At 49.7% G+C, this 124,376-nt stretch overlaps 6 protein-coding genes across 7 annotated transcripts; 3 read left to right on the forward strand and 3 right to left on the reverse strand.

The window, feature by feature from the left end:
- Window positions 1-2,533: 2,533 nt before the first annotated feature.
- On the reverse strand, window positions 2,534-3,368 carry LOC140363697 (protein phosphatase 1 regulatory subunit 3G-like). The gene has a single exon (XM_072450309.1). It carries the CDS (start codon window positions 3,257-3,259, stop codon window positions 2,537-2,539), a length of 723 nt encoding a protein of 240 aa, XP_072306410.1. The 5' UTR covers window positions 3,260-3,368; the 3' UTR covers window positions 2,534-2,536.
- A 1,492-nt stretch (window positions 3,369-4,860) lies between these two features.
- Window positions 4,861-10,321, reverse strand: cyb5a (cytochrome b5 type A (microsomal)). Its single transcript, XM_072450310.1, has 5 exons — window positions 10,109-10,321; window positions 6,911-7,039; window positions 5,303-5,332; window positions 5,208-5,242; window positions 4,861-5,016 (listed from the first exon to the last, which is right to left on the reverse strand). Exons 1-5 carry the CDS (start codon window positions 10,244-10,246, stop codon window positions 4,932-4,934), a joined length of 417 nt encoding a protein of 138 aa, XP_072306411.1. The 5' UTR covers window positions 10,247-10,321; the 3' UTR covers window positions 4,861-4,931.
- cunh18orf63 (chromosome unknown C18orf63 homolog) lies at window positions 10,245-64,640 on the forward strand. Its single transcript, XM_072450308.1, has 16 exons — window positions 10,245-10,468; window positions 16,592-16,779; window positions 18,055-18,199; window positions 18,689-18,767; window positions 18,896-18,952; window positions 20,713-20,824; window positions 48,097-48,138; window positions 48,206-48,282; window positions 50,260-50,372; window positions 51,279-51,375; window positions 51,440-51,525; window positions 53,488-53,671; window positions 56,094-56,699; window positions 56,892-56,963; window positions 58,104-58,166; window positions 64,518-64,640. The coding sequence occupies exons 1-16, from the start codon at window positions 10,245-10,247 to the stop codon at window positions 64,638-64,640; spliced, it is 2,268 nt and encodes a 755-aa protein (XP_072306409.1).
- Window positions 64,641-70,392: 5,752 nt separating this feature from the next.
- Window positions 70,393-72,317, forward strand: LOC140363694 (complement C1q-like protein 4). 2 transcript variants are annotated; one of them, XM_072450305.1, is made up of 4 exons: window positions 70,393-70,875; window positions 70,909-71,033; window positions 71,163-71,300; window positions 72,003-72,317. In XM_072450305.1, exons 2-4 carry the CDS (start codon window positions 70,910-70,912, stop codon window positions 72,287-72,289), a joined length of 549 nt encoding a protein of 182 aa, XP_072306406.1. In that variant the 5' UTR covers window positions 70,393-70,875; window position 70,909; the 3' UTR covers window positions 72,290-72,317. The 2 variants fall into 2 exon arrangements, with proteins under 2 accessions (XP_072306406.1, XP_072306405.1); XM_072450304.1 differs by having other exon boundaries at window positions 70,401-71,033.
- Window positions 72,318-78,153: 5,836 nt separating this feature from the next.
- On the reverse strand, window positions 78,154-96,371 carry LOC140363699 (divergent protein kinase domain 1C-like). The gene is made up of 9 exons (XM_072450311.1): window positions 96,021-96,371; window positions 87,833-88,036; window positions 87,228-87,281; window positions 86,969-87,144; window positions 86,594-86,888; window positions 85,066-85,230; window positions 79,649-79,723; window positions 78,394-78,469; window positions 78,154-78,323 (listed from the first exon to the last, which is right to left on the reverse strand). The coding sequence occupies exons 1-9, from the start codon at window positions 96,369-96,371 to the stop codon at window positions 78,154-78,156; spliced, it is 1,566 nt and encodes a 521-aa protein (XP_072306412.1).
- Window positions 96,372-105,939: 9,568 nt separating this feature from the next.
- LOC140363695 (checkpoint protein HUS1-like) lies at window positions 105,940-107,881 on the forward strand. Its single transcript, XM_072450307.1, has 8 exons — window positions 105,940-106,089; window positions 106,275-106,402; window positions 106,475-106,651; window positions 106,773-106,880; window positions 107,014-107,088; window positions 107,167-107,266; window positions 107,468-107,578; window positions 107,707-107,881. Exons 1-8 carry the CDS (start codon window positions 106,038-106,040, stop codon window positions 107,787-107,789), a joined length of 834 nt encoding a protein of 277 aa, XP_072306408.1. The 5' UTR covers window positions 105,940-106,037; the 3' UTR covers window positions 107,790-107,881.
- Window positions 107,882-124,376: the final 16,495 nt, after the last annotated feature.

Consider the following 124,376-nt stretch of genomic DNA (forward strand, 5'->3'; position numbering starts at 1 on the left):
CTAAACCAGGTCTAAACCAGGACTAAAGCAGGACTAAACCAGGACTAAACCAGGACTAAACCAGGTCTAAACCAGGACTAAAGCAGGACTAAATTAGGACTAAACCAGGACTAAACCAGGACTAAACCAGGTCTAAACCAGGTCTAAACCAGGTCTAAACCAGGACTAAACCAGGACTAAAGCAGGACTAAAGCAGGACTAAAGCAGGACTAAACCAGGTCCAAACCAGGACTAAACCAGGTCTAAACTAGGACTAAACCAGGACCAACCAGGTCTAAACTAGGACTAAACCAGGACTAATCCAGGACTAAACCAGGTCTAAACCAGGACTAAACCAGGACTAAACCAGGACTAAACCAGGTCTAAACCAGGTCCAAACCAGGACTAAATAAGGACTAAACCAGGACTAAACCAGGACTAAACCAGGTCTAAACCAGGACTAAACCAGGACTAAACCAGGTCTAAACTAGGACTAAACCAGGACTAAACCAGGTCTAAACCAGGACTAAACCAGGACTAATCCAGGACTAAACCAGGTCCAAACCAGGTCTAAACTAGTTTTAAACCAGGTCTAAACCAGGTCTAAACCAGCTCTAAACCAGGACTAAATAAGGACTAAACCAGGACTAAACCAGGACTAAACCAGGTCTAAACCAGGACTAAACCAGGTCTAAACCAGGTCTAAACCAGGACTAAACCAGGACTAAAGCAGGACTAAACCAGGTCTAAACCAGGACTAAACCAGGTCTAAACTAGGTCTAAACCAGGACTAAACCAGGACTAAAGCAGGACTAAAGCAGGACTAAACCAGGACTAAACCAGGTCCAAACCAGGACTAAACCAGGACTAAACCAGGTCTAAACCAGGACCAACCAGGTCTAAACTAGGACTAAACCAGGACTAAAGCAGGACTAAATTAGGACTAAACCAGGACTAAACCAGGACTAAACCAGGACTAAACCAGGACTAAACCAGGTCTAAACCAGGACCAACCAGGTCTAAACTAGGACTAAACCAGGACTAATCCAGGACTAAACCAGGTCTAAACCAGGACTAAACCAGGACTAAACCAGGACTAAACCAGGTCTAAACCAGGTCCAAACCACCAGGTCTAAACCAGGACTAAACCAGGACTAATCCAGGACTAAACCAGGTCCAAACCAGGTCTAAACTAGTTTTAAACCAGGTCTAAACCAGGTCTAAACCAGCTCTAAACCAGGACTAAATAAGGACTAAACCAGGACTAAACCAGGACTAAACCAGGTCTAAACCAGGACTAAACCAGGTCTAAACCAGGTCTAAACCAGGACTAAACCAGGACTAAAGCAGGACTAAAGCAGGACTTAACCAGGACTAAACCAGGTCTAAACCAGGACTAAACCAGGTCTAAACTAGGACTAAACCAGGGCTAATCCAGGATTAAACCAGGTCTAAACCAGGACTAAACCAGGACTAAACCAGGTCTAAACCAGGACTAAACCAGGACTAAACCAGGTCTAAACTAGGACTAAACCAGGTCTAAACCACCAGGTCTAAACCAGGACTAAACCAGGACTAAACCAGGTCTAAACTAGGTTTGAACCAGGTCTAAACCAGGTCTAAACCAGCTCTAAACCAGGACTAAAGCAGGACTAAACCAGGACTAAACCAGGTCTAAACCAGGACTAAAGCAGGACTCAATTAGGACTAAACCAGGTCTAAACCAGGACTACACCAGGACTAAACCAGGTCCAAACCAGGTCCAAACCAGGACTAAAGCAGGACTAAATTAGGACTAAACCAGGACTAAACCAGGACTAAACCAGGTCTAAACCAGGACTAAACCAGGACTAAACCAGGTCTAAACCAGGACTAAAGCAGGACTAAACCAGGACTAAACCAGGACTAAACCAGGTCTAAAGCAGGACTAAACCAGGACTAAACCAGGACTAAACCAGGACTAAACCAGGTCTAAACCAGGACTAAACCAGGACTAAACCAGGACTAAACCAGGTCTAAAGCAGGACTAAACCAGGACTAAACCAGGACTAAACCAGGACTAAACCAGGTCTAAACCAGGACTAAACCAGGACTAAACCAGGACTAAACCAGGTCTAAACCAGGACAAAGGTGCTGCAGATGTGTTTGTTTAACTGGATAAACTAGACTCTGGACCTGGAGCAGAAATAACAGAATGTTTTGAACTAAAATCCATTTTATTTAAAGCACTTTCATGACAGTTTCATAAACTCTTTATTCAAACTCATGTTGAAAAACCGGAATGATAAAAATAACAGTTAAATTATAAATGTTTTTTTGATTCTGGTCCCTCAGTGTCCGCTGAATCCACGCGTAATGCGCGCGGCTCCGGTGCGTCAGGCCCGGGTTACCGGAGTACGGTCCCGGGGAAGTCGGATTATGTTTGATGTAAAATCGGATCACTTCAGGAGCGTCCCGGTGCTTTGCTTGGACAGATGCACGTCATGACGCACGGGCTCGCGCGCCGGTTCACTTTTTGTCTCTGTGCACGCGCCTCAGGTGTCTCTGTGCACGCGCCTCAGGTGTCTCTGCGCGCGTGCGCGTGCCCGTACCTCAGGCTGAAGTTCTTCCCGCGGTTGTTGTCCCAGAAGTCTCCTTCCGCGCAGCGCAGCAGCAGCGCGAAGTGCACCGCGCTCGCGCTCCACAGCGGCGGCACGAGCACGGAGAAGGTGTGGCGGCCATCGGCCACGCGCAGGGCGGGCGCGTCCACGTGAGACAGCCACTCGTTGAACGTGTATCTGATGAAGACCGCCGCGTGCGTGTCCTCCGTGCGCGTGAGCACCTGTCCGCGCACCTCGAACTGCGTCACCTGAACTTTCTCCAGGGCCACGCGCTGCTCGTGCACGCTCTTCTGCGCGTGCACAGGCTCCGGGAAACACGGCAGGAGCGCAGGCTGCGCGTGCGTCTGCGGCGCGGGCGCGCCAAAACTCCGGTGGCGGGAAAGCACCGCGTGCGGCACGAGCGGCTCGTCCGTGGTGTTGAAGTGTTTCACGTCCGCGAGGCTCAAGCCCAGAGTGTCCGCGAACTGCACGCGCTTCCGCGCGCTCCCGTCCCCGAGCAGTGCCGCCGTGCACGCGGGCAGCGAGCGCGCCCTGCGCCGCTCCCGCATGAAGCGCATCCGCGCCGCGTCCTGCGCCGCGTCCAGCTCCTCGTCAGAGTCTGCGAGACCGTTATCCACGGGGCCCGTGGGGCCCGTGAGGCCCGTGGGGCCCCGTGTCTCGAGGCTCTGCTCCGGGTCCATGACTGAAGTGTCCGGGCGCGTGCTGCTTTAAACACGTCCGCCCCGTGCCCGCCCTGGAGGCGCGTGGCTCTCCAGTAGCGCGTGCTCCGCTGAGGCACGTCCGGCTCGCGGGCTCAGACGCGGTCAAGTGCCGCGTCTGAGCCGCGACCCCCGCGCGGGCTGTTAAACAGCCCCCGTGACGTCACCACGGCGTGCGTCAGGACGTCCTGGCCTGGACCAGGTTCAAGAAGTTCACCTGAGGGACCCGCGCCCAGGGTCAAGGGTTAAACACAGCTCTGCGGGACAACGGCACAGAGCGGGGTCAGAGGTCAAGGCTCGGACTGTGTGTAGACCCACTGGGCGGGGTCAGAGGTCAAGGCTCGGACTGTGTGTAGACCCACTGGGCGGGGTCAGAGGTCAAGGCTCGGACTGTGTGTAGACCCACTGGGCGGGGTCAGAGGTCAAGGCTCGGACTGTGTGTAGACCCACTGGGCGGGGTCAGAGGTCAAGGCTCGGACTGTGTGTAGACCCACTGGGCGGGGTCAGGACTCAGGTCAGCACGAGCTGCTGATGTTTGTGCTTATTATTATTACTACAGTGTATTTCTGCCTTCAAGGGCCAGAAGGTCAGAAGGTCAGAGGGCTTTAAAGTGGGGGTCAAATGTCTTGCTTACAGACACGTTTCCTCTGGCGCCCCCTGTGTCCGTCTGTGACCTTTGCCCTGTGGTTCTGGGTCACTCACGTCATTCGTGTGTTTGTTTGTGACGTGTGTTTACAGTGGCCTGCGGTCAGTGGTCAGAGTGTGACCGGAGCCTCTGGCAGAGTGGTTAGCCTCTGTAATGAACTCTGACCTCCAGCAGGCCGCGCTAAACAAATGAGACAAAATACAACATTTTATCCACAATTTGTCCTTCAGTCGTTTGAACCAGGACTAGACTAAACCAGGACTAAAACTAAACCAGGACTAAAACTAAACCAGGACTAAAACTAAACCAGGACTAAACCAGTTCTAAACCAGGTCTAAACCAGGACTAAACCAGTTCTAAACCAGGTCTAAACCAGGACTAAACCAGTTTTAAACCAGGTCTAAACCAGGACTAAACCAGGACTAAACCAGGACTAAACCAGGACTAAACCAGTTCTAAACCAGGTCTAAACCAGGACTAAACCAGGTCTAAACCAGGACTAAACCAGGTCTAAACCAGGACTAAAACTAAACCAGGACTAAACCAGGTCTAAACCAGGACTAAACCAGTTCTAAACCAGGTCTAAACCAGGACTAAACCAGTTCTAAACCAGGTCTAAACCAGTTCTAAACCAGGTCTAAACCAGGACTAAACCAGTTCTAAACCAGGACTAAACCAGGACTAAACCAGGTCTAAACCAGAACTAAAACTAAACCAGGACTAAACCAGGACTAAAACTAAACCAGGACTAAACCAGGACTAAAACTAAACCAGGACTAAACCAGGACTAAACCCGAGGAAAAACTAAAATGTGAAGAAAAACAACATGTTAAAAAATATGATTTTATTCTTATAAAAAGCAGAACTCACTCATTCATGTGATTCTGAAAAACTGGACTAAACTAGGAGTATAACTAGGTTATCATTTTAAATGTTGTGATTCTCTTAACAGAGCTATAATGTGATTGGTCGGAGCCCAGTCCTGATGCGGTCGTCACGGCGATGACATCACTGGCTCTCATTGGAGTACATGCGGTACATCAGTGTCACGACTCCGGCCGCCAGCAGAGAGAGCACCCAGTGACCCCAGGAACTACCAGAGGAAACAGGGTCTAAACAGGGTCTAAACCGGGACTAAACAGGGTCTAAACCGGGTCTAAACCAGGTCCAAGTAGGGTCTAAACCAGGTCTAAACCAGGTCTAAACCGGGTCCAAACCGAGTCTAAACCGGGTCTAAACCAGGACTAAACCAGGACTAAACCAGGACTAGAATCAAAGGTTTACCTGGGCTCTTGGTGTAAAGTGGTGGCCAGTGTCTCCTGGAAACACAAAGACGTTAGTTTCAAACTCCGTGTCCAGATGTCTCATGTTGGACTCACCTCTGGTCTGGAGATCTTCTCTCTGTCGTCCTGGAAACAAACACATGTTCAAGACACGAGTGATGAGAAGGAACAGGACAGAACACAGACCAGAGCGGGCGCAGAGCGGGCGCGGAGCGGGCGCGGAGCAGGCGCGGAGCGGGCGCGGAGCGGGCTCAGAGCGGGCTCAGAGCGGGCGGGCGCAGAGCGGGCGCAGAGCGGGCGCAGAGCGGGCGCCTAGCGGGCTCAGAGCGGGCGGGCGCAGAGCGGGCGCAGAGCGGGCGCAGAGCGGGCGGGCGCAGAGCGGGCGCAGAGCGGGCTCAGAGCGGGCTCAGAGCGGGCTCAGAGCGGGCGGGCGCAGAGCGGGCGCAGAGCGGGCGCCTAGCGGGCTCAGAGCGGGCGGGCGCAGAGCGGGCGCAGAGCGGGCTCAGAGCGGGCGGGCGCAGAGCGGGCGCAGAGCGGGCGCCTAGCGGGCTCAGAGCGGGCGGGCGCAGAGCGGGCGCAGAGCGGGCTCAGAGCGGGCTCAGAGCGGGCGGGCGCAGAGCGGGCGCAGAGCGGGCGCCTAGCGGGCTCAGAGCGGGCGGGCGCAGAGCGGGCGCAGAGCGGGCTCAGAGCGGGCGGGCGCAGAGCGGGCGCAGAGCGGGCGCCTAGCGGGCGCAGAGCGGGCGGGCGCAGAGCGGGCGGGCGCAGAGCGGGCGGGCGCAGAGCGGGCTCAGAGCGGGCGGGCGCAGAGCGGGCGCAGAGCGGGCTCAGAGCGGGCGGGCGCAGAGCGGGCGCAGAGCGGGCGCAGAGCGGGCGCAGAGCGGGCGGGCGCAGAGCGGGCTCAGAGCGGGCTCAGAGCGGGCGGGCGCAGAGCGGGCGTGTCTGTCGGGCTGCGGTCGTTCCCGTGGAGATCACCAGGAAAGATCTGATCAACCGTACTGAAGGGTCTTTTTTACATAGAAAATGATTTTCCCTCTGATCTCTTTTAGGATCAGTCTGTGGGCTCTTTGGATGTTTAAACCAGGTTTAACCAGGTCTAACACAGGACTAAATCAGGACTAAACCAGGTCTAACACAGGACTAAACCAGGTCTAACCAGGACTAACCAGGACTAAACCAGGTCTAAACAAGGTCTAACACAGGACTAAACCAGGTCTAACCAGGACTAAACCAGGTCTAACACAGGACTAAACCAGGTCTAAACCAGGTCTAACACAGAACTAAACCAGGTCTAAACCAGGTCTAACACAGGACTAAACCAGGTCTAACCAGGACTAACCAGGACTAAACCAGGACTAAACCAGGTCTAAACCAGGTCTAACACAGGACTAAACCAGGTCTAAACCAGGTCTAACACAGGACTAAACCAGGTCTAAACCAGGTCTAACACAGGACTAAACCAGGTCTAACCAGGACTAAACCAGGTCTAACACAGGACTAAACCAGGTCTAAACCAGGTCTAACACAGGACTAAACCAGGTCTAACCAGGACTAACCAGGACTAAACCAGGTCTAACACAGGACTAAACCAGGACTAAACCAGGTCTAACACAGGACTAAACCAGGACTAAACCAGGTCTAACCAGGACTAACCAGGACTAAACCAGGACTAAACCAGGTCTAAACCAGGACTAAACCAGGTCTAACCGGGTGCAGTTCTCCGATGATCATGTCCTTTGCCATCTCTTGTGCATCGGTCGAATGTCCCACGTCCTCAAAGCTCTCTGTGGCGTCTCCACCAGCCTGCTCCCTCAGCACCTCCTCTCCACCCGGGTGCTACAAACAAACAAACAAACAAACAAAGATGGAGTCCAGTTCAAACAGTGAAGGCTCAAGGGCCAGAACCAGGACTAAACCTGGACTAAACCAGGTCTAAACCAGGTCTAAACCTGGACTAAATCTGGTCTAAACCAGGACTAAACCAGGTCTAAACCAGGACTAAACCAGGTCTAAACCAGGACTAAACCTGGTCTAAACCAGGACTAAACCAGGACTAAACCAGGACTAAACCAGGTCTAAACCAGGACTAAATCTGGTCTAAACAAGGTCTAAACCAGGTCTAAACCAGGACTAAACCAGGACTAAACCAGGTCTAAACCAGGACTAAACCAGGTCTAAACCAGGACTAAACCAGGTCTAAACCAGGACTAAACCAGGACTAAACCAGGTCTAACCCAGGTCTAAACCAGGACTAAACCAGGTCTAAACCAGGACTAAACCAGGACTAAACCAGGTCTAAACCAGGACTAAATCTGGTCTAAACCAGGTCTAAACCAGGACTAAACCTGGTCTAAATCTGGTCTAAACCAGGTCTAAACCAGGACTAAATCTGGTCTAAACCTGGTCTAAACCAGGACTAAACCTGGTCTAAACCTGGTCTAAACCAGGACTAAACCTGGTCTAAACCTGGTCTAAAGCAGGACTAAACCTGGTCTAAACCTGGTCTAAACCTGGTCTAAACCTGGTCTAAACCAGGACTAAACCTGGTCTGGCTGAGGAGCAGGAGGGGCGGTGAACTTGTGCACAGTGGCTCTTGTGTTTGCTCAAAGTTCAGCCCTTGATAACTCTTTAACCACAAACACAATCTAATCACCTGCTGTTGATCGAGTTTTGATGTTTATAAATTCAAACGTTCACCTCCAGCCTGAGGTCAAAGGTCACCCAGGTTCAGCTTGAGGTCAAGGGTTAAAATCAGGATAACTCTGTATCATTGTGATGAAACGTCTCTGGAGTCGTGTTTTTGTTTCATTCACTGTTTCAGACTTTGTCCCGGTTCAAGAGCTTCAGTTTCCTCAGGTTCTGATCCACATCCTGAGAACGTGAGGGGCGTGGCTAAAGCTAGTGTGTGTGAGGGGCGTGGCTAAAGCTAGTGTGTGTGAGGGGCGTGGCTAAAGCTAGTGTGTGTGAGGGGCGTGGCTAAAGCTAGTGTGTGTGAGGGTCGTGGCTAAGGCTAGTGTGTGAGGGGCGTGGCTAAAGTTAGTGTGTGAGGGGCCTGGCTAAAGCTAGTGTGTGAGGGGCCTGGCTAAAGCTAGTGTGTGAGGGGCGTGGCTAAGGCTAGTGTGTGAGGGGCATGGCTAAAGCTAGTGTGTGAGGGGCCTGGCTAAAGCTAGTGTGTGAGGGGCCTGGCTAAAGCTAGTGTGTGAGGGGCGTGGCTAAAGCTAGTGTGTGAGGGGCGTGGCTAAAGCTAGTGTGTGAGGGGCGTGGCTAAAGCTAATGTGTATGAGGGGCGTGGCTAAAGCTAGTGTGTGTGAGGGGCGTGGCTAAAGCTAGTGTGTGAGGGGTGTGGCTAAAGCTAGTGTGTGTGAGGGGCGTGGCTAAAGCTAGTGTGTGTGAGGGGCGTGGCTAAAGCTAGTGTGTGTGAGGGGCGTGGCTAAAGCTAGTGCGTGTGAGGGGCGTGGCTAAAGCTAGTGTGTGTGAGGGGCGTGGCTAAAGCTTGTGTGTGTGAGGGGCGTGGCTAAAGCTAGTGTGTGTGAGGGGCGTGGCTAAAGCTAGTGTGTGTGAGGGGCGTGTCTGAAGCTAGTGTGTGTGAGGGGCGTGGCTAAAGCTAGTGTGTGTGAGGGGCGTGGCTAAAGCTAGTGTGTGTGAGGGGCGTGGCAAAAGCTAGTATGTGTGAGGGGCGTGGCTAAAGCTAGTGCGTGTGAGGGGCTTGGCTAAAGCTAGTGTGTGAGGGACGTGGCTAAAGTTAGTGTGTGAGGGGCCTGGCTAAAGCTAGTGTGTGAGGGGCGTGGCTAAAGCTAGTGTGTGAGGGGCGTGGCTAAAGCTAGTGTGTGTGAGGGGCGTGGCTAAGGCTAGTGTGTGAGGGGCGTGGCTAAAGCTAGTGTGTGAGGGGTGTGGCTAAAGCTAGTGTATGAGGGGCGTGGCTAAAGCTAGTGTGTGTGAGGGGCGTGGCTAAGGCTAGTGTGTGAGGGGCGTGGCTAAAGCTAGTGTGTGAGGGGTGTGGCTAAAGCTAGTGTGTTTGAGGGGTGTGGCTAAAGCTAGTGTGTGAGGGGCGTGGCTAAAGCGAGTGGCGTGCGGCCATAAACAGGAAACAGCTATTGCTAACGCGCTTTGCTAGCTTTGTGTTGCTAAGGCTCCACATAGTTAGGGTTAGTAGCATCAGAATCTCTCAGGTCCTAAAAATGGCTCATGAAGCTCCTCTGGGTTTTTAAAGGCCACTCAGCATTCACCTCATTCAGGTCTAAACTTTTTTACCTTGTGGTACCATCAAATAGGACTAAACCAGGACTAAACCAGGACTAAACCAGGTCAGAACGAGAGAATGAGATAAACGAGTCCAAACACGACGGAAGAAGAAAAACAAGAGATACTAAGTGTCAGAGTCGCTCCATTTAAGACCAAGAGACCGAGACCAGACCTGGCCCTGAACCAGGACTAAACCAGGACTAAACCAGGTCTAAACCAGGACTAAACCAGGACTAAACCAGGACTAAACCAGGACTAAACCAGGTCTAAAACAGGACTAAACCAGGACTAAACCAGGTCTAAAACAAACAGGAGGAGGCACCTCCAGGCCAAGTACGAGTCAGGTTTGTGGAGTACAGAAACAAGAGGCTCCCACATCATGAGAAGTTTTAAGGCCTAATGTTCACGATTTTTGGTCAATTTATTTTTTTATGTCCACGGGCTTATGAACTGGGCCTTGACCTCCAAGTGAACGAGTCCAGTTATACAAATGTAGAAAGTAAAGTACTTTTACTTTTTTTTTAATTATTACTGCTTTATTACTACATTTCACAGTCACTTTGAAATACTGAGACAAAGTGATGAAATATTCCAGGAAGTGTCTGAAAGTCTCTGCATTCTAACAATGCGCAGGTCAAAGGTCACAGGTCATCTCACGCTCACCTCTTCGAGGAACTTGGTCACGTCGTAAACTTTGTTGTGGATGATGATCCACGTTGATTTGAACGAGTTCTTCTCCTCGATCTCGGAGAGCCGGTAGTACCGGAGCTCCCCCGGGCCGCTCTGCTCTTTGTCCCCCATGAGTGACGCTGTGAGGCGGGTACGTGAGCTCGGAGGTGCCGCTGTCCGTGCGCTTCTCCCGGAAACTCGGTTTTTAGCGAGTGACTACACAGGAGTGTCCGACATTTACCCCAGATCACGGCCGCGAGCCTCGGCCGAGCGTCACGGTGCGTCACCATGCGTCAAGGTGCACGTGCGGGCAGAGGCTTCCGCTCCGGACTGTCACAATAAAAGCACGGACAGGTGAAGCAAACAGGCTTTATTACTGCGAAAAAAGCTTTGCGTGGTGTATTGCAATAAAGTATAGTATTGTATTTGTATACGTTGTATTCTGCTCCTCCTAATGTGACTGTTACACTGTGGTAATAGTCATTATTGTGCTCACCTGTAGAGGGCGCACTTGTCCTGGGGTGCAGGCTGTATTGTTATGAACCTGGACCAAAAGTTTAAGTAATATAAAGGTCGTGGCTGCAGAGCCGCAGCGTGGTCAAATGGCCCAGCAGTTTCAGGAACCGCGGCACTGCCATATAGCCTCATAGCTAACCACAACCTTAACCCTAACCTTAAAGGTCCCATAACATGCTAAATCGACTTTTCAGAGCTTTTAACCTTCTTACATTGCTATTTGTGCTTCATATATGTCCAGAGTGTTTTTTAAATTGATTCCTGCCGTGTTTAGCTATAGTACAGACTATCTCCTTTCCTCAAATCTCCAAACTGACGGGGGGTGGGTGCAAGACCGCGTCATAACACCAGGCACAGGTCACCATCACCCTCCACCCTCCCCCCTCACCCTCCCGCCTGCCGCCCCCTTCCCCCCGGCTCCGCGCTGCTCCAGGCTCTCGTGTCTCCCCATACCAGCCCCGGAGTTTTTCTGCTTCGATTTACGAGGAAACACGGCTCAAAGAGGCCCAAAACGTCATTAATGATATCGCACTCTCTACTATTATCACAATGGTGAAGGTTTATGTGGCAGTTGATGCAGCAACGGGAAAATAAACAGAGAGAAGTTCTATCCGATACCGAAAAACCAGGAAATAAGAGCGCGATGGACATAAGACTTTTATATATATATATATATATATATATATATATATAGATCTATAGATATTTCTTAACTATTATGTTAAGGGTGTTGCACAACCCTTATTATTATCAATTATACACTTAGGATAGACTACGAAACGTGAAAAAAGCATGTTATGGCACCTTTAACCTTAACCTTAACCTTAACCCGGCGCGGTCTAAAACGTCGCAGTCAAATAGCAGCAATTTCGGCCGCGGCTCTGTAGAAACTCCCTTAAGTTAAAAGACTGAAATTGAGATGTTGTTCTTTATTTCTGCCACGATGCAAAACTTTGTCATCCAGAAAGTTTTGAGCCACATGCAGCAGAACAGAGCAGTCTCCCCAAAGTTTAATCATTCCCCAAAGGACAAAAATATCATACAAAATTACAAAGTAAAAAGTAAAAAAATTAAAGGCGATTTGAAAATGCAGGCGGAAGTGCACATGCCACTCCCCCGTGCACATGCCACTCCCCCGTGCGCATGTCACTCCCCCGTGCTCATGCCACTCCCCCGTGCGCATGACACTCCCCCGTGCGCATGCCACTCCCCCGTGCTCATGCCACTCCCCCGTGCTCATGCAACTCCCCCGTGCACATGCCACTCCCCCGTGCACATGCCACTCCCCCGTGCTCATGCCACTCCCCCGTGCTCATGCCACTCCCCGTGCCCATGCCACTCCCCCGTGCTCATGCCACTCCCCCGTGCACATGCCACTCCCCCGTGCGTATGCCACTCCCCCGTGCACATGCCACTCCCCCGTGCTCATGCCACTCCCCCGTGCGTATGCCACTCCCCCGTGCTCATGCCACTCCCCCGTGCTCATGCCACTCCCCCGTGCTCGTGCCACTCCCCCGTGCTCATGCCACTCCGCCATGCTCATGCCACTCCCCCGTGCTCATGCCACTCCCCCGTGCACATGCCACTCCCCCGTGCACATGCCACTCCCCCGTGCGTATGCCACTCCCCCGTGCTCATGCCACTCCCCCGTGCGCATGCCACTCCCCCGTACATGCCACTCCCCCGTACATGTCACTCCCCCGTGCACATGCCACTCCCCCGTGCACATGCCACTCCCCCGTGCACATGCCACTCCCCCGTGCGCATGCCACTCCCCCGTACATGCCACTCCCCCGTACATGCCACTCCCCCGTGCACATGCCACTCCCCCGTACATGCCACTCCCCCGTGCGCATGCCACTCCCCCGTACATGCCACTCCCCCGTGCACATGCCACTCCCCCGTGCACATGCCACTCCCCCGTGCACATGCCACTCCCCCGTACATGCCACGCGCCCGTGCGCATGCCACTCCCCTGTACATGCCACTCCCCCTACATGCCACTCCCCCTACATGCCACTCCCCCTACATGCCACTCCCCCGTACATGCCACTCCCCCGTGCACATGCCACTCCCCCGTGCACATGCCACTCCCCCGTGCTCATGCCACTCCCCGTGCACATGCCACTCCCCGTGCACATGCCACTCCCCCGTGCTCATGCCACTCCCCCGTGCGCATGACACTCCCCCGTGCGCATGCCACTCCCCCGTGCTCATGCCACTCCCCCGTGCACATGCCACTCCCCCGTGCTCATGCCACTCCCCGTGCCCATGCCACTCCCGAGGGCTCTGCAGGTGAACGAGGCTCTGCAGGTGAACGAGGCTCTGCAGGTGAGCAGTAGGTGCACGCCACGAGGAAATAAGACTCAGATCTGGGCCAAAAAAAATCGTCAATTCAACCTTTAAATAAAAAATAGGGTAAAAGTATGTATGTAAAAATATGATTTTTTAAAGTAGACCTAGTATGCTTTTTTAAATATTTAGTACATAGCTATAAAATTAGCCACCGCACTTTTGATCTAAAACTAATTAAAGGGCACATATTGTGTAAATAGTTTATTTATCTCTCTCTTTGACTCTGTTCTCTCTCTGTTCTCTCTCTGTTCTCACTCTGTTCTCACTCTGTTCTCACTCTGTTCTCTCTCTGTTCTCACTCTGTTCTCACTCTGTTCTCTCTCTGTTCTCTCTCTGTTCTCACTCTGTTCTCTCTCTGTTCTCACTCTGTTCTCACTCTGTTCTCTCTCTGTTCTCACTCTGTTCTCTCTCTGTTCTCACTCTGTTCTCTCTCTGTTCTCACTCTGTTCTCACTCTGTTCTCACTCTGTTCTCTCTCTGTTCTCACTCTGTTCTCACTCTGTTCTCACTCTGTTCTCTCTCTGTTCTCTCTCTGTTCTCTCTCTGTTCTCACTCTGTTCTCTCTCTGTTCTCACTCTGTTCTCTCTCTGTTCTCACTCTGTTCTCTCTCTGTTCTCTCTCTGTTCTCACTCTGTTCTCTCTCTGTTCTCACTCTGTTCTCTCTCTGTTCTCACTCTGTTCTCTCTCTGTTCTCTCTCTGTTCTCACTCTGTTCTCACTCTGTTCTCACTCGTCACAAACTCTGGAGCACATTCAGCTTCATTCACAGATAAACTCCTCTCCCCTCCGAGCCTCAGAAACACTCCGTTCTAAATCTCCTCCATCTGTGACTCTTGAAATGTGTGTAATTCTCTCTGCGTCCAGTAGATGGCGCAAAAGCTCAGTTAGGCCCTAGGGAATCAGCAGAGATCCATTATATAACAAAATGATTATACATATTATGTATAATCATTTTGTTTTTAGTTCTTAAACATGAGATGCCAAACCAAAGGTACAAGATCATGTTTAAAGGCCGATAATAATACACTTAAAGGTTGAATGGACCATTTTTTTGACCCAAATCTGAGTCTTATTTCCTCATGGCGTGGATTAGTCCTGCCACGTATCAATCATAAAACGCACCTACCGCTCACCTAAGAGCAGCACGTTTCCGCGTGTCTAAGCGCATTGATCTATCATAATATAGTTCCCTCAGTGTACGGGACAAAATGAAGACGGAGAAAGACAGTTGGAGCTGACACAGAAGAGACGGAAATCTAAAAAAGACGAGCGATGCGATGTGATCCGTCGCGCTGATAAACAAACGCACGTGTGTGTTGTATCAGTCCGCACGGGGGAGTGGCATGTGCACGGGGGAGTGGCATGTGCACGGGGGAGTGGCACGTGCACGGGGGAGTGGCACGTGCCCGGGGGAGTGGCACGTGCCCGGGGGAGTGGCACGAGCACGGGGGAGTGGCATGTGCCAGGGGGAGTGGCATGTGCACGGGGGAGTGGCACGTGCACGGGGGAGTGGCATGTGCACGGGGGAGTGGCATGTGCACGGGGGAGTGGCATGTGCACGGGGGAGTGGCATGTGCCCGGGGGAGTGGCACGTGCCTGGGGGAGTGGCATGTACACGGGGGAGTGGCATGTGCCCGGGGGAGTGGCATGTGCACGGGGGAGTGGCATGTGCCCGGGGGAGTGGCATGTGCCCGGGGGAGTGGCATGTGCCCGGGGGAGTGGCACGAGCACGGGGGAGTGGCACGTGCACGGGGGAGTGGCATGTGCACGGGGGAGTGGCATGTGCCCGGGGGAGTGGCATGTGCACGGGGGAGTGGCATGTGCACGGGGGAGTGGCATGTGCACGGGGGAGTGGCACGTGCCCGGGGGAGTGGCACGTGCCCGGGGGAGTGGCACGCGCACGGGGGAGTGGCACGCGCACGGGGGAGTGGCACGAGCACGGGGGAGTGGCATGTGCCAGGGGGAGTGGCATGTGCCCGGGGGAGTGGCATGTGCCCGGGGGAGTGGCATGTGCACGGGGGAGTGGCATGTGCACGGGGAAGTGGCATGTGCACGGGGGAGTGGCACGTGCCCGGGGGAGTGGCACGAGCACGGGGGAGTGGCATGTGCACGGGGGAGTGGCATGTGCCCGGGGGAGTGGCATGTGCCCGGGGGAGTGGCATGTGCACGGGGGAGTGGCATGTGCACGGGGAAGTGGCATGTGCACGGGGGAGTGGCACGTGCCCGGGGGAGTGGCACGAGCACGGGGGAGTGGCACGTGCACGGGGGAGTGGCATGTGCACGGGGGAGTGGCATGTGCACGGGGGAGTGGCACGTGCACGGGGGAGTGGCACGAGCACGGGGGAGTGGCATGTGCCAGGGGGAGTGGCACGAGCACGGGGGAGTGGCATGTGCCAGGGGGAGTGGCATGTGCACGGGGGAGTGGCACGTGCACGGGGGAGTGGCACGTGCCCGGGGGAGTGGCACGTGCCCGGGGGAGTGGCACGAGCACGGGGGAGTGGCATGTGCCAGGGGGAGTGGCATGTGCACGGGGGAGTGGCACGTGCACGGGGGAGTGGCATGTGCACGGGGGAGTGGCATGTGCACGGGGGAGTGGCACGTGCCCGGGGGAGTGGCATGTGCACGGGGGAGTGGCATGTGCCCGGGGGAGTGGCATGTACACGGGGGAGTGGCATGTGCACGGGGGAGTGCCCGGGGGAGTGGCATGTGCACGGGGGAGTGGCATGTGCCCGGGGGAGTGGCATGTGCCCGGGGGAGTGGCATGTGCCCGGGGGAGTGGCATGTGCACGGGGGAGTGGCATGTGCACGGGGAAGTGGCATGTACACGGGGGAGTGGCATGTTCCCGGGGGAGTGGCATGTGCCCGGGGGAGTGGCATGTGCACGGGGGAGTGGCATGTGCCCGGGGGAGTGGCATGTGCACGGGGGAGTGGCATGTGCACGGGGGAGTGGCATGTGCCCGGGGGAGTGGCATGTGCACGGGGGAGTGGCATGTGCCCGGGGGAGTGGCATGTGCCCGGGGGAGTGGCATGTGCACGGGGGAGTGGCATGTGCACGGGGGAGTGGCACGAGCACGGGGGAGTGGCACGTGCACGGGGGAGTGGCACGAGCACGGGGGAGTGGCACGTGCACGGGGGAGTGGCACGAGCACGGGGGAGTGGCATGTGCACTTCCGCCTGAGTTCTCAAATTGCCGAAAAATCGTCCATTGCGCCTTTAATGCATAATATTTGACATGTAATTCTAGCAACTGGTCTATTGACTTCCTGTTCAAAACGACCAAATTCAATTTACATGTTTTTATAATTATTTGTTTTATAACCCTGCGTGTGTGACCCAGAGTCTGAGTTTTGTTAAATAACCACAGTTAAGTCCAGAGCAGTGGGCGGGGATAGGGGGTAAGTGAGCAGTCGAGCCTCAGATACAGAACATTACGAGGTTGTTCAAACATGCAGTTTATGACGAGAACACTGTAATAACATCTGTAATAATAAGTCTATCCTATGTAATATGTGCTCTTTAAATAATAGAATAGTTGAATGGATGAAAACTATCTCCAAATACACTTTAGATAGACTCAGGATCAATAATTCACCTTTCATCTTTCGCAGAAAAACTCCTAAACACATCTGCGTTTCCACAACCCTGGCACCCGCCTCTTTAACACATCCAGCGCTCCCATTGGCCCAGCGCTCTCTTCCTCGCTCTCTGATTGGTCTGTTCTGTTCTCACTCTCCACCGAGGTCGCCTAAGTTCGGGGGGAACGGGGCTTCTCACGCGTCCCGGGGCTTTAATGACGGTTTGTGACGACACGGAGCTTTATCACTGTCCCAGGATGACCGTGAACTCTCCCGCTGTCGGCCTCAAACGCGTCTGTTTGGGAAAAAAAACAGAGTGAAGCTTTAAAACGTCGCTATAACAACGCATTTGTACGTTTTGGCAGCTGTGGCGGGAAAGCGTCCAGGTCCCAAAGTCCGAGATTGTTATTGAACACAATGCGCCACTACTTCCTCCTCCAAACCTCATAAAACGGGACTTTGAGCTTACTTTACTTTACTTTACTTCTTTTTACTTTACTTTACTTTACTTTACTTTACTTTACTTTACTTTACTTTACTTTACTTTACTTTACTTAGTGCTATTCTTACAATTAATGACACAACAACAGACGTAATACCTTACTAACCTTAATTCACCTTGTTCAGTTGTATTTTTTTTAGATTTAATCAGTTGGCATAGCTATTCATCTATTATATTCGTTCACGATAATAAAATGTAATACAAAATTATTCTTATTGCCTCTAAAAAAGAAATAAAAGCGTTACATTTCTAGATATGAACTCTATTTACGTAGTTTGATCATTGATACAGAGTGATACATCCTGCTCTCACGGAAGATCTTTCTTGCTAAAGACATTGTTCGTGCTAAAGTTAATATTTGGATAAACTATTTAGATTTTATTCTGTTTTTCGTCTTATTGAAGCGAATCTCCTCAAGAAACGACGATAAAGGAGCATTTGTTGTAACTCTTAGTCTGAAAAAGGAACATAAAATAGAATAAAGACCGTGTATTTGGCGATTTAGCTTGCGCTAGGCTAAAGGCAGGTAAGTCCGCCGTATTTTTGTTCTAATATTGTCTCATCTTTTGTTATTATTTCAGTTTGGGCAACACAAAAAAATACTAAACCATAAACGTGAAAACAGTTTTGACTTTGTTAAAATTTATTTTAAGAATTTAGTTTTCTTTTGTGACAAGTTATTTTATGTATTATAAAAAGACAACATATTATGTTAATAAGTTAGTTATTATGTTAATGATAAAATAATCTCCATTTTATTTTAATTGAGAATTATTTGAGTATGAGTAATTATTTATTTTAATTAGGTAACCAGTATTTCTGTATATTATGCCTTTTTAAAGAGATAATACTGTGTCAAGGCATTTTGAGAGCAAATATATTCAAGTAAAGTGCATCACTTACAGAATCACTCATTGTTTATTCTATTTTGACATTTCGATTTGTCAAAATGTAGGTTTCTTTGTTTTAAAACGTCTTTAATCAAACGTTACAGAGTCTGTGTCGTCCAGATCCGTGTGTTTCAGGATGAGTGCCGTGTTCTTCCTGTCGCTGCCCGAGCTCCAGAGTCTCTGCTGCGTCGCTCTGAAGTTACAGGACGATTACGACAAACCGCGCACCAAACAGATGAGCACGAGCAGGTAACCAACACATCCAAACAGCATGAGCAGGTGACCAACACATCCAAAGAGCAGGAGCAGGTGACCAACACATCCAAACAGAGCAGGTGACCAACACATCCAAACAGAGCAGGTGACCAACACATCCAAACAGCACGAGCAGGTGACCAACACATCCAAACAGCACGAGCAGGTGACCAACACATCCAAAGAGCACGAGCAGGTGACCAACACATCCAAAGAGCACGAGCAGGTGACCAACACATCCAAAGAGCAGGAGCAGGTGACCAACACATCCAAACAGAGCAGGTGACCAACACATCCAAACAGCATGAGCAGGTGACCAACACATCCAAAGAGCAGGAGCAGGTGACCAACACATCCAAACAGAGCAGGTGACCAACACATCCAAACAGAGCAGGTGACCAACACATCCAAACAGCACGAGCAGGTGACCAACACATCCAAACAGAGCAGGTGACCAACACATAATGGTTTGTGTGTTTTCAGGGAGCTGGTTCTTCTTTTCTCTGACGTTTTGGCTGCGCCGGCTTTAGACTCATTCACCGAGATCACTGCGGTCATGACTGTGAGTGGACTAACCCGGGTCTAAACCGGGTCTCAACCGGGTCTAACATGGTCTAAGCCGGGTCTAAACCGGGTCTAAACCGGGTCTAAACCGGGTTTAATCCAGGCGCTACATTTTCTGTGTTTCAGGTCCAGTTCTTCCAGTCTGGAGTTCTTCAGGGCTTCATTCACAGACACTGTCTTCAGGTGAACGACTTCTGTCCTGACCAGACTCAGGTCCAGACTCAGGTCCAGGACCAGACTCAGGTCCAGACTCAGGTCCAGACTCAGTTCCAGACTCAGGTCCAGACTCAGGTCCAGACTCAGTTCCAGGACCAGACTCAGGACCAGACTCAGGTCCAGACTCAGGTCCAGACTCAGGTCCAGACTCAGGTCCAGACTCAGGTCCAGACTCAGTTCCAGGACCAGACTCAGGTCCAGACTCAGGTCCAGACTCAGGTCCAGACTCAGGTCCAGACTCAGGTCCAGGTCCAGACTCAGGTCCAGACTCAGGTCCAGACTCAGGTCCAGACTCAGGTCCAGGACCAGACTCAGGTCCAGACTCAGGTCCAGACTCAGGTCCAGACTCAGTTCCAGGACCAGACTCAGGTCCAGACTCAGGTCCAGACTCAGGTCCAGGACCAGACTCAGGTCCAGACTCAGGTCCAGACTCAGGTCCAGGACCAGACTCAGGTCCAGACTCAGGTCCAGACTCAGGTCCAGGTCCAGACTCAGGTCCAGGACCAGACTCAGGTCCAGGACCAGACTCAGGTCCAGACTCAGGTCCAGACTCAGGTCCAGGACCAGACTCAGGTCCAGACTCAGGTCCAGGTCCAGAGTCAGGTCCAGGCTCAGGTCCAGGACCAGACTCAGACTCAGGTCCAGACTCAGGTCCAGACTCAGGTCCAGACTCAGGTCCAGATTCAGTTCCAGACTCAGGTCCAGGTCCAGAGTCAGGTCCAGACTCAGGTCCAGGCTCAGGACCAGACTCAGGACCAGACTCAGGTCCAGACTCAGGTCCAGGCTCAGGTCCAGGCTCAGGTCCAGGATCAGGTCCAGGATCAGGTCCAGGCTCAGGTCCAGACTCAGGTCCAGACTCAGGTCCAGGCTCAGGTCCAGGCTCAGGTCCAGGCTCAGGTCCAGGTCCAGACTCAGGTCCAGACTCAGGTCCAGACTCAGGTCCAGGCTCAGGTCCAGGCTCAGGTCCAGGTCCAGGCTCAGGTCCAGGTCCAGGCTCAGGTCCAGGTCCAGACTCAGGTCCAGACTCAGGTCCAGGCTCAGGTCCAGGCTCAGGTCCAGGCTCAGGTCCAGGTCCAGGCTCAGGTCCAGGTCCAGGCTCAGGTCCAGACTCAATTCCAGGTCCAGGCTCAGGTCCAGGTCCAGACTCAGGTACAGACTCAGGTCCAGACTCAGGTCCAGGTCCAGGCTCAGGTCCAGGCTCAGGTCCAGGTCCAGGCTCAGGTCCAGACTCAGGTCCAGGCTCAGGTCCAGACTCAGATCCAGGTCCAGGCTCAGGTCCAGGCTCAGGTCCAGGTCCAGGCTCAGGTCCAGACTCAGGTCCAGGCTCAGGTCCAGACTCAGGTCCAGGTCCAGGCTCAGGTCCAGGCTCAGGTCCAGACTCAAGTCCAGGCTCAGGTCCAGACTCAGGTCCAGGTCCAGGCTCAGGTCCAGGCTCAGGTCCAGGCTCAGGCTCAGGTCCAGGCTCAGGTCCAGGCTCAAGTCCAGACTCAGGTCCAGGTCCAGGCTCAGGTCCAGACTCAAGTCCAGGCTCAGGTCCAGGTCCAGGCTCAGGTCCAGGCTCAGGTCCAGGCTCAGGTCCAGGCTCAAGTCCAGGCTCAGTTGTAATACCAGTAGAACTTCAGCAGGGGTCGCCGATGTTCAGCCTTTAATACTTAAACATTTAGATGTTCGTATTATTTTGATGAGCTAAATATTGTATGATTGTTTCTTTCATGTGTTTGTTCCAGATGAAGAGTCCAGAGCAGGTTTATCCCGGGACGCTCCAGGTCTGTGTGTCCTTCAGCCTCATCTGCAGACTCACCCCAAACTGGAACAAGGTCGGACTGTACCTGGTCAAGGGTGAGGACTGGACCAGGACTAAACCAGGACTACACCAGGACTGGACCAGGACTAAACCAGGACTAAACCAGTACTGGACCAGGACTACACCAGGACTGGACCAGGACTACACCAGGACTAAACCAGGACTGGACCAGGACTACACCAGGACTAAACCAGGACTGGACCAGGACTACACCAGGACTAAACCAGGACTGGACCAGGACTAAACCAGGACTACACCAGGACTACACCAGGACTAAACCAGGACTGGACCAGGACTAAACCAGGACTAAACCAGGACTGGACCAGGACTAAACCAGGACTAAACCAGGACTGGACCAGGACTACACCAGGACTGGACCAGGACTACACCAGGACTAAACCAGGACTGGACCAGGACTAAACCAGGACTACACCAGGACTGGACCAGGACTAAACCAGGACTAAACCAGGACTGGACCAGGACTACACCAGGACTAAACCAGGACTGGACCAGGACTAAACCAGGACTAAACCAGGACTGGACCAGGACTACACCAGGACTAAACCAGGACTGGACCAGGACTACACCAGGACTGGACCAGGACTACACCAGGACTAAACCAGGACTGGACCAGGACTAAACCAGGACTACACCAGGACTGGACCAGGACTAAACCAGGACTAAACCAGGACTGGACCAGGACTAAACCAGGACTACACCAGGACTGGACCAGGACTAAACCAGGACTAAACCAGGACTGGACCAGGACTACACCAGGACTGGACCAGGACTACACCAGGACTAAACCAGGACTGGACCAGGACTAAACCAGGACTACACCAGGACTGGACCAGGACTAAACCAGGACTAAACCAGGACTGGACCAGGACTACACCAGGACTGGACCAGGACTACACCAGGACTAAACCAGGACTGGACCAGGACTAAACCAGGACTAAACCAGGACTGGACCAGGACTACACCAGGACTAAACCAGGACTGGACCAGGACTACACCAGGACTGGACCAGGACTACACCAGGACTAAACCAGGACTGGACCAGGACTAAACCAGGACTAAACCAGGACTGGACCAGGACTACACCAGGACTAAACCAGGACTGGACCAGGACTATACCAGGACTAAACCAGGACTGGACCAGGACTACACCAGGACTAAACCAGGACTGGACCAGGACTAAACCAGGACTACACCAGGACTGGACCAGGACTAAACGAGGACAAAACCAGGACTGTACCAGGACTAAACCAGGACTAGACCAGGACTGGACAAGGACTAAACCAGGACTAAACCAGGACTAAACCAGGACTGGACCAGGACTAAACCAGGACTAAACCAGGACTGGACCAGGACTAAACCAGGACTACACCAGGACTGGACCAGGACTAAACCAGGACTAAACCAGGACTGGACCAGGACTACACCAGGACTAAACCAGGACTGGACCAGGACTAAACCAGGACTGGACCAGGACTACACCAGGACTAAACCAGGACTGGACCAGGACTACACCAGGACTGGACCAGGACTACACCAGGACTAAACCAGGACTGGACCAGGACTACACCAGGACTGGACCAGGACTACACCAGGACTAAACCAGGACTGGACCAGGACTACACCAGGACTAAACCAGGACTGGACCAGGACTACACCAGGACTAAACCAGGACTAAACCAGGACTGGACCAGGACTACACCAGGACTAAACCAGGACTGGACCAGGACTACACCAGGACTGGACCAGGACTACACCAGGACTAAACCAGGACTGGACCAGGACTACACCAGGACTAAACCAGGACTGGACCAGGACTACACCAGGACTAAACCAGGACTGGACCAGGACTACACCAGGACTAAACCAGGACTGGACCAGGACTATACCAGGACTAAACCAGGACTGGACCAGGACTACACCAGGACTAAACCAGGACTGGACCAGGACTAAACCAGGACTACACCAGGACTGGACCAGGACTAAACGAGGACAAAACCAGGACTACCAGGACTAAACCAGGACTAGACCAGGACTGGACCAGGACTAAACCAGGACTAAACCAGGACTAAACCAGGACTAAACCAGGACTGGACCAGGACTAAACCAGGACTACACCAGGACTGGACCAGGACTAAACCAGGACTAAACCAGGACTGGACCAGGACTAAACCAGGACTACACCAGGACTGGACCAGGACTACACCAGGACTAAACCAGGACTGGACCAGGACTACACCAGGACTAAACCAGGACTAAACCAGGACTGGACCAGGACTACACCAGGACTAAACCAGGACTGGACCAGGACTAAACCAGGACTAAACCAGGACTGGACCAGGACTACACCAGGACTAAACCAGGACTGGACCAGGACTAAACCAGGACTACACCAGGACTGGACCAGGACTACACCAGGACTAAACCAGGACTGGACTAGGACTAAACCAGGACTACACCAGGACTGGACCAGGACTAAACCAGGACTAAACCAGGACTAAACCAGGACTGGACCAGGACTAAACCAGGACTACACCAGGACTGGACCAGGACTAAACCAGGACTAAACCAGGACTGGACCAGGACTAAACCAGGACTACACCAGGACTGGACCAGGACTAAACCAGTACTAAACCAGGACTAAACCAGGACTGGACCAGGACTACACCAGGACTAAACCAGGACTGGACCAGGACTACACCAGGACTAAACCAGGACTGGACCAGGACTATACCAGGACTAAACCAGGACTGGACCAGGACTACACCAGGACTAAACCAGGACTGGACCAGGACTAAACCAGGACTACACCAGGACTGGACCAGGACTAAACGAGGACTAAACCAGGACTGGACCAGGACTAAACCAGGACTACACCAGGACTGGACCAGGACTAAACCAGGACTAAACCAGGACTAAACCAGGACTGGACCAGGACTAAACCAGGACTAAACCAGGACTGGACCAGGACTAAACCAGGACTACACCAGGACTGGACCAGGACTAAACCAGGACTAAACCAGGACTGGACCAGGACTAAACCAGGACTACACCAGGACTAAACCAGGACTAAACCAGGACTAAACCAGGACTGGACCAGGACTAAACCAGGACTAAACCAGGTCTAAACCAGGACTAAACCAGGACTAAACCAGGACTAAACCAGGTCTAAACCAGGACTAAACCAGGACTAAACCAGGACTAAACCAGGACTAAACCAGGACTGGACCAGGACTACACCAGGACTAAACCAGGACTGGACCAGGACTAAACCAGGACTACACCAGGACTGGACCAGGACTACACCAGGACTAAACCAGGACTGGACCAGGACTACACCAGGACTACACCAGGACTGGACCAGGACTACACCAGGACTAAACCAGGACTGGACCAGGACTAAACCAGGACTACACCAGGACTGGACCAGGACTACACCAGGACTAAACCAGGACTGGACCAGGACTACACCAGGACTACACCAGGACTGGACCAGGACTACACCAGGACTGGACCAGGACTACACCAGGACTAAACCAGGACTGGACCAGGACTAAACCAGGACTAAACCAGGACTGGACCAGGACTACACCAGGACTAAACCAGGACTGGACCAGGACTACACCAGGACTGGACCAGGACTACACCAGGACTAAACCAGGACTGGACCAGGACTAAACCAGGACTACACCAGGACTGGACCAGGACTACACCAGGACTAAACCAGGACTGGACCAGGACTAAACCAGGACTACACCAGGACTGGACCAGGACTAAACCAGGACTAAACCAGGACTAAACCAGGACTGGACCAGGACTAAACCAGGACTACACCAGGACTGGACCAGGACTAAACCAGGACTAAACCAGGACTGGACCAGGACTAAACCAGGACTACACCAGGACTGGACCAGGACTAAACCAGTACTAAACCAGGACTAAACCAGGACTGGACCAGGACTACACCAGGACTAAACCAGGACTGGACCAGGACTACACCAGGACTAAACCAGGACTGGACCAGGACTATACCAGGACTAAACCAGGACTGGACCAGGACTACACCAGGACTAAACCAGGACTGGACCAGGACTAAACCAGGACTACACCAGGACTGGACCAGGACTAAACGAGGACTAAACCAGGACTGGACCAGGACTAAACCAGGACTACACCAGGACTGGACCAGGACTAAACCAGGACTAAACCAGGACTAAACCAGGACTGGACCAGGACTAAACCAGGACTAAACCAGGACTGGACCAGGACTAAACCAGGACTACACCAGGACTGGACCAGGACTAAACCAGGACTAAACCAGGACTGGACCAGGACTAAACCAGGACTACACCAGGACTGGACCAGGACTAAACCAGGACTAAACCAGGACTAAACCAGGACTGGACCAGGACTAAACCAGGACTAAACCAGGACTGGACCAGGACTAAACCAGGACTAAACCAGGTCTAAACCAGGACTAAACCAGGACTAAACCAGGACTAAACCAGGTCTAAACCAGGACTAAACCAGGACTAAACCAGGACTAAACCAGGACTGGACCAGGACTACACCAGGACTAAACCAGGACTGGACCAGGACTAAACCAGGACTACACCAGGACTACACCAGGACTAAACCAGTACTGGACCAGGACTACACCAGGACTACACCAGGACTGGACCAGGACTACACCAGGACTAAACCAGGACTGGACCAGGACTAAACCAGGACTACACCAGGACTGGACCAGGACTGCACCAGGACTAAACCAGGACTGGACCAGGACTACACCAGGACTACACCAGGACTGGACCAGGACTACACCAGAACTGGACCAGGACTACACCAGGACTAAACCAGGACTGGACCAGGACTAAACCAGGACTAAACCAGGACTTGACCAGGACTACACCAGGACTAAACCAGGACTGGACCAGGACTACACCAGGACTGGACCAGGACTACACCAGGACTAAACCAGGACTGGACCAGGACTAAACCAGGACTACACCAGGACTGGACCAGGACTACACCAGGACTAAACCAGGACTGGACCAGGACTACACCAGGACTAAACCAGGACTGGACCAGGACTACACCAGGACTAGACCAGGACTGGACCAGGACTATACCAGGACTAAACCAGGACTGGACCAGGACTACACCAGGACTAAACCAGGACTGGACCAGGACTAAACCAGGACTAAACCAGGACTGGACCAGGACTACACCAGGACTAAACCAGGACTGGACCAGGACTAAACCAGGACTACACCAGGACTGGACCAGGACTAAACGAGGACAAAACCAGGACTACCAGGACTAAACCAGGACTAGACCAGGACTGGACCAGGACTAAACCAGGACTAAACCAGGACTAAACCAGGACTAAACCAGGACTGGACCAGGACTAAACCAGGACTACACCAGGACTGGACCAGGACTAAACCAGGACTAAACCAGGACTGGACCAGGACTAAACCAGGACTACACCAGGACTGGACCAGGACTACACCAGGACTAAACCAGGACTGGACCAGGACTACACCAGGACTAAACCAGGACTAAACCAGGACTGGACCAGGACTACACCAGGACTAAACCAGGACTGGACCAGGACTAAACCAGGACTAAACCAGGACTGGACCAGGACTACACCAGGACTAAACCAGGACTGGACCAGGACTAAACCAGGACTACACCAGGACTGGACCAGGACTACACCAGGACTAAACCAGGACTGGACCAGGACTAAACCAGGACTACACCAGGACTGGACCAGGACTAAACCAGGACTAAACCAGGACTAAACCAGGACTGGACCAGGACTAAACCAGGACTACACCAGGACTGGACCAGGACTAAACCAGGACTAATTCAGGACTGGACCAGGACTAAACCAGGACTACACCAGGACTGGACCAGGACTAAACCAGTACTAAACCAGGACTAAACCAGGACTGGACCAGGACTACACCAGGACTAAACCAGGACTGGACCAGGACTACACCAGGACTAAACCAGGACTGGACCAGGACTATACCAGGACTAAACCAGGACTGGACCAGGACTACACCAGGACTAAACCAGGACTGGACCAGGACTAAACCAGGACTACACCAGGACTGGACCAGGACTAAACGAGGACTAAACCAGGACTGGACCAGGACTAAACCAGGACTACACCAGGACTGGACCAGGACTAAACCAGGACTAAACCAGGACTGGACCAGGACTAAACCAGGACTAAACCAGGACTGGACCAGGACTAAACCAGGACTACACCAGGACTGGACCAGGACTAAACCAGGACTAAACCAGGACTGGACCAGGACTAAACCAGGACTACACCAGGACTAAACCAGGACTAAACCAGGACTAAACCAGGACTGGACCAGGACTAAACCAGGACTAAACCAGGTCTAAACCAGGACTAAACCAGGACTAAACCAGGACTAAACCAGGTCTAAACCAGGACTAAACCAGGACTAAACCAGGACTAAACCAGGACTAAACCAGGACTGGACCAGGACTACACCAGGACTAAACCAGGACTGGACCAGGACTAAACCAGGACTACACCAGGACTGGACCAGGACTACACCAGGACTAAACCAGGACTGGACCAGGACTACACCAGGACTACACCAGGACTGGACCAGGACTACACCAGGACTAAACCAGGACTGGACCAGGACTAAACCAGGACTACACCAGGACTGGACCAGGACTACACCAGGACTAAACCAGGACTGGACCAGGACTACACCAGGACTACACCAGGACTGGACCAGGACTACACCAGGACTGGACCAGGACTACACCAGGACTAAACCAGGACTGGACCAGGACTAAACCAGGACTAAACCAGGACTGGACCAGGACTACACCAGGACTAAACCAGGACTGGACCAGGACTACACCAGGACTGGACCAGGACTACACCAGGACTAAACCAGGACTGGACCAGGACTAAACCAGGACTACACCAGGACTGGACCAGGACTACACCAGGACTAAACCAGGACTGGACCAGGACTAAACCAGGACTACACCAGGACTGGACCAGGACTAAACCAGGACTAAACCAGGACTAAACCAGGACTGGACCAGGACTAAACCAGGACTAAACCAGGACTGGACCAGGACTAAACCAGGACTACACCAGGACTGGACCAGGACTAAACCAGTACTAAACCAGGACTAAACCAGGACTGGACCAGGACTACACCAGGACTAAACCAGGACTGGACCAGGACTACACCAGGACTAAACCAGGACTGGACCAGGACTATACCAGGACTAAACCAGGACTGGACCAGGACTACACCAGGACTAAACCAGGACTGGACCAGGACTAAACCAGGACTACACCAGGACTGGACCAGGACTAAACGAGGACTAAACCAGGACTGGACCAGGACTAAACCAGGACTACACCAGGACTGGACCAGGACTAAACCAGGACTAAACCAGGACTAAACCAGGACTGGACCAGGACTAAACCAGGACTAAACCAGGACTGGACCAGGACTAAACCAGGACTACACCAGGACTGGACCAGGACTAAACCAGGACTAAACCAGGACTGGACCAGGACTAAACCAGGACTACACCAGGACTGGACCAGGACTAAACCAGGACTAAACCAGGACTAAACCAGGACTGGACCAGGACTAAACCAGGACTAAACCAGGACTGGACCAGGACTAAACCAGGACTAAACCAGGTCTAAACCAGGACTAAACCAGGACTAAACCAGGACTAAACCAGGTCTAAACCAGGACTAAACCAGGACTAAACCAGGACTAAACCAGGACTGGACCAGGACTACACCAGGACTAAACCAGGACTGGACCAGGACTAAACCAGGACTACACCAGGACTGGACCAGGACTACACCAGGACTAAACCAGTACTGGACCAGGACTACACCAGGACTACACCAGGACTGGACCAGGACTACACCAGGACTAAACCAGGACTGGACCAGGACTAAACCAGGACTACACCAGGACTGGACCAGGACTGCACCAGGACTAAACCAGGACTGGACCAGGACTACACCAGGACTACACCAGGACTGGACCAGGACTACACCAGAACTGGACCAGGACTACACCAGGACTAAACCAGGACTGGACCAGGACTAAACCAGGACTAAACCAGGACTTGACCAGGACTACACCAGGACTAAACCAGGACTGGACCAGGACTACACCAGGACTGGACCAGGACTACACCAGGACTAAACCAGGACTGGACCAGGACTAAACCAGGACTACACCAGGACTGGACCAGGACTACACCAGGACTAAACCAGGACTGGACCAGGACTACACCAGGACTAGACCAGGACTGGACCAGGACTATACCAGGACTAAACCAGGACTGGACCAGGACTACACCAGGACTAAACCAGGACTGGACCAGGACTAAACCAGGACTACACCAGGACTGGACCAGGACTAAACGAGGACAAAACCAGGACTGTACCAGGACTAAACCAGGACTAGACCAGGACTGGACCAGGACTAAACCAGGACTAAACCAGGACTAAACCAGGACTAAACCAGGACTGGACCAGGACTAAACCAGGACTACACCAGGACTGGACCAGGACTAAACCAGGACTAAACCAGGACTGGACCAAGACTAAACCAGGACTACACCAGGACTGGACCAGGACTAAACCAGGACTAAACCAGGACTGGACCAGGACTAAACCAGGACTACACCAGGACTGGACCAGGACTACACCAGGACTAAACCAGGACTGGACCAGGACTACACCAGGACTACACCAGGACTGGACCAGGACTACACCAGGACTAAACCAGGACTGGACCAGGACTAAACCAGGACTACACCAGGACTACACCAGGACTAAACCAGGACTGGACCAGGACTACACCAGGACTACACCAGGACTGGACCAGGACTACACCAGGACTGGACCAGGACTACACCAGGACTAAACCAGGACTGGACCAGGACTAAACCAGGACTAAACCAGGACTGGACCAGGACTACACCAGGACTAAACCAGGACTGGACCAGGACTACACCAGGACTAAACCAGGACTGGACCAGGACTAAACCAGGACTACACCAGGACTGGACCAGGACTACACCAGGACTAAACCAGGACTGGACCAGGACTAAACCAGGACTACACCAGGACTGGACCAGGACTAAACCAGGACTAAACCAGGACTAAACCAGGACTGGACCAGGACTAAACCAGGACTACACCGGGACTGGACCAGGACTAAACCAGGACTAAACCAGGACTGGACCAGGACTAAACCAGGACTACACCAGGACTGGACCAGGACTAAACCAGTACTAAACCAGGACTAAACCAGGACTGGACCAGGACTACACCAGGACTAAACCAGGACTGGACCAGGACTACACCAGGACTAAACCAGGACTGGACCAGGACTATACCAGGACTAAACCAGGACTGGACCAGGACTACACCAGGACTAAACCAGGACTGGACCAGGACTAAACCAGGACTGGACCAGGACTGGACCAGGACTAAACCAGGACTAAACCAGGACTGGACCAGGACTAAACCAGGACTACACCAGGACTGGACCAGGACTAAACCAGGACTAAACCAGGACTAAACCAGGACTGGACCAGGACTAAACCAGGACTAAACCAGGACTGGACCAGGACTAAACCAGGACTGGACCAGGACTAAACCAGGACTAAACCAGGACTAAACCAGGTCTAAACCAGGACTAAACCAGGACTAAACCAGGACTAAACCAGGACTAAACCAGGACTGGACCAGGACTACACCAGGACTAAACCAGGACTGGACCAGGACTAAACCAGGACTACACCAGGACTGGACCAGGACTACACCAGGACTAAACCAGGACTGGACCAGGACTACACCAGGACTACACCAGGACTGGACCAGGACTACACCAGGACTAAACCAGGACTGGACCAGGACTAAACCAGGACTACACCAGGACTGGACCAGGACTGCACCAGGACTAAACCAGGACTGGACCAGGACTACACCAGGACTACACCAGGACTTTACCAGGACTACACCAGGACTGGACCAGGACTACACCAGGACTAAACCAGGACTGGACCAGGACTAAACCAGGACTAAACCAGGACTGGACCAGGACTGCACCAGGACTGGACCAGGACTACACCAGGACTACACCAGGACTGGACCAGGACTAAACCAGGACTGGACCAGGACTACACCAGGACTGGACCAGGACTACACCAGGACTAAACCAGGACTGGACCAGGACTAAACCAGGACTACACCAGGACTGGACCAGGACTACACCAGGACTAAACCAGGACTGGACCAGGACTACACCAGGACTAAACCAGGACTGGACCAGGACTACACCAGGACTAAACCAGGACTGGACCAGGACTATACCAGGACTAAACCAGGACTGGACCAGGACTACACCAGGACTAAACCAGGACTGGACCAGGACTAAACCAGGACTACACCAGGACTGGACCAGGACTAAACGAGGACAAAACCAGGACTGTACCAGGACTAAACCAGGACTAGACCAGGACTGGACCAGGACTAAACCAGGACTAAACCAGGACTAAACCAGGACTAAACCAGGACTGGACCAGGACTAAACCAGGACTACACCAGGACTGGACCAGGACTAAACCAGGACTAAACCAGGACTGGACCAAGACTAAACCAGGACTACACCAGGACTGGACCAGGACTAAACCAGGACTAAACCAGAACTAAACCAGGACTGGACCAGGACTAAACCAGGACTGGACCAGGACTACACCAGGACTAAACCAGGACTGGACCAGGACTAAACCAGGACTAAACCAGGACTGGACCAGGACTACACCAGGACTAAACCAGGACTGGACCAGGACTAAACCAGGACTACACCAGGACTGGACCAGGACTACACCAGGACTAAACCAGGACTAAACCAGGACTGGACCAGGACTAAACCAGGACTACACCAGGACTGGACCAGGACTAAACCAGGACTAAACCAGGACTGGACCAGGACTACACCAGGACTAAACCAGGACTGGACCAGGACTAAACCAGGACTAAACCAGGACTGGACCAGGACTACACCAGGACTAAACCAGGACTGGACCAGGACTAAACCAGGACTACACCAGGACTGGACCAGGACTAAACCAGGACTAAACCAGGACTAAACCAGGACTGGACCAGGACTAAACCAGGACTACACCAGGACTGGACCAGGACTAAACCAGTACTAAACCAGGACTAAACCAGGACTAAACCAGGACTGGACCAGGACTAAACCAGGACTACACCAGGACTGGACCAGGACTAAACCAGGACTAAACCAGGACTGGACCAGGACTAAAACAGGACTACACCAGGACTGGACCAGGACTAAACCAGTACTAAACCAGGACTAAACCAGGACTGGACCAGGACTACACCAGGACTAAACCAGGACTACACCAGGACTAAACCAGGACTGGACCAGGACTATACCAGGACTAAACCAGGACTGGACCAGGACTACACCAGGACTAAACCAGGACTGGACCAGGACTAAACCAGGACTACACCAGGACTGGACCAGGACTAAACGAGGACTAAACCAGGACTGGACCAGGACTAAACCAGGACTACACCAGGACTGGACCAGGACTAAACCAGGACTAAACCAGGACTAAACCAGGACTGGACCAGGACTAAACCAGGACTACACCAGGACTGGACCAGGACTAAACCAGGACTAAACCAGGACTGGACCAGGACTAAACCAGGACTACACCAGGACTAAACCAGGACTAAACCAGGACTGGACCAGGACTAAACCAGGACTAAACCAGGACTGGACCAGGACTAAACCAGGACTACACCAGGACTGGACCAGTACTAAACCAGGACTAAACCAGGACTAAACCAGGACTGGACCAGGACTAAACCAGGACTAAACCAGGACTGGACCAGGACTAAACCAGGACTAAACCAGGTCTAAACCAGGACTAAACCAGGACTAAACCAGGACTAAACCAGGTCTAAACCAGGACTAAACCAGGACTAAACCAGGTCTAAACCAGGACTACACCAGGTCTAAACCAGGACTAAACCAGGACTAAACCAGGTCTAAACCAGGGCTAAACCAGGACTAAACCAGAGTCTAAACCAGGTCTAAACCTTGTCTAAACCAGGTCTAAACCAGGTATAAACCAGGACTAAACCAGGACTAAACCAGGACAAAACCAGAGTCGAAACCAGGACTAAACCAGGACAAAACCAGAGTCGAAACCAGGACTAAACCAGGTCTAAACCATGACTAAACCAGAGTCGAAACCAGGACTAAACCAGAGTCGAAACCAGGACTAAACCAGGACTAAACCAGGACTGGACCAGGACTAAACCAGGACTACACCAGGACTGGACCAGGACTAAACCAGGACTAAACCAGGACTGGACCAGGACTAAACCAGGACTACACCAGGACTGGACCAGGACTAAACCAGGACTAAACCAGGACTAAACCAGGACTGGACCAGGACTAAACCAGGACTAAACCAGGGCTGGACCAGGACTAAACCAGGACTAAACCAGGTCTAAACCAGGACTAAACCAGGACTAAACCAGGACTAAACCAGGTCTAAACCAGGACTAAACCAGGACTAAACCAGGACTAAACCAGGACTAAACCAGGACTGGACCAGGACTACACCAGGACTAAACCAGGACTGGACCAGGACTAAACCAGGACTACACCAGGACTAAACCAGGACTAAACCAGGACTGGACCAGGACTACACCAGGACTAAACCAGGACTGGACCAGGACTAAACCAGGACTACACCAGGACTGGACCAGGACTACACCAGGACTAAACCAGGACTGGACCAGGACTACACCAGGACTACACCAGGACTGGACCAGGACTACACCAGGACTAAACCAGGACTGGACCAGGACTAAACCAGGACTACACCAGGACTGGACCAGGACTGCACCAGGACTAAACCAGGACTGGACCAGGACTACACCAGGACTACACCAGGACTTTACCAGGACTACACCAGGACTGGACCAGGACTACACCAGGACTAAACCAGGACTGGACCAGGACTAAACCAGGACTAAACCAGGACTGGACCAGGACTACACCAGGACTAAACCAGGACTGGACCAGGACTACACCAGGACTGGACCAGGACTACACCAGGACTAAACCAGGACTGGACCAGGACTAAACCAGGACTACACCAGGACTGGACCAGGACTACACCAGGACTAAACCAGGACTGGACCAGGACTACACCAGGACTAAACCAGGACTGGACCAGGACTACACCAGGACTAAACCAGGACTGGACCAGGACTATACCAGGACTAAACCAGGACTGGACCAGGACTACACCAGGACTAAACCAGGACTGGACCAGGACTAAACCAGGACTACACCAGGACTGGACCAGGACTAAACGAGGACAAAACCAGGACTGTACCAGGACTAAACCAGGACTAGACCAGGACTGGACCAGGACTAAACCAGGACTAAACCAGGACTAAACCAGGACTAAACCAGGACTGGACCAGGACTAAACCAGGACTACACCAGGACTGGACCAGGACTAAACCAGGACTAAACCAGGACTGGACCAAGACTAAACCAGGACTACACCAGGACTGGACCAGGACTAAACCAGGACTAAACCAGAACTAAACCAGGACTGGACCAGGACTAAACCAGGACTGGACCAGGACTACACCAGGACTAAACCAGGACTGGACCAGGACTAAACCAGGACTAAACCAGGACTGGACCAGGACTACACCAGGACTAAACCAGGACTGGACCAGGACTAAACCAGGACTACACCAGGACTACACCAGGACTGGACCAGGACTACACCAGGACTAAACCAGGACTGGACCAGGACTAAACCAGGACTACACCAGGACTGGACCAGGACTACACCAGGACTAAACCAGGACTGGACCAGGACTACACCAGGACTACACCAGGACTGGACCAGGACTACACCAGGACTGGACCAGGACTACACCAGGACTAAACCAGGACTGGACCAGGACTAAACCAGGACTAAACCAGGACTGGACCAGGACTACACCAGGACTAAACCAGGACTGGACCAGGACTACACCAGGACTGGACCAGGACTACACCAGGACTAAACCAGGACTGGACCAGGACTAAACCAGGACTACACCAGGACTGGACCAGGACTACACCAGGACTAAACCAGGACTGGACCAGGACTAAACCAGGACTACACCAGGACTGGACCAGGACTAAACCAGGACTAAACCAGGACTAAACCAGGACTGGACCAGGACTAAACCAGGACTACACCAGGACTGGACCAGGACTAAACCAGGACTAAACCAGGACTGGACCAGGACTAAACCAGGACTACACCAGGACTGGACCAGGACTAAACCAGTACTAAACCAGGACTAAACCAGGACTGGACCAGGACTACACCAGGACTAAACCAGGACTGGACCAGGACTACACCAGGACTAAACCAGGACTGGACCAGGACTATACCAGGACTAAACCAGGACTGGACCAGGACTACACCAGGACTAAACCAGGACTGGACCAGGACTAAACCAGGACTACACCAGGACTGGACCAGGACTAAACGAGGACTAAACCAGGACTGGACCAGGACTAAACCAGGACTACACCAGGACTGGACCAGGACTAAACCAGGACTAAACCAGGACTAAACCAGGACTGGACCAGGACTAAACCAGGACTAAACCAGGACTGGACCAGGACTAAACCAGGACTACACCAGGACTGGACCAGGACTAAACCAGGACTAAACCAGGACTGGACCAGGACTAAACCAGGACTACACCAGGACTGGACCAGGACTAAACCAGGACTAAACCAGGACTAAACCAGGACTGGACCAGGACTAAACCAGGACTAAACCAGGACTGGACCAGGACTAAACCAGGACTAAACCAGGTCTAAACCAGGACTAAACCAGGACTAAACCAGGACTAAACCAGGTCTAAACCAGGACTAAACCAGGACTAAACCAGGACTAAACCAGGACTGGACCAGGACTACACCAGGACTAAACCAGGACTGGACCAGGACTAAACCAGGACTACACCAGGACTGGACCAGGACTACACCAGGACTAAACCAGTACTGGACCAGGACTACACCAGGACTACACCAGGACTGGACCAGGACTACACCAGGACTAAACCAGGACTGGACCAGGACTAAACCAGGACTACACCAGGACTGGACCAGGACTGCACCAGGACTAAACCAGGACTGGACCAGGACTACACCAGGACTACACCAGGACTGGACCAGGACTACACCAGAACTGGACCAGGACTACACCAGGACTAAACCAGGACTGGACCAGGACTAAACCAGGACTAAACCAGGACTTGACCAGGACTACACCAGGACTAAACCAGGACTGGACCAGGACTACACCAGGACTGGACCAGGACTACACCAGGACTAAACCAGGACTGGACCAGGACTAAACCAGGACTACACCAGGACTGGACCAGGACTACACCAGGACTAAACCAGGACTGGACCAGGACTACACCAGGACTAGACCAGGACTGGACCAGGACTATACCAGGACTAAACCAGGACTGGACCAGGACTACACCAGGACTAAACCAGGACTGGACCAGGACTAAACCAGGACTACACCAGGACTGGACCAGGACTAAACGAGGACAAAACCAGGACTGTACCAGGACTAAACCAGGACTAGACCAGGACTGGACCAGGACTAAACCAGGACTAAACCAGGACTAAACCAGGACTAAACCAGGACTGGACCAGGACTAAACCAGGACTACACCAGGACTGGACCAGGACTAAACCAGGACTAAACCAGGACTGGACCAAGACTAAACCAGGACTACACCAGGACTGGACCAGGACTAAACCAGGACTAAACCAGGACTGGACCAGGACTAAACCAGGACTACACCAGGACTGGACCAGGACTACACCAGGACTAAACCAGGACTGGACCAGGACTACACCAGGACTACACCAGGACTGGACCAGGACTACACCAGGACTAAACCAGGACTGGACCAGGACTAAACCAGGACTACACCAGGACTACACCAGGACTAAACCAGGACTGGACCAGGACTACACCAGGACTACACCAGGACTGGACCAGGACTACACCAGGACTGGACCAGGACTACACCAGGACTAAACCAGGACTGGACCAGGACTAAACCAGGACTAAACCAGGACTGGACCAGGACTACACCAGGACTAAACCAGGACTGGACCAGGACTACACCAGGACTAAACCAGGACTGGACCAGGACTAAACCAGGACTACACCAGGACTGGACCAGGACTACACCAGGACTAAACCAGGACTGGACCAGGACTAAACCAGGACTACACCAGGACTGGACCAGGACTAAACCAGGACTAAACCAGGACTAAACCAGGACTGGACCAGGACTAAACCAGGACTACACCGGGACTGGACCAGGACTAAACCAGGACTAAACCAGGACTGGACCAGGACTAAACCAGGACTACACCAGGACTGGACCAGGACTAAACCAGTACTAAACCAGGACTAAACCAGGACTGGACCAGGACTACACCAGGACTAAACCAGGACTGGACCAGGACTACACCAGGACTAAACCAGGACTGGACCAGGACTATACCAGGACTAAACCAGGACTGGACCAGGACTACACCAGGACTAAACCAGGACTGGACCAGGACTAAACCAGGACTGGACCAGGACTGGACCAGGACTAAACCAGGACTAAACCAGGACTGGACCAGGACTAAACCAGGACTACACCAGGACTGGACCAGGACTAAACCAGGACTAAACCAGGACTAAACCAGGACTGGACCAGGACTAAACCAGGACTAAACCAGGACTGGACCAGGACTAAACCAGGACTGGACCAGGACTAAACCAGGACTAAACCAGGACTAAACCAGGTCTAAACCAGGACTAAACCAGGACTAAACCAGGACTAAACCAGGACTAAACCAGGACTGGACCAGGACTACACCAGGACTAAACCAGGACTGGACCAGGACTAAACCAGGACTACACCAGGACTGGACCAGGACTACACCAGGACTAAACCAGGACTGGACCAGGACTACACCAGGACTACACCAGGACTGGACCAGGACTACACCAGGACTAAACCAGGACTGGACCAGGACTAAACCAGGACTACACCAGGACTGGACCAGGACTGCACCAGGACTAAACCAGGACTGGACCAGGACTACACCAGGACTACACCAGGACTTTACCAGGACTACACCAGGACTGGACCAGGACTACACCAGGACTAAACCAGGACTGGACCAGGACTAAACCAGGACTAAACCAGGACTGGACCAGGACTGCACCAGGACTGGACCAGGACTACACCAGGACTACACCAGGACTGGACCAGGACTAAACCAGGACTGGACCAGGACTACACCAGGACTGGACCAGGACTACACCAGGACTAAACCAGGACTGGACCAGGACTAAACCAGGACTACACCAGGACTGGACCAGGACTACACCAGGACTAAACCAGGACTGGACCAGGACTACACCAGGACTAAACCAGGACTGGACCAGGACTACACCAGGACTAAACCAGGACTGGACCAGGACTACACCAGGACTAAACCAGGACTGGACCAGGACTATACCAGGACTAAACCAGGACTGGACCAGGACTACACCAGGACTAAACCAGGACTGGACCAGGACTAAACCAGGACTACACCAGGACTGGACCAGGACTAAACGAGGACAAAACCAGGACTGTACCAGGACTAAACCAGGACTAGACCAGGACTGGACCAGGACTAAACCAGGACTAAACCAGGACTAAACCAGGACTAAACCAGGACTGGACCAGGACTAAACCAGGACTACACCAGGACTGGACCAGGACTAAACCAGGACTAAACCAGGACTGGACCAAGACTAAACCAGGACTACACCAGGACTGGACCAGGACTAAACCAGGACTAAACCAGAACTAAACCAGGACTGGACCAGGACTAAACCAGGACTGGACCAGGACTACACCAGGACTAAACCAGGACTGGACCAGGACTAAACCAGGACTAAACCAGGACTGGACCAGGACTACACCAGGACTAAACCAGGACTGGACCAGGACTAAACCAGGACTACACCAGGACTGGACCAGGACTACACCAGGACTAAACCAGGACTAAACCAGGACTGGACCAGGACTAAACCAGGACTACACCAGGACTGGACCAGGACTAAACCAGGACTAAACCAGGACTGGACCAGGACTACACCAGGACTAAACCAGGACTGGACCAGGACTAAACCAGGACTAAACCAGGACTGGACCAGGACTACACCAGGACTAAACCAGGACTGGACCAGGACTAAACCAGGACTACACCAGGACTGGACCAGGACTAAACCAGGACTAAACCAGGACTAAACCAGGACTGGACCAGGACTAAACCAGGACTACACCAGGACTGGACCAGGACTAAACCAGTACTAAACCAGGACTAAACCAGGACTAAACCAGGACTGGACCAGGACTAAACCAGGACTACACCAGGACTGGACCAGGACTAAACCAGGACTAAACCAGGACTGGACCAGGACTAAAACAGGACTACACCAGGACTGGACCAGGACTAAACCAGTACTAAACCAGGACTAAACCAGGACTGGACCAGGACTACACCAGGACTAAACCAGGACTACACCAGGACTAAACCAGGACTGGACCAGGACTATACCAGGACTAAACCAGGACTGGACCAGGACTACACCAGGACTAAACCAGGACTGGACCAGGACTAAACCAGGACTACACCAGGACTGGACCAGGACTAAACGAGGACTAAACCAGGACTGGACCAGGACTAAACCAGGACTACACCAGGACTGGACCAGGACTAAACCAGGACTAAACCAGGACTAAACCAGGACTGGACCAGGACTAAACCAGGACTACACCAGGACTGGACCAGGACTAAACCAGGACTAAACCAGGACTGGACCAGGACTAAACCAGGACTACACCAGGACTAAACCAGGACTAAACCAGGACTGGACCAGGACTAAACCAGGACTAAACCAGGACTGGACCAGGACTAAACCAGGACTACACCAGGACTGGACCAGTACTAAACCAGGACTAAACCAGGACTAAACCAGGACTGGACCAGGACTAAACCAGGACTAAACCAGGACTGGACCAGGACTAAACCAGGACTAAACCAGGTCTAAACCAGGACTAAACCAGGACTAAACCAGGACTAAACCAGGTCTAAACCAGGACTAAACCAGGACTAAACCAGGTCTAAACCAGGACTACACCAGGTCTAAACCAGGACTAAACCAGGACTAAACCAGGTCTAAACCAGGGCTAAACCAGGACTAAACCAGAGTCTAAACCAGGTCTAAACCTTGTCTAAACCAGGTCTAAACCAGGTATAAACCAGGACTAAACCAGGACTAAACCAGGACAAAACCAGAGTCGAAACCAGGACTAAACCAGGACAAAACCAGAGTCGAAACCAGGACTAAACCAGGTCTAAACCATGACTAAACCAGAGTCGAAACCAGGACTAAACCAGAGTCGAAACCAGGACTAAACCAGGACTAAACCAGGACTGGACCAGGACTAAACCAGGACTACACCAGGACTGGACCAGGACTAAACCAGGACTGGACCAGGACTAAACCAGGACTACACCAGGACTGGACCAGGACTAAACCAGGACTAAACCAGGACTAAACCAGGACTGGACCAGGACTAAACCAGGACTAAACCAGGGCTGGACCAGGACTAAACCAGGACTAAACCAGGTCTAAACCAGGACTAAACCAGGACTAAACCAGGACTAAACCAGGTCTAAACCAGGACTAAACCAGGACTAAACCAGGACTAAACCAGGACTAAACCAGGACTGGACCAGGACTACACCAGGACTAAACCAGGACTGGACCAGGACTAAACCAGGACTACACCAGGACTAAACCAGGACTAAACCAGGACTGGACCAGGACTACACCAGGACTAAACCAGGACTGGACCAGGACTAAACCAGGACTACACCAGGACTGGACCAGGACTACACCAGGACTAAACCAGGACTGGACCAGGACTACACCAGGACTACACCAGGACTGGACCAGGACTACACCAGGACTAAACCAGGACTGGACCAGGACTAAACCAGGACTACACCAGGACTGGACCAGGACTGCACCAGGACTAAACCAGGACTGGACCAGGACTACACCAGGACTACACCAGGACTTTACCAGGACTACACCAGGACTGGACCAGGACTAAACCAGGACTAAACCAGGACTGGACCAGGACTACACCAGGACTAAACCAGGACTGGACCAGGACTACACCAGGACTGGACCAGGACTACACCAGGACTAAACCAGGACTGGACCAGGACTAAACCAGGACTACACCAGGACTGGACCAGGACTACACCAGGACTAAACCAGGACTGGACCAGGACTACACCAGGACTAAACCAGGACTGGACCAGGACTACACCAGGACTAAACCAGGACTGGACCAGGACTATACCAGGACTAAACCAGGACTGGACCAGGACTACACCAGGACTAAACCAGGACTGGACCAGGACTAAACCAGGACTACACCAGGACTGGACCAGGACTAAACGAGGACAAAACCAGGACTGTACCAGGACTAAACCAGGACTAGACCAGGACTGGACCAGGACTAAACCAGGACTAAACCAGGACTAAACCAGGACTAAACCAGGACTGGACCAGGACTAAACCAGGACTACACCAGGACTGGACCAGGACTAAACCAGGACTAAACCAGGACTGGACCAAGACTAAACCAGGACTACACCAGGACTGGACCAGGACTAAACCAGGACTAAACCAGAACTAAACCAGGACTGGACCAGGACTAAACCAGGACTGGACCAGGACTACACCAGGACTAAACCAGGACTGGACCAGGACTAAACCAGGACTAAACCAGGACTGGACCAGGACTACACCAGGACTAAACCAGGACTGGACCAGGACTAAACCAGGACTACACCAGGACTGGACCAGGACTACACCAGGACTAAACCAGGACTAAACCAGGACTGGACCAGGACTAAACCAGGACTACACCAGGACTGGACCAGGACTAAACCAGGACTAAACCAGGACTGGACCAGGACTACACCAGGACTAAACCAGGACTGGACCAGGACTAAACCAGGACTAAACCAGGACTGGACCAGGACTACACCAGGACTAAACCAGGACTGGACCAGGACTAAACCAGGACTACACCAGGACTGGACCAGGACTAAACCAGGACTAAACCAGGACTAAACCAGGACTGGACCAGGACTAAACCAGGACTACACCAGGACTGGACCAGGACTAAACCAGTACTAAACCAGGACTAAACCAGGACTAAACCAGGACTGGACCAGGACTAAACCAGGACTACACCAGGACTGGACCAGGACTAAACCAGGACTAAACCAGGACTGGACCAGGACTAAAACAGGACTACACCAGGACTGGACCAGGACTAAACCAGTACTAAACCAGGACTAAACCAGGACTGGACCAGGACTACACCAGGACTAAACCAGGACTGGACCAGGACTACACCAGGACTAAACCAGGACTGGACCAGGACTATACCAGGACTAAACCAGGACTGGACCAGGACTACACCAGGACTAAACCAGGACTGGACCAGGACTAAACCAGGACTACACCAGGACTGGACCAGGACTAAACGAGGACTAAACCAGGACTGGACCAGGACTAAACCAGGACTACACCAGGACTGGACCAGGACTAAACCAGGACTAAACCAGGACTAAACCAGGACTGGACCAGGACTAAACCAGGACTACACCAGGACTGGACCAGGACTAAACCAGGACTAAACCAGGACTGGACCAGGACTAAACCAGGACTACACCAGGACTAAACCAGGACTAAACCAGGACTGGACCAGGACTAAACCAGGACTAAACCAGGACTTGACCAGGACTAAACCAGGACTACACCAGGACTGGACCAGTACTAAACCAGGACTAAACCAGGACTAAACCAGGACTGGACCAGGACTAAACCAGGACTAAACCAGGACTGGACCAGGACTAAACCAGGACTAAACCAGGTCTAAACCAGGACTAAACCAGGACTAAACCAGGACTAAACCAGGTCTAAACCAGGACTAAACCAGGACTAAACCAGGTCTAAACCAGGACTACACCAGGTCTAAACCAGGACTAAACCAGGACTAAACCAGGTCTAAACCAGGGCTAAACCAGGACTAAACCAGAGTCTAAACCAGGTCTAAACCTTGTCTAAACCAGGTCTAAACCAGGTATAAACCAGGACTAAACCAGGACTAAACCAGGACAAAACCAGAGTCGAAACCAGGACTAAACCAGGACAAAACCAGAGTCGAAACCAGGACTAAACCAGGTCTAAACCATGACTAAACCAGAGTCGAAACCAGGACTAAACCAGAGTCGAAACCAGGACTAAACCAGGACTAAACCAGGACTGGACCAGGACTAAACCAGGACTACACCAGGACTGGACCAGGACTAAACCAGGACTAAACCAGGACTGGACCAGGACTAAACCAGGACTACACCAGGACTGGACCAGGACTAAACCAGGACTAAACCAGGACTAAACCAGGACTGGACCAGGACTAAACCAGGACTAAACCAGGGCTGGACCAGGACTAAACCAGGACTAAACCAGGTCTAAACCAGGACTAAACCAGGACTAAACCAGGACTAAACCAGGTCTAAACCAGGACTAAACCAGGACTAAACCAGGACTAAACCAGGACTAAACCAGGACTGGACCAGGACTACACCAGGACTGGACCAGGACTAAACCAGGACTAAACCAGGACTACACCAGGACTGGACCAGGACTACACCAGGACTAAACCAGGACTACACCAGGACTGGACCAGGACTACACCAGGACTAAACCAGGACTACACCAGGACTACACCAGGACTGGACCAGGACTACACCAGGACTAAACCAGGACTGCACCAGGACTGCACCAGGACTAAACCAGGACTGGACCAGGACTACACCAGGACTACACCAGGACTGGACCAGGACTACACCAGGACTGGACCAGGACTACACCAGAACTAAACCAGGACTGGACCAGGACTAAACCAGGACTAAACCAGGACTGGACCAGGACTACACCAGGACTAAACCAGGACTGGACCAGGACTACACCAGGACTGGACCAGGACTACACCAGGACTAAACCAGGACTGGACCAGGACTAAACCAGGACTACACCAGGACTGGACCAGGACTACACCAGGACTAAACCAGGACTGGACCAGGACTACACCAGGACTAAACCAGGACTGGACCAGGACTACACCAGGACTAAACCAGGACTGGACCAGGACTATACCAGGACTAAACCAGGACTGGACCAGGACTACACCAGGACTAAACCAGGACTGGACCAGGACTAAACCAGGACTAAACCAGGACTAAACGAGGACAAAACCAGGACTGTACCAGGACTAAACCAGGACTAGACCAGGACTGGACCAGGACTAAACCAGGACTAAACCAGGACTAAACCAGGACTAAACCAGGACTGGACCAGGACTAAACCAGGACTAAACCAGGACTGGACCAAGACTAAACCAGGACTACACCAGGACTGGACCAGGACTAAACCAGGACTAAACCAGGACTGGACCAGGACTAAACCAGGACTACACCAGGACTGGACCAGGACTACACCAGGACTAAACCAGGACTGGACCAGGACTACACCAGGACTACACCAGGACTGGACCAGGACTAAACCAGGACTGGACCAGGACTAAACCAGGACTACACCAGGACTGGACCAGGACTACACCAGGACTAAACCAGGACTGGACCAGGACTACACCAGGACTACACCAGGACTGGACCAGGACTACACCAGGACTGGACCAGGACTACACCAGGACTAAACCAGGACTGGACCAGGACTAAACCAGGACTAAACCAGGACTGGACCAGGACTACACCAGGACTAAACCAGGACTGGACCAGGACTACACCAGGACTGGACCAGGACTACACCAGGACTAAACCAGGACTGGACCAGGACTACACCAGGACTAAACCAGGACTGGACCAGGACTAAACCAGGACTAAACCAGGACTGGACCAGGACTAAACCAGGACTAAACCAGGACTGGACCAGGACTAAACCAGGACTACACCAGGACTGGACCAGGACTAAACCAGGACTAAACCAGGACTGGACCAGGACTAAACCAGGACTACACCAGGACTGGACCAGGACTAAACCAGTACTAAACCAGGACTAAACCAGGACTGGACCAGGACTACACCAGGACTAAACCAGGACTGGACCAGGACTACACCAGGACTAAACCAGGACTGGACCAGGACTATACCAGGACTAAACCAGGACTGGACCAGGACTACACCAGGACTAAACCAGGACTGGACCAGGACTAAACCAGGACTACACCAGGACTGGACCAGGACTAAACGAGGACTAAACCAGGACTGGACCAGGACTAAACCAGGACTACACCAGGACTGGACCAGGACTAAACCAGGACTAAACCAGGACTAAACCAGGACTGGACCAGGACTAAACCAGGACTAAACCAGGACTGGACCAGGACTAAACCAGGACTACACCAGGACTGGACCAGGACTAAACCAGGACTAAACCAGGACTGGACCAGGACTAAACCAGGACTACACCAGGACTGGACCAGGACTAAACCAGGACTAAACCAGGACTAAACCAGGACTGGACCAGGACTAAACCAGGACTAAACCAGGACTGGACCAGGACTAAACCAGGACTAAACCAGGTCAAAACCAGGACTAAACCAGGACTAAACCAGGACTAAACCAGGTCTAAACCAGGACTAAACCAGGACTAAACCAGGACTAAACCAGGACTAAACCAGGACTGGACCAGGACTACACCAGGACTAAACCAGGACTGGACCAGGACTAAACCAGGACTACACCAGGACTGGACCAGGACTACACCAGGACTAAACCAGGACTGGACCAGGACTACACCAGGACTACACCAGGACTGGACCAGGACTACACCAGGACTAAACCAGGACTGGACCAGGACTAAACCAGGACTACACCAGGACTGGACCAGGACTGCACCAGGACTAAACCAGGACTGGACCAGGACTACACCAGGACTACACCAGGACTGGACCAGGACTACACCAGGACTGGACCAGGACTACACCAGGACTAAACCAGGACTGGACCAGGACTAAACCAGGACTAAACCAGGACTGGACCAGGACTACACCAGGACTAAACCAGGAATGGACCAGGACTACACCAGGACTGGACCAGGACTACACCAGGACTAAACCAGGACTGGACCAGGACTAAACCAGGACTACACCAGGACTGGACCAGGACTACACCAGGACTAAACCAGGACTGGACCAGGACTACACCAGGACTAAACCAGGACTGGACCAGGACTATACCAGGACTAAACCAGGACTGGACCAGGACTACACCAGGACTAAACCAGGACTGGACCAGGACTAAACCAGGACTACACCAGGACTGGACCAGGACTAAACGAGGACAAAACCAGGACTGTACCAGGACTAAACCAGGACTAGACCAGGACTGGACCAGGACTAAACCAGGACTAAACCAGGACTAAACCAGGACTAAACCAGGACTGGACCAGGACTAAACCAGGACTACACCAGGACTGGACCAGGACTAAACCAGGACTAAACCAGGACTGGACCAAGACTAAACCAGGACTACACCAGGACTGGACCAGGACTAAACCAGGACTAAACCAGAACTAAACCAGGACTGGACCAGGACTAAACCAGGACTGGACCAGGACTACACCAGGACTAAACCAGGACTGGACCAGGACTAAACCAGGACTAAACCAGGACTGGACCGGGACTACACCAGGACTAAACCAGGACTGGACCAGGACTAAACCAGGACTACACCAGGACTGGACCAGGACTACACCAGGACTAAACCAGGACTAAACCAGGACTGGACCAGGACTAAACCAGGACTACACCAGGACTGGACCAGGACTAAACCAGGACTAAACCAGGACTGGACCAGGACTACACCAGGACTAAACCAGGACTGGACCAGGACTAAACCAGGACTAAACCAGGACTGGACCAGGACTACACCAGGACTAAACCAGGACTGGACCAGGACTAAACCAGGACTACACCAGGACTGGACCAGGACTAAACCAGGACTAAACCAGAGTCTAAACCAGGTCTAAACCTTGTCTAAACCAGGTCTAAACCAGGTATAAACCAGGACTAAACCAGGACTAAACCAGGACAAAACCAGAGTCGAAACCAGGACTAAACCAGGACAAAACCAGAGTCGAAACCAGGACTAAACCAGGTCTAAACCATGACTAAACCAGAGTCGAAACCAGGACTAAACCAGGACAAAACCAGAGTCGAAACCAGGACTAAACCAGGACTAAACCAGGACTGGACCAGGACTAAACCAGGACTACACCAGGACTGGACCAGGACTAAACCAGGACTAAACCAGGACTAAACCAGGACTGGACCAGGACTAAACCAGGACTAAACCAGGACTGGACCAGGACTAAACCAGGACTAAACCAGGTCTAAACCAGGACTAAACCAGGACTAAACCAGGACTAAACCAGGTCTAAACCAGGACTAAACCAGGACTAAACCAGGTCTAAACCAGGACTACACCAGGTCTACACTAGGACTAAACCAGGTCTAAACCAGGGCTAAACCAGGACTAAACCAGAGTCTAAACCAGGTCTAAACCTAGTCTAAACCAGGTCTAAACCAGGTATAAACCAGGTCTAAACCAGGACTAAACCAGGACAAAACCAGAGTCGAAACCAGGACTAAACCAGGTCTAAACCAGGACTAAACCAGAGTCGAAACCAGGACTAAACCAGGACAAAACCAGAGTCGAAACCAGGACTAAACCAGGACTAAACCAGAGTCCAAACAAGAACTTAACCAGGACTGGACCAAGACTAAACCAGGACTAGACCAGGACTAGACCAGAACTTAATCAGGACTAAACCATGTCTAAACCAGGTCTAAACCAGGTCTAAACCAGGACTAAACTGCTAAACCTCTTTGTGTGTGCAGGTAGAGACTTCCTGACAGATAGGGGGCGCCTCACCGCTGTCAGTGAGTGCTGAGCTGAAGATGCAGAGTTCTGCTCTCACTGTTGTCATGACGTCTTGATGTGTTGTAGGTCTGGAGCTGAGCACGACTGATGGAAAGATCAGCATGAGTCTGTTTCCCAACACCATCCGCCTGAACCACACAGCCGTATGTGTATGTGTGTGTGTCTGTTTGTATGAATGTGTGTTTGTATGAGTGTGTGTGTGTGTGTGTGTGTGTGTGTGTGTGTGTCTGTGTGTGTGTCTGTTTGTATGAGTGTGTGTGTGTCTGTTTGTATGAATGTGTGTTTGTATGAGTGTGTGTGTGTGTGTGTGTATGTGTGTGTGTCTGTTTGTATGAGTGTGTGTGTGTGTGTTTGTATGAGTGTGTGTCTGTTTGTATGAGTGTGTGTGTGTCTGTTTGTATGAATGTGTGTTTGTATGAGTGTGTGTGTGTGTGTGTGTATGTGTGTGTGTCTGTTTGTATGAGTGTGTGTGTGTGTGTTTGTATGAGTGTGTGTGTGTATGTGTGTGTGTCTGTTTGTATGAATGTGTGTTTGTATGTGTGTGTGTGTGTCTGTTTGTATGAATGTGTGTTTGTATGAGTGTGTGTGTGTGTTTGTATGAGTGTGTGTGTGTATGTGTGTGTGTGTGTCTGTTTGTATGAATGTGTGTTTGTATGAGTGTGTGTGTGTGTGTATATGTGTGTGTGTCTGTTTGTATGAGTGTGTGTGTTTGTATGAGTGTGTGTGTGTGTTTGTATGAGTTTGTGTGTGTGTGAGTGTGTGTGTTTGTATGAATGTGTTTGTATGTATGAGTGTGTGTGTGTGTGTTTGTATGAGTGTGTGTGTGTGTGTGTGTTTGTATGAGTGTGTGTGTTTGTATGAGTGTGTGTGTGTGTGTTTGTATGAGTGTGTGTGTGTGTGTGTTTGTATGAGTGTGTGTGTTTGTATGAGTGTGTGTGTGTGTGTGTGTGTGTCTGTTTGTATGAATGTGTGTTTGTATGAGTGTGTGTGTGTGTTTGTATGAATGTGTGTGTGTGTGTGTGTGTTTGTATGAATGTGTGTTTGTATGAGTGTGTGTGTGTGTGTGTGTGTGTCTGTTTGTATGAATGTGTGTGTGTGTGTTTGTATGAGTGTGTTTGTGTGTGTGTGTGTGTGTGTTTGTATCAGTGTGTGTGTGTGTGTATGTGTGTTTGTATCAGTGTGTGTGTGTGTGTGTGTGTGTGTGTGTGTTTGTATGAGTGAGTGTGTGTGTGTGTGTGTGTTTGTATCAGTGAGTGTGTGTGTGTATGTGTGTTTGTATCAGTGTGTGTGTGTGTGTGTGTGTGTGTGTTTGTATGAGTGAGTGTGTGTGTGTGTGTGTGTTTGTATCAGTGAGTGAGTGTGTGTGTTTGTATGAGTGTGTGTGTGTGTGTGTGTGTGTGTGTGTGTTTGTATGAGTGAGTGTGTGTGTGTGTGTGTGTTTGTATCAGTGAGTGTGTGTGTGTATGTGTGTTTGTATCAGTGTGTGTGTGTGTGTGTGTGTGTGTGTTTGTATGAGTGAGTGTGTGTGTGTGTGTGTGTTTGTATCAGTGAGTGAGTGTGTGTGTTTGTATGAGTGAGTGTGTGTGTGTGTGTGTGTGTTTGTATGAGTGTGTGTGTGTGTGTATGTCTGTTTGTATGAATGTGTGTTTGTATGAGTGTGTGTGGGTGTGTGGGTGTGTGTTCGTATGAGTGTGTGTGTTTGTATGAGTTTGTGTTTTTATGAGTGTGTGTGTGAGAGTGAGTGTGTGTGTGTGTATGAGTGTGTGTTTGTATGAGTGTGTGTGTGTGTGTGTTTTTTATGAGTGTGTGTGTGTGTGTGTATGAGTGTGTGTTTGTATGAGTGTATATGTGTGTGTGTGTGTGTGTGTGTAAGTGAGTGTGCCTAAGGCCTCTGTATATGTCTGTGTATGTGTTTGTGTGTGTGTGTCTCTAAGGCCTGTGTGTGTGTGTGTGTGTGTGTGTCTCTCTCTCTCTCTCGCTGAGGCCTGTGTGTGTGTGTGTGTGTGTCTCTAAGGCCTGTGTGGGTGTGTGTGTGTCTTTTTCTCTCTCTAAGGCCTGTGTGTGTGTGTGTGTGTGTGTGTGTATGTGTGTGTGTGTCTCTAAGGCCTGTGTGTGTGCAGCTGGAGGACTTGGGTGTGTCTCCTCTGGTTCTGAGGAGGTTCTGTTCTGACCCGGACTCAGTCTTGGACCCACATCACACAGGAGGACCAGTCTGGTGCCACGTGCTGCCCAGGTGCTCCTCCCACAGAGACACACTCCTCCCACAGAGACACACTCCTCCCACAGAGACACACTCCTCCCACAGAGACACGCTCCTCCCACAGAGACACACTCCAGACACACTCCTCCCACAGAGACACACTCCTCCCACAGAGACACGCTCCTCCCACAGAGACACTCCTCCCACAGAGACACGCTCCTCCCACAGAGACACGCTCCTCCCACAGAGACACGCTCCTCCCACAGAGACACACTCCTCCCACAGAGACACGCTCCTCCCACAGAGACACTCCTCCCACAGAGACACGCTCCTCCCACAGAGACACGCTCCTCCCACAGAGACACGCTCCTCCCACAGAGACACAACATCTAAATAAAAAACATGAACGTTTTGGACCATTTTTATCTAGTTTAGTCCAAAATCCTCTGTAAATGTGTTTGTGTCAAACATGTGACAAAATGAAGACATTTAAACTGCTCCGTGTCTGTGTCACATTTAAAAGTTTTTGCTCAGAAAAGTCTTTATTTCTGTCTGAAAACACGACGTGATGAAACGCTGAGCTCAATAACGTGTCAGATTTCGTGTTCGTGCTTCTTCTCCTTCGCTGCTCTGTCGTTCTCCAGATTCCTGTCTTTCTTCTGTAATACCACTCAATGACCACTAGAGAGAGCCATTTTTTTAGCTACAACTTATTTAGCTTCGTTTTGGCCTTTTTATGTTCTTATTATTCAGTCACAATTTCATCCTAAGAAGCAAATAATGATCATCGTGACAGTTCAAGAAGCAAATTTGAGTATTTTCAGCCCTAAAATAGACTTAAATGTAAAGAACTTTATTTCATCTGTCACATATAACCAGAATCGTTCCAAATGATGTCAAACTAAACACTTTTTCTGAAGCTCTCGTGGTGTTTCGCAGCATGAAGAAGGGACAGATCGTCAGCGTCGCTCGGAAACTACCCAAAGACGGACCGTTCAAGTCCTACGAGGAACTGCGGCGCCACTGGAACCGACTGGTACCGACGCACGAGCCGGCGCCGCCACGCTCGGTGAAACGTTTAATGTCCCGCTGTGTTTCAGTACGGATACGTTCTCCCGGATCAGGAGGAGGACCAGGTCGTTTACTGCAGCGTCTACTTCAAGCCCGTGGGGCAAACGCTCTTCACGTAAACGCAGATGACTTTTACGCCTTTTGTGTCCTCGACCCGTCATCCGCTTCTTACTCTCCTATTATTATTCTGCAGTTACTCGCCTGTTATTCGCCCGTCACTCACCCGTCACTCGCCCGTTACTCACCCATCACTCGCCCGTCACTCGCCCGTTACTCACCCATCACTCGCCCGTCACTCGCCCGTTACTCACCCATCACTCGCCCGTCACTCGCCCGTCATTCGCCCGTTACTCGCCTGTTATTCGCCCGTCACTCGCCCGTTACTCGCCCGTTACTTGCCCGTTATTTGCCCGTTACTCGCCTGTTACTCGCCCGTTACTCGCCCGTTATTCGCCCGTTACTCGCCTGTTATTCGCCCGTCACTCGCCCGTTACTCGCCCGTTACTCGCCCGTTATTCGCCCATTACTCGCCCGTCATTCGCCCGTCACTCGCCCGTTACTCGCCCGTTACTACTCGCCTTTTACTCGCCCGTTACTCGCCCGTCACTCGCCCGTTACTCACCCATCACTCGCCCGTCACTCGCCCGTCACTCGCCCGTTACTCGCCCATCACTCGCCCGTCACTCGCCCGTCACTCGCCCGTCATTCGCCCGTTACTCGCCTGTTATTCGCCCGTCACTCGCCCGTTACTCGCCCGTTACTTGCCCGTTATTTGCCCGTTACTCGCCTGTTACTCGCCCGTTACTCGCCCGTTATTCGCCCGTTACTCGCCCGTCATTCGCCCGTCACTCGCCCGTTACTCGCCCGTTACTACTCGCCTTTTACTCGCCCGTTACTCGCCCGTCACTCGCCCGTTATTCGCCTGTTACTCGCCTGTTACTCGCCCGTCACTCGCCCGTTACTCGCCCGTTACTCGCCCGTTACACGCCCGTTACTCGCCTGTTACTCGCCCTTTACACGCCTGTTACTCGCCCATTACTCGCCTGTTACTCGCCCGTTACTCGCCCGTTACTCGCCCGTTACTCGCCTGTTACTCGCCCGTTACACGCCCGTTACTCGCCCGTTACTCGCCCGTTACTCGCCTGTTACTCGCCTGTTACTCGCCCGTCACTCGCCCGTTACTCGCCCGTTACTCGCCCGTTACACGCCCGTTACTCGCCTGTTACTCGCCCTTTACACGCCTGTTACTCGCCCATTACTCGCCTGTTACTCGCCCGTCACTCGCCCGTTATTCGCCTGTTACTCGCCTGTTACTCGCCCGTCACTCGCCCGTTACTCGCCCGTTACTCGCCCGTTACACGCCCGTTACTCGCCTGTTACTCGCCCTTTACACGCCTGTTACTCGCCCATTACTCGCCTGTTACTCGCCCGTTACTCGCCCGTTACTCGCCCGTTACTCGCCTGTTACTCGCCCGTTACACGCCCGTTACTCGCCTGTTACTCGCCTGTTACTCGCCCGTCACTCGCCCGTTACTCGCCCGTTACTCGCCCGTTACACGCCCGTTACTCGCCTGTTACTCGCCCTTTACACGCCTGTTACTCGCCCATTACTCGCCTGTTACTCGCCCGTCACTCGCCCGTTATTCGCCTGTTACTCGCCTGTTACTCGCCCGTCACTCGCCCGTTACTCGCCCGTTACTCGCCCGTTACACGCCCGTTACTCGCCTGTTACTCGCCCTTTACACGCCTGTTACTCGCCCATTACTCGCCTGTTACTCGCCCGTTACTCGCCCGTTACTCGCCCGTTACTCGCCTGTTACTCGCCCGTTACACGCCCGTTACTCGCCTGTTACTCGCTTTTTACTCGCCTGTTACTCGCCCGTTATTCGCCTGGTCACAGTTTTTCACCCTTTATTTGACTGATTTTCTGCCATGTTTCTTCCGTTATTCTTCTAATATTCTCCTGATTTAGTCGACTACATTAGCATAACACTTTAGTCAGCCATAGTTAATGAGTTGAATAAATCTGGACTGAAACGCCTGATGGAGCGACCCTTGACCCCTGCGTGTCTTTTAGGTATCCTCTGTGCTGTGTGCGTCTGTCTCCGGTGCAGTGCTGTCCCCGTGTGGACCTGGAGGGGGCGCTCTCCTCTTTCATGACCGACGTCAGAGAAAAACTTCCTTCAATTTGTGGTTTTCCAACGAAAATTTCCACCAAGTCATCTTTCACCACCACGACCTTCAACCCTGCATCAAACAAGGTCTGGTTTAGCCCTGGTTTAGCCCTGGTTTAGCCCTGGTTTAGACCTGGTTTAGACCTGGTTTGGACCTGGTTTAGTCCTGGTTTAGTCCTGGTTTAGACCTGGTTTAGTCCTGGTTTAGTCCTTGTTTAGTCCGGGTTTAGACCTGGTTTAGACCTGGTTTAGGCCTGGTTTAGTCCTGGTATAGTCCTGGTTTAGACCTGGTGTAGACCTAGTTTAGTCCTTGTTTAGTCCTGGTTTAGACCTGGTTTGGACCTGGTTTAGTCCTGGTTTAGTCCTGGTTTAGACCTGGTTTAGTCCTGGTTTAGTCCTTGTTTAGTCCGGGTTTAGACCTGGTTTAGACCTGGTTTAGGCCTGGTTTAGTCCTGGTATAGACCTAGTTTAGTCCTTGTTTAGTCCTGGTTTAGACCTGGTTTAGACCTGGTTTAATCCTTGTTTAGTCCTGGTTTAGTCCTTGTTTAGACCTGGTTTAGACCTGGTTTAGTCCTGGTTTAGTCCTGGTTTAGACCTGGTTTAGTCCTGGTTTAGTCCTTGTTTAGTCCGGGTTTAGACCTGGTTTGGACCAAGTTTAGACCTGGTTTAAACTTGGTGTAGACCTAGTTTAGTCCTTGTTTAGTCCTGGTTTAGACCTGGTTTAGACCTGGTTTAGACCTGGTTTAGACCTGGTTTAGGCCTGGTTTAGACCTGGTTTAGTCCTGGTTTAGCCCTGGTATAGTCCTGGTTTAGACCTGGTTTAGACCTGGTGAGGCCCTGGTTTAGCCCTGGTTTAGCCGTGGTTTAGACCTGGTTTAGCCCTGGTTTAGCCCTGGTTTAGCCCTGATTTAGTCCTGGTTTAGACCTGGTTTAGCCCTGGTTTAGCCCTGATTTAGTCTTGGTTTAGACTTGGTTTAGCCCTGGTTTAGCCCTGGTTTAGACCTGGGTTAGCCCTGGTTTAGATCTTGTTTAGCCCTGGTTTAGCCCTGGTTTAGACCTGGGTTAGCCCTGGTTTAGACCTGGTTTAGCCCTGGTTTAGCCCTGATTTAGTCTTGGTTTAGACTTGGTTTAGCCCTGGTTTAGACCTGGTTTAGACCTGGTTTGGACCTGGTTTAGCCCTGGTTTAGCCCTGATTTAGTCTTGGTTTAGACTTGGTTTAGCCCTGGTTTAAACCTGGGTTAGCCCTGGTTTAGACCTGGTTTAGCCCTGGTTTAGCCCTGATTTAGTCTTGGTTTAGACTTGGTTTAGCCCTGGTTTAGCCCTGGTTTAGACCTGGGTTAGCCCTGGTTTAGACCTGGTTTAGCCCTGGTTTAGCCCTGATTTAGTCTTGGTTTAGACTTGGTTTAGCCCTGGTTTAGACCTGGTTTAGACCTGGTTTGGACCTGGTTTGGACCTGGTTTAATCCTTGTTTAGTCCTGGTTTAGTCCTTGTTTAGACCTGGTTTAGACCTGGTTTAGACCTGGTTTAGTCCTGGTTTAGTCCTGGTTTAGACCTGGTTTAGTCCTGGTTTAGTCCTTGTTTAGTCCGGGTTTAGACCTGGTTTAGACCTGGTTTAGGCCTGGTTTAGTCCTGGTATAGTCCTGGTTTAGACCTGGTTTAGACCTGGTTTAGTCCTGGTTTAGTCCTGGTTTAGACCTGGTGTAGACCTAGTTTAGTCCTTGTTTAGTCCTGGTTTAGACCTGGTTTAGACCTGGTGTAGACCTAGTTTAGTCCTTGTTTAGTCCTGGTTTAGACCTGGTTTAGACCTGGTTTAGACCTGGTTTAGACCTGGTTTAATCCTTGTTTAGTCCTGGTTTAGTCCTTGTTTAGACCTGGTTTAGACCTGGTTTAGTCCTGGTTTAGTCCTGGTTTAGACCTGGTTTAGTCCTGGTTTAGTCCTTGTTTAGTCCGGGTTTAGACCTGGTTTGGACCAAGTTTAGACCTGGTTTAGACTTGGTGTAGACCTAGTTTAGTCCTTGTTTAGTCCTGGTTTAGACCTGGTTTAGACCTGGTTTAGACCTGGTTTAGACCTGGTTTAGGCCTGGTTTAGACCTGGTTTAGTCCTGGTTTAGCCCTGGTATAGTCCTGGTTTAGACCTGGTTTAGACCTGGTGTAGCCCTGGTTTAGCCCTGGTTTAGCCGTGGTTTAGACCTGGTTTAGTCCTGGTTTAGCCCTGGTTTAGCCCTGGTTTAGCCCTGATTTAGTCCTGGTTTAGACCTGGTTTAGCCCTGGTTTAGCCCTGATTTAGTCTTGGTTTAGACCTGGTTTAGCCCTGGTTTAGATCTTGTTTAGCCCTGGTTTAGACCTGGGTTAGCCCTGGTTTAGATCTTGTTTAGCCCTGGTTTAGCCCTGGGTTAGACCTGGGTTAGCCCTGGTTTAGATCTTGTTTAGCCCTGGTTTAGCCCTGGGTTAGCCCTGGTTTAGATCTTCTTTAGACCTGTTCTTGAACCTCGTTCTTGTTGTTTTGCAGATTTCTGCTCCTTTAAACCTGACCACCTTCTCCAGCTCCAGACCGGTCCTGTCCCATCTTCCCCGCTCGATGAAGCTCTTCTTGGGGTCGCAGCCGGCCTCATGTCCTCCTCTGTTCTCCAGCTCTGGATCTTTCTTCTCGCAGCCTTCATCCTTGAATCCCTCGCCAAGCTTTTCAGATTTATTCAAACCTGCTTCTTCTCTCAACAACCTTTTCACCGTTTGTGAATCCAACCCTCTGACTCCGCCTCCTCCTCCGGCACTTCCGGAATCAAGACCAAAATTTGTCCCCGTTTTCAGGGGCGCGCCTCCGTCTCGGCTCGTCAACCTCGCGCTGCTGAAGACGAAAAAGCGTGCGGCTGAACAACACGCTCTGGCGACGCCTCGGCAGAACCCCGCCCGGCCTCCCACGTGTCTGACAACGTTCTCCTCGCAGAAGGTCAAGCGGATTCCGACGTTCAGCCCCAAAAGCGAGATCCAGGCGCCGCCGCCCGTGAGTGCGCGGGCGAAGGATCCAGAACAGAGTAAACGGTCCAAAGCCGTCGTGAAGTTCAACCTCGAGGAGGCGGAGACTACGGCGCCAAAACCCAGTGGGCGGAGCAAAAAGGTGAAGCGCCCTGAACGATTACGTCTGACAGAACGAGAAAGACGGCGGGTTTAGTGTCAGAAAGTGTTTGAATATTATCAGATTATTGAGAGACAAAACACACGATTAAACCTTCATTTACGAGATCAAACGACAGAGAAATCAGTTTTATAATAAAGTCAAACAGATTAAATGTTGTTGTTGTGTTTTAAGGCACATGAAGAGTTAAAGATGAAATCTGTGCTGAAAGTCGTCACTGAAGAGAAGACGACCCAGAACCTGAAGGTTAGTCCTGGTTTAAGCCCGGTTTATGCCTGGTTTATGCCTGGTTTAGTCCCGGTTTATGCCTGGCTTAGGCCCGGTTTAGGCCCGGTTTATGCCTTGTTTAGTCCTGGTTTAGGCCCGGTTTATGCCTGGTTTAGGCCCGGTTTAGGCCCGGGTTAGTCCCGGGCTGTGTCCGGTTTAGGCCCGGTTTATGCCTGGTTTAGTCCTGGTTTAGTCCCAGTTCATGCCTGGTTTATGCCTGGTTTAGTCCTGGTTTAGTCCCGGTTTATGCCTGGTTTAGTCCTGGTTTAGGCCCGGTTTATGCCTGGTTTAGGCCCGGTTTAGTCCCGGGTTAGGCCCGGTTTATGCCTGGTTTAGTCCCGGTTTAGTCCTGGTTTAGTCCCGGTTTATGCCTGGTTTATGCCTGGGTTAATCCTGGTTTAGGCCTGGTTTAGTCCCGGTTTATGCCTGGTTTATGCCTGGTTTAGTCCTGGTTTAGTCCCGGTTTATGCCTGGTTTATGCCTGGGTTAATCCTGGTTTAGGCCTGGTTTAGGCCTGGTTTAGTCCCGGTTTATGCCTGGTTTATGCCTGGTTTAGTCCCGGTTTATGCCTGGTTTATGCCTGGGTTAATCCTGGTTTAGGCCTGGTTTAGGCCTGGTTTAGCCCTGGTTTAGTCCTGGTTTAGGCCGGGTTAGGCCCGGTTTAGTCCCGGTTTTGGCCCGGGTTAGGCCCGGTTTAGTCCCGGGTTTGGCCCGGTTTAGGGCCGGTTTAGTCCTGGTTTAGGCCGGGTTAGGCCCGGTTTAGTCCCGGTTTTGGCCCGGGTTAGGCCCGGTTTAGTCCCGGGTTTGGCCCGGTTTAGGGCCGGTTTAGTCCTGGTTTAGTCCTGGTTTAGGCTTGATTCAATGGAAGGAGAAAACATCTTCAGGGAAAGACTGGACTTGTCTGTGGTTTAAATGTGGAGAGAGACAAACAAACAAACAAACAAACAAACAAACATCCCAGACTGTGCGGCCCAGTGTGTTCATAAATGTGGGCCGTCTGGACTTCCTCCAGCCACAAATAGTTTCCATTGGTTTGTTTTGAAGTTTTTACGGCCCTGAAACGGGAGCATCTCGTAAAGTCCAACATCTCGTTAAAACATATTGTTGCTTTTGTTTTAGGGAGAAGCAAAAGCCAGAGCGGCGAGGGAGGTGGACGTGGAGAAGATGGCCAGAAACAACCAGGTGTGCGCTTTAATGTGGGCCGCTCACAGGGGCTGGCAGAGTGGTTAGCCCTTTATGTAACAAGAGCAGGCTTCTGGAAAACCACACATGGAAACAGACAGAAACATCACTTTGCTGCTCGGAAACTCAATTAAAGGTTTTTCACTTGATCCAGAATGCTCAACATTCAGCCAGGAAAGAAACAACGAAGTCTCAGGAATTCACACCCAGGAAAGAAACAACGAAGTCTCAGGAATTCACACATTTCAGATTAAAAATCATGATTTGATCACAAATTTTATAGTTTGATGGTTCAGACCTGGTTTAGTCCTGATTTAGACCTGGTTTAGTCCTGGTTTAGACCTGGTTTAGTCCTGATTTAGACCTGGTTTAGTCCTGGTTTAGACCTGGTTTAGTCCTGATTTAGACCTGGTTTAGTCCTGGTTTAGTCCTGGTATAGACTCTGGTTTAGACTCTGGTTTAGTCCTGGTTTAGACTCTGGTTTAGTCCTGGTTTAGGCCTGGTTTTGGCCTAGTTTAGACTCTGGTTTAGTCCTGGTTTAGACTCTGGTTTTGTCCTTCCTGGTTTAGTCCTGGTTTAGACTCTGGTTTAGTCCTGGTTTAGTCCTGGTTTGGACTCTGGTTTAGTCATGGTTTAGACTCTGGTTTAGAATCTGGTTTAGTCCTGGTTTAGACTCTGATTTAGACTCTGGTTTTGTCCTGGTTTAGTCCTGGTTTAGACTCGGATTTAGACTTTGGTTTTGTCCTGGTTTAGTCCTGGTTTAGACTCTGGTTTAGTCCTGGTTTAGGCCTGGTTTATTCCTGGTTTAGTCCTGGTTTAGACTGTGGTTTAGACTCTGGTTTAGTCCTGGTTTAGGCCTAGTTTAGACTCTGGTTTAGTCCTGGTTTAGGCCTGGTTTAGTCCTGGTTTAGGCCTAGTTTAGACTCTGGTTTTGTCCTGGTTTAGACTCTGGTTTAGACTCTGGTTTAGTCCTGGTTTAGTCCTGGTTTAGACTCTGGTTTAGTCCTGGTTTAATCCTGGTTTAGACCTGATTTAGGCCTGGTTTAGACTCTGATTTAGACTCTGATTTAGACTCTGGTTTAGGCCTAGTTTAGACTCTGGTTTAGTCCTGGTTTAGGCTCTGGTTTAGACTCTGGTTTAGACTCTGGTTTAGACCTAGTTTAGACTCTGGTTTAGTCCTGGTTTAGACTCTGGTTTAGGCCTGGTTTAGTCCTGTTTAGGCCTAGTTTAGACTCTGGTTTTGTCCTGGTTTAGACTCTGGTTTAGACTCTGGTTTAGTCCTGGTTTAATCCTGGTTAAGACCTGGTTTAGACTCTGGTTTAGACTCTGGTTTAGACTCTGGTTTAGTCCTGGTTTTATCCTGGTTTAGACCTGGTTTAGGCCTGGTTTAGTCCTGGTTTAGACTCTGATTTAGACTCTGGTCTAGTCCTGGTTTAGATTCTGGTTTAGGCCTGGTTTAGTCCTGGTTTAGGCCTAGTTTAGACTCTGGTTTAGTCCTGGTTTAGACTCTGGTTTAGACTCTGGTTTAGGCCTGGTTTAGTCCTGGTTTAGACTCTGGTTTAGTCCTGGTTTAGACCTGGTTTAGACTCTGGTTTAGACTCTGGTTTAGTCCTGGTTTAGACCTGGTTTAGACCTGGTTTAGACCTGGTTTAGTCCTGGTTTAGTCCTGGTTTAGACCTGGTTTAGTCCTGGTTTAGTCCTGGTTTAGACCTGGTTTAGTCCTGTTTTTTTAGACCTGGTTTAGTCCTGGTTTAGTCCTGGTTTAGACCTGGTTTAGTCCTGGTTTTTTAGACCTGGTTTAGTCCTGGTTTAGTCCTGGTTTAGTCCTGGTTTAGTCCTGGTTTAGTCCTGTTTTAGTCCTGGTTTAGACCTGGTTTAGTCCTGGTTTAGACCTGGTTTAGTCCTGGTTTAGTCCTGGTTTAGACCTGATTTAGTCCTGGTTTAGTCCTGGTTTAGTCCTGGTTTAGACCTGGTTTAGTCCTGGTTTAGTCCTGGTTTAGACCTGGTTTAGTCCTGGTTTAGTCCTGGTTTAGACCTGGTTTAGTCCTGGTTTAGTCCTGGTTTAGTCCTGGTTTAGACCTGGTTTAGTCCTGGTTTAGTCCTGGTTTAGACCTGGTTTAGACCTGGTTTAGTCCTGGTTTAGTCCTGTTTTAGTCCTGGTTTAGACCTGGTTTAGTCCTGGTTTAGACCTGGTTTAGTCCTGGTTTAGTCCTGGTTTAGACCTGATTTAGTCCTGGTTTAGTCCTGGTTTAGTCCTGGTTTAGACCTGGTTTAGTCCTGGTTTAGTCCTGGTTTAGACCTGGTTTAGTCCTGGTTTAGTCCTGGTTTAGACCTGGTTTAGACCTGGTTTAGTCCTGGTTTAGTCCTGGTTTAGACCTGGTTTAGTCCTGGTTTAGTCCTGGTTTAGACCTGGTTTAGACCTGGTTTAGTCCTGGTTTAGTCCTGGTTTAGACCTGGTTTAGTCCTGGTTTAGTCCTGGTTTAGACCTGGTTTAGACCTGGTTTAGTCCTGGTTTAGACCTGGTTTAGTCCTGGTTTAGACCTGGTTTAGTCCTGGTTTAGTCCTGGTTTAGTCCTGGTTTAGACCTGGTTTAGACCTGGTTTAGTCCTGGTTTAGACCTGGTTTAGACTCTGGTTTAGTCCTGGTTTAATCCTGGTTTAGACCTGATTTAGGCCTGGTTTAGACTCTGATTTAGACTCTGATTTAGACTCTGGTTTAGGCCTAGTTTAGACTCTGGTTTAGTCCTGGTTTAGGCTCTGGTTTAGACTCTGGTTTAGACTCTGGTTTAGACCTAGTTTAGACTCTGGTTTAGTCCTGGTTTAGACTCTGGTTTAGGCCTGGTTTAGTCCTGTTTAGGCCTAGTTTAGACTCTGGTTTTGTCCTGGTTTAGACTCTGGTTTAGACTCTGGTTTAGTCCTGGTTTAATCCTGGTTAAGACCTGGTTTAGACTCTGGTTTAGACTCTGGTTTAGACTCTGGTTTAGTCCTGGTTTTATCCTGGTTTAGACCTGGTTTAGGCCTGGTTTAGTCCTGGTTTAGACTCTGATTTAGACTCTGGTTTAGTCCTGGTTTAGATTCTGGTTTAGGCCTGGTTTAGACTCTGGTTTAGACTCTGGTTTAGTCCTGGTTTAGACTCTGGTTTAGTCCTGGTTTAGACCTGGTTTAGATTCTGGTTTAGACTCTGGTTTAGTCCTGGTTTAGACCTGGTTTAGACCTGGTTTAGACCTGGTTTAGTCCTGGTTTAGTCCTGGTTTAGACCTGGTTTAGTCCTGGTTTAGACCTGGTTTAGTCCTGGTTTTTTAGACCTGGTTTAGTCCTGGTTTAGTCCTGGTTTAGACCTGGTTTAGTCCTGGTTTTTTAGACCTGGTTTAGTCCTGGTTTAGTCCTGGTTTAGTCCTGGTTTAGTCCTGGTTTAGACCTGGTTTAGTCCTGGTTTAGTCCTGGTTTAGTCCTGGTTTAGACCTGGTTTAGTCCTGTTTTAGTCCTGGTTTAGACCTGGTTTAGTCCTGGTTTAGACCTGGTTTAGTCCTGGTTTAGTCCTGGTTTAGACCTGATTTAGTCCTGGTTTAGTCCTGGTTTAGTCCTGGTTTAGACCTGGTTTAGTCCTGGTTTAGTCCTGGTTTAGACCTGGTTTAGTCCTGGTTTAGTCCTGGTTTAGTCCTGGTTTAGACCTGGTTTAGTCCTGGTTTAGTCCTGGTTTAGACCTGGTTTAGACCTGGTTTAGTCCTGGTTTAGTCCTGTTTTAGTCCTGGTTTAGACCTGGTTTAGTCCTGGTTTAGACCTGGTTTAGTCCTGGTTTAGTCCTGGTTTAGACCTGATTTAGACCTGGTTTAGTCCTGGTTTAGTCCTGGTTTAGACCTGGTTTAGTCCTGGTTTAGTCCTGGTTTAGACCTGGTTTAGTCCTGGTTTAGACCTGGTTTAGACCTGGTTTAGTCCTGGTTTAGTCCTGGTTTAGACCTGGTTTAGTCCTGGTTTAGTCCTGGTTTAGTCCTGGTTTAGACCTGGTTTAGACCTGGTTTAGTCCTGGTTTAGTCCTGGTTTAGACCTGGTTTAGTCCTGGTTTAGTCCTGGTTTAGACCTGGTTTAGACCTGGTTTAGTCCTGGTTTAGTCCTGGTTTAGACCTGGTTTAGTCCTGGTTTAGTCCTGGTTTAGACCTGGTTTAGTCCTGGTTTAGTCCTGGTTTAGACCTGGTTTAGTCCTGGTTTAGACCTGGTTTAGTCCTGGTTTAGACCTGGTTTAGTCCTGGTTTAGTCCTGGTTTAGACCTGGTTTAGACCTGGTTTAGACCTGGTTTAGTCCTGGTTTAGACCTGGTTTAGACCTGGTTTAGACCTGGTTTAGTCCTGGTTTAGTCCTGGTTTAGTCCTGGTTTAGTCCTGGTTTAGTCCTGGTTTAAACCTGGTTTAGTCCTGGTTTAGACCTGGTTTAGTCCTGGTTTAGTCCTGGTTTAGACCTGGTTTAGTCCTGATTTAGACCTGATTTAGTCCTGGTTTAGTCCTGGTTTAGTCCTGGTTTAGACCTGGTTTAGTCCTGGTTTAGTCCTGGTTTAGACCTGGTTTAGTCCTGGTTTAGTCCTGGTTTAGACCTGGTTTAGACCTGGTTTAGACCTGGTTTAGTCCTGGTTTAGACCTGGTTTAGACCTGGTTTAGACCTGGTTTAGACCTGGTTTAGTCCTGGTTTAGACCTGGTTTAGTCCTGGTTTAGACCTGGTTTAGACCTGGTTTAGTCCTGGTTTAGACCTGGTTTAGACCTGGTTTAGGCCTGGTTTAGTCCTGGTTTAGTCCTGGTTTAGACCTGGTTTAGTCCTGGTTTAGACCTGGTTTAGTCCTGGTTTAGACCTGGTTTAGTCCTGGTTTAGACCTGGTTTAGTCCTGGTTTAGTCCTGGGACACAGAAGTTTGGACACATTTTCACGTTAGATTCTCTTTAGACTCGTTTTGCTCAGATTAAACACAATATTTTAGATTCATGAGGTAAAAGTGAAGAACACTTTGTGATGAAGGACGAGATACTCACAGCAACGAAAACACACCATCAATCTGAACATTAGGTCCAAAGAACAGAGACCTCCTCGTCTGGTCTCCTAACTCCTCGCCGGTGTCTCACTCCTTGCCGGTGTCTCACTCCTTTCCGGTGTCTCACTCCTTTCCGGTGTCTCACTCCTCGCCGGTGTCTCACTCCTTGCTGGTGTCTCACTCCTTGCCGGTGTCTCACTCCTTTCCGGTGTCTCACTCCTCGCCGGTGTCTCACTCCTTGCTGGTGTCTCACTCCTTGCCGGTGTCTCACTCCTTTCCGGTGTCTCACTCCTCGCCGGTGTCTCACTCCTTGCTGGTGTCTCACTCCTTGCTGGTGTCTCACTCCTTGCCGGTGTCTCACTCCTTGCCGGTGTCTCACTCCTTTCCGGTGTCTCACTCCTTGCTGGTGTCTCACTCCTTGCCCGTGTCTCACTCCTTGCCGGTGTCTCACTCCTTTCCGGTGTCTCACTCCTTTCCGGTGTCTCACTCCTTGCTGGTGTCTCACTCCTTGCCCGTGTCTCACTCCTTGCTGGTGTCTCACTCCTTGCCGGTGTCTCACTCCTTGCCCGTGTCTCACTCCTTGCTGGTGTCTCACTCCTTGCCGGTGTCTCACTCCTTGCCGGTGTCTCACTCCTTGCCCGTGTCTCACTCCTTGCCCGTGTCTCACTCCTTGCCCGTGTCTCACTCCTTGCTGGTGTCTCACTCCTTGCCGGTGTCTCACTCCTTGTTGGTGTCTCACTCCTTGCCGGTGTCTCACTCCTTGCCGGTGTCTTGCCCGTGTCTCACTCCTTGCTGGTGTCTCACTCCTTGCCCGTGTCTCACTCCTTGCTGGTGTCTCACTCCTTGCCGGTGTCTCACTCCTTGCCCGTGTCTCACTCCTTGCTGGTGTCTCACTCCTTGTCGGTGTCTCACTCCTTGCCCGTGTCTCACTCCTTGCCCGTGTCTCACTCCTTGCCCGTGTCTCACTCCTTGCTGGTGTCTCACTCCTTGCCGGTGTCTCACTCCTTGCCCGTGTCTCACTCCTTGCTGGTGTCTCACTCCTTGCCGGTGTCTCACTCCTTGTTGGTGTCTCACTCCTTGCCGGTGTCTCACTCCTTGCCGGTGTCTTGCCCGTGTCTCACTCCTTGCTGGTGTCTCACTCCTTGCCCGTGTCTCACTCCTTGCTGGTGTCTCACTCCTTGCCGGTGTCTCACTCCTTGCCCGTGTCTCACTCCTTGCTGGTGTCTCACTCCTTGCTGGTGTCTCACTCCTTGCCCGTGTCTCACTCCTTGCTGGTGTCTCACTCCTTGCCCGTGTCTCACTCCTTGCTGGTGTCTCACTCCTTGCTGGTGTCCTTCAGCTCTCCAGAGTCAGCTCGGTGAAGATGCTCCAGTGGCTTCGAGCTCGAGGGTTGAACGTCCAACACAAACTGCCCAAAGACCTGCTCATGCTGAAGGTCATGGGATGTTTAGCCGAGAGCTGAAGACCAGGACCAGATGTAGACCTGACAGGTCTAAACCAGGACTAAACCAGGACTAAACCAGGACCAGGACTGAACCAGGACTAAACCAGGACTAGACCAGGACTGAACCAGGACCAGGACTGAACCAGGACTAAACCAGGACTAGACCAGGACTGAACCAGGACCAGGACTGAACCAGGACTAAACCAGGACTAGACCAGGACTGAACCAGGACCAGGACTTTTGTTTTTCTTGTTCACTGTTCGATGTTCAAACTAATGTATTTAATTTAAATTCCTGATTTTGCAAATTTAAGCTGATATTGTGTGAAATTATATTTATTTAAATTAACTCTCACCTTGAATTAAAGTTATATTTATTCATTAAAATGAACTATTTTTATTTAATTCCTGATGTGATTTTGACAAATTTCCACTTTTTTAAAACCCCAACTAAAACAATCTTGACCTTGGCTCCTGGCACAGATCCTCCTCGCTGTATTTTGGCCACGTCATCTTTCCTTTTTTCATTTAATTCCATCTCTGAAAGTGGTAAAAATCTGTTGGTGAGCTGTATTTTAGGTGACTTCACGTTATCTTTGTATCGTTTAGGCTTTGCTCCAAGTTTGTTCCAAGAAACAGCCTGGTCTTTCTGGTTTTTAGACAGTTTTGGAAACGACACAGAGTCACTGCGGTTTAGGTTGAAAGTAGCAGTTTTTCTTGTAAAAAGTGTGCTCTTCTTACCGTCGGTTGACACAGGAATGGTATCGTGAAGAACTTTTTCAGATTCCAAAACAAATATCCGTGTTTTCAGCTCATTAATTTCTTGTTGATATTTCCGACAGCGTTCACAGTCTTTCTCCCTTCTTCTCCCGGACATGTCGCTGGCGTCAGATATGTCGTTAAAACTGGAAAAATGTTCTTAAAATCCTTGGTTTACTTGAAAAAGTCTAAAGCAAAAATGTTTGGAAGACAAAAACTGATTAAAAAGCAAAATAAATAAGGAAAGCAGCGATAGCAAGCGGAGCGAGCGAAAAAGCGTGTGCACTCTTCGGAAGCAGGAAACAACTCTCCGACCTGTAGTTTGTCCTCGTGAGGCGTTCACTGACCTGTAGTTTGTCCTACTGAGGCGTTCACTGACCTGTAGTTTGTCCTACTGAGGCGTTCACTGAACTGTAGTTTGTCCTACTGAGGTGTTTACTGACCTGTAGTTTGTCCTACTGAGGCGTTCACTGAACTGTAGTTTGTCCTACTGAGGTGTTCACTGACCTGTAGTTTGTCCTACTGAGGTGTTTACTGACCTGTAGTTTGTCCTACTGAGGCGTTCACTGACCTGTAGTTTGTCCTACTGAGGTGTTTACTGACCTGTAGTTTGTCCTACTGAGGTGTTTACTGACCTGTAGTTTGTCCTACTGAGGCGTTCACTGACCTGTAGTTTGTCCTCGTGAGGCGTTCACTGACCTGTAGTTTGTCCTACTGAGGCGTTTACTGACCTGTAGTTTGTCCTACTGAGGCGTTCACTGACCTGTAGTTTGTCCTCGTGAGGCGTTCACTGACCTGTAGTTTGTCCTACTGAGGCGTTCACTGACCTGTAGTTTGTCCTACTGAGGTGTTTACTGACCTGTAGTTTGTCCTACTGAGGCGTTTACTGACCTGTAGTTTGTCCTACTGAGGCGTTCACTGACCTGTAGTTTGTCCTACTGAGGCGTTCACTGACCTGTAGTTTGTCCTACTGAGGTGTTTACTGACCTGTAGTTTGTCCTACTGAGGCGTTCACTGACCTGTAGTTTGTCCTACTGAGGTGTTTACTGACCTGTAGTTTGTCCTACTGAGGCGTTCACTGACCTGTAGTTTGTCCTACTGAGGTGTTTACTGACCTGTAGTTTGTCCTACTGAGGCGTTCACTGACCTGTAGTTTGTCCTACTGAGGCGTTCACTGACCTGTAGTTTGTCCTACTGAGGCGTTCACTGACCTGTAGTTTGTCCTACTGAGGTGTTTACTGACCTGTAGTTTGTCCTACTGAGGCGTTCACTGACCTGTAGTTTGTCCTACTGAGGTGTTTACTGACCTGTAGTTTGTCCTACTGAGGCGTTCACTGACCTGTAGTTTGTCCTACTGAGGCGTTCACTGACCTGTAGTTTGTCCTCCTGAGGCGTTTACTGACCTGTAGTTTGTCCTTGTGAGGCGTTTACTGACCTGTAGTTTGTCCTACTGAGGCGTTTACTGACCTGTAGTTTGTCCTACTGAGGCGTTTACTGACCTGTAGTATGTCCTACTGAGGTGTTTACTGACCTGTAGTTTGTCCTACTGAGGCGTTCACTGACCTGTAGTTTGTCCTACTGAGGTGTTTACTGACCTGTAGTTTGTCCTACTGAGGCGTTCACTGACCTGTAGTTTGTCCTACTGAGGCGTTCACTGACCTGTAGTTTGTCCTACTGAGGCGTTCACTGACCTGTAGTTTGTCCTACTGAGGCGTTCACTGACCTGTAGTTTGTCCTACTGAGGCGTTTACTGACCTGTAGTATGTCCTACTGAGGTGTTTACTGACCTGTAGTTTGTCCTACTGAGGCGTTCACTGACCTGTAGTTTGTCCTACTGAGGCGTTCACTGACCTGTAGTTTGTCCTACTGAGGCGTTCACTGACCTGTAGTTTGTCCTACTGAGGCGTTCACTGACCTGTAGTTTGTCCTACTGAGGCGTTTACAGACCTGTAGTTTGTCCTACTGAGGCGTGCACTGACCTGTAGTTTGTCCTTGTGAGGCGTTCACTGACCTGTAGTTTGTCCTCGTGAGGCGTGCACTGACCTGTAGTTTGTCCTACTGAGGTGTTTACTGACCTGTAGTTTGTCCTACTGAGGCGTTCACTGACCTGTAGTTTGTCCTACTGAGGCGTTTACTGACCTGTAGTATGTCCTACTGAGGTGTTTACTGACCTGTAGTTTGTCCTACTGAGGCGTTCACTGACCTGTAGTTTGTCCTACTGAGGCGTTCACTGACCTGTAGTTTGTTGAAGTGCCTGAAAGTTTAAAATGTGAAAAGAGCAGATTTCGTGTTGTGTTTTGTGGCTCTCCAGAGGAACCTCCTCCTCCAGCTGCTCTCTCGTGCACCTGTGCAGAAACTTAACACGCGTGTGGGGAACGTCCCGTCACGCCGGGGGGAGCGTCCCGTCCCATCACGCCGGGGGAGCGTCCCGTCCCATCACGCCGGCGGAGCGTCCCGTCCCATCACGCCGGGGGGAGCGTCCCGTCACGCCGGGGGGAAGGTCCCGTCACGCCGGAGGGAGCGTCCCGTCACGCCGGGGGAAGGGTCCCGTCACGCCGGAGGGAGCGTCCCGTCACGCCGGAGGGAGCGTCCGCGTCCCGTCACGCCGGGGGGAGCGCCCCGTCACGCCGGGGGGAAGGTCCCGTCACGCCGGAGGGAGCGTCCCGTCACGCCGGGGGGAGCGTCCCGTCACGCCGGGGGGAAGGTCCCGTCACGCCGGAGGGAGCGTCCCGTCACGCCGGGGGGAGCGTCCTGTCACGCCGGGGGGAAGGTCCCGTCACGCCGGAGGGAAGGTCCCGTCACGCCGGAGGGAGCGTCCCGTCACGCCGGGGGGAAGGTCCCGTCACGCCGGAGGGAGCGTCCCGTTACGCCGGGGGGAGCGTCCCGTTACGCCGGGGGGAGCGCCCCGTTACGCCGGGGGGAGCACGGATGTAAACCAATCGCTGGTCGGGTTCAATCGCCGTGACGATGCGAAACAGCTGCTGGACTTCAGTTGGTCTTCTGGGAGCGAGGCGAGCTCAGGTTCACACGAGTCTGAGAATGAGGAAACCCTGGTGTGTCGCGCCGTTGCCGTAGTAACAGCAGCAGCTCATGAGACAAACGTTTTGTTTTTCCTCATGTTCTTGAAACGTTTGATTTTATCCAGAGAAAGTCAAACGATGCAACAGTGAAAAGCACTTTTATACTTTTATACTTCTATACTTTTATACTTCTATATTTCTATACTTTTATACTTCTATACTTCTATACTTCTATATACACTTCTATACTTTTACACTTAACACTTCTATACTTTTATATTTTTACACTTCTCTACTTTTACACTTCTATATACACTTCTATACTTTTATACTTTTACACTTTACACTTCTATACTTTTACACTTCTATACTTCTCTACTTTTACACTTCTATATACACTTTTACACTTTTATACTTTTATACTTTTACACTACACTTCTATACTTTTACACTTCTATATACACTTTTACACTTTTATACTTTTATACTTTTACACTTTACACTTCTCTACTTTTACACTTCTATATACACTTCTATACTTTTATACTTTTACACTTTACACTTCTATACTTTTACACTTCTATATACACTTCTATACTTTTACACTTTACACTTTTACACTTTTATACTTTTACACTTCTATATACACTTCTATACTTTTATACTTTTACACTTTACACTTCTATACTTTTACACTTCTATATACACTTCTATACTTTTACACTTTACACTTTTACACTTTTATACTTTTACACTTCTATATACACTTCTATACTTTTATACTTTTACACTTTACACTTCTATACTTTTACACTTCTATACTTCTCTACTTTTACACTTCTATATACACTTCTATACTTTTACACTTCTATATACACTTCTATACTTTTACACTTCTATACTTTTACACTTCTATACTTTTACACTTCTATACTTTTACACTTCTATATACACTTCTATACTTTTATACTTTTACACTTTACACTTCTATACTTTTACACTTCTATATACACTTCTATACTTTTACACTTTACACTTTTACACTTTTATACTTTTACACTTCTATATACACTTTTACACTTTTATACTTTTATACTTTTACACTTTACACTTCTCTACTTTTACACTTCTATATACATTTCTATACTTTTACACTTCTATACTTTTACACTTCTATACTTTTACACTTCTATATACACTTCTATACTTTTATACTTTTACACTTTACACTTCTATACTTTTACACTTCTATATACACTTCTATACTTTTACACTTTACACTTTTACACTTTTATACTTTTACACTTCTATATACACTTCTATACTTTTATACTTCTACACTTTTACACTTTTATACTTTTATACTTTTACACTTTACACTTTTACACTTTTACACTTTTATACCTTTACACTTCTACATACACTTCTATAAGTGGGCCCCAGACCATCACAGAGGGCCGAACATGGGCCCCGGACCATCACGTGGGCCCCGGACCATCACAGAGGGCAGAACGTGGGCCCCGGACCATCACGTGGGCCCCAGACCATCACAGAGGGCCGAACGTGGGCCCCGGACCATCACGTGGGCCCCGGACCATCACAGAGGGCAGAACGTGGGCCCCGGACCATCACGTGGGCCCCGGACCATCACAGAGGGTAGAACGTGGGCCCCGGACCATCACGTGGGCCCCATAACAGAGGGCAGAGCGTCTTCTAAGGTACAATCTAGTATTCTTAGTATACGGAGGTTGTATGACTGTAATCAAAGTTTTCAGATCTATACATTATTACAATCCAAACATAATAAACTCCCCTTTGGACTTCAGGACTGTCTTTATTTGGCTGCCAGACATATACATTTGAAGTTATTGATCTATCCAGACATGTAAACATTTATTTTCGATTGTGGCTGCACTTTGGCCCAGGTCAGTTATGAAAGAGTTTTCGATGTTAACGGGTTCTAATCTGGTCAAATACGGGTCCTGAACCAGGTCTGAACCAGGACTGAACCAGGACTGAACCAGGACTGAACCAGGTCTGAACCAGGACTGAACCAGGACTGAACCAGGACTGAACCAGGTCTGAACCAGGTCTGAACCAGGTCTGAACCAGGACTGAACCAGGACTGAACCAGGTCTGAACCAGGACTGAACCAGGACTGAACCAGGACTGAACCAGGACTGAACCAGGTCTGAACCAGGACTGAACCAGGACTGAACCAGGACTGAACCAGGACTGAACCAGGTCTGAACCAGGACTGAACCAGGACTGAACCAGGACTGAACCAGGTCTGAACCAGGACTGAACCAGGACTGAACCAGGACTGAACCAGGTCTGAACCAGGTCTGAACCAGGTCTGAACCAGGTCTGAACCAGGACTGAACCAGGACTGAACCAGGACTGAACCAGGACTGAACCAGGTCTGAACCAGGACTGAACCAGGACTGAACCAGGACTGAACCAGGACTGAACCAGGTCTGAACCAGGTCTGGACCAGGTCTGGACCAGGATGCAGACTGCAGTGCTGCTGGTGCTGTTGGGAGGGTGTGTGTGTTCAGTCCAGTCGGGGGATGAGAGCCAGAACCTCCAGACCAGAGTGGAGAATCTGGAGAGATCTTTGCTCCAGTTGCAAAGTGAGTATGTTCTGACCGGAGAATGTGAGAAAATACTGTGATTATTTGTCTTAATTGTTTGTGTTTGTTGAGCATTGAACTCATGAGACTCCGGCTCCATTAGTAACACACGTTTGTTTGCCCCCTCAGATCCCCCCCGTGTGGCCTTCACTGCTGGTCTCAATCCAAACAATGAGCAGGGAAACTACGGCCCGTACAACATCGACACAACCATCCTGTTCAAGAGAGTCCTGACCAACGTGGGCAACAACTACAACTTTGCCAAAGGTACAGACCCCGCCCCCCTCCGACAGGTACAGACCCCGCCCCCCTCCAGGTACAGACCCCGCCCCCCTCCGACAGGTACAGACCCCGCCCCCCTCCAGGTACAGACCCCGCCCCCCTCCGACAGGTACAGACCCCGCCCCCCTCCAGGTACAGACCCCGCCCCCCTCCGACAGGTACAGACCCCTGAGCGAGTTACAGTGTGTGTGTGTGTGTGTGTGTGTGTGTGTGTGTTTGTGTGTGTGTGAGGGGCGTGGCTAAAGCTAGTGTTTGTGAGGGGCGTGGCGTCTGAACCTCTCTTTATGTCATGCTTTGGCTTTGGATCATGTCAGACGCTTTATGACCTGGAAATATCAGATTGTGGCTCTCGACAAAGCGAGTACCATAAACGGGAAACAGCTGTTGCTAACGCGCTACGCTAGCTTTGTGTTGCTAAGGCTCCACATAGTCGTTAGCATCAGTGGAAACACGGAGCTTGGAGAGTTTGGAGACAAATGATTCTTTTGTGTTTCTCTGCTTTTCGCCTCTTGTTTTGGCCTGAGTCTGTGTTGTCTCTCTCGTCCAATCATCTGGCTGTGCTGTGGAGCTCCTCCCCCTGAGCTAAAGTCCACCAAGAGAGCCAGACTCTTGGTGGACATTGCGTAGCGCTCCAAAGTGAACCAGTCCAGACGTGGCTCAGGACTAATGGTCCTGCTTCTGTTGCAGGAATCTTCACTGCTCCAGTCAAAGGCTTGCATTTCTTCTACTTCTCACTGATGGCCACCTTTGACCCCGCCCCAAATATGAGAGCTGCACTGAAGAGAAACACAGAGTTTGTGGCCTACGTATTCGACGAAGCGCCCTCGGACACTCACGACTCGGTGAGCCGTGCCGACACGTTGGTTCTAGAGGTCGGAGACATGGTGTACGTGGAGCTCGAGAGGGGAAAGTCCATCTATGGGCTTCGTGGGCAAAACAACATGTTCAGTGGCTTCCTGCTCCACCCCCTGTGATGTCATAGAGCTCCTGAAGCACAAGAGATCATGTGTCTATTAAACACTTCACATAAATAAACAAAGTCATAGTACTTTCCTAAATCATTTTATGAAGGATAACTTTATCTTAAATGACACAAGGGAAATAGCAAATGCATTGAATAACTTTAAATGTTATTTCTATACGAACTAGCTGGAACAAATATACAGGTCTTTGTTTATGAGTGCTACAGGTGGAAATGAAATGATTGGAATTTGAACTAAATTCAGAACAAAAGATCAGCTGATATTGATATGGAAAGAGTAAAGAGCCTCTTCAACTGCTTTACCGTTTGCTTATATTAACGACCAATCTATAAAACGAGCAACAACATGAAAACAGCCAAAGTAAAAGTGACATCTGTGGCAACAATTATAGACCTATGACTCTATATATCTATAACTTTATATAACTCTATACACCTCTATATATCTATAATTCTATATACCTCTATAACTATATACCTCTATATATCTATAACTATATACCTTTATATCTATAACTATACACCTCTATATATCTATAACTCTATACACCTCTATATATCTATAATTCTATATACCTCTATAACTATATACCTCTATATATCTATAACTATATACCTTTATATCTATAACTCTATACACCTCTATATATCTATAACTATATATACCTTTATATCTATAACTCTATACACCTCTATATATCTATAACTCTATACACCTCTATATATCTATAACTCTATACACCTCTATATATCTATAACTCTATATACCTTTATATCTATAACTCTATATACCTCTATATATCTATAACTCTATATACCTCTATATATCTATAACTCTATATACCTTTATATCTATAACTCTATATACATCTATATATCTATAACTCTATATACCTTTATATCTATAATTCTATATACCTCTATAACTATATACCTCTATATATCTATAACTCTATATACCTCTATATATCTATAACTATATACCTCTATATATCTATAACTCTATATACCTCTATATATCTATAACTCTATATACCTTTATATCTATAACTCTATATACCTCTATATATCTATAACTCTATATACCTCTATATATCTATAACTCTATATACCTCTATATATCTATAACTCTATATACCTTTATATCTATAACTATATACCTCTATATATCTATAACTATATACCTCTATATATCTATAACTCTATATACCTTTATATCTATAACTATATACCTCTATATATCTATAACTCTATATACCTCTATATACCTCTATAACTCTATATACCTCTATATATCTATAACTCTATACACCTCTATATATCTATAACTCTATATACCTCTATATACCTCTATAACTCTATATACCTCTATATATCTATAACTCTATATACCTCTATATATCTATAACTCTATATACCTTTATATCTATAACTCTATATACCTCTATATATCTATAACTCTATATACCTCTATATACCTCTATAACTCTATATACCTCTATATATCTATAACTCTATACACCTCTATATATCTATAACTTTATACACCTCTATATATCTATAACTCTATACACCTTTATATATCTATAACTATATACCTCTATAACTATATACCTCTATATATCTATAACTCTATATACCTCTATATATCTATAACTCTATATACCCCTATATATCTATAACTCTATATACCTCTATAACTCTATAACTATATACCTCTATATATCTATAACTCTATATACCTCTATAACTCTATAACTATATACCTCTATATATCTATAACTCTATATACCTCTATATATCTATAACTCTATACACCTCTATATATCTATAACTCTATATACCTCTATATATCTATAACTCTATACACCTCTATATATCTATAACTCTATATACCTCTATATATCTATAACTATACACCTCTATATATCTATAACTCTATACACCTCTATATATCTATAACTCTATATACCTCTATATATCTATAACTATATACCTCTATATATCTATAACTATATACCTCTATATATCTATAACTCTATACACCTCTATATATCTATAACTCTATACACCTCTATATATCTATAACTCTATATACCTCTATATATCTATAACTCTATATACCTCTATAACTCTATAACTATATACCTCTATATATCTATAACTCTATATACCTCTATAACTCTATAACTATATACCTCTATATATCTATAACTCTATATACCTCTATAACTATACACCTCTATATATCTCTACATCTATATATCTATATACCTCTGTATCTCTATATACCTCTCTATATCTCTATTATACCTCTATATACTTCTATATCTCTTAAGATATTCCTTTATTGTCCACACATGGGGAAATTTCATAATCTATACCTATATATCTATAACTCTATATACAAATATATATCTTAATATCTTTACCTCTATATACCTATATACCTTATATACCTCTACCTCTATAACCAGGTCTAAACCAGGACTAAACCAGGTCTAAACCAGGTCTAAACCACATCTAAACCAGGTCTAAACCAGGTCTAAACCAGGTCTAAACCAGGACTAAACCAGGACTAAACCAGGTCTAAACCAGGTCTAAACCAGGTCTAAACCAGGACTAAACCAGGTCTAAACCAGGTCTAAACCAGGACTAAACCAGGTCTAAACCAGGACTAAACCAGGACTAAACCAGGACTAAACCAGGTCTAAACCAGGACTAAACCAGGACTAAACCAGGACTAAACCAGGTCTAAACCAGGACTAAACCAGGACTAAACCAGGACTAAACTAGGTCTTATTGCAGTGTGAGTTGAGGACATGGATTTCCGTGTTGAGCTCATGTTTGGACCAGAATCCCCCTGAATCTGGTTTTGGTCCAAAGCCACTGTAAAATGAGGAGGTTTAGGACCTGGACTTGGACCAGACCCACAAAAAGTCTGTCCAAGAATCTGGACTTGATTAGGACCCTGATCCGGTCTCTGTTGGGTTTATATTCAGGATAATGAAGCACGTGGGTCGCTCTGTATTAAGTTCCTCTGCAGACGGACTAAAGTGGGTCTCGGTCCTGGACTTCAGACTAAACCAGGATCCAGACTGTAGTCTTAGCTTTGGCTAAAACCTGGATCTAGTTTAGATCTGGTTTAAATCTGGTAACATCCTAATCTCAACAGGATTTGATTATGTTGTAATCCTCTTTAAGACCTGTTTTAGACCCTGGACCTGGACCAGACCCAGGACCGGACTTTGGGCCCGCTGGAATAATTTTTCAACTCACAGCTTCACGCATGAAATGTTTAATAAACTTACACCAACTCAAACCAAAAGAAAGTCAAACTATCAAGTTCACGAGGTTTGTTTGAGAAATAAAATCTGCTCCAGGACCAGGACTAAACCAGGACTAAACCAGGTCTAAACCAGGGCTAAACCAGGACTAAACCAGGACTAAACCAGGACTAAACCAGGTCTAAACCAGGACTAAACCAGGGCTAAACCAGGACTAAACCAGGACTAAACCAGGTCTAAACCAGGACTAAACCAGGACTAAACCAGGACTAAACAGGGTCTAAACCAGGACTAAACCAGGTCTAAACCAGGACTAAACCAGGACTAAACCAGGACTAAACCAGGTCTAAACCAGGTCTAAACCAGGACTAAACCAGGACTAAACCAGGACTAAACAAGGTCTAAACCAGGGCTAAACCAGGACTAAACCAGGACTAAACCAGGTCTAAACCAGGTCTAAACCAGGACTAAACCAGGACTAAACCAGGACTAAACAAGGTCTAAACCAGGACTAAACCAGGTCTAAACCAGGACTAAACCAGGTCTAAACCAGGACTAAACCAGGACTAAACCAGGACTAAACCAGGTCTAAACCAGGACTAAACCAGGACTAAACCAGGTCTAAACCAGGACTAAACCAGGTCTAAACCAGGTCTAAACCAGGACTAAACCAGGACTAAACCAGGTCTAAACCAGGACTAAACCAGGTCTAAACAGGACTAAACCAGGTCTAAACCAGGACTAAACCAGGACTAAACCAGGTCTAAACCAGGACTAAACCAGGACTAAACCAGGTCTAAACCAGGACTAAACCAGGTCTAAACCAGGACTAAACCAGGACTAACCAGGATGAATTGTTTGTTTGAGTCTCACATGTATCATATACAATATTTATGTCGGCTGAAATAATTTTCACATTTTTTACAGTCTTGAATATTTCAAACATTATTTACGACAGTTGCCTTGATTACTGTCTAGGACGGGGTATAGGTGTCTGGGCGGGGCATGGGGCGGGGTGCAGGTGTGGGTGTGGCATGAAGCTGGGTGCAGGTGTGTGGGTGGGGCATGAGGCGGGGTGCAGGTATAGCCTGGGTGCAGGTGTGGGGGCGGAGTGCAGGTGTGTGGGTGGGGCATGAAGCTGGGTGCAGGTGTGGGTGCGGCATGGAGCTGGGTGCAGGTGTGTGGGTGGGGCATGCAGCTGGGTGCTGGTGTGTGGGTGGGGCATGGAGCTGGGTGCAGGTGTGTGGGTGGGGCATGGAGCTGGGTGCAGGTGTGTGGGTGGGGCATGGAGCGGAGCTGGGTGCAGGTGTGTGGGTGGGGCATGGAGCTGGGTGCAGGTGTGTGGGTGGGGCATGGAGCTGGGTGCAGGTGTGTGGGTGGGGCATGGAGCTGGGTGCAGGTGTGTGGGTGGGGCATGGAGCTGGGTGCAGGTGTGTGGGTGGGGCATGGAGCTGGGTGCAGGTGTGTGGGTGGGGCATGGAGCTGGGTGCAGGTGTGTGGGTGGGGCATGGAGCGGAGCTGGGTGCAGGTGTGTGGGTGGGGCATGGAGCTGGGTGCAGGTGTGTGGGTGGGGCATGGAGCGGAGCTGGGTGCAGGTGTGTGGGTGGGGCATGGAGCGGAGCTGGGTGCAGGTGTGTGGGTGGGGCATGGAGCTGGGTGCAGGTGTGTGGGTGGGGCATGGAGCGGAGCTGGGTGCAGGTGTGTGGGTGGGGCATGGAGCGGAGCTGGGTGCAGGTGTGTGGGTGGGGCATGGAGCTGGGTGCAGGTGTGTGGGTGGGGCATGGAGCGGAGCTGGGTGCAGGTGTGTGGGTGGGGCATGGAGCTGGGTGCAGGTGTGTGGGTGGGGCATGGAGCGGAGCTGGGTGCAGGTGTGTGGGTGGGGCATGGAGCTGGGTGCAGGTGTGTGGGTGGGGCATGGAGCGGAGCTGGGTGCAGGTGTGTGGGTGGGGCATGGAGCTGGGTGCAGGTGTGTGGGTGGGGCATGGAGCGGAGCTGGGTGCAGGTGTGTGGGTGGGGCATGGAGCTGGGTGCAGGTGTGTGGGTGGGGCATGGAGCGGAGCTGGGTGCAGGTGTGTGGGTGGGGCATGGAGCTGGGTGCAGGTGTGTGGGTGGGGCATGGAGCTGGGTGCAGGTGTGTGGGTGGGGCATGGAGCGGAGCTGGGTACAGGTGTGTGGGTGGGGCATGGGGCGGAGGTGTGTGGGTTGGGCATGGGGCGGAGGTGTGTGGGTGGGGCATGGGGCGGAGGTGTGTGGGTTGGGCATGGGGCGGAGGTGTGTGGGTGGGGCATGAAGCTGGGTGCAGGTGTGCGGGCGGGGCCTAGCGGGCGGTCACATCTTTACATTCACTTACACAAAAAACTCTTTCCAGTTTGAACCAAAGCATTTGAGGCAGTGAAGTTTGTATAAAATAATATTTTTTACATCACGTTTGATTCAGTTCAATCTTAACATTCAGTCGAGTTTAAAAAGCAGCCACAGCTGGCAGAGTCGTTAGCACTTCCTCTCACAGCAACAAGGTCCAGCTCAGTCCATGACCAGGTCCAGAGCTCGTCCTGGTTCTTCTACTTTTTCAAAAGTTCAGAGCTGTGTGGGCGTGGCTGTCCTCCCATGCCCCGCCGCCACGCTCAGCTGAAGCCCCGCCCTCCTCCACGAGCCGCGTGAGAGCGTGCACAAGGCGCTGGTGCACGAGGCGCTGGTGCACGAGGCGCTGGTGCACGAGGCGCTGGTGCACGTTTCCTCCTGAAAAACCAGGATCAGTCACAAACTCAGGTTCTAAAATGGAACATTCTGATGACGGTCTGGTCTGGACCTGGTTCTGGTTCTGGGCCTGGGCCTGGGCCTGGGTGGGTCTCGGAACACTCCTGCACAGCTCTCTGCAGCTCCACCTGAAACACAGAACTCTTTTATAACAGTGACGTTATTCATCAAAATGTCAAAAAACAATGAGTCGGTGTCGTGTGGTCAGGGCGGTCAAGGCAAGCACGGACTGACCAGTGACATCAGACTGTAGTGCACTCCTCTCACCTGCAGGGGGCTCTGTCAGACTGTAGTGCACTCCTCTCACCTGCAGGGGGCTCTGTCAGACTGTAGTACACTCCTCTCACCTGCAGGGGGCTCTGTCGGACTGTAGTGCACTCCTCTCACCTGCAGGGGGCTCTGTCAGACTGTAGTGCACTCCTCTCACCTGCAGGGGGCTCTGTCAGACTGTAGTACACTCCTCTCACCTGCAGGGGGCTCTGTCGGACTGTAGTACACTCCTCTCACCTGCAGGGGGCTCTGTCGGACTGTAGTGCACTCCTCTCACCTGCAGGGGGCTCTGTCAGACTGTAGTACACTCCTCTCACCTGCAGGGGGCTCTGTTAGACTGTAGTGCACTCCTCTCACCTGCAGGGGGCTCTGTCAGACTGTAGTACACTCCTCTCACCTGCAGGGGGCTCTGTCAGACTGTAGTACACTCCTCTCACCTGCAGGGGGCTCTGTTAGACTGTAGTACACTCCTCTCACCTGCAGGGGGCTCTGTCAGACTGTAGTACACTCCTCTCACCTGCAGGGGGCTCTGTCAGACTGTAGTGCACTCCTCTCACCTGCAGGGGGCTCTGTCAGACTGTAGTGCACTCCTCTCACCTGCAGGGGGCTCTGTCAGACTGTAGTGCACTCCTCTCACCTGCAGGGGGCTCTGTCAGACTGTAGTACACTCCTCTCACCTGCAGGGGGCTCTGTTAGACTGTAGTACACTCCTCTCACCTGCAGGGGGCTCTGTCAGACTGTAGTACACTCCTCTCACCTGCAGGGGGCTCTGTCAGACTGTAGTACACTCCTCTCACCTGCAGGGGGCTCTGTCAGACTGTAGTGCACTCCTCTCACCTGCAGGGGGCTCTGTCAGACTGTAGTACACTCCTCTCACCTGCAGGGGGCTCTGTCAGACTGTAGTGCACTCCTCTCACCTGCAGGGGGCTCTGTCAGACTGTAGTACACTCCTCTCACCTGCAGGGGGCTCTGTCAGACTGTAGTGCACTCCTCTCACCTGCAGGGGGCTCTGTCAGACTGTAGTACACTCCTCTCACCTGCAGGGGCAGCGCTGCTTTGGCCCCGAGGAGAGACGGAGAGAACCAGGGTCTGAAGATCTTCTCGCAGATCGCCTGAAACACAACGTGATTTATTATAACTTTCTACAATCAGAAAAACACGAGACAAAGAAAAACACGAGACAAAGAAAATAATCCGCCCTCTGTCCAAACTCTGACTCGATCTGGTGCTAAAGCTCCGTGTTTCCAGATGCTAACGACTATGTGGAGCCTTAGCAACACAAAGCTAGCGTAGCACGTTAGCAACAGCTGTTTCCTGTTTATGGCACTCGCTGTGTCAAGAGCCACAATCTGATATTTCCAGGTCATAAAGCGTCTGACGTTAGCATTAGCATTAGCCTGACATAAAGAGAGGTTCAAACGCCACACCCCTCACACACACACTAGCTTTAGCCACGCCCCTCACACACACACTAGCTTTAGCCACGCCCCTCACACACACACTAGCTTTAGCCACGCCCCTCACACACACACAAGCTTTAGACACGCCCCTCACACACACACTAGCTTTAGCCACGCCCCTCACACACACTAGCTTTAGCCACGCCCCTCACACACACTAGCTTCAGCCACGCCCCTCACACACACTAGCTTTAGCCACGCCCCTCACACACACACTAGCTTTAGCCACGCCCCTCACATACTAGCTTTAGCCACGCCCCTCACACACACTAGCTTTAGACACGCCCCTCACACACACACTAGCTTTAGACACGCCCCTCACACGCACTAGCTTTAGCCACGCCCCTCACACAATACCTTTAGCCACGCCCCTCACACAGACTAGCTTTAGACACGCCCCTCACACACTAGCTTTAGTCACGCCCCTCACACACACTAGCTTTAGCCACGCCCCTCACACACACTAGCTTTAGTCACGCCCCTCACACACACTAGCTTTAGACACGCCCCTCACACACTAGCTTTAGCCACGCCCCTCACACACACTAGCTTTAGCCACGTCCCTCACACACACTAGCTTTAGACACGCCCCTCACACACACTAGCTTTAGACACACCCCTCACACGCACTAGCTTTAGCCACGCCCCTCACACACACACTAGCTTTAGCCACGCCCCTCACACACACTAGCTTTAAACACACCCCTCACACACACTAGCTTTAGCCACGCCCCTCACACACACTAGCTTTAGCCACGCCCCTCACACACACACTAGCTTTAGCCACGCCCCTCACACACTAGCTTTAGCCACGCCCCTCACACACACTGGAATGACTAAACTGTTGAATCAAACGCTCGTCGCCGCTTCACGGACGTTTTCTCTTTCGCTCAAAGGCGATTGGCTCGTCTCTCGTCGTCTGTCTCGTCCGCTCTTTGTTGCCGATTGGTCCAGAAGGCTGAGGCGCTGACAGCCGATTGGTCCGGGGCCTTTGTTCTTGCCCGGGAGAGTCTCGGGCGAGCGGGCCGTGTTTTATTCATGTTCCAGTGCGTTTCCTGTGAGCGTGCGCATGAAATAAAGTAATAAAAGTATAAACTCTTCAAAGGTTTATACTTCTCTCTGCAGATATATTACACACTTTAACACTTTTGTAAAGCTCAGATCATGTTTTGAGGTTAGAAAATAGTGTTTTTTCCCCCATTCTTTTAACAGAACGAGACAAACGGACATTTGTACTCTGGAAGTTCAAAATACTTTAAATAATAAATCAAATAAATGATAATAAATGTAATTTACTTTTTTCAGAATCTTCCACGTCTGGTTCAATGTGAGCTCCGGGTTTCATTTAAAGACTGGTGAGTACATTTTATGACTTATTATATTGATGTATTATAAAGTGCTCCTCCCACAGAGACACGCTCCTCCCACACAAGGTTCTGAGCCTCATTTTTTACACTTTAAACACATCTAAATGAAAAACACAAATGTTTAGGACCATTTTCATCTAGTTTAGTCCAAAATCCTCTGTAAATGTGTTTGTGTCAAACGTGACAAAATGAAGACATTTAAAGTGCTTTGTGTCTGTGTCACATTCAAACGTTTTTACTCAGAAAAGTCTTTATTTCTGTGGAAAACACAATGAATGTGACGGAGCTGTTTCACCTGCAGCGTCTTCAATGGAAAAAGAATCATAATGAAGTCATGTTTACTGTTTCTATGACAAAATAAATCTAAATTAAAAATCATGATTCGTCAATATGAGAAAACTATTTGAGTCACATGACCAGCTTTAGTTCAAAGACATTTACATATATTATTATTATTTTTAATAATATATATCTATATATCTTTATATATTTATTGAGACTAAAAGTAGACTTGATTAAATAAATATTGAAAAAACTATTGCACTTCACATTTTAATGGGTTTGTCCGGTCTGCTCTACATTTATTTATTCCTGAATAAAAGAAGTATATTTTTGTTATAAATATAATTAATAAATAACTAGAGGATGTAATTTATTTATTATTTATTTTTCTTTAAAATTTTAATCATTTTTTACTCCAAATGTAAATGTTTTAAATTAATAATTAAAACGATTATTATCACAACGGTTTAAAGTATTTGTTCATCTATTATTTTTTCCACTACTAAATACTGTTTGTTATTGACGAGAAGAACTGACCAATCCAATTATGATTATTATTATGAATCAATTATTATTATTATTATTTAATTATTATGATTATGATTTAATTATTATTATGATTTTATTATTATTATTACGATTTAATTATTATTATTATGATTCAATAATAATTTATTATTATTATTATTGTATTATTATTATTATGATTTAATAATAATTTATTATTATTATGATTTTATTATTATTATGATTCAATTATTATTATTATGATTTAATAATAATGTATTATTATTATGATTTAATGAAGATAATATTCTGTATAACCTCTAGTTTAGGAGTTTTGATCTGAAATATTCCACATTCTTTTGCCTCATTTTGTGTCGTTTAAATGTCACAAACGAAGAAGCGACGACGTAAAACTCAAACTTTTGTCGCTAAAATGTAAAATAAAAGTAGATTTATTTGATCTGTTGGAAGATAAACTCCACAAACGTGACATTATATTTATGATGATTAAACGCTGTGAATGATCCGTGTTTCCTCCCGTGGAAAACACGTGCTGAAGTTTTCTGTTTTCGGTTGATCTGAAACTCGTCGCTTCAAATGAAACATGAGCCTGAAATCGCCCGATTTTATCTGGAAAATTCCACATTCTTTTGCCTCATTTTAGCTTCAAACGATTAAGAAAAAACACAAGATCAAAGCAGGACCAGGACAGGGGCCCCTTGGCCAGGGCCGGGCCCGGGACTATCCCTTTGGTTGTCCTAAACCCTCTCTGACCATAAGTCTTAGTCTAAGCGAGGTCTTGGGCCATGTCATTTTCTGGTGCTTCTTACAGAGCGCTCACACCGCCGCGTCCAAATCACACCCGACGCAGGAGTTAGATTCCCGAGGCCTCGAGGCGTCCAGCGCACACGGTCAGAGGAGGTTGTGTTTCCTGGTGTTGCTTGTTCTCTTGGTGCAATGACAGAACAGGTGGAGAAAGTGTCTTTGGTGCATTAACTTTACAAGTCCAAACGGAGGCGATGGGCCCCGGGGCCAGTCTGGGTCCAGATACTTCAGAGCTGTTCAACTTTTTCTTCTCACCTGCAGGTTGCTGTTGCTCCTATTGGGGGCGGGGCTCACCTGCAGGTTGCTGTTGCTCCTATTGGGGGCGGGGCTCACCTGCAGGTTGCTGTTGCTCCTATTGGGGGCGGGGCTCACCTGCAGGTTGCTGTTGCTCCTATTGGGGGCGGGGCTCACCTGCAGGTTGCTGTTGCTCCTATTGGGGGCGGGGCTCACCTGCAGGTTGCTGTTGCTCCTGTAGGTGGCGGGGCTGGGGGCGGGGCTCACCTGCAGGTTGCTGTTGCTCCTGTAGGGGGCGGGGCTGGGGGCGGGGCTCACCTGCAGGTTGCTGTTGCTCCTGTAGGGGGCGGGGCTGGGGGCGGAGCTCACCTGCAGGTTGCTGTTGCTCCTGTAGGTGGCGGGGCTGGGGGCGGGGCTCACCTGCAGGTTGCTGTTGCTCCTGTAGGGGGCGGGGCTCACCTGCAGGTTGCTGTTGCTCCTGTAGGGGGCGGGGCTGGGGGCGGGGCTCACCTGCAGGTTGCTGTTGCTCCTGTAGGTGGCGGGGCTGGGGGCGGGGCTCACCTGCAGGTTGCTGTTGCTCCTGTAGGGGGCGGGGCTGGGGGCGGGGCTCACCTGCAGGTTGCTGTTGCTCCTGTAGGGGGCGGGGCTCACCTGCAGGTTGCTGTTGCTCCTGTAGGGGGCGGGGCTGGGGGCGGGGCTCACCTGCAGGTTGCTGTTGCTCCTGTAGGGGGGGGGGCTGGGGGCGGGGCTCACCTGCAGGTTGCTGTTGCTCCTGTAGGGGGCGGGGCTCACCTGCAGGTTGCTGTTGCTCCTATTGGGGGCGGGGCTCACCTGCAGGTTGCTGTTGCTCCTGTAGGGGGCGGGGCTGGGGGCGGGGCTCACCTGCAGGTTGCTGTTGCTCCTGTAGGGGGCGGGGCTCACCTGCAGGTTGCTGTTACTCCTGTAGGGGGCGGGGCTGGGGGCGGGGCTCACCTGCAGGTTGCTGTTGCTCCTGTAGGGGGTGGGGCTCACCTGCAGGTTGCTGTTACTCCTGTAGGGGGCGGGGCTGGGGGCGGGGCTCACCTGCAGGTTGCTGTTGCTCCTATTGGGGGCGGGGCTCACCTGCAGGTTGCTGTTGCTCCTGTAGGGGGCGGGGCTGGGGGCGGGGCTCACCTGCAGGTTGCTGTTGCTCCTGTAGGGGGCGGGGCTGGGGGCAGGGCTCACTTGCAGGTTGCTGTTGCTCCTGTAGGGGGCGGGGCTGGGGGCGGGGCTCACCTGCAGGTTGCTGTTGCTCCTGTAGGGGGCGGGGCTGGGGGCGGGGCTCACCTGCAGGTTGCTGTTGCTCCTGTAGGGGGCGGGGCTGGGGGCGGAGCTCACCTGCAGGTTGCTGTTGCTCCTGTAGGTGGCGGGGCTGGGGGCGGGGCTCACCTGCAGGTTGCTGTTGCTCCTGTAGGGGGCGGGGCTCACCTGCAGGTTGCTGTTGCTCCTGTAGGGGGCGGGGCTCACCTGCAGGTTGCTGTTGCTCCTGTAGGTGGCGGGGCTGGGGGCGGGGCTCACCTGCAGGTTGCTGTTGCTCCTATTGGGGGCAGGGCTCACCTGCAGGTTGCTGTTGCTCCTGTAGGGGGCGGGGCTGGGGGCGGGGCTCACCTGCAGGTTGCTGTTGCTCCTGTAGGGGGCGGGGCTGGGGGCGGGGCTCACCTGCAGGTTGCTGTTGCTCCTGTAGGGGGCGGGGCTGGGGGCGGGGCTCACCTGCAGGTTGCTGTTGCTCCTGTAGGGGGCGGGGCTGGGGGCGGGGCTCACCTGCAGGTTGCTGTTGCTCCTGTAGGGGGCGCACCGCAGCGTGTGTGGGTCACAGCGGGACCAGCAGTCGAAGAAGGAGCAGTCGTCATCAGAGCTGCAGTTCTGCTCCAGAAGATCCTGAAGTTTGGGCTCAAAGAACGCCATGTCCACGTCCAGAGCCACCACCTGAGAACCAGAGAACCAGAGAACAGAGAACCAGAGAACCAGAGACCTGAGAACCAGAGAACCAGAGAACCAGAGACCTGAGAACCAGAGAACCAGAGGCCTGAGAACCAGAGACCTGAGAACCAGAGAACCAGAGACCTGAGAACCAGAGACCTGAGAACCAGAGACCTGAGAACCAGATACCTGAGAACCAGAGACCTGAGAACCAGAGAACCAGAGAACCAGAGAACCAGAGACCTGAGAACCAGAGACCTGAGAACCAGAGACCTGAGAACCAGAGACCTGAGAACCAGAGAACCAGAGACCTGAGAACCAGAGACCTGAGAACCAGAGACCTGAGAACCAGAGACCTGAGAACCAGATACCTGAGAACCAGAGAACCAGAGACCTGAGAACCAGAGACCTGAGAACCAGAGACCTGAGAACCAGAGAACCAGAGACCTGAGAACCAGAGACCTGAGAACCAGAGAACCAGAGACCTGAGAACCAGAGACCTGAGAACCTGAGAACCAGAGACCTGAGAACCAGAGAACCAGAGACCTGAGAACCAAAGAACCAGAGACCTGAGAACCAGAGTCCTGAGAACCAGAGACCTGAGAACCAGATACTTGAGAACCAGAAAACCAAAGAACCAGAGACCTGAGAACCAGAGAACCAGAGACCTGAGAACCAGAGACCTGAGAACCAGAGACCTGAGAGTCAGAGACCTGAGAACCAGAGAACCAGAGACCTGAGAACCAGAGAACCAGAGACCTGAGAACCAGAGACCTGAGAACCAGAGAACCAGAGACCTGAGAACCAGAGACCTGAGAACCAGAGAACCAGAGACCTGAGAACCAGAGACCTGAGAACCAGAGACCTGAGAACCAGAGACCTGAGAACCAGAGAACCAGAGACCTGAGAACCAGAGAACCAGAGACCTGAGAACCAGAGACCTGAGAACCAGAGACCTGAGAACCAGAGAACCAGAGACCTGAGAACCAGAGAACCAGAGACCTGAGAACCAGAGATCTGAGAACCAGAGAACCAGAGACCTGAGAACCAGAGAAACGAGTCACTTTGAGAGAGTTTAGCTCCAGAACAAGATTTAAATTTTCTTTATTTGTTCTTATTTCAACAAAAAAAATGTTTTCTTTCTTTTAGATTAAGACAAAGCTCTGAAACCTTCTCGTAAAACTCCAGGTCCTAAAGGTTCTTGTAAAACTCCAGGTCCTAAAGGTTCCTGTAAAACTCCAGTTCCTAAAGGTTCTTGTAAAGCTCCAGTTCCTAAAGGTTCTTGTAAAACTCCAGTTCCTAAAGGTTCTCGTAAAGTTCCTAAAGGTTCTCGTAAAGTTCCTCAAGGTTCTATTTGGTGGGCTCTTACCGTGAGATCTTCTCTGATGCCAAAGTTCTCTGGTTTGACGTCGCAGAGGTGCAGGACGTGTCTGAAGTCGTGCTCGAAGTGCCACACCAGCTCCAGGAAGCTGAGGGCGATCCTGTGGTCCCGCCCACAGCCCCGCCCCCCCACGCCGGCCAACGGGAGCGCGGCCTGAGGAGGCTCGGCCAATGAGAAGAGGTTCTGGTCCCAGGCGTGTCCCGCGGACAGGAACTCCACGGCGTAGAAGTGTCCACAGGAACCGAGAACTCGAGCCACGTGAGGAGACAAGTCCTGGAGAAGACTGAGACAGAGGGACAACGTGAAAACTCTCTGCTCCACCTCGTGACATCATCAGGTGGCAATCCAGAGGTGGTGCGTTACCGTAGAAATGTGTACTCCTCCTGCTGCAGAAGAGCCCAGAGCGAGGACAGGTCCGCTCTGGAGTAAGTCCGGTTACGATCCGCCCTCTGGTCCCAAACTCTCCACAGAGACGCATTACTCAGACCATCACTGAGGTCCTCGTCCTCGTCCTCCACCAGACCCAAGGAGCTCCGGACCTGAAAGAGAGCAGGCTAACCACTCTGCCACATACTCAGAGGCCAGGAGTCCAACCCACAACCTTCTGGACCAACGCTCTCACCTCCAGAGTCGCGTAGTAGACCACGTCCAGAGGAGAGAGTTCTTCAGCTGCGTTCTGCAAGCAAATAAACCAGGTCTAAACCAGGTCTAAAGCAGGTCTAAACCAAGACTAAACCAGGACTAAACCAGGACTAAACCAGGTCTAAAGCACGTCTAAACCAAGACTAAACCAGGACTAAACCGGGTCTAAACCAGGTCTAAACCAGGTCTAAACCAGGTCTAAACCAGGTCTAAACCAGGACTAAACCATGTCTAAACCAGGTCTAAACCAGGTCTAAACCAGGATTAAACCAGGCCTAAACCAGGACTAAACCAGGACTAAACCAGGTCTAAACCAGGACTAAACCAGGACTAAACCAGGTCTAAACCAGGATTAAACCAGGCCTAAACCAGGACTAAACCAGGACTAAACCAGGTCTAAACCAGGACTGAACCAGGACTAAACCAGGTCTAAACCAGGTCTAAAGCACGTCTAAACCAAGACTAAACCAGGACTAAACCAAGTCTAAACCAGGTCTAAAACACGTCTAAACCAGGTCTAAAGCACGTCTAAACCACGTCTAAACCAGGACTAAACCAGGTTTTATACCAGGTCTCCCTCCTCACCTGGTCCTGCAGGGCGGACAGGGGTTCGTAGAAGGTGAAGTTCTCGTGTTTGGACTTGAGGATCACGGGTCGGTTCCTCCATCGCGCCTCCAGAACCTTCTTTCCGTTCTCGTAGTAGAGACACTTGTGAAACCGAAGTGTTTTCTGAACGCACAGGTCCAGACACAGATCACCTGAGACCAGACCAGACGAGAAGTCCAGGCACTGGAGAGAGAAGAGACCAGACCTGAGACCTGAGACCAGAGACCAGAGACCTGAGACCAGAGACCAGAGACCAGAGACCAGAGACCTGAGACCAGAGACCAGAGACCAGACCTGAGACCTGAGACCTGAGACCTGAGACCTGAGACCAGAGACCTGAGACCAGAGACCAGAGACCAGAGACCAGAGACCAGAGACCTGAGACCAGAGACCAGAGACCAGACCTGAGACCTGAGACCTGAGACCTGAGACCTGAGACCAGAGACCAGAGACCTGAGACCAGAGACCTGAGACCAGAGACCTGAGACCAGAGACCAGAGACCAGAGACCTGAGACCAGAGACCAGAGACCAGACCTGAGACCTGAGACCTGAGACCAGAGACCAGAGACCTGAGACCAGACCTGAGACCTGAGACCTGAGACCAGAGACCAGAGACCTGAGACCAGAGACCAGAGACCAGAGACCTGAGACCAGAGACCAGAGACCAGAGACCAGAGACCAGAGACCAGAGACCAGAGACCAGAGACCTGAGACCTGAGACCAGAGACCAGAGACCAGAGACCAGAGACCAGAGACCTGAGACCTGAGACCAGAGACCAGAGACCAGAGACCAGAGACCAGAGACCAGAGACCAGAGACCAGAGACCAGAGACCAGAGACCAGAGACCAGAGACCTGAGACCTGAGACCTGAGACCTGAGACCTGAGACCAGACCAGGTCTACACCAGGTCTAGTCTCAGGTCCGGATTACAGGGGATTAGGAGGATAATCCTGTTCGACACATTCCAACACAGGATTAACACAAATTTGTACAAGACTCGGGTCTAGGTCCGGACCCAGGTCCAGACCCAGGTCCAGACTCAGACTCAGGTCCAGACTCAGGTCCAGGTTCAGACTCAGGTCCAGGTTCAGACTCAGGTCCAGACCCAGGTCCAGACTCAGACTCAGGTCCAGACTCAGGTCCAGGTTCAGACTCAGGTCCAGACTCAGGTCCAGACTCAGGTCCAGACTCAGACTCAGGTCCAGACTCAGGTCCAGACTCAGGTCCAGACTCAGGTCCAGGACCAGACTCAGGTCCAGACTCAGGTTCAGACTCAGGTCCAGACCCAGGTCCAGACCCAGACTCAGGTCCAGGTTCAGACTCAGATCCAGACTCAGGTCCAGACTCAGGTCCAGGTTCAGACTCAGGTCCAGACCCAGATTCAGACTCAGGTCCAGACTCAGGTCCAGACTCAGGTCCAGGTTCAGACTCAGGTCCAGACCCAGGTTCAGACTCAGGTCCAGGTTCAGGTCCAGGTTCAGGTCCAGGTTCAGACTCAGGTCCAGACTCAGGTCCAGGTTCAGACTCAGGTCCAGGTCAGGTCCAGGTTCAGACTCAGGTCCAGACTCAGGTTCAAACTCAGGTCCAGGTTCAGACTCAGGTTCAGGTCCAGGTTCAGACTCAGGTCCAGACTCAGGTTCAGACTCAGGTCCAGGTCCAGACCCAGGTTCAGACTCAGGTCCAGACTCAGGTCCAGGTTCAGACTCAGGTCCAGACCCAGGTTCAGACTCAGGTCCAGACTCAGGTCCAGACTCAGGTCCAGGTTCAGACTCAGGTCCAGACCCAGGTTCAGACCCAGGTCCAGACCCAGGTCCAGACTCAGACTCAGGTCCAGACTCAGGTCCAGGTTCAGACTCAGGTCCAGGTTCAGACTCAGGTCCAGACCCAGGTCCAGACTCAGACTCAGGTCCAGACTCAGGTCCAGGTTCAGACTCAGGTCCAGACTCAGGTCCAGACTCAGGTCCAGACTCAGGTCCAGGTTCAGACTCAGGTCCAGGACCAGACTCAGGTCCAGACTCAGGTTCAGACTCAGGTCCAGACCCAGGTCCAGACCCAGACTCAGGTCCAGGTTCAGACTCAGATCCAGACTCAGGTCCAGACTCAGGTCCAGGTTCAGACTCAGGTCCAGACCCAGATTCAGACTCAGGTCCAGACTCAGGTCCAGACTCAGGTCCAGGTTCAGACTCAGGTCCAGACCCAGGTTCAGACTCAGGTCCAGGTTCAGGTCCAGGTTCAGGTCCAGGTTCAGACTCAGGTCCACACTCAGGTCCAGGTTCAGACTCAGGTTCAGACTCAGGTCCAGGTTCAGACTCAGGTCCAGGTCAGGTCCAGGTTCAGACTCAGGTCCAGACTCAGGTTCAAACTCAGGTCCAGGTTCAGACTCAGGTTCAGGTCCAGGTTCAGACTCAGGTCCAGACTCAGGTTCAGACTCAGGTCCAGGTCCAGACCCAGGTTCAGACTCAGGTCCAGACTCAGGTCCAGGTTCAGACTCAGGTCCAGACCCAGGTTCAGACTCAGGTCCAGACTCAGGTCCAGACTCAGGTCCAGGTTCAGACTCAGGTCCAGACTCAGGTCCAGGTTCAGACTCAGGTCCAGGTTCAGACTCAGGTCCAGACCCAGGTCCAGACTCAGGTCCATACTCAGGTCCAGGTTCAGACTCAGGTCCAGGTTCAGGTCCAGACTCAGGTCCAGGTTCAGACTCAGGTCCAGACTCAGGTCCAGACCCAGGTTCAGACTCAGATCCAGACTCAGGTCCAGACTCAGGTCCAGGTTCAGACTCAGGTCCAGACTCAGGTCCAGACTCAGGTCCAGACTCAGGTCCAGGTTCAGACTCAGGTCCAGACCCAGGTTCAGACTCAGGTCCAGACTCAGGTCCAGACTCAGGTCCAGGTTCAGACTCAGGTTCAGACTCAGGTCCAGACTCAGACCCAGGTTCAGACTCAGGTCCAGACTCAGGTCCAGGTTCAGACCCAGACTCAGACTCAGGTCCAGACCCAGGTTCAGACTCAGGTCCAGACTCAGGTCCAGACTCAGGTCCAGACTCAGGTCCAGGTTCAGACTCAGGTTCAGACTCAGGTCCAGACCCAGGTTCAGACTCAGGTCCAGACTCAGGTCCAGGTTCAGACCCAGACTCAGGTCCAGACCCAGGTTCAGACTCAGGTCCAGACTCAGGTCCAGACTCAGGTCCAGACTCAGGTCCAGGTTCAGACCCAGACTCAGACTCAGACTCAGGTCCAGACCCAGGTTCAGACATCATGGCGTGGATAAATCATTTGTCCTGCCACGTATCAATCATAAAATCGCTCACCTGCAGCTGCGTGCGGTTCGTCCCCACGTTTCCACGTGCCTAAGCGCATGGATCTATCATAATATAGTTCCCTCAGTGTACGGGGCAAAATGAAGACGGAGAAAGACAGTTCGAGCTGACGCAGAAGTGGACAGAAATCTACGGGAGACGAGCGATGTGATGCGCTCCGTTGCGCTAATAAACAAACGCACGTGTGTGTTGTATCAATCCACACGGGGGAGGGGCATGTGCACGGGGGAGTGGCATGTGCACGGGGGAGTGGCATGTGCACGGGGGAGTGGCATGTGCACGGGGGAGTGGCATGAGCACGGGGGAGTGGCATGCGCACTTCCGCTTGCGTTCTCAAATCGCCGAAAAATCGTCCATACCGCCTTTAAATTAATTATTGAAATTGACAATTGAATTGGGTCAGACGCCCCCTCGACCCGGGTCTGACGCCCCCTCGACCCGGGTCAGACGCCCCCTCGACCCGGGTCTGACGCCCCCTCGACCCGGGTCTGACGCCCCCTCGACCCGGGTCTGACGCCCCCTCGACCCGGGTCTGACGCCTCCTCGACCCGGGTCAGACGCCCCCTCGACCCGGGTCAGACGCCCCCTCGACCCGGGTCAGACGCCCCCTCGACCCGGGTCTGACGCCTCCTCGACCCGGGTCAGACGCCCCCTCGACCCGGGTCTGACGCCTCCTCGACCCGGGTCAGACACCCCCTCGACCTGGGTCTGACGCCTCCTCGACCCGGGTCTAACACCGGATTCTGGACCAGGTCTTGGTCTGGACCAGGTCTTGGTCTGGACCAGGTCTTGATCTGGACCAGGTCTTGGTCTTGATCTGGACCAGGTCTTGGTCTTGGTCTTGGTCTTGGTCTTGGTCTTGGTCTTGGTCTTGGTCTTGGTCTGGGTCTGGGTCTGGGTCTGGGTCTGGACCAGGTCTTGGTCTTGGTCTTGGTCTTGGTCTTGGTCTTGGTCTTGGTCTGGACCAGGCCTTGGTCTGGACCAGGTCTTGGTCTTGGTCTTGGTCTGGACCAGGTCTTGGTCTGGACTCTGGACCAGGTCTTGGTCTGGACTCTGGACTCTGGACCAGGTCTTGGTCTGGACTCTGGAACAGGTCTTGGTCTGGACTCTGGACCAGGTCTTGATCTGGACTCTGGACTCTGGACCAGGTCTTGGTCTTGGTCTGGACTCTGGACCAGGTCTTGGTCTGGACTCTGGACTCTGGACCAGGTCTTGGTCTGGACTCTGGACCAGGTCTTGGTCTGGACTCTGGACTCTGGACCAGGTCTTGGTCTGGACTCTGGACCAGGTCTTGGTCTGGACTCTGGACTCTGGACCAGGTCTTGGTCTGGACTCTGGACCAGGTCTTGGTCTGGACTCTGGACTCTGGACCAGGTCTTGGTCTGGACTCTGGACCAGGTCTTGGTCTGGACTCTGGACTCTGGACCAGGTCTTGGTCTGGACTCTGGACCAGGTCTTGGTCTGGACTCTGGACTCTGGACCAGATCTTGGTCTGGACTCTGGACCAGGTCTTGGTCTGGACTCTGGACCAGGTCTTGGTCTGGACTCTGGACTCTGGACCAGGTCTTGGTCTGGACTCTGGACCAGGTCTTGGTCTGGGACAAAGGGTCTTCAGTGACATTGGATCTGAGCTGGATCTGAGCTGTCTCTATGGCGATGGATCATGTGACTTTGAAACAGGAAGTGGCGGGGGAGGAGCCGTCTATCATCGGGTCCAGCCCAGGATCACTTAGACCCGGACTATAACCGGTCTCAGGTTTTATCTGAGGGCGGGACTCGGTGATTACCTGACGAGGGACGAGTTTGGAACGTTTAAATGTGAAAAATGGACAGAGCAGTTTTCATTTTGTCCACATGTTTGAAACAAACACATTTACAGAGGATTTTGGACTAAACTAGAGGAAAATGGTCCTAAACGTTCATGTTTTTGCTTTAGATGTTTAAATTGTGATTTTCAGGTGTTTCAGATAAAGATCTTTGTGAAACGCTTCACTCACATTTTGTCCCGTTTGTGTGATTTTTAGAATTAATTCTTGATTTTGCCTCTCCAGCTCGAGTTTAGCCTGATCCAGGACTTAAACTGGACTAAACCTGACCCCGGACCCCGGACCCGGACACCGGACCCCGGACCCCGGACCCGGACACCGGACCCCGGACCCCGGACCCCGGACCCCGGACATTAATCGCTGTCAGCAGAGGACAAAGACCAGATTCAGACCAAACTTAAACCCAGAGAACCAGGACTAAACCAGGTCCAAACCATGTCTAAATCAGATCTAAACCAGGTCCAAACCAGGACTAAAACAGGTCTAAACCAGGTCTAAACCAGGCCTAAACCAGGTCTAAACCAAGTCTAAACCAGGCCTAAACCAGGTCTAAACCAAGTCTAAACCAGGACTAAACCAGGTCTAAACCAGGTCTAAACCAGGACTAAACCAGGTCCAAACCAGGTCTAAACCAGATCTAAACCAGGTCCAAACCAGGACTAAAACAGGTCTAAACCAGGTCTAAACCAGGCCTAAACCAGGTCTAAACCAAGTCTAAACCAGGACTAAACCAGGTCTAAACCAGGTCTAAACCAGGACTAAACCAGGTCCAAACCAGGTCTAAACCAGGACTAAACCAGGTCCAAACCAGGTCTAAACCAGTTCCAAACCAGGTCTAAACCAGGTCTAAACCAGGCCTAAACCAGGTCTAAACCAAGTCTAAACCAGGACTAAACCAGGACTAAACCAGGTCCAAACCATGTCTAAATCAGATCTAAACCAGGTCCAAACCAGGACTAAAACAGGTCTAAACCAGGTCTAAACCAGGCCTAAACCAGGTCTAAACCAAGTCTAAACCAGGTCTAAACCAGGACTAAAACAAGGACCAAAGTAAAATCACACATTTTAATCTGATATGATTATTGATAATACTGCGATTGTGTTGCTGGGAGGGCATCTGACACAGTGAAGAAAGATAAACTTGTTCTTCCCACTCACTTTGTCCTTTGTCCAAACCGAGAAAAACAAACCGTGAAATCCTGAAGAAACAGAACGACTCAGAGCGAAATCAAAGAATTCTGGTTTAATTTACAAGTTTAACGTGAGAAAGAATTAAACCAGGACTAAACCAGGTCTAAATCAGGACTAGACCAGAACTAAACCAGGACTAAACCAGGACTAAACCAGAACTAAACCAGAACTAAACCAGGACTAAACCAGGATTAAACCAGGTCTAAACCAGGACTAAACCAGAACTAAACCAGAACTAAACCAGGACTAAACCAGGATTAAACCAGGTCTAAACCAGGACTAGACCAGGACTAAACCAGGATTAAACCAGGTCTAAACCAGGACTAGACCAGGACTAAACTAGGACTAAACCAGGACTAAACCAGGACTAAACCAGGACTAAACCAGGACTAAACCAGGACTAAACCAGGACTAAACAGGTCTGGATCTGAACAAAGCCTTATTTGGATGTCTGACACAAACAGGAAGTGGCTGAGTCTTATCTGGTTCCCACGGTGACAGAGATAAGACTGCATTACCCACGATGCCCCAGAAGATTACCCACGCCGCACTGGGGCTCTGACCTCTGCCGCGGTCTGGGTCAGGTCCGGTTTATCTGGACCACATTCCAGGAACATTCCCCCCGAGTCCAGAAATGACATCATCAGACATGCACTGGTTTAGACCTGGTTTAGTCCATGTTTAGACCTGGTTTAGTCCTGGTTTAGACCTGGTTTAGTCCTGGTTCAGACCTGGTTTAGTCCTGGTTTAGACCTGGTTTAGTCCTGGTTCAGACCTGGTTTAGTCCTGGTTCAGACCTGGTTAAGTCCTGGTTTTTAGTCCTTGTTTAGACCTGGTTTAGACCCTGTTTAGACCTGGTCCCTGTGTGGTCCTGGTTTAGTCCTGGTTCAGGGCCAGGTCTGGTCTCGGTCTCTTGGTCTTAAATGGAGCGACTCTGACACTTAGTATCTCTTGTTTTTCTTCTTCCGTCGTGTTTGGACTCGTTTATCTCATTCTCTCGTTCTGACCTGGTTTAGTCCTGGTTTAGTCCTGGTTTAGTCCTATTTGATGGTACCACAAGGTAAAAAAGTTTAGACCTGAATGAGGTGAATGCTGAGTGGCCTTTAAAAACCCAGAGGAGCTTCATGAGCCATTTTTAGGACCTGAGAGATTCTGATGCTACTAACCCTAACTATGTGGAGCCTTAGCAACACAAAGCTAGCAAAGCGCGTTAGCAACAGCTGTTTCCTGTTTATGGCACTCGCTTTAGCCACGCCCCTCACACACGCTAGCTTTAGCCACGCCCCTCACACACACTAGCTTTAGACACGCCCCTCACACACACTAGCTTTAGTCACACCCCTCACACACACTAGCTTTAGCCACGCCCCTCACACACACTAGCTTTAGCCACGCCCCTCACACACACTAGCTTTAGCCACGCCCCTCACACACACTAGCTTTAGCCACGTCCCTCACACACACTAGCTTTAGACACACCCCTCACACACACTAGCTTTAGCCACGCCCCTCACACACACTAGCTTTAGCCACGCCCCTCACACACACTAGCTTTAAACACGCCCCTCACACACACTAGCTTTAAACACGCCCCTCACACACACTAGCTTTAGACACGCCCCTCACACACACTAGCTTTAGACACGCCCCTTACACACTAGCTTTAGACACGCCCCTCACACACACTAGCTTTAGACACGCCCCTCACACACACTGACTGGCTCACATCGACCTCAGAAGGCTTTAGATGTTCTGTTTGTGATAAATGTAAACACTTGTTTTCAATGTGTTTCTTCTCTTTCATGGAGACAGTGGAGGTGTTTGTGGCTCACCAGGTTGTGCAGAATCTCTCGGCTGTGCTGCTCGGAGCAGAAGTCGGACGTGATCCTCCTGTGGACCAGGACCACGCCGTTCAGGACCAACCAGGATCCGAACCAGATCAGAGCGAAGAGCAGCGATCCTCCCCGAGAAAAGAGCCTGGATCTGAGCCAGCGGAGCAGAGTGCGGCCCCTGGAGCCCAGGGCCCTGGAGCCCAGGGCCTTGTAGCCCAGGCCCAGCACGGACGCCCCAGGAGCAGCAGCGGGAGCAGCAGCGGGAGCAGCAGCGGGAGCAGCAGCGGGAGCAGCAGCGGGAGCAGCAGCGGGAGCAGCCGAGGAGCCGGGAACAGGGCCTGGGCCGAGCATCGCCAGGGAAACCACAAGAACCCAAAAGAAACACTCTCCAAAAATGTATGTATCTGAAGAAATATTAGCTGTTCTCGTCAAATAACTGGAAAAAAAATGTCCCTGGTTTAAGCAGTTTAGTCCTGGTTTAGTCCTGGTTTAGTCCTGGTTTAGACCTGGTTTAGACCTGGTTTAGTCCTGGTTTAGTCCTGGTTTAGACCTGGTTTAGACCTGGTTTAGACCTGGTTTAGTCCTGGTTTAGACCTGGTTTAGACCTGGTTTAGTCCTGGTTTAGACCTGGTTTAGACCTGGTTTAGTCCTGGTTTAGACCTGGTTTAGACCTGGTTTAGTCCTGGTTTAGACCTGGTTTAGTCCTGGTTTAGACCTGGTTTAGACCTGGTTTAGGCAGTTTAGTCCTGGTCTAGTCCTGGTTTAGTCCTGGTTTAGTCCTGGTTTAGACCTGGTTTAGTCCTGGTTTAGTCCTGGTTTAGACCTGGTTTAGTCCTGGTTTAGTCCTGGTTTAGTCCTGGTTTAGTCCTGGTTTAGTCCTGGTTTAGACCTGGTTTAGTCCTGGTTTAGTCCTGGTTTAGACCTGGTTTAGTCCTGGTTTAGACCTGGTTTAGTCCTGGTTTAGACCTGGTTTAGTCCTGGGTTTGTACATTGTGGTTTTGTTGAAGTTTAATCCAGATTTCATTCAAAAATCCTTTGTTTTGGTGACACGTGCGTCCAAAGTGTCCAGTGTTGTCCTCGTGCATTTTATTGAGAATCCTGGAGGTCTGGAAGAAGAAGAAGAAGAAACATGTAGACCTCGACTTCATCACTTGAAAGTTCTTGAGTGTTGAGTAAATATGTCATTAAACCCTTTGTTTTTAAATGTGAGTTGTTTTAAATATGACCCTCGGATTCAGATCGTTAACGTTCGACTGTGAGACCCTTTAGTTTGTCTTTAACCCTTTAGTTTGTCTTTAAACCCTTTGGTTTGTTTTAGTTTTATCTTTAAAACTCTTTAGTTTGTTTTTAACAACTCTTTAGTTTTATCTTTAAACCCTTTAGTTTGTCTTTAAACCCTTTAGTTTGTCTTTCAACCCTTTAGTTTGTCTTTAAACCCATTAGTTTGTCTTTAAACCCTTGTTGTTGTATCTGTAGTGAAGTTGGATTCATAGTTTTAAGTCTTTTATTGTGACGGTTCTTCAGGAAACAGAATGTGACTTATATAAGGTTTATTTAAAACAAGATGCGTCTGATTTTGAAGTGTTTCTGACACTCAAGCGTCACTTTGAGCTGCTCAGTTAAAATTAAAGGATCACGTCTGCATAAACCCTTTATATCTGAGCCTTTAAATCTGACCCTTTATATCTGACCCTTTATATATAAGCCTTTAAATCTGACCCTTTATATCTGACCCTTTAAATCTGACCCTTTATATATAAGCCTTTAAATCTGACCCTTTATATATAAGCCTTTAAATCTGACCCTTTATATATATCTGACCCTTTAAATCTGACCCTTTATATATAAGCCTTTAAATCTTACCCTTTATATATAAGCCTTTAAATCTGACCCTTTCAATCTGACCCTTTAAATCTGACCCTTTATATATAAGCCTTTAAATCTGACCCTTTATATCTGACCCTTTAAATCTGACCCTTTATATATAAGCCTTTAAATCTGACCCTTTCAATCTGACCCTTTAAATGTGACCCTTTATATATAAGCCTTTAAATCTGACCCTTTAAATCTGGCCCTTTATATCTGACCCTTTCAATCTGACCCTTTCCAAACCTCCAGGATTTCACCTTTAAAAGAAGCTCAGAGTCACGTTTACTTCCTTCACCGAGATATAAGGGCTGACAATCCACTGATATATCATTATTATTAATGATAATAATGATAATTACTATTATTATCAATAATAGTAATTACTGTATTAATAATTATTATCATCATTATCATTAATAATAATAATAATTAATATTATTATTAATGATATTATTTTTATTTTTATGAATGATAATATTATTAATGAAAATAATAATTGTTATTATTAATGATAATGATAATAATAATACATAAATAAAAAATATTAGTTTTAGTATTAATAATAATATTTATTATTATTATTAATAATAGTATTACATAGTTACATAGTTCTGATGAAAAGCTCCAACTCACCTCAGATCTGTTAAACCAGGAACGAGACGAAACGAAGACTTCAGCCAAAAGTCCAGGTCCAGCTCTTTAGACCTGGTTTAGTCCTGGTTTAGTCCTGGTTTAGACCTGGTTTAGACCTGGTTTAGACCTGCTTTAGACCTGGTTTAGTCCTGGTTTTGACCTGGTTTAGACCTGCTTCAGATCCAGTCTGAGCTCTTCGTGCAGAGGCTTGTCTTCATTCCTCCTCTTCACTTCTGCTTCTGTCGCTCTCGGCTCCTCGCTCTCCTGTAAAACTCTCTCTCCCTCTCTCTCTCCTCCCTTTCTCCCTCTCCTCTCTCTCTCCTCTCTCTCTCCCTCCCTCTCTCTCCCTCCCTCTCTCTCTCCTCCCTTTCTCCCTCTCCTCTCTCCTCTCTCTCTCCCTCCCTCTCTCTCCCTCCCTCTCTCTCTCCTCCCTCTCTCCCTCCCTCTCCCTCTCCTCCCTCTCTCTTCCTTTCTCTCCTTCCTCCCTCTCTCTCTCCTCCCTCCCCTCTCTCTCCCTCCCTCTCCCTCTCTCTCTCCCTCTCTCTCTCCCTCCCTCTCTCTCCCTCCCTCTCTCTCCCTTTCTCGTTATTTGGTCCGACGTCGAGACCCTTTCCAGTTCTGGACCTGGACCTGGACCTGGTTCTAGTCCTTGTTTAGTTCTGGTCCAGTTGAATAATGGTGTTTTATTGTTCACTTCTCTGTGTAACTGATGACATCAGAATGCTGTGGGCGTCGACCTTTTCTAAATTCTATTTTGAACAACAGGAAGATTAAATCTTAAACTCCTTTGTTTCTCTTTAATGTTGGTGTTTCTTGTTGAACACAGTTTGTCTCTTTAACTCTTTCTCTTCTTTTGTCCTGCTCAGAATCTGCTCCTCACTGTCTTTGATCCAGTGCTTTGTGTCTTTAAGATGAAGCTGCACGACGCTCTGTGGTCCTGAACTCTAGTGTCTGACGTGTGAGAGAGCCTCTGGTGCAGTGGCTCTTTAGACTGTATGAGAGACTAAACAGCCTCTGCACCAGAAGACACTCGAGTTCAGGACCCCAGAGCGACCTGGTTTAGTCCTGGTTTAGACCTGGTTTAGACCTGGTTTAGTCCTGGTTTAGACCTGGTTTAGACCTGGTTTAGTCCTGGTTTAGACCTGGTTTAGACCTGGTTTAGTCCTGGTTTAGACCTGGTTTAGACCTGGTTTAGTCCTGGTTTAGACCTGGTTTAGACCTGGTTTAGTCCTGGTTTAGACCTGGTTTAGACCTGGTTTAGACCTGGTTTAGTCCTGGTTTAGACCTGATTCAGTCCTGGTTTAGTCCTGGTTTAGACCTGGTTTAGACCTGGTTTAGTCCTGGTTTAGACCTGATTCAGTCCTGGTTTAGTACTGGTTTAGACCTGGTTTGGACCAGGTTTAGTCCTGGTTTAGACCTGGTTTAGACCTGGTTTAGACCTGGCTTAGTCCTGGGTTAGTCCTGGGTTAGACCTGGTTTAGACCTGGTTTAGTACTGGTTTGGACTTGGTTTAGTCCTGGTTTATTTATACCTGGTTTAGTCCTGGTTTAGTCCTGGTTTACTCCTGGTTTAGACCTGGTTTAGACCTGGTTTAGACCTGGTTTAGTACTGGTTTACTCCTGGTTTACTCCTGGTTTAATACTGGTTTAGTACTAATTTAGTCCTGGGTTAGTCCTGGGTTAGTCTATTTTAGAGCTCGTTTATGACTAAAGTCTGTAGTTTAGACCTGCTCTAGAGCTCGTTTATGACTAAAGTCTGAAGTTTAGACCTGCTTTAGAGCTCGTTTATGACTAAAGTCTGTAGTTTAGACCTGCTTTAGAGCTCGTTTATGACTAAAGTCTGAAGTTTAGACCTGCTTTAGAGCTCGTTTATGACTAAAGTCTGTAGTTTAGACCTGCTTTAGAGCTCGTTTATGACTAAAGTCTGTAGTTTAGACCTGCTTTAGAGCTCGTTTATGACTAAAGTCTGTTGTTTAGACCTGCTTTAGAGCTCGTTTATGACTAAAGTCTGTAGTTTAGACCTGCTTTAGAGCTCGTTTATGACTAAAGTCTGTTGTTTAGACCTGCTTTAGAGCTCGTTTATGACTAAAGTCTATTTTACAGCTCGTTTATGACTAAAGTCTGAAATTTAGACCTGCTTTAGAGCTCGTTTATGACTAAAGTCTGTAGTTTAGACCTGCTTTAGAGCTCGTTTATGACTAAAGTCTGTAGTTTAGACCTGCTTTAGAGCTCGTTTATGACTAAAGTCTGTAGTTTAGACCTGCTTTAGAGCTCGTTTATGACTAAAGTCTGTAGTTTAGACCTGCTTTAGAGCTCGTTTATGACTAAAGTCTGAAGTTTAGACCTGCTTTAGAGCTCGTTTATGACTAAAGTCTGTAGTTTAGACCTGCTTTAGAGCTCGTTTATGACTAAAGTCTGTAGTTTAGACCTGCTTTAGAGCTCGTTTATGACTAAAGTCTGAAGTTTAGACCTGCTTTAGAGCTCGTTTATGACTAAAGTCTGTAGTTTAGACCTGCTTTAGAGCTCGTTTATGACTAAAGTCTCAAGATTAGAGGTCGTTCATGACTAAAGTCTATTTTAGAGCTCGTTTATGACTAAAGTCTGTAGTTTAGACCTGCTTTAGAGCTCGTTTATGACTAAAGTCTGAAGTTTAGACCTGCTTTAGAGCTCGTTTATGACTAAAGTCTGTAGTTTAGACCTGCTCTAGAGCTCGTTTATGACTAAAGTCTGTAGTTTAGACCTGCTTTAGAGCTCGTTTATGACTAAAGTCTGTAGTTTAGACCTGCTTTAGAGCTCGTTTATGACTAAAGTCTGTAGTTTAGACCTGCTTTAGAGCTCGTTTATGACTAAAGTCTGTAGTTTAGACCTGCTTTAGAGCTTGTTTATGACTAAAGTCTGTATAGTAGAAAAAGCTACAGTTGTTTCATCTGGACTCAGTTTGAAAAAGTAGACGTTTCGACTCTCATCCAAGAGTCATTGTCAATAAAAGAATTTAGGTCGAGAACTCCTATATTAATACTGTTCTGTGGTAAGACCCGCCCATTGGGAGGAGCCTTCCTGAAGTAGAAAGAGTTGTTTGTTTCAACAGAAACTCCCCCCTTGTATCTACCGAGCCTATTCAGAATCTTAATGGGCTATTAGAATCCTCTTTGTCTTTGTGAGACCCTGGCTCAACCACCCTGAGGACCTGATTAGCATCTGAATGTCCTTGTCCTGGTCCTCTACCTCTCCAGGGGTTCAGTAACCCATTATAAATAACAGGAAGATTAAACCTTAGCCCTCCATTTCTGTTTAAAGAAGGTCTTTCTTTTTTAACAAAAATAGCTTCCTTGACTCCTCTTTCAAACCATCTTTTCTCCCTGCTTAAAACCTTCACCTCACCGTCTTCAAACGAGTGATTAGAGGCTTCAAGATGGAGATGCACGGCGCTCTGAGGTCCTGAACTAGTATTTCTTCTGTGCTGATAAAGCCTCTTGTGTAGAGGCTGTTTCGTCTCACCTATGTAACGTTCTTTACAGCTTTCTTCACTGCATTGGATCGAATAAACTACATTGCTCTGTTTTTGAGTCGGCAACTTGTCCTTAGGATGAACCAGTTTTTGTCTTAAAGTGTTTCCTGGTTTAAAATAAACAGGGACTTCGTGTTGTCTAAAAATTCTCTGCAGTTTTTCCGACAGGCCAGACACATAAGGGATAGAAACACCCTTCCTTCTCTGTTCAGTTTCCCTTTTGTCCTGCTTCTTGGTTCTCTTCACTCTGTTGAGAGCCCAAGCGGGGTAACCACAGGCTGAGAGGGCATTTCGGACATGTTTTTCCTCTTTCTTCTTGCCCTCTGAGCTGGTGGGCACACCTTGAGCTCTGTGTTGTAAGGTTCTGATCACCCCCAGCTTGTGCTGTAGTGGGTGGTTGGAACCAAAGAGCAGATACTGGTCCGTGTGTGTAGGTTTCCTATATACTTCTATTTGGAGTTTCCCGTCCTCTCCTCTGATCGTGGAACAATCAAGAAAGGCCAAGCGATTCTCCTTAGCGTCTTCTCTTGTAAACCTAATATGTGGGTCCACAGCATTGATGTGATCAGAGAAGGTTTCCAGCTCTTGTTTCTTAATTGTTACAAAAGTATCATCGACATAGCGGAGCCACAGTTTTGGGGCGGAGCCTGAGAATGAGGACAGTGCCTTCTTCTCAAAGTGCTCCATGTACAGGTTGGCCACTGTGGGAGAGACGGGCGAGCCCATGGCACAGCCATGAATCTGACTGTAAAATTGTCCCCGGAATTGAAAGTAAGTGGTGTTCAGACAGATGTCCAACAGTTTACATATGTGTTCAGGTGTCAGTTTGGTCCTTTCCTGTAGGTGGTGTCTTCCTGCAGTCTGATCCTCACTGCTGCTACTGCATCAGAGGTCAGAGGTCAGATGCAGGTGAACAGGGACACCACATCATATGAAACCATGAGGTCATCTGGGTCCAGTTGGAGATGTTTCACTTTATCCACAAAGTTGTGCATGTTTTCCACATGATGTACTGAATTCCCCACAAGCGGAGCCAATATAGTTGTTAAATGCTTGGCCACATTGTAAGTGATGGAATCTGTGCTGCACACTATGGGTCTGAGTGGAACCTCCTTTTTGTGTATTTTTGGAAGGCCATAAATGCAAGGCATGGCTTCACCAGGATACAGTCTGTAATACAGAGGCCGGTCTATCGCTTCCTCTTTTTCCAGCCTTTGTAAACAGTCTATCACTTTCTTCTTGTAACCACTGGTCGGATCTCTTTTCAAGCGCTCGTATGTGGGCGTGTCCTCGAGGAGGGTGTGGACTTTGGCTTCGTAATCAGCTGCGTTGAGAATCACAGTGCAGCGCCCCCTGTCTGCTGGGAGGATGTTGATGCTATGATCTTTTTCCAGTGCTGAAAGTGCTTTCCTCTCTTCAGCTGTGATATTTGAAGGCGGTGGTTTGGCACTCTTCAGGGTCGCTGTGACACATAACCTCAGGTCTGTAGCCTCCGATTCAGTCATTTTGTTGTTCCTAATTGCCGTTTCAGTGGCTATGATGTAGTCCTCTGTAGGGATGTGTTTAGAGGTGACAGAAAAGTTGAGACCTTTAGAGAGCACCTCCTTTTCTGCCTGTGTCAGAACACGATCTGATAGGTTCTTAATCCAATTGTTTTTGCTGGTCGCTAATTTGTCTGTCTCAGTCCTAATGTCTAGCTCGACCTCACCTGCATTCTTTTTGTTCAAAAGAATGTTGAACTTCTTGATTTGGCGTTCTTTGCTCTTCCTGTGCTGTGCTTCTTGTGCTGTCTGTGTAAAATCCAGCACTCTTTTGAAAGCTTCTTCAGGGAGTATGCTGGTTAATTTCTCCTGTAAAGTTCCTGTTCTGCCTTTCAATTTATCAATTCTAACGTTGTTTTCCTGGATCCTTTCACTGAGCATCTGCATAAGGCTCCTTCTCCAAATCTTCTCTGCTCTGTGTCCTCTGACCGGTGATTTGATCTGCAGGCTCTTCGGGACTCTTGGATGAGAGTCGAAACGTCTACTTTTTCAAACTGTGTCCAGATGACTACAACTGAAGCTTTTTCTACTATGGAACACGCCTGGACGAATGAGGGATTACACCGACACTAAAGTCTGTAGTTTAGAGCTCGTTTATGACTAAAGTCTGTAGTTTAGACCTGCTTTAGAGCTCGTTTATGACTAAAGTCTGTAGTTTAGAGCTCGTTTATGACTAAAGTCTGAAGTTTAGACCTGCTTTAGAGCTCGTTTATGACTAAAGTCTGTAGTTTAGACCTGCTTTAGAGCTCGTTTATGACTAAAGTCTGTAGTTTAGACCTGCTTTAGAGCTCGTTTATGACTAAAGTCTGTAGTTTAGACCTGCTTTAGAGCTCGTTTATGACTAAAGTCTGTAGTTTAGAGCTCGTTTATGACTAAAGTCTGAAGTTTAGACCTGCTTTAGAGCTCGTTTATGACTAAAGTCTGTAGTTTAGACCTGCTTTAGAGCTCGTTTATGACTAAAGTCTGTAGTTTAGACCTGCTTTAGAGCTCGTTTATGACTAAAGTCTGAAGTTTAGACCTGCTTTAGAGCTCGTTTATGACTAAAGTCTGTAGTTTAGACCTGCTTTAGAGCTCGTTTATGACTAAAGTCTGAAGTTTAGACCTGCTTTAGAGCTCGTTTATGACTAAAGTCTGTAGTTTAGACCTGCTTTAGAGCTCGTTTATGACTAAAGTCTGAAGTTTAGACCTGCTTTAGAGCTCGTTTATGACTAAAGTCTGTAGTTTAGACCTGCTCTAGAGCTCGTTTATGACTAAAGTCTGTAGTTTAGACCTGCTTTAGAGCTCGTTTATGACTAAAGTCTGTAGTTTAGACCTGCTTTAGAGCTCGTTTATGACTAAAGTCTGAAGTTTAGACCTGCTTTAGAGCTCGTTTATGACTAAAGTCTGTAGTTTAGACCTGCTTTAGAGCTCGTTTATGACTAAAGTCTGAAGTTTAGACCTGCTTTAGAGCTCGTTTATGACTAAAGTCTGTAGTTTAGACCTGCTTTAGAGCTCGTTTATGACTAAAGTCTGAAGTTTAGACCTGCTTTAGAGCTCGTTTATGACTAAAGTCTGTAGTTTAGACCTGCTTTAGAGCTCGTTTATGACTAAAGTCTGAAGTTTAGACCTGCTTTAGAGCTCGTTTATGACTAAAGTCTGAAGTTTAGACCTGCTTTAGAGCTCGTTTATGACTAAAGTCTGTAGTTTAGAGCTTGTTTATGACTAAAGTCTATTTTAGAGCTCGTTTATGACTGATTCTGACTCGTTTGACTTTAAACTTAAATAAATCCGTCTCTTTTTAAGTCCAAAAGTGCTTTTGAACTTCTCTTCTTTGTGGGTTAAATGCATCTTTGAAGATTTAACCTGTTCATTTCATTTGTAGTAAAATAATCCGTGCTTTGTTTGTTTGTTTGTTTGTTTGTTTGTTTGTCCCCTGATACTTATTCATTTCGTACAAATTATTTTTACACTTTTATGTTTTATTGTATCGTACGAAGCCTGATTTGTTTGCATAAATTAATCAATATGACGGTTCCAGTTTCTCTGTGAGCTTCAAATCAACGAATTAAAATGTAAAATAAAAACACGATACATTTGATTTCTCATTTAAATGTTATTTTGTATATATATTTAAATAAATCCAAGCGTTCTCGTTATTTCTTCCTGCAGTAACTGGCGCCATCTAGTGGATGAACTTTAAACAATCAAATAGAACGACAACTTAACAATGACAATAGCATTAGCTCTAAATATTAAATAATTGTTGAAAACATCTAAATATTCCGTATATATTTATAGACTTGACGCAGACAGAAGAAGAAACACTGAGAGGAGTTTTACTGTGGCGGAACCTTTATATGCGTCTCTTGTTCCGCCGGACCTCAGAAGCCGCGGGACAACAACAGGAACCGCGCGGCCCGCTTCAAAACGGTTCCACCTTTTGAACAAACGTGATGAAAAAGAGACTCAAAGCGCGTGAAGTGGAAAGATGAAGTTCCGCGGGAAGATCGTGGACGTGGCGTGTCTCAACCACTTCAGCCGTGAGTCCTGCGTCCCGCCTTTACCGGGACTTTTACCGGAGAAACGAACTCGTTACACTTGGTGACAAATATCGCACCAAAAGGCTTTAGCAATAATTAATACTTCTCATAATTTAACTCGCTGAACAGTGTTCATGTCGTTGTATGTTCTGTTGTATGTATATTCTGTTCCGGTGTTTGTTCAGGTGTCATGACGACCATCTCCAAACTGACCAAAACCTGCGTTCTGCGTCTGACTCCGAACAATCTCTTCTTCATTCTGTCGGAGAAAGTGGCCAACGGCGGCGTCAGTATGTGGTGTGAACTGTCCCAGGTCTGAGTCTGGATCATCTCTCATGGACCGGGTTTAGACAGAGTTTAGAACAGTTGCCCTTGTGCTTTTCAGGCTAACTTCTTTGAGGAGTTCCAGATGGAGGGCGTTACGCAGGAGGATAATGAGATCTGCCTGGAGGTGGCGCCAGAGAATCTGTCTCGAGCGCTGAAGACGGTCCAAAACGCTAAAACTCTGAAGATCAAACTCACCAAGAAACACTGCCCCTGCCTCACCATCGCCGCCGAGCTGGTGAGCACCACACAGAGGCCGGAACGGCACCACACAGAGGCCGGAACGGCACCACACAGAGGCCGGAACGGCACCACACAGATTGTTCACTAATGTGTTGAACTCTGCTCATGTTCTGAAGCCGACTCTTTCCTCGGTGAGTCGAGTCGTCACACACGATGTTCCAGTCGACATTATTCCCAGAAAACTGTGGCACGAGTTCAAGGAGCCTCATATGCCAGACTTTGACGTGAGTTTAGTCCTGGTTTAGTCCTGGTTTAGTCCTGGTTTAGTCCTGGTTTAGACCTGGTTTAGACCTGGTTTAGTCCTGGTTTATGCAGTGTTGCACTGGTTTGTTCCTCACATTTCTTTGTGTATTTCAGGTCAGTATTTACCTTCCTCCACTCAAAACCATCAAAAACGTGGTGGACAGAATGAAGAACCTCTCCAACTTTCTGGTGCGTTGCTTTTAGGAGCTTCTTTTGTCAAGTGAAGATCAGTTTGAAGTTTAAATCTGTGTTTTTTGTGTTTCTGAGGTTTTGGAGGCCAACATGAGCGGAGAGATGAACCTGAAGATCGAAACAGACCTGGTCTCAGTCACAACGCACTTCAAAGACCTGGGAAACCCGCCCTGGGGTAAGACCCGGCTTAAACCCTGTTTAGACCCTGTTTAGACCCGGTTTAGACCCGGTTTAGACCTGGTTTAGTCCTGGTTTAGACCTGGTTTAGACCTGGTTTAGTCCTGGTTTAATCCTGGTTTAGACCCGGTTTAGACCCGGTTTAGACCTGGTTTAGTCCTGGTTTAGACCTGTTCCTTGCGTGTTCCTGGTGTTTCAGATGATGCTTCTCAGAGGGACAGTGAGGTCATGGCTCAGGTGCGACTCGACGTCCGGAGGCTCCAGACGTTCCTCACGGGGCAACAAGTGAACCCCACCAAGGCCCTGTGCAGTGAGTGTTAAGAACGTGCAGAACATGAGCCTGAACCCCACCTCAGTGACTCTGGCGCTCAGTGACTCTGGCGCTCAGAGACTCTGGCGCTGAGAGACTCTGGCGCTCAGTGACTTGTTTCGTTCCAGATCTGGTCCATCACCGCCTTGTTCACCTGATCCTGCTCCACGAAGACGTCTCGCTGCAGTACTTCATCCCCACTGTGGCCTAGAGGGGGCGCTGCAGTACTTCATGTGGTCTAGAGGGGGCGCTGCAGTACTTCATGTGGTCTAGAGGGGGCGCTGCAGTACTTCATGTGGTCTAGAGGGGGCGCTGCAGTACTTCATGTGGTCTAGAGGGGGCGCTGCAGTACTTCATGTGGTCTAGAGGGGGCGCTGCAGTACCTTATGTGGTCTAGAGGGGGCGCTGCAGTACTTCATGTGGTCTAGAGGGGGCGCTGTAGTACCTCATGTGGTCTAGAGGGGGCGCTGCAGTACTTCATGTGGTCTAGAGGGGGCGCTGCAGTACCTCATGTGGTCTAGAGGGGGCGCTGCAGTACTTCATGTGGTCTAGAGGGGGCGCTGCAGTACCTCATGTGGTCTAGAGGGGGCGCTGCAGTACTTCATGTGGTCTAGAGGGGGCGCTGCAGTACTTCATGTGGTCTAGAGGGGGCGCTGCAGCACTTCATGTGGTCAAGAGGGGGCGCTGCAGCACTTCATGTGGTCAAGAGGGGGCGCTGCAGTACTTCATGTGGCCTAGAGGGCGCTGCAGTACTTGTGGCCTAGAGGGGGCGCTGCAGTACTTCATGTGGTCTAGAGGGGGCGCTGCAGTACTTCATGTGGCCTAGAGGGGGCGCTGCAGTACTTCATGTGGTCTAGAGGGGGCGCTGCAGTACTTCATGTGGTCTAGAGGGGGCGCTGCAGCACTTCATGTGGCCTAGAGGGGGCGCTGCAGTACTTCATGTGGCCTAGAGGGGGCGCTGCAGTACTTCATGTGGTCTAGAGGGGGCGCTGCAGTACTTCATGTGGCCTAGAGGGGGCGCTGCAGTACTTCATGTGGCCTAGAGGGGGCGCTGCAGTACTTCATGTGGTCTAGAGGGGGCGCTGCAGTACCTCATGTATTGTCAATAAATGTTTATTTCTTTGTTTTAATGTCGTTTTGTTGTTCGTCTTTTACACTTTTATTAAACTAAAGTCGTCTAAATGACACGCCCACCACAGCCTCTGGAGGTCAAGGGTCATGGTCAATGCACAACAGCGCCGCAGCCGGCATAGTGGTGCACGTGAGTAATGACAGCCAATCGTCTCAAAAACACTTCCACCAGGACGAGCAAGAGTCAGGTGTGTGGAGAGGAGCGAGTCAGGTGTGTGGAGAGGAGCGAGTCAGGTGTGTGGAGAGGCGCGAGTCAGGTGTGTGGAGAGGAGCGAGTCAGGTGTGTGGAGAGGCGCGAGTCAGGTGTGTGGAGAGGAGCGAGTCAGGTGTGGAGAGGAGCGAGTCAGGTGTGTGGAGAGGAGCGAGTCAGGTGTGTGGAGAGGAGCGAGTCAGGTGTGTGGAGAGGAGCGAGTCAGGTGTGTGGAGAGGAGCGAGTCAGGTGTGTGGAGAGGAGCGAGTCAGGTGTGTGGAGAGGCGCGAGTCAGGTGTGTGGAGAGGAGCGAGTCAGGTGTGTGGAGAGGAGCGAGTCAGGTGTGTGGAGAGGAGCGAGTCAGGTGTGTGGAGAGGAGCGAGTCAGGTGTGTGGAGAGGAGCGAGTCAGGTGTGTGGAGAGGAGCGAGTCAGGTGTGGAGAGGCGCGAGTCAGGTCTGTGGAGAGGAGCGAGTCAGGTGTGTGGAGAGGAGCGAGTCAGGTGTGTGGAGAGGAGCGAGTCAGGTGTGGAGAGGCGCGAGTCAGGTCTGTGGAGAGGAGCGAGTCAGGTCTGTGGAGAGGAGCGAGTCAGGTGTGTGGAGAGGAGCGAGTCAGGTGTGTGGAGAGGAGCGAGTCAGGTGTGTGGAGAGGCGCGAGTCAGGTGTGTGGAGAGGAGCGAGTCAGGTGTGTGGAGAGGAGCGAGTCAGGTGTGTGGAGAGGAGCGAGTCAGGTGTGGAGAGGAGCGAGTCAGGTGTGTGGAGAGGAGCGAGTCAGGTGTGTGGAGAGGAGCGAGTCAGGTGTGTGGAGAGGAGCGAGTCAGGTGTGGAGAGGCGCGAGTCAGGTCTGTGGAGAGGAGCGAGTCAGGTGTGTGGAGAGGAGCGAGTCAGGTGTGTGGAGAGGAGCGAGTCAGGTGTGGAGAGGCGCGAGTCAGGTCTGTGGAGAGGAGCGAGTCAGGTGTGTGGAGAGGAGCGAGTCAGGTGTGTGGAGAGGAGCGAGTCAGGTCTGTGGAGAGGAGCGAGTCAGGTGTGTGGAGAGGAGCGAGTCAGGTGTGTGGAGAGGAGCGAGTCAGGTGTGGAGAGGCGCGAGTCAGGTCTGTGGAGAGGAGCGAGTCAGGTGTGTGGAGAGGAGCGAGTCAGGTGTGTGGAGAGGAGCGAGTCAGGTGTGTGGAGAGGAGCGAGTCAGGTCTGTGGAGAGGAGCGAGTCAGGTGTGTGGAGAGGAGCGAGTCAGGTGTGTGGAGAGGAGCGAGTCAGGTGTGTGGAGAGGAGCGAGTCAGGTGTGTGGAGAGGAGCGAGTCAGGTGTGTGGAGAGGAGCGAGTCAGGTCTGTGGAGAGGAGCGAGTCAGGTCTGTGGAGAGGAGCGAGTCAGGTGTGTGGAGAGGAGCGAGTCAGGTGTGTGGAGAGGAGCGAGTCAGGTGTGTGGAGAGGAGCGAGTCAGGTCTGTGGAGAGGAGCGAGTCAGGTGTGTGGAGAGGAGCGAGTCAGGTGTGTGGAGAGGAGCGAGTCAGGTGTGTGGAGAGGAGCGAGTCAGGTCTGTGGAGAGGCGCGAGTCAGGTGTGGAGAGGCGCGAGTCAGGTGTGTGGAGAGGAGCGAGTCAGGTGTGTGGAGAGGAGCGAGTCAGGTCTGTGGAGAGGAGCGAGTCAGGTGTGTGGAGAGGAGCGAGTCAGGTGTGTGGAGAGGAGCGAGTCAGGTCTGTGGAGAGGCGCGAGTCAGGTGTGTGGAGAGGAGCGAGTCAGGTGTGTGGAGAGGAGCGAGTCAGGTGTGTGGAGAGGAGCGAGTCAGGTCTGTGGAGAGGAGCGAGTCAGGTCTGTGGAGAGGAGCGAGTCAGGTCTGTGGAGAGGAGCGAGTCAGGTGTGTGGAGAGGCGCGAGTCAGGTGTGTGGAGAGGAGCGAGTCAGGTCTGTGGAGAGGAGCGAGTCAGGTGTGTGGAGAGGAGCGAGTCAGGTCTGTGGAGAGGAGCGAGTCAGGTCTGTGGAGAGGCACATGTTTCATTGCAGCGTCATTTACATTTCAGGTTAAATAAAATACTTTTCATGTGTTAAACCATGTGTCACCACCAGAGGGCGCCAGAGGAACCTGTGGGAGGAGCTTTACTTTAGTCTTGGATAAATGTTTCATCTTCAAGTGCGAGGAAAAGGAACCGTCAGGAACATTCCAAAGTAAAGTTTTTTCACAATGTTCTTACTGTCGTCAGTGATCGATCATAAACGTGTGGCTCTTTTTCACATTTTTGCCGCGTCAGAGAATTTAGCTGATTAAGTTGTAACGAGTAAAAGGAGACAAGATGGTGGAACCAACAAGTACCACCAAGAACCATCAAGTACCACCAAGAACCATCATGTACCAACAAGAACCATCAAGTATAAACAAGAACCATCAAGTACCACCAAGAACCATCAAGTACCACCAAGAACCATCATGTACCAACAAGAACCATCATGTACCAACAAGAACCATCAAGTATAAACAAGAACCATCAAGTACCACCAAGAACCATCATGTACCAACAAGAACCATCAAGTATAAACAAGAACCATCAAGTACCACCAAGAACCATCACGTACCAACAAGAACCATCAAGTATAAACAAGAACCATCAAGTACCACCAAGTACCATGAAGAACAGCTCTGGGTTAATATTAAACATTGATCATAGTTTTACATTCGTAGAGAAAAGTTGAACGTGGATAAGTTCTAAGAATTAAAGCTTTAAAGTTTTAGAGTTCTAAAAAGAATCCCTCAAGTTCATGATTAGCTGAAGAACCATTAGCAAACGCTCAAACACATTTGGACTGAACTCCATCAAACTCTAAGGACTCTAAAGTTTCATAAATTAGTCTCTATAGAGCTCTGAGGTCTCTAGAGCTCTGAGGTCTCCAGAGCTCTGATGTCTCTATAGAGCTCTGATGTCTCTATAGAGCTCTGATGTTTCTATAGAGCTCTGATGTTTCTATAGAGCTCTGATGTCTCTATAGAGCTCTGATGTTTCTATAGAGCTCTGATGTCTCTATAGAGCTCTGATGTTTCTATAGAGCTCTGATGTTTCTATAGAGCTCTGATGTCTCTATAGAGCTCTGATGTTTCTATAGAGCTCTGATGTTTCTATAGAGCTCTGATGTTTCTATAGAGATCTGATGTCTCTCTAGAGCTCTGATGTTTCTATAGAGCTCTGATGTCTCTATAGAGCGCTGAGGTCTCCAGAGCTCTGATGTTTCTATAGAGCTCTGATGTTTCTATAGAACGCTGAGGTCTCCAGAGCTCTGATGTTTCTATAGAGCTCTGATGTTTCTATAGAGCTCTGATGTCTCTATAGAGCTCTGATGTCTCTATAGAGCGCTGAGGTCTCTAGAGCTCTGATGTCTCTATAGAGCTCTGATGTCTCTATAGAGCTCTGATATCTCTAGAGCTCTGATGTTTCTATAGAGCTCTGATGTTTCTATAGAGCTCTGAGGTCTCTCTAGAGATCTGATGTCTCTATAGAGCTCTGATGTTTCTATAGAGCTCTGATGTTTCTATAGAGCGCTGAGGTCTCTAGAGCTCTGAGGTCTCTAGAGCTCTGATGTTTCTATAGAGCTCTGATGTTTCTATAGAGCTCTGATGTTTCTATAGAGCTCTGAGGTCTCTAGAGCTCTGATGTCTCTATAGAGCTCTGATGTTTCTATAGAGCTCTGAGGTCTCTCTAGAGCTCTGATGTCTCTATAGAGCTCTGATGTTTCTATAGAGCTCTGATGTTTCTAAAGAGCGCTGAGGTCTCTAGAGCTCTGATGTTTCTATAGAGCTCTGATGTCTCTATAGAGCTCTGATGTCTCTCTAGAGCTCTGATGTCTCTATAGAGCTCTGATGTCTCTATAGAGCGCTGAGGTCTCTAGAGCTCTGATGTTTCTATAGAGCTCTGATGTTTCTATAGAGCGCTGAGGTCTCTAGAGCTCTGATGTTTCTATAGAGCTCTGATGTCTCTATAGAGCTCTGATGTTTCTATAGAGCTCTGAGGTCTCTAGAGCTCTGATGTTTCTATAGAGCTCTGATGTTTCTAGAGCTCTGAGGTCTCTAGAGCTCTGATGTTTCTATAGAGCTCTGATGTCTCTATAGAGCGCTGATGTCTCTATAGAGCTCTGATGTTTCTATAGAGCTCTGAGGTCTCTCTAGAGCTCTGATGTTTCTATAGAGCGCTGATGTCTCTAGAGCTCTGATGTCTCTATAGAGCTCTGAGGTCTCTAGAGCTCTGATGTTTCTATAGAGCTCTGAGGTCTCTATAGAGCGCTGATGTCTCTATAGAGCTCTGATGTTTCTATAGAGCTCTGAGGTCTCTCTAGAGCTCTGATGTTTCTATAGAGCGCTGATGTCTCTAGAGCTCTGATGTCTCTATAGAGCTCTGAGGTCTCTAGAGCTCTGATGTTTCTATAGAGCTCTGATGTCTCTATAGAGCGCTGAGGTCTCTAGAGCTCTGATGTCTCTATAGAGCTCTGATGTTTCTATAGAGCGCTGATGTCTCTAGAGCTCTGATGTCTCTATAGAGCTCTGATGTTTCTATAGAGCTCTGATGTTTCTATAGAGCGCTGAAGTCTCTAGAGCTCTGATGTTTCTATAGAGCTCTGATGTTTCTATAGAGCTCTGATGTTTCTATAGAGCGCTGAAGTCTCTAGAGCTCTGATGTCTCTATAGAGCTCTCATGTTTCTATAGAGCGCTGAAGTCTCTAGAGCTCTGATGTTTCTATAGAGCTCTGATGTCTATAGAGCTCTGATGTCTCTATAGAGCTCTGATGTTTCTATAGAGCTCTGAGATCTCTATAGAGCTCTGATGTCTCTATAGAGCTCTGATGTCTCTAGAGCTCTGAGGTCTCTAGAGCTCTGATGTCTCTATAGAGCTCTGATGTTTCTATAGAGCTCTGATGTTTCTATAGAGCGCTGAAGTCTCTAGAGCTCTGATGTTTCTATAGAGCTCTGATGTCTATAGAGCTCTGATGTCTCTATAGAGCTCTCATGTTTCTATAGAGCGCTGAAGTCTCTAGAGCTCTGATGTTTCTATAGAGCTCTGATGTCTATAGAGCTCTGATGTCTCTATAGAGCTCTGATGTCTCTAGAGCTCTGAGGTCTCTAGAGCTCTGATGTCTCTATAGAGCTCTGATGTTTCTATAGAGCTCTGATGTCTCTATAGAGCTCTGATGTTTCTATAGAGCTCTGAGGTCTCTAGAGCTCTGATGTCTCTATAGAGCTCTGATGTTTCTATAGAGCTCTGAGGTCTCTAGAGCTCTGATGTCTCTATAGAGCTCTGATGTTTCTATAGAGCTCTGATGTCTCTATAGAGCTCTGAGGTCTCTAGAGCTCTGAGGTCTCTAGAGCTCTGATGTCTCTATAGAGCTCTGATGTTTCTATAGAGCTCTGATGTCTTTATAGAGCTCTGATGTCTCTATAGAGCTCTGAGGTCTCTAGAGCTCTGATGTTTCTATAGAGCTCTGATGTCTCTATAGAGCTCTGAGGTCTCTCTAGAGCTCTGAGGTCTCTAGAGCTCTGATGTCTCTATAGAGCTCTGATGTTTCTATAGAGCTCTGAGGTCTCTAGAGCTCTGAGGTCTCTAGAGCTCTGATGTCTCTATAGAGCTCTGATGTTTCTATAGAGCTCTGAGGTCTCTAGAGCTCTGATGTTTCTATAGAGCTCTGATGTCTCTATAGAGCTCTGATGTTTCTATAGAGCTCTGAGGTCTCTAGAGCTCTGATGTCTCTATAGAGCTCTGATGTTTCTATAGAGCTCTGATGTTTCTATAGAGCTCTGATGTCTCTATAGAGCTCTGATGTCTCTATAGAGCTCTGATGTTTCTATAGAGCTCTGATGTTTCTATAGAGCTCTGAGGTCTCTAGAGCTCTGAGGTCTCTAGAGCTCTGATGTTTCTATAGAGCTCTGAGGTCTCTAGAGCTCTGATGTTTCTATAGAGCTCTGATGTTTCTATAGAGCTCTGATGTTTCTATAGAGCTCTGAGGTCTCTAGAGCTCTGAGGTCTCTAGAGCTCTGATGTTTCTATAGAGCTCTGAGGTCTCTAGAGCTCTGATGTTTCTATAGAGCTCTGATGTTTCTATAGAGCTCTGATGTTTCTATAGAGCTCTGAGGTCTCTAGAGCTCTGATGTTTCTATAGAGCTCTGAGGTCTCTAGAGCTCTGATGTCTCTATAGAGCTCTGATGTCTCTATAGAGCTCTGATGTCTCTATAGAGCTCTGATGTTTCTATAGAGCTCTGATGTTTCTATAGAGCTCTGATGTTTCTATAGAGCTCTGAGGTCTCTAGAGCTCTGATGTCTCTAGAGCTCTGAGGTCTCTAGAGCTCTGATGTCTCTATAGAGCTCTGATGTTTTTATAGAGCTCTGAGGTCTCTAGAGCTCTGAGGTCTCTAGAGCTCTGATGTGTCTATAGAGCTCTGATGTTTCTATAGAGCTCTGATGTCTCTATAGAGCTCTGATGTCTCTATAGAGCGCTGAGGTCTCTAGAGCTCTGATGTTTCTATAGAGCTCTGATGTTTCTATAGAGCTCTGAGGTCTCTAGAGCTCTGATGTCTCTATAGAGCTCTGATGTCTCTATAGAGCTCTGATGTTTCTATAGAGCTCTGAGGTCTCTAGAGCTCTGAGGTCTCTTGAGCTCTGATGTTTCTATAGAGCTCTGATGTTTCTATAGAGCTCTGAGGTCTCTAGAGCTCTGAGGTCTCTTGAGCTCTGAGGTCTCTAGAGCTCTGAGGTCTCTAGAGCTCTGATGTTTCTATAGAGCTCTGATGTTTCTATAGAGCTCTGATGTTTCTATAGAGCTCTGATGTCTCTATAGAGCTCTGATGTTTCTATAGAGCTCTGATGTCTCTATAGAGCTCTGATGTTTCTATAGAGCTCTGATGTCTCTATAGAGCTCTGATGTTTCTATAGAGCTCTGATGTTTCTATAGAGCTCTGATGTCTCTATAGAGCTCTGAGGTCTCTTGAGCTCTGATGTTTCTATAGAGCTCTGATGTTTCTATAGAGCTCTGAGGTCTCTAGAGCTCTGAGGTCTCTTGAGCTCTGAGGTCTCTAGAGCTCTGAGGTCTCTAGAGCTCTGATGTCTCTATAGAGCTCTGATGTTTCTATAGAGCTCTGATGTCTTTATAGAGCTCTGATGTCTCTATAGAGCTCTGAGGTCTCTAGAGCTCTGATGTTTCTATAGAGCTCTGATGTCTCTATAGAGCTCTGAGGTCTCTCTAGAGCTCTGAGGTCTCTAGAGCTCTGATGTCTCTATAGAGCTCTGATGTTTCTATAGAGCTCTGAGGTCTCTAGAGCTCTGAGGTCTCTAGAGCTCTGATGTCTCTATAGAGCTCTGATGTTTCTATAGAGCTCTGAGGTCTCTAGAGCTCTGATGTTTCTATAGAGCTCTGATGTCTCTATAGAGCTCTGATGTTTCTATAGAGCTCTGAGGTCTCTAGAGCTCTGATGTCTCTATAGAGCTCTGATGTCTCTATAGAGCTCTGATGTTTCTATAGAGCTCTGAGGTCTCTAGAGCTCTGAGGTCTCTTGAGCTCTGATGTTTCTATAGAGCTCTGATGTTTCTATAGAGCTCTGAGGTCTCTAGAGCTCTGAGGTCTCTTGAGCTCTGAGGTCTCTAGAGCTCTGAGGTCTCTAGAGCTCTGATGTTTCTATAGAGCTCTGATGTTTCTATAGAGCTCTGATGTTTCTATAGAGCTCTGATGTCTCTATAGAGCTCTGATGTTTCTATAGAGCTCTGATGTCTCTATAGAGCTCTGATGTTTCTATAGAGCTCTGATGTCTCTATAGAGCTCTGATGTTTCTATAGAGCTCTGAGGTCTCTAGAGCTCTGAGGTCTCTTGAGCTCTGAGGTCTCTAGAGCTCTGAGGTCTCTAGAGCTCTGATGTCTCTATAGAGCTCTGATGTTTCTATAGAGCTCTGATGTCTTTATAGAGCTCTGATGTCTCTATAGAGCTCTGAGGTCTCTAGAGCTCTGATGTTTCTATAGAGCTCTGATGTCTCTATAGAGCTCTGAGGTCTCTCTAGAGCTCTGAGGTCTCTAGAGCTCTGATGTCTCTATAGAGCTCTGATGTTTCTATAGAGCTCTGAGGTCTCTAGAGCTCTGAGGTCTCTAGAGCTCTGATGTCTCTATAGAGCTCTGATGTTTCTATAGAGCTCTGAGGTCTCTAGAGCTCTGATGTTTCTATAGAGCTCTGATGTCTCTATAGAGCTCTGATGTTTCTATAGAGCTCTGAGGTCTCTAGAGCTCTGATGTCTCTATAGAGCTCTGATGTTTCTATAGAGCTCTGATGTTTCTTTAGAACTCTGATGTTTCTATAGAGCTCTGATGTCTCTATAGAGCTCTGATGTCTCTATAGAGCTCTGATGTTTCTATAGAGCTCTGATGTTTCTATAGAGCTCTGAGGTCTCTAGAGCTCTGATGTTTCTATAGAGCTCTGATGTTTCTATAGAGCTCTGATGTTTCTATAGAGCTCTGAGGTCTCTAGAGCTCTGAGGTCTCTAGAGCTCTGATGTTTCTATAGAGCTCTGAGGTCTCTAGAGCTCTGATGTTTCTATAGAGCTCTGATGTTTCTATAGAGCTCTGATGTTTCTATAGAGCTCTGAGGTCTCTAGAGCTCTGATGTTTCTATAGAGCTCTGAGGTCTCTAGAGCTCTGATGTCTCTATAGAGCTCTGATGTCTCTATAGAGCTCTGATGTCTCTATAGAGCTCTGATGTTTCTATAGAGCTCTGATGTTTCTATAGAGCTCTGATGTTTCTATAGAGCTCTGAGGTCTCTAGAGCTCTGATGTCTCTAGAGCTCTGAGGTCTCTAGAGCTCTGATGTCTCTATAGAGCTCTGATGTTTTTATAGAGCTCTGAGGTCTCTAGAGCTCTGAGGTCTCTAGAGCTCTGATGTGTCTATAGAGCTCTGATGTTTCTATAGAGCTCTGATGTCTCTATAGAGCTCTGATGTCTCTATAGAGCGCTGAGGTCTCTAGAGCTCTGATGTTTCTATAGAGCTCTGATGTTTCTATAGAGCTCTGAGGTCTCTAGAGCTCTGATGTCTCTATAGAGCTCTGATGTCTCTATAGAGCTCTGATGTTTCTATAGAGCTCTGAGGTCTCTAGAGCTCTGAGGTCTCTTGAGCTCTGATGTTTCTATAGAGCTCTGATGTTTCTATAGAGCTCTGAGGTCTCTAGAGCTCTGAGGTCTCTTGAGCTCTGAGGTCTCTAGAGCTCTGAGGTCTCTAGAGCTCTGATGTTTCTATAGAGCTCTGATGTTTCTATAGAGCTCTGATGTTTCTATAGAGCTCTGATGTCTCTATAGAGCTCTGATGTTTCTATAGAGCTCTGATGTCTCTATAGAGCTCTGATGTTTCTATAGAGCTCTGATGTCTCTATAGAGCTCTGATGTTTCTATAGAGCTCTGATGTCTCTATAGAGCTCTGAGGTCTCTTGAGCTCTGATGTTTCTATAGAGCTCTGATGTTTCTATAGAGCTCTGAGGTCTCTAGAGCTCTGAGGTCTCTTGAGCTCTGAGGTCTCTAGAGCTCTGAGGTCTCTAGAGCTCTGATGTTTCTATAGAGCTCTGATGTTTCTATAGAGCTCTGATGTCTCTATAGAGCTCTGATGTTTCTATAGAGCTCTGATGTCTCTATAGAGCTCTGATGTCTCTATAGAGCTCTGATGTTTCTATAGAGCTCTGATGTCTCTATAGAGCTCTGATGTCTCTATAGAGCTCTGAGGTCTCTAGAGCTCTGATGTTTCTATAGAGCTCTGATGTCTCTATAGAGCTCTGATGTTTCTATAGAGCTCTGATGTCTCTATAGAGCTCTGATGTCTCTATAGAGCTCTGAGGTCTCTAGAGCTCTGATGTTTCTATAGAGCTCTGATGTTTCTATAGAGCTCTGATGTCTCTATAGAGCTCTGAGGTCTCTAGAGCTCTGATGTTTCTATAGAGCTCTGAGGTCTCTAGAGCTCTGATGTTTCTATAGAGCTCTGATGTTTCTATAGAGCTCTGATGTTTCTATAGAGCTCTGATGTTTCTATAGAGCTCTGTTTGATGTTTGACTTGATCACGTTTCGTCCTTTTGTTTTGTCCTTTGTGTTTTGTCGTTGCTCGGTAACGAATTTGTCCAAAACGCTCTGGGAAACGGCTAAACTTTAACTCATGTTCTGGATCCAACGACACGAGACGTAAGTTTTCTCTTTTCAACCAAACTCAATCACTTAGAGTTCTAGATTCAGCCCTGGTTTAGAGTTCTAGATTTAGCCCTGGTATAGAGTTCTAGCTTTAGCCCTGGTTTTGGTTTAGAGTTCTAGATTTAGCCCTGGTTTAGAGTTCTAGATTTAGCCCTGGTTTAGAGTTCTAGATATAGCCCTGGTTTTGGTTTAGAGTTCTAGATTTAGCCCTGGTTTAGAGTTCTAGATTTAGCCCTGGTTTAGAGTTCTAGATTTAGCCCTGGTTTAGAGTTCTAGATATAGCCCTGGTTTAGAGTTTGTTCATTTGACAAAGATGAATTATTATTTATTTTTTAAGTCATATTTAGTGATGATTTTTCCCAACATTAATTTACTCTTTTTTGTCTTGTTCAGTTTGAAGTCAGTTATTTGAGTTTTTTTTACACATTTAAAATAAGAATTGATGCATTTTCTTCTGTTCAGTTTTGTTTTGTAATTTGTTTCTTGCAGTTCATAAAAAATGGACCAGACCGACCAATCAGGAGGCGAGAACCAAAGGCACGCCCACCAATCAGAATCCTCCAGTCATCGTAAACAGGAAGTGGGAGGAGCCGAAGACGAGGACAAACTCAAGCCGCGAAAAGGTGTTTTTACATGAAAACTCCTGTGACTGAAACATGTCTGACCTCTGACCTCTGACCTCAGCACGACATCGCCGCATCACAGGACAGAACCCCAGAGCCAATCAGGTGTCTTCTCCGACCGTGGCCCCGCCCGTGGCCCCGCCCCCCACGACTGCAGTGAGTGAAACCAAATGAACAACACTGGAGAAGGAGGAGAAGAAGGAGGAGGAGGAGGAAGAGGAAGAGGAGGTTGAGGAGAAGGGGGAGGAGGAGGAGGAGAAGGGGGAGGAGGAAGAGGAGGTTGAGAAGGAGGGGGAGGAGGAGGAGGAGGAGGAAGAGGAGGTGGAAGAGGAGGTTGAGAAGAAGGGGGAGGAGGAGGAGGAGAAGGGGGAGGAGGAAGAGGAAGAGGAGGTTGAGAAGAAGGGGGAGGAGGAGAAGGAGGAGGAAGAGGAGGTGGAAGAGGAGGGGGAGGAGGAAGAGGAGGTTGAGAAGAAGGGGGAGGAGAAGGAGAAGGAGGAGGAAGAGGAGGTGGAAGAGGAGGTGGAAGAGGAGGGGGAGGAGGAAGAGGAGGTTGAGAAGAAGGGGGAGGAGGAGAAGGAGGAGGAAGAGGAGGTGGAAGAGGAGGGGGAAGAGGATGGGGAGGAGGAAGAGGAGGTTGAGAAGAAGGGGGAGGAGGAGAAGGAGGAGGAAGAGGAGGTTGAGAAGAAGGGGGAGGAGGAGAAGGAGGAGGAAGAGGAGGTGAAAGAGGAGGGGGAGGAGGAAGAGGAGGTTGAGAAGAAGGGGGGGAGGAGAAGGAGGAGGAAGAGGAGGTGGAAGAGGAGGGGGAGGAGGAAGAGGAGGTTGAGAAGAAGGGGGAGGAGGAGGAAGAGGAGTGGGAGGAGGAAGAGGAGGTTGAGAAGAAGGGGGAGGAGGAGGAGGAAGAGGAGGTGGAAGAGGAGGGGGAGGAGGAAGAGGAGGTTGAGAAGAAGGGGGAGGAGGAGGAAGAGGAGTGGGAGGAGGAAGAGGAGGTTGAGAAGAAGGGGGAGGAGGAGGAAGAGGAGGAGGAAGAGGAGTGGGAGGAGGAAGAGGAGGTTGAGAAGAAGGGGGAGGAGGAGGAGGAGGAGGTGGAAGAGGAGGGGGAGGAGGAAGAGGAGGTTGAGAAGAAGGGGGAGGAGGAGGAGGAGGAGGAAGAGGAGGTGGAAGAGGAGGGGGAGGAGGAAGAGGAGGTTGAGAAGAAGGGGGAGGAGGAGGAGGAGGAGGAGGAGGAAGAGGAGGTGGAAGAGGAGGGGGAGGAGGAAGAGGAGGTTGAGAAGAAGGGGGAGGAGGAGGAGGAGGAAGAGGAGGTGGAAGAGGAGGGGTAGGAGGAAGAGGAGGTTGAGAAGAAGGGGGAGGAGGAGGAGGAGGAAGAGGAGGTGGAAGAGGAGGGGGAGGAGGAAGAGGAGGTTGAGAAGAAGGGGGAGGAGGAGGAGGAGGAAGAGGAGGGGGAGGAGGAAGAGGAGGTTGAGAAGAAGGGGGAGGAGGAGGAGGAGGAAGAGGAGGGGGAGGAGGAAGAGGAGGTTGAGAAGAAGGGGGAGGAGAAGGAGAAGGAGGAGGAGGAGGGTTTTCCCAGAGCAAAGTATGACGTCATCCTAACCCTCAGTGTGACATCATCACAGGCTTCAGCACAGCCAATCACAGCAGCCGACAGTGCCAGTCTCCGTTGCCATAGTGACGACAGAGTGGCTGTAGCAGAGCACGGCGCCCTCTTGTGGCCTTGACCAGACTCTTCTCCTTCTCGTGTTCTTTGTCGTTACTTTAATGATGAGGTAACTGTAATCTACTCGAGTACAGCAGCAGTAAAAGTGGGCGTGTCTCCCGTTGGCTCCAGTTGTCGGGGAAACGAGGCCTGCTCCTGTCCAACGAGGCCCAAAGAGAGATCCTGAAGCAGGCTCGAGCGCAACGGGACGAGAGGAGGGCCGCCCTGGACCCGAGGCACCAGTACCTCCTCTCCTGCCTGTGTGAGGCCACTGCCCTGGGGCCCCGAGAGGTGGAGGAGGCCCTGGTGTGTGACAGAGAGGTGAGGAGGCCCCGGTGTGTGACAGAGAGGTGAGGAGGCCCCGGAGTGTGACAGAGAGAAGAGGAGGCCCCGGAGTGTGACAGAGAGGTGAGGAGGCCCCGGTGTGTGACAGAGAGGTGAGGAGGCCCCGGAGTGTGACAGAGAGGTGAGGAGGCCCCGGTGTGTGACAGAGAGGTGAGGAGGCCCCGGAGTGTGACAGAGAGAAGAGGAGGCCCCGGAGTGTGACAGAGAGGTGAGGAGGCCCCGGTGTGTGACAGAGAGGTGAGGAGGCCCCGGAGTGTGACAGAGAGGTGAGGAGGCCCCGGAGTGTGACAGAGAGGTGAGGAGGCCCCGGAGTGTGACAGAGAGGTGAGGAGGCCCCGGAGTGTGACAGAGAGGTGAGGAGGCCCCGGAGTGTGACAGAGAGGTGAGGAGGCCCCGGAGTGTGACAGAGAGGTGAGGAGGCCCCGGTGTGTGACAGAGAGGTGAGGAGGCCCCGGTGTGTGACAGAGAGGTGAGGAGGCCCCGGTGTGTGACAGAGAGGTGAGGAGGCCCAGGAGTGTGACAGAGAGGTGAGGAGGCCCCGGTGTGTGACAGAGAGGTGAGGAGGCCCCGGTGTGTGACAGAGAGGTGAGGAGGCCCCGGTGTGTGACAGAGAGGTGAGGAGGCCCCGGTGTGTGACAGAGAGGTGAGGAGGCCCCGGTGTGTGACAGAGAGGTGAGGAGGCCCCGGTGTGTGACAGAGAGGTGAGGAGGCCCCGGTGTGTGACAGAGAGGTGAGGAGGCCCCGGTGTGTGACAGAGAGGTGAGGAGGCCCCGGTGTGTGACAGAGAGGTGAGGAGGCCCCGGTGTGTGACAGAGAGGTGAGGAGGCCCCGGTGTGTGACAGAGAGGTGAGGAGGCCCCGGTGTGTGACAGAGAGGTGAGGAGGCCCCGGAGTGTGACAGAGAGGTGAGGAGGCCCCGGTGTGTGACAGAGAGGTGAGGAGGCCCCGGTGTGTGACAGAGAGGTGAGGAGGCCCCGGTGTGTGACAGAGAGGTGAGGAGGCCCCGGTGTGTGACAGAGAGGTGAGGAGGCCCCGGTGAGGAGGCCCCGGAGTGTGATATTTGTTTAAAGCTTTTCGTCTTTGTCGTTGTTTCTTTAGTTTTCGTTGATTGAAGAGTTTTTTGCAGCGAACGGCTCCAAACGACTCATGTTTTTCTACCAAAGCCTCGCCACGGTAACAACACCTCCCCCGAGAGCCACTTTAGAGCCACTTTAGAGCCACTTTAGAGCCACATTAGAGCCACTTTAGAGCCACTTTAGAGCCACTTTAGAGCCACATTAGAGCCACTTTAGAGCCACTTTAGAGTCACATTAGAGCCACATCAGAGCCACATTAGAGCCACATTAGAGTCAGATTAGAGCCACATTAGAGCCACTTTAGAGCCACTTTAGAGCCACAATAGAGCCACTTTAGAGCCCCTTTAGAGCCACTTTAGAGCCACATTAGAGTCACATTAGAGCCACATTAGAGCCACTTTAGAGCCACTTTAGAGCCACATTAGAGCCACTTTAGAGCCCCTTTAGAGCCACTTTAGAGCCACATTAGAGCCACTTTAGAGCCCCTTTAGAGTCACATTAGAGCCACTTTAGAGGCACATTAGTCACATTAGAGCCACATTAGAGCCACTTTAGAGCCCCTTTAGAGTCACATTAGAGCCACTTTAGAGGCACATTAGAGTTACATTAGAGCCACATTAGAGCCACGTTAGAGCCACATTAGAGCCACATTAGAGCCACACTAGAGCCACATCATAGCCAAATTAGAGCCACATTAGAGTCACACTAGAGCCACATTAGAGCCACATTAGAGCCACACTAGAGCCACATCAGAGCCACATTAGTCACATTAGAGCCACATCAGAGCCACATTAGAGCCACATTAGAGTCACATTAGAGCCACATTAGAGCCACATTAGAGTCACATTAGAGCCACATTAGAGCCACATTAGAGTCACATTAGAGCCACATTAGAGCCACATTAGAGCCACATTAGAGTCACATTAGAGCCACATCAGAGCCACATTAGAGCCACATTAGAGTCACATTAGAGCCACATTAGAGCCACACTAGAGCCACATTAGAGTCACATTAGAGCCACATTAGAGTCACATTAGAGCCACATTAGAGCCACACTAGAGCCACATTAGAGTCACATTAGAGCCACATTAGAGTCACATTAAAGCCACATTAGAGCCACATCAGAGCCACATTAGAGTCACATTAGAGTCACATTAGAGCCACTTTAGAGCCACATTAGAGCCACATTAGAGTCACATTAGAGCCACATCAGAGCCACATTAGAGCCACATTAGAGTCACATTAGAGCCACATCAGAGCCACATCAGAGCCACATCAGAGTCACATTAGAGTCACATTAGAGCCACATTAGAGCCACATTAGAGCCACATTAGAGTCACATTAGAGCCACATTAGAGCCACATTAGAGTCACATTAAAGCCACATTAGAGCCACATCAGAGTCACATTAGAGTCACATTAGAGCCACTTTAGAGCCACATTAGAGCCACATTAGAGTCACATTAGAGCCACATTAGAGTCACATTAGAGCCACATTAGAGCCACATTAGAGTCACATTAGAGCCACATTAGACCCACATTAGAGCCACATTAGAGCCACATTAGAGCCACTTTAGAGT

Source organism: Eucyclogobius newberryi, unplaced genomic scaffold (assembly GCF_026437365.1).
Source record: "Eucyclogobius newberryi isolate DKJ021-1_F unplaced genomic scaffold, fEucNew1.0.hap1 SCAF_178, whole genome shotgun sequence".
In the NCBI taxonomy this organism is placed as follows: Eukaryota; Metazoa; Chordata; class Actinopteri; order Gobiiformes; family Gobiidae; genus Eucyclogobius; species Eucyclogobius newberryi.

Excerpts from the sequence above, each read along its gene's own strand:
- cunh18orf63 (XM_072450308.1), top strand. The coding sequence starts at position 10,245 with ATGAGTGACGCTGTGAGGCGGGTACGTGAGCTCGGAGGTGCCGCTGTC. Across the intron at positions 10,469-16,591 it reads CACAATAAAAGCACGGACAG|AAAAACTCCTAAACACATCT; the intron begins GTGAAGCAAACA and ends CATCTTTCGCAG. Across the intron at positions 51,376-51,439 it reads GGCGCCACTGGAACCGACTG|TACGGATACGTTCTCCCGGA; the intron begins GTACCGACGCAC and ends GCTGTGTTTCAG.
- LOC140363694 (XM_072450305.1), top strand. The coding sequence starts at position 70,910 with ATGCAGACTGCAGTGCTGCTGGTGCTGTTGGGAGGGTGTGTGTGTTCA. Across the intron at positions 71,034-71,162 it reads ATCTTTGCTCCAGTTGCAAA|ATCCCCCCCGTGTGGCCTTC; the intron begins GTGAGTATGTTC and ends TTGCCCCCTCAG. Across the intron at positions 71,301-72,002 it reads CAACTACAACTTTGCCAAAG|GAATCTTCACTGCTCCAGTC; the intron begins GTACAGACCCCG and ends CTTCTGTTGCAG.
- LOC140363697 (XM_072450309.1), bottom strand. The coding sequence starts at position 3,259 with ATGGACCCGGAGCAGAGCCTCGAGACACGGGGCCCCACGGGCCTCACG.
- LOC140363699 (XM_072450311.1), bottom strand. The coding sequence starts at position 96,371 with ATGCTCGGCCCAGGCCCTGTTCCCGGCTCCTCGGCTGCTCCCGCTGCT. Across the intron at positions 88,037-96,020 it reads GAGAGATTCTGCACAACCTG|TGCCTGGACTTCTCGTCTGG; the intron begins GTGAGCCACAAA and ends TTCTCTCTCCAG. Across the intron at positions 85,231-86,593 it reads GCATCAGAGAAGATCTCACG|GTGGTGGCTCTGGACGTGGA; the intron begins GTAAGAGCCCAC and ends TCTGGTTCTCAG.
- cyb5a (XM_072450310.1), bottom strand. The coding sequence starts at position 10,246 with ATGGGGGACAAAGAGCAGAGCGGCCCGGGGGAGCTCCGGTACTACCGG. Across the intron at positions 7,040-10,108 it reads TGACCAAGTTCCTCGAAGAG|CACCCGGGTGGAGAGGAGGT; the intron begins GTGAGCGTGAGA and ends GTTTGTTTGTAG. Across the intron at positions 5,333-6,910 it reads TCATCGGAGAACTGCACCCG|GACGACAGAGAGAAGATCTC; the intron begins GTTAGACCTGGT and ends GTTTGTTTCCAG.
- LOC140363695 (XM_072450307.1), top strand. The coding sequence starts at position 106,038 with ATGAAGTTCCGCGGGAAGATCGTGGACGTGGCGTGTCTCAACCACTTC. Across the intron at positions 107,089-107,166 it reads AGAACCTCTCCAACTTTCTG|GTTTTGGAGGCCAACATGAG; the intron begins GTGCGTTGCTTT and ends TGTGTTTCTGAG. Across the intron at positions 107,579-107,706 it reads CCCCACCAAGGCCCTGTGCA|ATCTGGTCCATCACCGCCTT; the intron begins GTGAGTGTTAAG and ends GTTTCGTTCCAG.